Source organism: Hypanus sabinus, chromosome 19, assembly GCF_030144855.1.
Source record: "Hypanus sabinus isolate sHypSab1 chromosome 19, sHypSab1.hap1, whole genome shotgun sequence".
Lineage (NCBI taxonomy): Eukaryota > Metazoa > Chordata > Chondrichthyes > Myliobatiformes > Dasyatidae > Hypanus > Hypanus sabinus.
The window spans coordinates 49,873,178-50,017,356 of record NC_082724.1 but is presented as its reverse complement, the minus strand read 5'-3'; the positions used below and the strand labels follow the sequence as shown (position 1 = coordinate 50,017,356).

General features: G+C 40.8%; 2 protein-coding genes and 1 long non-coding RNA gene across 5 annotated transcripts; 2 read left to right on the top strand and 1 right to left on the bottom strand.

Annotated features, from left to right (window-relative positions):
- Positions 1-47,756: 47,756 nt before the first annotated feature.
- Positions 47,757-51,484, bottom strand: LOC132377910 (uncharacterized). 2 transcript variants are annotated; one of them, XR_009506839.1, is made up of 4 exons: positions 51,419-51,481; positions 50,832-51,008; positions 49,815-49,915; positions 47,757-47,887 (listed from the first exon to the last, which is right to left on the bottom strand). It is a non-coding gene; the product is annotated as an uncharacterized LOC132377910 (long non-coding RNA). The 2 variants fall into 2 exon arrangements; XR_009506840.1 differs by lacking the exon at positions 50,832-51,008 and having other exon boundaries at positions 51,419-51,484.
- Positions 51,485-51,552: 68 nt separating this feature from the next.
- Positions 51,553-102,020, top strand: LOC132377909 (ADP-ribosylation factor-like protein 8B-A). Its single transcript, XM_059944376.1, has 7 exons — positions 51,553-51,814; positions 74,714-74,794; positions 78,552-78,625; positions 85,123-85,216; positions 94,824-94,891; positions 96,315-96,385; positions 101,216-102,020. Exons 1-7 carry the CDS (start codon positions 51,692-51,694, stop codon positions 101,263-101,265), a joined length of 561 nt encoding a protein of 186 aa, XP_059800359.1. The 5' UTR covers positions 51,553-51,691; the 3' UTR covers positions 101,266-102,020.
- A 138-nt stretch (positions 102,021-102,158) lies between these two features.
- edem1 (ER degradation enhancer, mannosidase alpha-like 1) lies at positions 102,159-142,954 on the top strand. Of its 2 annotated transcripts, XM_059944375.1 has the most exons (12): positions 102,159-105,744; positions 114,034-114,106; positions 121,073-121,176; positions 122,162-122,333; positions 123,317-123,500; positions 126,381-126,555; positions 128,781-128,901; positions 131,040-131,210; positions 132,828-132,901; positions 137,047-137,143; positions 139,433-139,618; positions 140,124-142,954. In XM_059944375.1, exons 1-12 carry the CDS (start codon positions 105,113-105,115, stop codon positions 140,211-140,213), a joined length of 2,079 nt encoding a protein of 692 aa, XP_059800358.1. In that variant the 5' UTR covers positions 102,159-105,112; the 3' UTR covers positions 140,214-142,954. The 2 variants fall into 2 exon arrangements, 1 of the variants encoding a protein (XP_059800358.1); XR_009506838.1 differs by lacking the exon at positions 137,047-137,143.
- The last annotated feature ends 1,225 nt before the right edge of the window (positions 142,955-144,179 follow it).

The window sequence follows — 144,179 nt, the reverse complement described above, 5'->3', positions numbered from 1 at the left end:
CTAAGAGATTTGACCTCATCATGAATTCACTACTGCTTCCTCTGCCTGTTGACTGGTCATATTACTGACAATTCTACATATAGTAGCATAAAAAACAACTATTCTGTGCACTGTAAGAAAGCACAAACCCCAAATAATCTTTCATAACGTGTGATAAGATTCATAACGTGTGATAAGACATGAACTCTGTTATTGTCATCAGACAGATCTCCCTTTGAGCTCCTTATTACATTCCCACTGTAGTTTACCTTCAGCTGAATCAATGGTTCACATCTCAGAAAGACTATTCTAGTGCATACTAATTTATAAGCAATTACCTTCAAACTGAACCATGGTTAACAGTTAACATCCTATCTGAGGATATCAACTCTTAAGTTAATTCATAGATCAAAGGTCAGCAAAGTTGCACTTACTCACGACGTTACTCTAAATAAATTTGTAAACCCGGGACTGACACTTGACACCACAACTTCCCAATTCACAAGGAAAAATACTAGAAGCCAAGCCAAATGACTCTTGTGGGTTTGGTGTGATCATGAGACTGATCAGCCTGTGAAGACGCACTGCTCCTCCTGCACACAGAGGATAGCACTGGGTTCCAGGTTAACTTCAAGAGCCAACAGCATGTTTTATTACTTGGTGAAATTTCTAAAGGTTTCATGTTTTAAAAGATTCAAGATTCAAGACCAGTTATTTGTCATTCTTCAGCATGCAGGTGTAAAGGAGAATGAAATGATTGTTACTCTGGATATGACGCAGCGTAAAAGGATGCCATAAACGTAAAGAAACACAATAGATATAAAATCAATCCTATAAAGAAGAATGTACATGGATTGGAGGGCTCATGTTGATGAGATTGGGCTGAATAATGGTTCAGCATAGAGCAGGTGGGCTGAAGCATCAGTTCTGTGTCGTAGTACTCAGTGACTCGATAAAAGGTTACTTTAAAGATACCCTTCAGTTCTGAGATGCATTTGGTGAAACTAGCTGTGTGCTGTAGCATGGCCACAATATCTCAATTGTTTAATAGCTCATTATTCCGTTACTAACATGAAATGGAGCAGATGGAGTTTATTGGCTGCTTAGCAAAGGTTTGGAGGCACACCCTTTGATCAATTACAACATTGTTTTCCCTCATGTACTAATTTTAACAGAGTAAAACATTCCCAGGAGTTCTGAAGAACCACCAGACAAAATTGTATACCAGGCAAATGAAGGAAATACAATGGAGGACCTCCAGTCTGTTGGACTGCAGCATGTGCACTATGGATAGATTCCATTCCAGACAGCAATTGCTGGCAATGTTTAACAGTGACATTGTTCTTGCATAGTTAATATTTAAGGACAGTTCACCCAAACTGTTTTAGCCCTTGTACTTTTGATTAATTACACAGAGTCATAGCTGAACACAATAGTAATCTGCCGGCTTTTCCTTATTGCTGTGCTGAAGGTAACAGGGAATATCCAGGTTTGCACATGTTATCCTAAAACAAAGGTCTGCACCAAGTTCTTAAAAGGATAATGCACTAAGGTAGCATAAGAGTAGCACAACATACAGCATGTCTCTATAAAGCAATACATTAGTGATCAAGAGTGAGGTTGGGAAATAGATCCTCATCTGAACGGAATATTGGATGGTAGCAGAATTGGGACTGGAGGTAACACCTGCAGATGGAAGATAGAAGTGGCTGGTGGTAGTTCAGAGCAGATGGATCTCTGGTGATAACTGATAGATAATATTAGAGACAGATGAGCACAAGCCCATCCATCTAGCTAATGGAGAAGAGACGAATGAAGAAAAATTGATCTGTTTACAGTAAATTCTAGACAGGATGAGGAAAAAGAGGAGGACAGGAGGACTAATTAATCTAATTAAGAGAAAGAGAAAGATTAGCCTTATTTGTCTCATGTACGTTGAAACATACAATGAAATGCATAGTTTGCGTTAAACCAAAGCAGTGAGGAATGTGCTGGGCAGCCCACAAGTCTCACTGTGCTTCTGGTGCCAGTGCAGACAACTCAGTAACGCTAACTGTGTGTCTTTGGAATGTGGGAGGAAACCAGAGCACCTGGAGGAAATCCAGCAGTCACAGGGTGAATGAACAACCCCTTACAGACAGCGGTGGGAATCGAACCCTGATCTTACAGCTGGCATGCCAAAAAGCATCGTGTGAACCGTTACACTACCATGCCGCCCCACAGGGTTACGGGAAACCTTTAATAAAGACAATCTTAGTCCAGTGACTGGAGGGGATCCTAAATGGGTATGTTTGAATATGGAATCGCAAGAGAAATTGCCATATATTTGAGAGAGGACAAAAAATCCAAGGACTTCAGAGGTGAAAGGAAGTTTGTAAAGCAAAGCGTTTGAGAATGATGGACGTCAACAGCATATTTTTGAGCTGAGGACGGCATCTAAAGAAATGGAATGAGAAGCATAGAATTTTGGCATTGCACAGAATAGAAATAAGGCCTTGATATGTCCATGTCCATTGCTTAAGGCAATGAAAATAAAGAGACCATGTGAGCTGGGCATTCTGAGGGGTAGCCATGAATTTGGGAAACACAGCAGTGCTATTGAGGGAACCAAGCAGAATATTGTGGGTGATACATCCAGATCAAATGAAAAGCCCCTTTCTTTACTGAATCGTGGCAGCTACTCGCTGCTTTAAGTAGACTGAAAAAAACCTCTTAGTGAGACATGATCAAATGTCCCAGACATTTGGCAATCTGCTTTAGCTGCCTTCACTTGCCACCTACCTAAGACTGAATCCGTTTTCTGGAAAGTCTGTGGCAATAAAAAGGATAAATGGCTACACATCACAACATGTGTAGGATGCGTGAGGTGTGTAAACACGGAACAGGAACAGGAACAGGCCCTTCGGCATACAGGGTCTGTGATAAACACAACATAAAACTTAATCTCTTCTGTGTGTCCATGATATCACTAGCACGAGGTGAGTTTGAAAAAACAGCACTGCGCTGTAGCTGATGAAAAATCACATGAAAGAAATGTGTGCTGATACGTATTTCAGTATTTATTTTTCATAATTTGTCTTGTGGTCCTCTGGTTTTAACATCATTACGAAGTTCACTCGCGCCACCTAGTGACAGTACTGGAAAATAACCAAACTTGAAGAAACATTTAGGAAAACATTTTAACTGTTCTCCCTCAAAATTAAATGTTTACGTCAGGAAGTTTCACAGAAGGGTCTGTCACTTGTCACTTTACTCTTGTGAAAATAGGTCAGCACATGAAGAATTAACAGCTCAGTCTGGAACAATCAATATTTAGCCAATTTTGTTAGAAGTGTGAAAATGTCTGTTAATTTCCTCCAGCTTTGATACTAATCAGCTCCCTTAACACCTTAGTTATCACTCTAAGCTGTGTCCTATCTTGCTTAATTAGTCCTACATCTGGGACCCAATGATTGAAATTCTCATCATTCATAGCAGAGAATTAGCCAACAAAGAAAGAGCCCTGTTGGTAAAGGGCGAAGTGTTGCAGGGTAGTGTTTAGTTTTTAAACAGATTCAGTAACTCACAGTCTGCCTGTAATTGTAATAGCATGGATGAATCCTTGTCTCAAGTACATGTGGAATGTGTGACATTCTTTGGAGGGACTACTCTTCAATTTTGCACCCTACTTAGACCATAAAACCATATGATATAGGAGCAGAAATTAGGCCGTACTTTAGATTATAATTTAAATTTAATTTAGTCCCATGGTCCTAATCTCCAACAAGTAGATTCAGTGGAATAAGCATGGGAGAAGTCAATTTGTCCTCTCCTGGGTATGTCTTCCCAGGAGGGGACTCTTAATAGATTCAGATAATGACTTTTTCCTGCAGGAAACAGGAAACTTAGGAAAACTGTCTCTGCAGTTTGACTCCACCCCACTCTCCATAAGACATTGGAGCAGAATTAGGTCATTCAGCCCATCAAGTCTGCTCCACCATTCCATCATGGCTGATCTCAGATCCCAATCAACCCCATGCCTTCTCGCCATATCCTTTGATGGACCAGGAACCTATTACCTTCCATCTTAAATATACCCACAGATTTGGCCTCCACTGCAGTTTGTGGCAGAGCATTCCACAGATTCACTACACTCTGGCTAAAAAAAATTCTCCTTACTTCTGTTCTAAAGGATTGCCCCTCACTTTTGAGGCTGTGCCCTCTAGTTCTAGATACTCCCCCCCCCCCCCATAGGAAACATCCTCTCCACATCCACCCCATCTTGTCCTTCCAATATTTGGTAGGTTTCAATGAGATCCCTCTGCATTCTTCTAAATTCCAGTGAGTACAGGCACAAAGCTGCCAAACACTCCTCATACGTTAACCCCTTTGCTCCCAAAATCATCCTCATGAACCCCTCTGGACTCTCTCCAATGACAACACATCCTTTCTGCGATATGGGCCCAAAACTGTTTGCAGTATTCCAAGTGCAACCTGACTTGTGTCTCCTAAAGGCTCAGCATTATCTTCCTGCTTTTATATTCTGTTCCCCTTGAAATAAATGCTAACATTGCACTTGCCTTCTTTACCACAGATTCAACCTGTAAATTAACCTTCGGGGAGTCTTGCACAAGGATTCCGAAGTCCCTCTGCACCTTTGATGTTTGAACCTTCTCCTCATTTAGGTAACAGTCTACACTATTGTTTCTTTTACCAAAGTACATTATCATACATTTCCCAACACTGTATTCCATCTCCCAATTTAATGTCCATCCTTCCAATTTGTCTAAGTCCTTCTGCAATCACATTGCTTCCTCATCACTACCTACCCCTTCATCTATCTTCATATCATCTGCAAACTTTGCCACAAAGCCATCAATTCCATTATCCAAATCATTGACAAACAATGTGAAAAGTAGCGATCCCTGAGGAACACCACTAGCAATTGCAGCCAACCAGAAAAGGCTCACTTTATTCTCACTCTCTGCTTCTGCCTGTCAGTTATTCCACTATCCATGTCAGTATCTTTCCTGTAACACCATAGGATTGTATCTTGTTAAGCAGCCCTCATGTGTGGCACCTTATCAAATGTCCTCTGAAAATCCAACTAAGTGACATCCACTGCCTCTCCTTTGTCCACCCTGCTTATTACTTCCTTGGAGAACTCTAACAAATTTGTCAGGCAAAATTTCCCTTTACAGAAGCCATGCTGACTTTGACTTATTTTATCATCAGTCTCTAAGTACCTTGAAACCTCATCCTTTATAATGGACTCCAACACTTTCCCAACCACTGAGGTTAGGCTAACTGGCCTATAATTTCCTTTCTTTTGCTTTCCTCCGTTCTTTAAGAGTGGAGAGACATTTGCAATCATCCAGTCTTCCGGGATCATGCCAGAATCAAGTGATTCTTGAAAGATCAGGAATAATGCATCTGTTATCTCTTCAGCAGCTTTTCTGAGGACTCTGGAGTATAGTCCATCTGGCCCAGGTGACTTACCCATCTTAAGACCATTGAGTCTGCCTGGCACTTTTTCCTTTGTAATAGTAATGGCATTCATGGACTTCTGGCACATTAATAGTGTCTTCCACAGTGAAGGCAGATGCAAAATACCCGTTAAGTTCATTTCTATTTCTTTGTCTCCCTTAACTACCTCACCGGCATCATTTTCCAGTGGTCCAATATCAACTCTCACTCCTCTTTTACTCCTTATATAACTGAAAAATCCCTATGGTATCCTGCTTTATATTATTGGCTAGTTTGCCCTTATATTTCATCTTTTCCCTTCTTATGGCTTTTTTTAGTTGTCTATTGTTGGATTTTAAAAGCTTCCCAATTATCTAAATTCCCACGTACTTTTGTTACCTTATATGGCCTTTCCTTGGCTTTTATGCAGTCCTTAACTTCCTTTGTCAGCCACAGTTGCCTATTCCTGCAATTTGAGAACTTTTTCCTCTGAGGGACATACCTATCCTGTGCCTTGTGAAATATTCCCAGAAACTCACACATCTCTGCTCTGCCGTCATCCCTGCCATTATCCTCCTCCAATCCACCCGGGCAAGCTCCTCTCTCAGGCCTCTGTAATTCCCTATATTCCATTGTGATACTGATACATGTGAGTTATGATTCTCCCTCTCAGATTGCAGTATGAATTCAATCATATTATGATCACCGCCTCTTAAAAATTCCTTTACGTTAAGTTCCCTAATAAGATCTGTGTTATTATACAACACCCAAACTAAGACAGCCTTCCCTCCAGTAGGTTCAAGCAAGAGCTGCTCTAAAAAGCCATCTTTTAAGCCTTCAACAAATTCCTCTCTTGTGATCCAACGTCAACCTAGTTTTCCGAATCCCCTTGTATATTGACGTCCCCCATTACAATTAGATCATTACCCTTATTACATGCCTTTTCCAGCTTCATTTGCAATCTCAACCAAATATTTTGGCTACTATTTGGAAGCCTAAATATGATTCCCTTAATGGTTGTTTTACCCCTGCAATTTCTTAACTCCACCCACGAATATTCAACATTCTCTGACCCTACATCACCCCTTTCTAAAGATTTAATTCCATCTCTTACCAACAGAGCCAGAGCACCACCTATGCCTTCCTGCATGTCCTTTCGAATCAAAGTATATCCTTTGATTGTAAGCTCCCAATTATGGCCTTCTTTCAGCCATGAATCAGTGATGCCCACAATGCCATACTGATTAATCTCTAATTGCGCCATGAGTTCATCCACTTTATTCAGAATGCTATATGCATTTAAGTACAACACACACAAAATGTGTGTGTTGCTGGGATTTCCAGCATCTGCAGATTTTCTCTTGTTCGCATTTGAATACAGCACCTTCAGTGCTGCATTCGTCGACCTTTTAAATTTTGCCTCTGTGGTGCAATTTAATTCTTTGCTCTGTCTGCCTTTGCACCCAATCATTGGCTTGTCCTTCCTAACATTCATGTTACACCCATCATCTTCTTGTAAACCTGCTGGCTCGTCCTCAGCTCTATCATCCTGGTTCCCAACCCCCCTGCCGTATTAGTTTAAACCACTCCCAACAGCTCTAGTAAATCTGCCCTCAAGAATATTGGTCCTCCTTGGAGTCAAGTGCAACCTGCCCCTTTTGTATAGGTTACACCTGCCCCAGAAGAGGTCCCAATGATCCAAAAATCTGAATCGCTGTGCCCTGCTCCAATTCTTCAGCCACATATTTATCTGCCACATCAGTCTATTCCTGTCCTCATTGTCACATGGCACAGGCAGCAATCCCAACATGACTACTACCCTTGAGGTCCTGCTTCTCGGCTTCCTTCCTAACTCCCTATACTTTTTTTTTCAGGACCTTCTCCCTTCTTCTTCCTACATTGTTGGAAGAAACAATGTACATTGACTTCTGTCTGCTCACCCTCCCTTTTCAGGATATTGTGGACGCATCCAGAAACTTCTTGGACCCTGGCCCCCTACTATAGAGATCCCTGTTACTGCTGCCGTCCCGTTCAGCTCCATACCCTTTTGAGCCACAAGGCCAGACTCAGTGGCAGAGGCACGGTCACTGTTGCTTCTGCCAGGTAGGTCATCCCCCAAACAGTACTCAAAATGGAGGACTTGTTGTTGAAGGGGATCACAGTAGTGCTTCTCCAATTCTGACTTTCTCCCTCCCTCTCCTGACAGTCACCCATTTATCTGTCTCCTGTAGGCTTGCGGTGACTAGCTCCTGTCTATCACTGGCTCACTTTCCCTAACGAGCCAAAGGTCATCGAGCTGCAGCTCCAGTTCTCTAACACTGGAGATGTTCCCTAAGGAGATACATCTCAATGCACCTGGCGCAGATATGGCCATCGGGGAAGCTGGGAGTCTCCTGGAAATCCTACATATGACACCCAGAGATGAGCATTGGCTCTGTAGGCATACACCTATTCCTTGTAGAGTTGAACAGGAAATAAGGAGTGAGCTTACCTAGACTCTGCCTGTCTCACTGAAGCCCTGTTTGAGCCAAAGCCTTCCTACTCTGACTCAGGCTACTCTGATGACAACCGCTCCACTAGGGGGTATCTCTCTTTTATAAAGACTGTGTTTCCCATTGAAAATCTTTGTCAGATCTGCATGGGACGGCTCCTGTTGCATCTGCGCTGTTTTCCAAACAACGACTCCCTCCAAAAAACTTGCTGCTTTTTCAAGCTCTTTGTGGGACCCTGGGCCAGATTAAGCTGGTGCGGGGCCTATAGTACATGTCATAAAGGGGCCCTAAATTTTAAAAATGTACATAAATATTAAAACATAAATTATTTACTGGGATAGTGAAGTAATTCAATTTTTTCATTTGCTATGCAGCCAGATAATACAACAAATGTCTGACACTTCAGTAATAGTATTACTTGTATGTAGGTATCAATTTCAAATGTCAAAGGTAACAAAACTACAATTTAAAAGTTACATTTTCTAGGTTTAGCATGAGCAAATTTGTTGATGATACTGGAAATGTCCATTTCACACAGAAGTTCATGTTCGATGCTCCTTAGAGTGAGATTGTTCAATCTGTTTTGACCCATGGTGCTCCTTAGTTCATTTTTAATCCTTTTCAGTTTTGAAAATGAGGGTTCTCCACTGCAGTTGGTAACCATGAGTAAAAAATAGATGCGCAAGGCATTTTCTACATTTGGAAAACATGACTCCAAAGAATTGTCAGTAATCAAATGGTACAACTGTAACTCTACAAGGTCTTGTCTGGCGCTAATATGAGAAGCAAGCTCAGTTTTCCACAGTTCAGTAAACTGCACAAATTCTTCATGAAGACTCTCCTGCAGATCTTCCGGATATGATTTAATAAGATTTGATGAGCTCTTTACAATCTCTTCAGGTATAAACGACTGTAACTGATGAAGGAATCCAAAAACACCATTCACCTTTAGATAAGCTTTCTGCCTTTTTGACAGGGCAGAAAGCAAGCTGTCGATAATGGTAAGAAATGTTCGGCTTTTAAACTTCTGAGAGTGCTGGAACCACTGAAATCATCATACGTGCGATTTTGCTTGTGTTTTCTTCGAGTTTACTGTTGATAATCTTCACACTTAGTCAGATCCTTGGCTTTTTGCTCAATGTCTGAAAAAGAAGACTGCATAGCTTGAATATATCCATGCAAGGATTCATAGAGTGCACAAGCTGTGTTCAAATCTTGGCCAGAAGATTGCAAAGAAGCACTGGTCGTTTGAAAATGCTGTAATACCTGATCCCACAATATGACCATTATTCCTTTTCCAACTTCATCATGGTTGAAAGTAGTCCACGAGCCTGTTGTCGACACTCTGCCTTCTGATCATTGTCATTTGAAATGTCATCCAAGACTTGTTTTATTGCAGAAAAGCCGTGTAAGAGTGCTTTAGTTGCATCTGCACGAGCTGACCACCTGGTATCTGACATTCTTTTCACAATGGGCAAATGAGCGTCACCATTAGATAATGCAGCAGATAGGAGATCCCACCAATAAGTAGAGACAGAAAAAAATGTGCACAGGCTTTCTACAAATTGAAAGAAAATTAATGCTTCTTGACAACATTCAGCAGCACATTTTCCAACCGAATTTAGTGAATGTGCAAAACATGGAATGTAATCCGCAAACTCATTCAGCTCGTTAATCCGTGCTTGTAAGCCACTCTGTTTGCCACTCATTTTGCTGGCATTGTCATAACTTTGACCATGGCAGTCTTTTATATCAATGTCATGTTCCTTTAAAAAGTCAAGTAAACTTTGAATGAGCTGATCAGCACTATGAACTTCCATATCCAAAAACTTCACAAATCTTCCAACTGGTCCAGACGGCAAAACACAGCGCACAGTCAAGGTCAGCTGGTCCACATTAGATACATCTGGAGCAGAATCCAATGAAACAGAATAATACTTGGATTTCTTCACTTCACCGATAATGTGAACCAGTACGCTGGATCCAATCAGATTGATGAATTCCTCACATGTTGTTTTAGATAGGTATGATTTATGCCCCCTTCCTTTGTTTGCGTGAACATTTATACGCTCCGCCAGAAAAGGGTCAAACTTGGCCAGTAATTTGAACAACCCCAAGTAATTTCCATTATGAGGAGAGCCAACAGTTTCATCACTACCATGAAATGACAGGCCTTGTTCTGCTAAAAACTTTACAACTTCAATTATTCACTCTAGAAGTGTGCGCCAATACTTTTGTTCAGTCTCCATTTCTTTTACAAGGTGGGAATTGACACGTTCAGCTTTGTTTTTGCTCATCAACAGTGAAATTAAAGCTTGTCTCTGTGAGGAACTTTCTTCATGTCGACATAATAGATGGCTTGCATTTTGCTAGACATTAAAACCCTCTTCACTAAACTTTGATGAACACCCTGAAGTCATAACCTTGCATGGGAAACAGAACAGGCTTCCTTTGCTTTCTGAATAGCAGAACCAATTGTTGTGGCTATGTGCGCTTGTGGATCACATGCACTCAACAACCAACTAGGAATAGTACTCTGAAAATTATCTGTTTAGTTGCTTATTGAAACTCATTTCAATTGGGAAATATAGGTTGAAACTCACAGTCTAATCCGATCTTGTATGTTCCTGAGCTGGTTTGGACTACCTAAACACAGGAAAAAAGACAGGAATCATGAACTGGGTCACATAAAACTGTTGAGTTGCACATCCCTTGTCGCAGGTTCACCATGGTGGCACACCCTCCAGGGGCGTAACAGTGCACGTTGCAGCGGCTTGGGAGCCTGGGAGATAGCACAAAGGTCACCAGGACACAGCAAGGAGCCAACACACGCCTGCACACACATACCATGCAGCATGCAGCTCCCCCGACGTGAAAACAACAGCATTGCCAGATCGTCGTGAGAATAGGTGAGAGAGGCCGATTTCACCAGACTGCAGCTTGCAAGCATTTAGTGTGGGGCCCTCGAAAATGCGGGGCTCGTAGCGTATGCTACTTTTGCTACTGGGTTAATCCGGCTCTGGTGGGACACAGGCGGGAAACCTCCTGTTGCATTCCTCATTAGGGTAGGAACTTGTCATATCTCCTAGTATAGTGGAGGCCTAAGAGACCAACAAGGATCAATAGAATTAGAAAGCCGAGATGACACTATAAACAATAATATAATTTAACTTGATGAGTTTGTTTGCCCTTCTTTATCATTTCAGCCACAAGAAAAGCTTACTGGTTAAATGGTGATCTATTACATTCCACATCACCATTCAAAGAGTAAACCAATAAATTTGAGTCAACCGAAAGGACTGATCCAAGACTTTATAGGACAAACATAGAATATCAGTATTTATAATTTGACTTTAATGTATTTTTTGTCTCTAAATAATTATCAGTTGGTGAATTGAGCGACACTACCAAAACAGAACTGGAAGACAAATCTAGCTGATTAAATTGGCCTACTTTAACTCTTGGCAATATGGATCGTGATCTATGCTGTTGTTTACTACGTAAACATTTTGAATTTAAATTGTACTCTAAATTTTCTGAAATATATGAGCAATTTAATTAAGCTATGCAGGGAGGCATTAACCTCACTCAAGTCTTCCTGCTCTCATGCACCTGAAGTCCATTCTACTCTGTGGGAGTGTTCTGAGCTCCTGATAAACACAGGTGATACTGTTTATAATGTTACCTTGGGAAATAAGTGACCACCAATAAATACATTAGGGAATTGAGATGGAGATCAAATTTATTTGCCTGGGAAGTAGTTTGAATCTGTCAAGCATCAAAGCAATGAAAAACAGAAATGCACTCAAGTAGAAGGATTACTCAAGAGATTCTGCAGATGGTTGAAATCCAGAGTCACAGATACATAATGCTGGAGGAATTCAGCAGGTCAGGTAGCAGCTATGGAAAGGAATAAGTAGCTGACACGTCAGGCCAAGGCCCTTCATCAGGACTGGAAAGGAAGGGGGAAGAAGCTTGAACAACATTAACATCTTCTATTCTGGCTTCTTCCCCCTTCATTTGCAACCCGATGAAGGGCCTTGGCCCAAAACGTTGACTGTTTATTCCTTTCCATGGATGCTGCCTGACCTGCTGATTTCCTCTGCCATTTTGTTCCAAATGGAAGGATGGTAAGGTTTTTCTGATTCATTCCTTGTAAGAACAGCTTTTCTTTTCCCACTTCTACCTGAGGAAGTAGAGATAAGTTGCTTTCAGTATTCGGTGAAGGAACCAACACGGTCTAGTTGAAGAGGAATTTCCAGGTTCCTGATCGGTAATGGTGAGTGGAAATTGTGGTATGCGTTTTCTTGGGGAAAGTACCAGGTGCTGGAGTATCTGTGATTCTGTCACCATTACCCTGACAAATGGTTGATGTCAGAGGTAATATTAAAGAAACCTTGGCAGTTTGCTGCAGTGTAGCCACAATGCTGAGGTTACGTAAGACATTGGTCAGACTGCACTTGGACTGTTGTGAGCAGTTTTGGGCCCCTTTCTAAGAAAAGATGTGCTGTATAGGAAGAGGTCCAGAGGAGGTTAATGAAAATGATCTCAGGAATGAAAGGGTTAACATACTAAGAGCAATTGATGACTCTGGGCCTCTACTCACTGGTTTAGAAGAATAAGGGGGGGATCTTATATGATTGAAACATATAAGATTATTAAGGGATTGGACACGCTGGAGGCAGGAAGCATGTTCCTGCTGATGGGTGAGTCCAGAACTAGAGGCCACAGTTTAAAAATAAGGGGTAGGCCATTTAGAACAGAGATGCGGAAAAACTTTTTCACCCAGAGAGTGGTGGATATGTGGAATGCTCTGCCCCAGAAGGCAGTGGAGGCCAAGTCTCTGGATGCATTCAAGAGCGAGTTAGATAGAACTCTTATAGATAGCAGGGTCAAGGGATACAGGGAGAGGGCAGGAACGGGGTACTGATTGTGTATGATCAGCCATGATCACAGTGAATGGCGGTGCTGGCTAGAAGGGCCGAACGGCCTACTCCTACACCTACTGTCTATTGTCTATCTCTTTGAAACCTATTGAATATTGTAAGTCCTAAATAGAGTGGATGTGGGAAGGATGCTTCCTACAGTGAGTCTAGGGCCAGAGGACACAGCTTCAGAATAGAATGACATCCCTTTAGGACAGATGAGGAAGAACCTCTCTAGCCAGAAGGGTGATGAAGCTGTTTAATTCATTGCCACAACTGCTGTGGAAAACAAGTCATTGGGTAGGTATATCTCGAGTAGAGGTTGATTAGTCAGGGCATCAAAGGTTACAGGGAGAAGGCAGGAGAATGGGACTGAGAGGGATAATAAATCTTTCATAATGGAATGGTAGGGCAGATTCAATGGCCCAAACAGCCAGATTCTGCTCCTGTGCCTTATGGTCTAATGTGCTGGTGTTAAAGGGATTGAACATTTACTGTGGTAGTACAATGGCAAGTAAGTGTGCTGTTTCCCCTGTATGTTTGGGCTTCCTGACTGCGGATGGAGTGGAACTCATCCAATGGCGAGAACTCTATCACGTTGATAGAACATAGAACAAAGAAGTGTACAACACAAGAACAGCCCCTTTAGCCTCCCTGTCTGTGCCATGATGCCAATCCAAATTAATCCCATCTGCCTGCACACGGTCAATGTTCCTCCATTCCATCCCTATTCACATGAAGTCTACTTTGTAGACAATGGAAAATCCTGCCATTGAATGTCCAGCCTCTGACCTGATTTTATAGTCCTTTCGTAACAGCTTTGCAACGATTGAATTGATTGTGTTCAGTGCTCATGATGTGTTCTCCTCTATATAAAGCTGAACCGATTTTGCACAGCATCTCTGTAGAGTCCACGGAAGAGACCCGGGTACTTAAATCCGCACTCACACTGACCAGTCAGTCTACAATGTCATATATTATTCCAATGATGCCCAGTCTAAGTTTGAGGAACTTCTTCCCTCTGGTATGTTGCATGCCTCAGCATAGAAATCAACAATTCCAAGTAGGTAACCATCGTTTATTTCCCTCTCCACAGCCATTGATACACTCTCTGTTCTGGTTCTTTGGTTGCTCTACCTAGCAGCTGGATGCTAAAATAACTCTTTAGATATTGAAGCCCGGAGGCTGCGACATGCCTGGGTAGAAGATGAGGTGTTGCTCCTCAGGCTTAGGTTGAGCGGCTTTAGAACAACATAGAAAACATGGAAAACCTACAGCACAATACAGGCCCTTCGGCCCACAAAGTTGTGCTGAACATGTCCCTACCTATCTGGGTTCAGATTGATTTCTCACATGTACATCAAAACAAAACAGTGCAACGTGTCATTTGTTTTAACAAACAACACACCGAAGGATGTGCTGGGGGCAGCCTGCAAGTGTCACCACACATTCTGGCACCCACAGAGAATGATCACAATGCCCAGGAGGACAACACAGAGCACAGCAAAATGTTACACGACAAGTAACAAAACACCACAGACAGCAACTCCTCTCTCACACCCTCCCTCCCAAAAAGGCAGACAATAACCCATGTTGTTAATCATACGTAAAAAATGTGGGTTATGACATTTAATTTTATCAAAGACAAAAATGGCTGGAATTGTTTAGCACTTTAGTGCAAGGGTGTTTATTAGGTTTGTCAAATATCAAACTTACAAAAATTAAAGGAAATAGTGAAAAATGCCACTATTTACAAAAAGATATCTACAAGAAAACACAATAATAGGTCTATACTTATTCCTGCCTAGTGTGAACTCCTGGCACCCCTGACTTTTTCCCATACTGAGGGCGATAAGCTCCTTTTATAGGGACTAGGACATCTTTCTTTCTTTCTTTATCCATCTTTTTATTAATTTAAGAAAAGTACATATATACAAACGAGAGGTAAAATAAACATTGTCAAGATCATACATAGTATTAATCTAATAGTAGATAATAAAAAATAAGATAATCAATTCTCCATAAAAAGAAAAAAAAGAAACTTTTATAATTTTTATATATATAAAATAAAACCCCACTATTCTCTATAAACAAAAACAAAAAAAAAATTAAAAAGGTACCTTTAATTTCCCACAATGTTAACTTAAGACTGCACATGAATTAGAAATATGATGCAGCCCACAATATAATTACAATTATATTACAAAATAAATGGAAGTATCTACATTAAATACAGTATACAAAAACATATACACATTTACATATCTCTATTACTAAAGAAATGGAAGATTCCGCTGTGTAAGGTGGGAAAGGCATGGCAAAGCTAGCACATGCCATGGAACTACCGGGAGACACAGACAGTCTTCCAACTCCAGGACAGGCATCCAGGCTTCAGCCATGGGCTATGCCTTCTAGACTTCCAATTGACTTTCAGGCTTTGATCTTTGGTATTGATCCCTGGAATAGCTGATGCACAATACTGTAACTCAAGCTCTGAGTGTACCGTGTGACCGGTCCTTGTGGCTTACGTGGACCTGCATCAACACAGGACAGCCCGACAACCACAATGTCCTTCCAAGAGGCCACAGACAGATGTTTTAGAGTGGAAGTGGTATGAAGAACTAAGGTATTAGGCAATGAGAAATTTGGGGTTTGTGGACTAAGCTTAGGTAAAAGTAGTTATTCGGTTTCTCCAGTAAGAGAAGTTCACATTCTGAGTATGTACATATCTTCCAATCAACTGCACTAGATGGGAAGATACTGTATGTACTGAAAGTAAATTTCTGTTTTACCTGGAAGGACTGTCTTGGCCCCTGGATGGTGGGAAGAGGTGAATAGCCAGGTGTTGCTTTTCCATCAGTTCTATGGGAAAGTGTCAAGAGAAGGGGAGTGCTTGACGAAGTTGGGAAAGTGGATCTGGAAGAGGCAAAAGGAATGGTTCCTATGGGATACTGTAACTGGAGGGAAGAGGAATACTGTAGATATCTGCTGGTGGAATCATTTTGAAGATGGAGAAAACTGTAAGAAATGATCCATTGAATGTGGAATCCACTGGAATAGTAAGCAAACACCAGGGAGACTCTATTTTTGCTCTTTTCAGGAGAAGGGATGATAGCAGAAATGCAGGAAATGGATAAGACGTAAGCAACACACACAAAATGCTGGAGGAACTCAGCAGGCCCAGCAGCATCTATGGAAAAGAATACAGTCGACGTTTCAGGCCAAGACCCTTCAGCAGGACTCGGCTTGAATCATCAACTGTACTCTTTTGCATAGTTGCTGCCTGGCCTGCTGAGTTCCTCCAGCATTTTGTGTATGTTGCTCAGATTTCCAGCATCTGCAGATTTTCTCTTGCTTGTGAATGGATAAGATGTGGTCAACTGCACATTGAGTGCCATAGTTTTAGAAGAAGTAGTAACACCTGCACAGGAAGTCATGTCATCAGAGCAGACATCACAGAGATGGAGGAATTGGGAGAATGGAAGAAGATCCTTATGGGATGTGCCCAGGGTGGATGTATAATTCTTTCTTTCTTTCTAAATCTTTTTATTAATATTAGTAATATGGACAGAATACAGATGATATATTGATAAAGAAATTACCAACATAGACATTCCATTACACATGAAAAAAAAACATACATAATAGTTACAATATAAATGAGTTTACCAAGACATAAGCCATAAGATATATGTATGGACATAGTAAATCTAAATATTTCATAATGTATAATATAAAAAAAACAGAAAAAAGAAAGAAAAAAAAACAAAAAAAAATTTATATAATGCAGAACTAGCTAATCTAATCTAATAACTATAACTAATAAGTAATATAAAAGAAAAAAAAACAAAAAAGAAGGAAAAAAAAAACGGGCTGTTTATAATATCTCACAAAAATAAGTATTCATCAATGCCGTCACTTCCGGTCCTCTCAAAATACATAAGCTGAAAACTGGGAAATCAAATGAACTTGGCACAGGGTCATATTACATCATATGAAAATGTTGAATAAATGGTCTCCATAACTTTTCAAATTTAATAGAAGTCTCAAAAGTACCACTTCTAATTTTTTCTAAATTTAAACATAACATAGTTTGAGAGAACCAATTAAATACAGTGGGAGGATCAATTTCTTTCCAATTCAACAATATAGATCTTCTAGCCATCAGAGTTAGAAATGCAATCATTCGACGGGCTGAAGAAGATAAATGCAGTGAATCTAACATTGGTAAACCAAAAATTGCGGTAATAGGATGAGGTTGTAAATCAATATTCAAAACCGCAGAAATAATATCAAAAATATCTTTCCAATATTTCTCCAAAAATGAACACGACCAAAACATGTGAGTTAAAGACGCAATTTCAGAATGACATCTATCACAAATAGGACTTATATGAGAGTAAAAATGAGCTAATTTATCCTTGGACCCTATGTACGACCTTAAATTGTATTAGTGAATGTTTGGCACATAATGATGATGTATTAACTAATTGAAGAATTCTATCCCAATTCTCACTAGAAATACTAAAACTAAGCTCTCTTTCCCAATCCTGTTTAGTCTTATAAAGAGGCTCTGAATGTATCTTCATAATTATATTATAAAGTTTTGAAATAAGCCCTTTTTGAAAAGGGTCTAATTCAAATAAGCTCTCCAAAGTATCTGAAGGCACAAAATTTGGAAACGTAAAGAGTACAGAACTTAAAAAATGTCTAATCTGTAAATATCTAAAAAAATGAAATCTCGGCAAGTTATATTTGTTGGATAATTGTTCAAAAGACATGAAACAATTATCTAAAAATAAATCAGAAAATCTTAGTAATCCCTTAGTTTTCCAAGCTGAATAAGCTTGATCTATAATGGAAGGGTGAAAAAAACAATTAGATACAATAGGACTATTTAAAACGAATTGAGTCAACCCAAAAAATCTCCGAAATTGAAACCATATACGCAATGTATGTTTAACTATCGGGTTGTCAATTCGTTTCGGCAATTTTGAAAGAGCAAAAGGGAGAGAAGTCCCTAAAATAGAACCCAAAGCATAAGCTGATACCGATTTAGTGGATGTATAATTGAGGTGCCCGGGGCAGACTGTGGAATTGTGAAAGATGTTCCTCACTAACCTATTGTGAGTCTGAGACCAAAACAGAGATTCAAAAAGAGAAGGGAAGATTCAGAAAGAGGTCAAGTGGAAGTGAGAGATTGGTAGAAACTAATGGCTAAAGTTGTTGCAATCTATATATGTGCAGGAAGTATAGGAAAGACTTCTACTTTTCCTTCACACCACAGGAGCAGACAATGTGACCAGTGGGTCTTACTGGGAAACAAGTCTTCTCCAAAATGCATGCATCCACAATCCACACATATATAATTTAACTCATTACTAGATGGAGCCCTGCAGCATCTGAGATACCCCTTACAAAAGAACATATTTACTGTATTTATCAGTTTGTCCATGTTCCTCTGACCTCTTGGGACATTCTCCCAGAGGCATGCTCCAGAAGCCAGAGGGCAGCAGTAGATGGAGTGTATCCTGCCTGAAGGCCATTGACCAGTGGTGTTCTGCAGGGATCTGTTTCTGGGTCCCCTGCTCTTTATGATAGTTATAAATGACTTAGTGAGGAAGTGGAAAGGTGGGTTAGTAAGTTTGGGGATGCCATAAAAGTTGACAGTGCTGTGGATAGTGCAGAAGGTTGGTATAGGCTACAAAGCAAACACTGACAGCATGCAGAACTGGGCTGAGACGTGCCAGATGGAGTTCAGTTCAGGAAAGTGTGAAGTGATACACTTTGGAAGCACAAAGTTGATGGCAGAGCACAGGATTAATGACAGGATTCTTAATAGTGTGAAACAACAGAGGTATCTTGGAGTACAAGTGCAAAGATGCCATGCAGATTAGTAGAGTGATTGGGAAGCTATATGGTGTGTTGGCTTTCATATAGTAACATTAGGGTGCCAACAACATTGTTTTATTTCAATTAAAATATCATCACCAAGCTTAGGAGTTTTCATTGACATTTACAAAGCAATCTTAAGAACCTTAAATCTTATTTAAAGTGCATGTCAAACTGCAAACCTTTGACAAGTGTGAGGGAACTGGAGTACCCAGAGGAAAGCTGTGCAGGTCACAGGTGAAAATGTCCGAACCAGACAGCACCTCAGCTTGGGAACAAACCCAGCTTGAAACGGCAGAACTACCAGCTGTGCCACTACGCCAGCCTAGTTTGGTGGTACAGTTACATTAATTCAAATCTGAAAATCTTCTATGCTATCCTTCGCGGCTGGCAAGGCCTTTCCTTCAGCTCAGGAGTTGTGAAAGGGCATTGCGCAATTATCAGCAAGCAATTTCATATTCAACCTTGTGATTAAAGAACGGTGAAGCAATTAAGACAAGACCGTACTTAGGATATGGCCCCGAGGAGCCCATACGGGACTCAGCTGGAATGACTTGTCTCTAGCAAGCTGAATCATTTTGCTTTCTGTTGAGTATGACTCAAGCCGATGTTCACCTTGATTCACACTGACATCCATTGTGTGCATAGAGGAGGAAAGAACAGAAGGATTTGCAGGTGACAAACAAGATGCTGGAGGAACTCAGCAGGCCAGGCAGCATCCATGGAAAAGAGTACAGTTGACGTTTCAAGCTGAGACCCTTCAGCAGGACTGGAGAAAAAAAGATGATGAGTAGAGTTAAAAGGTGAGGGGAGAGGGAGAAACACAAGGTGATAGGTGAAACCGGAAGGGGGAGGGGCGAAGTAAACAACTGGGAAGTTGATTGGTGAAAGAGATACAGAGCTGGAGAAGGGGGAATCCAATCGGAGAGGAGAGAAGGCCATGGAAGAAAGAAAAGGGGAGAAGGAGCACTAGAGGGAGGCAATGGGCAGGCGAGGAGACAAGATGAGAGAGGGAAAACGGGATGGGGGAATGGTGAAGGAGAGGGGTCATTGCCAGAAGTTTGAGGAGATAGAGTTCCTCTTCTCCTCACCTACCACCCCACCAGCCTCTACATCCAGCACATAATTCTCCGGAACCTCTACCATCTTGAATGGAATCCCACCACCAAGGGCATCCTTCCTTCCCCCCCACCCCCTCACTTTCTGCTTTCTGCAGGGATCGCTCCCTACACAACTCCCTTGTCCATTCTTCCCTCCTCACTGATCTCCCTCCTGGCCCTCCTCCCTCACTTCCATTCAAGGCCCCAAACAGTCCTTCCAGGTGAGGTGACACTTCACCTGTCAGTCTGTTGGGGTCATATATGGCATTTGGTGGTCCCAGTGTGGCCTCCAACCTGATGGCATGAAAATCAATTTCTTAAACTTCTGGTAATGGCCCCCCCTTCACCATTTCCCATCCCCTTTTCCCTCTCTCACCTCAGCTCCTTGCCCGCCCATCGGCTCCCTCCGGTGTTCCTCCCCCCCTTTTCTTTCTTCCATGGCCTTCTGTCCTCTCCGATTGAATTCCCTGTTTCCCAGTCCTGTATCTCTTTTACCAGTCAACTTCCCACCTCTCTACATCACCTCTTCCCCTCCCGGTTTCACCTATCACCTTGTGTTTCTTCCACCCCTTCCTGCCCCCCACCTTTTAACTCTACTCATCATCTTTTTTTTCTCCAGACCTGCTGAAGAGCCTTGGCTCAAAACATCGAATGTACTGTTTTCGATAGATGCTGCCAGGCCTGCTGAATTCCTCCAGCATTTTGTGGGAATTGCTGACGACATTATTATCGGTCTCAGTATTGGTTTTGGTTTATTATTGTCACATGTACCAAGATACAGTGAAAATCTTGTCTTACATACTGTTCAAATATATTACACAGTGCATTCAGGTACAACAAGTTACAAATAATAGCAATGGAGAATGAAGTGAAAAGGCTCAGAGAAAGTGCAGTGTAGGTATTCAATAAATTGCAAGCTCATAATGAGGTAGATTGTGAGTTTAAGAGTCCATCTTATGTACAAGAGGTCTATTAAAGGGTTAAACGAAGCCCATGAATCCCATAAGCAGCTGGGTGAATAATTAGGTCAAAAGTCCTGTTTCTGTCCTCTACATTCCCTATGTCAAAGTATACGAGAAAGTGTGCCACATGTAATGGGATCCAGGCCAGTATTGCCCTCTACAGTGAATACCATAGTCCTATTTTAATTCACTAATTGACAACTTGTCTAAGATTATCTTGAAAGGAAAGCCTCAGTGCCGAGGTTGCTGACTTTTTGGAGGGGACGCTGGCAATGGATTATTCCTTCTTTCAGTGAATTTGATAGATTCTCTGCAGGCAGCACTGAAGTTATTTTTCCAGTGTGTTTTAGGTCAGTACCGTGATAAAGTTATACAGTACTACAGCCCAGAAGCAGACCCTTTGGCCTATCTAGTCCATGCTGACCCGATCTTCTGCTTAATCCCATCTACCTGCACCTGGGCCACATCCCTCCAATTCCCCCTTCATCATGTAGCTATCCAAACTTCTCTTGAATGTTACAACTTAACCTACATCCTCCATTTCAACTGGCATCTCACTCCATGCTCACACTTTTCTCTGAGTGAAGTAGTTTCCTTTCAGGTGCACATGGAACTGGTTTCTGGAAGACCATGAGTTCTGTGCCAGGCCAAAGATCTTGATCTTAAAATGTTCTTTCCCTCAGTGAACTGTTTTGAAGGTGATGGTGAACTGTATCACCTCTTCCTGCCTTTGCTGTTGTGTGGGAAGTGATCCCTGTTTCTTAAGGTCCTGCTACGAACTTCCTTATCAGTAAGCAGGGTGATGGTGCAGTAGGGGCCTGTGGTTTGCTGATCCTTTTTACAAGCTGAAAGGACTCATGCTGGTTCAATGTATAGTTGGATCACAATAAGCTTCGTCTTGTACTGAATGATGCCGCCACAAGGGTGCGTTCTGAGAGACACCAGGGCGCTGACAAAATGACAGCCACACAAGCTTCAGGAATGTCACTGGGTTGCACACAATACCATTCCAGTTCCTGCAGGTGACCAAAGTTCAGCGGTGTTACCTAGAGACAACAGCAGGCGCAGGAGAAAGAAGGACCTCACCTGCTGGGAAACATGCAGGAGGATGAGGAGGAGGCAGCAGCCAAAGAAGGAGCTCTTTTGCAAACAAGCAAAGCGCCTGCAGAGGAGTCACCACCTTATCTTCCCTCAAGGGTGATGGACGGAAGTCATAACAAAGGGCAATACGTAACGGTCTCCCTCATAGACAGATTCTTCTTCTAAACGGCCATGTATACATGAAGTAGCCTTCTGTTCAAAGCAATTACAAACACCAACATATTGGAGACAAAGCTACGTACAGCTCACATAATACATGATAGTCCTTATATACAAGTCTATCTTAATTAATCTCATAGCGTTAATGAATGAATCATTGGTCCAAGCCCTGAAATACTTTTGTACAGAATTTCTGCTTCCTGACACATGGCACTGGGTTGTAACGCTTTGATCTTTTCACAGGATGCTCTTTCCTTGGATTAGCTCCTCTCAAAATCTTCATCCCCAAGCATTATGGCATTATCTCACCCTCAGAGTCATATGCACGGCAGTGTAATGACCAGTTTGGCGTCTAACAGTTAAGTAGAGAATTCAAGAGCACTACAATTAAATCTAATTTTTCACAGTGAGGAATCCTTCATGAGGTTCCAATCAGGGATCCTTTCAAGACTTTGGAAGTTGACCATTTCAGGTGCTACTATGGGTGAGGGATGTTTCATTTCTCTACCATTTACTCAGCTCTAAATACAGTGATCTGATTGGCGTAATGTAATGTTTCCCTACAAAATGCAACACTTTGTAACACTTCACCCATCCTACCACTGGGTCATAACAGGGACAGGCTGACCTTTGCCCTTATCTATCACCTCATGAACCTTTGTATCCAACACATCATTCTCTGCAACTTCTCCAATGGGATCTTACCACCAAGCACATCTTTGTTGACTTTCCATGGGGATCGTACTCTGAATGACTTCCTTGTCCATGCATCCTTCCGCTTTGATCTCTTTCCTGGCACTATCCCTGGAAGCGTGTCAAGTGCTACAACTGCCCCTACATCCCCTCCCTCGCTGCTATTTAATGCCACAAACAGTTCATCCAGGTGAGGCAACACTTCCCCTGGAAGTTTGTGGGCTCATGTATAGCATCCAGTGCAACATTCATGCATGTTTCACCAACTAACATGTCAATCTAGAGATTCTAGCCTTATGTTGCAGTGGCCTTTCATTGGTGGATTCTACCTGCTAGAAGGATGTTCCATTTCACTGAGTCTGTCTAATTGTCCTTGATGACCTGCAGGAAGCTCTTGCTTGGGTGGACTGGCTTCCTCAACCAACAAGGATGGGTGAATGTGGGGGCACAGCTAAGTATGTTTGAGAGGTTGTGAGGTGAATTTGTGTCTCTGTGAGACAAAGTATTGTTGCCTTGAACATGTGCACCAGACTGTATCTCATGGGACCGGGCAGACGAAGGTGAACAATTAGTTATTGCTCAGATAGCTGTAGCTTTATCTCAGCTCCTAGACCTGGAGTCAGTGGCTAGCAGAGCCCAAGGGGCATCTGGGTCCTGCTATCTTCACTCATTTCAGAATTAGCTCTCAGTGCAGAACAGGACTCCTTTCTTGACACAGAGGTAAGGCAGGAGGTGCAGGGGGTTTGTCACTGCTTCTGTAGATAAAGATGAGTCTCCACATACACTATCTGTATTCTCAATTGCTAGATGCAGATGTAGATTTTTGCTATTTGTTGTGAACAACACTGAACTGGTTCAGGGTTGCATCTTTGTATGAATTGACAGCAGCAGCCTGCTCACATGGGTATCTCTCCATTCTACAAGGATTTAAAGCTGTTTTCTGGGGACTTGTTTAAAGCAACTTTAATTTCCTGGGGAACAATATATCAGATGACCTGTACTGGGTCCAGCATATAGATGCAATCACAGGGATGATGTACCAGCATCTTTACTTTCTGAGATTTGGCATATCACCAAAAATTCTAGCAAACTTCTGTAGATGTACTGCTAAAGTATCTTGACTGGCTGCATCATGGTCTGGCATACAGGAACATAAGAAGGTGTAGAGATTAGTGGGTTCAACCCATTAGATGGGAGGCACTTCCCTCCCCCACCATTGAAAACAGTGCCTCAAAAAAGTAAAATCTATCATCAAAGACCACAATCATCTAGGCCATGCCATTTTCTCACAGCTACCATTGGGCAGGAGTTACAGAACCCTGAAGTCACATACCACCAAGTCAAGAATAGCTACTTCCCTTCAACCATTCAGTTCTTGAACTAACCTACACAACTATTTTCACTGCCTCAGCAAAGCAAGACTATGGCCATTTTCAACACTCAACTTCACTCACCCCTTCACTGAACTTTTCCCACAACCTATGGACTTATTTTCAAGAACTCTTCATTTCACATTCTCAAAAGTTCAAAGTTCAAAGTAAATTTTATTATCAACGTACATATATGTCACCCTATACAACCCTGAGATTCATTTTCCTGTGGGCATACTCAACAAATCTATAGAATAGCAACTATAACAGGATCAATGAAAGATCAACCAGAGTGCAGAATATTTATTGTTCTCGATATTTGTTCTTACTTATTTATTGTTATTATTAATTCTTTTTTCCTCTTTCCTTTTGTATTTGCACAGTTTGCACAGTGGTTTTTGTCCGTTCTGGTGGGTGATTCTATTGTGTTTCTTGAAATTACTGTGATTGTCCACAAGAAAATGAATCTCAGGATTGCATATGGCGACATATATGTACTTTGATAATCAATTTACTTTGCACTACAATACTTTCCATTTGTCACTATTGTGACCTTTCTTGTGTATAATTCATTTTCAATTTATGTTTACTGTGAATGCTACGTGTGTGACGCCATGTGCCTAGATTGCGGCTGCAAGTAAGCTTATCATTGCACATGTACATACTTGTGCATTTGACAAAATAAAGTTGACTTTGACACAGTGTATTGGTGGATCCTTCGAGCACAGAAATCCTTGATTGTGCAGGAGGAGTCTGGCAAAAAAAAGGACTTCAAGCGGGCTGCATCTGTACCTCAATAACAGCTGATAACCAAATCCTAGCAAAAGTGTGTTTACAGTCTCCAGAGAGAACTTCTGGGTTAGCTTGAGATGGACACCTTTACATCTCTTGTCACCTTCTGTCTAACAGCATGTACACATGGACAAAACGTGGCCCCTCAAACCTGCCCTAGCATTCAATATAACCATTGTTGATCCATCCCAGGATTCAATCTCTCCTCTATTCCAGATTCCTATAGACATAAATTCCTAGTTTTTTTTTAAAGAAAATGTGTCTACCTTCACCTTAAATATTTATATTTCTAGTATTCAGACCTCCAAAACGTTCAAGAATAAAAGATTCTGGGGACCATCTGCAAGAAGAAATTTCAATGCATCACAGTTTTAAATGAGCTGTCCCTTTTCTTGTAATTATGTCTTCTTAGTCAAAGTTCTCCCACAAGTGAAAACTTCTCACCTTCTACCTTAACATGTACCCCGAATGTGTTGAGTGTGCTCATCACCGGAGTTTTCAAAGATGTTATGAAACACTGTTGTGGTGGCCCTCATCAGAGTCCACAGGGGCAGTCCAGTAGTATGGACCACTTTATGCTGCCACCAGGGGTGTTGGGCCTTCACGCCTGGCTAAGGAAAACTGCAGCCTACTAGGTACCTTGGCAGCATGAGGCCTTCCGATCTTATCTCCTCATCCACTTTTGTACTCATTTCGAGGCCATGCACTGGTGCACTGGTTGCTTCTCTCTTCCTTTCATTTCCTTGTGTTCCCACCGTGTGATGGATTCTAGTCCATCTCTTCTTCTTCAGCAGAGGGGGAATGAAGTGTCTTTTGCTGATATCTTCAATAGGCAAAGCAGTTACATTTTTAAGAAGCAGCAGAATATGTTTTGTATTGATGTAGAAAGACCACTAGTGGTCCCATGTCAGAATCAGGTTTATTATCAATGACCTATGTCAGAAATGTGTTGTTTTGTGGCAGCAGTACAGGGTAATGCTTGAAGTATTATATACTATGCAAAAAGAGAAAGTGTGACACAGACGTGGCAGGAAAATGAACGCAATTGCAGGACTCCGACACGGAGGCAGGATCAGGAGGCAGAATCTCCATAGCGAGCATAGAATCTGGACCAGGCTGAGTCAGGACCTGGGAGACTTGTTTACGGAGAGATACGGGGTTGAAGACTTGGAGCAAGGTCCCTCTCCCTCTCTGAGGGTCAACCAACAATCTGGCAAGGGCTGACCGGAGCTGTTGGAGTCTTATCCTCTGGTGGCTAATGGAAACCAGGTGCCGGTGATTGAGAGGAATTGGGAAAGATTAGGAATCAGCTGTGGGGATTAAGGACCAATTAGGGAGGAAAGGGAAAAGGTGGGAAATGCCAGCCAGGACCATGAGAGTAAGAGCAAAAATAATGTAGTAATGTTCAGGGGCTCATGTACTGTTTAGAAATCTGATCACAGAAGGGAAGAAGCTGTTCCAAAAACATTGTGTGTGTGTCTTTAAGCTCCTGTACCTCCTCTCTGATGGAAGTAATGGGAAATGGGCATGTCCTGGGTGATTGAGGTTCTTATTGATGGATGCTGCCTTTTTGAGGCATGCGTTTTGAAAATGCCCTCGATGCCAGGGAGGCCTGTATCGGTGATGGAGCTGGCTGAGTTTACAATCTTCTCCAGCTTTTTCCATTCCTCTGTACAATGTTCCTCTCTCCCACCGTTTCTGTTTTCCAGAGAAGAACAGGTCAGTGTGGGAGTTAGAAAGGGAATTGAAATGGCATACAGCCAGATGCTCAAGAAGTCCATTGTAGTCAGAATATAAATGCACAGCAAAATGATTGTCTCGTCTACACTTGGTCTCCATAGGGACATTCTCTCCACTCATCCCTTGCCACATACCCACCTCTCAAAAGCAGGAGATGCAATAAACAATCTTCTGGATAAACTCAGTAGATTGAATGGCATCAGTGGGAGGAAAGGAACTTTTGGCATTTGGGGTTGAAACCCTGCTTCAGGAAGAGTCCAGAGATGAGATGGTGAAGGGGACAGGTAGAAGAGAATTCAAAGTGGACTGAAGGAGGGAGCAAGGGTGGAATTGGAAGATGATGGCAAGTGGATGGTAGATGGAGACTGAGAGAGAAAATGAAGAGGAAAAAGGGGAAAACACCGATGGAGCAAGATTTGGGGAGGGGAAGGTGAAGATTGCAGACAGCTACTGGAGGGAAATAAATGGGAGCTCAAAGGCTACAAGTAGTGGATTCTGATGAATAATGAAGCTGAAAATGGGAGCCTTTTGGGGAGAGGTGAAAGGAATCAGTGACCAGTACCAGATGAGGAGGAGGGGGAAACCTATGGGTGAGCTCTGAGTGTGCAGTGGGTGGATGTAACCAGGAGGGGAAGGGGAACAAAGATGGGTGAAGAGGGATTTGGAGGATTAAGGAAAAAGGGAAAAAATGGGAGCTTCAGAAGGAGCTGGGTGCAGAAGTGGGAGGGAGAGTAAGAGTGGGTTGCCTAAAATTGGAAGACTCAATATTCTTGCCATTGGGTTATAGATTACAAAGGTGGAATATGGGGTGTTGTTCCTCCAGTTTGCATTGGGCTTCATCCTGGCAGGAGAGGAGGGTCAGGGTAAACATGGACATGGAAAGGGGAATTGAGAGGAGCTAAACAGACCTGCGCATTGACCTGTCCACTGTCAGCCCTTTCCACTGCTAAAGTGAGACTGAATGCAAATTTGAACAACACCTTGTATTCTACTTGGACAGCTTACATCCCAATGGCAAGGACACTGCATTTTCCAATTTAAGGAGACCTACACCTCCTGTTTCTTTACCCACCCTATTCAATTTCTCTCTCTCTCTCTCTTTCTGTTCACCCTTTCCATCTCTGCGTTCCGCATTACCAAGACTTGTTACTATCCCTCACCTAATTCCACCTGCTTGTCACCCACACACCTGTTGAAATGTTTCTGCTGCCTTTGTTCACCTTTCCTATCGTGTCCCCTTCTCCTACCTGGCTTCATCTGCCTGTCATCCTTCCTTATCAACTTCCAGCTATCACCAATCAGTTTCCATGGATGCTGCCCGACCTGCTGAGTTCCTCCAGTGTGTTGTGCCTGTTGCTTTGACCCCAGCATCTGCAGAGTATTTTGTGTTTACCAATCAGTGTCTGTTCCTTTCCTTACCTCACCACTTCACCTGGTTCCAACATTTTACTCCCTTTATCTGCTTTCACCTGTCAATCACCTCCTCATCTCAACATTCCCTCCTCTCCTACTCCCCTACCTGGCTCTATCTGTCCATCATTATCCAGCTACCATCTACTAGTTTCTGACCTATTCCTCCCTCTCACTTGCTAGCCCCCCTCTACACTCTCAGTGCTGGCGCAGGGGCTAGACCATTTCTCTGCCTCTACTAACACTGCTTGGCCTAGACTTCTTCCAGCAGTTTATATTTTGCTCTCAGTTCTAGCATCTGCAATCTCTTATGCCTCCACTTGGACAGATGGGTATGAACCCTTTGACATTTTTTGCTAGATTAGCCCTTCCATGTTTAATCAAATCTACGAACCAATTGAAAAGCTCGGCAGATGATGCTGAATCTTTTTTTAATAGATAGGTCAACTTTCACTTGAATATCTATTAAAGGCAAGCATAGATTCTGTGCCGTAGACAAAGGCAATTGTGGGATTTCTATGGAATGTGTTGGTGGCATCACTGTTTCAGTTGTGTTTTCCCTAATAGGACCAGAATTAAGCCATTTGGCCCATCAAGTCTGCTCTGCCATTCCATTGTGGCTGATTTATTAACCCTCTCAACCCCATTCTCCTGTCTTCTCCCTGAAATCTTTGACACCCTGACTAATCAAGAATCTATTAACCTCTTCTTTAAATATGCCCAGTGACTTGGCCTCCACAGCCAACAGGCAATGAAATCCACAGATTTATCACCCTCTGCCTATGGAAATTCTTTCTCATCTCTGTTCTACATGGATGTTCCTTAGTTCTGAGTCTGTATCCACTGGCCCTAGACTCTCCCACTCTGTCTAGGCCTTTCAAAATTCAGTGAGTTTCAATGAGATCCCCCTCATTCTTCTAAACTCCAGTGAGTATAGGCCCAGAGTCATCACATGATCCTTTTCATTCCTGGAATAATTCTTGCGAACCTCCTCTGGACCTTCTCCAATGCTAGCACATCTTTTCTTAGATATGGGACCCAAAACTTCCTACAATACTCCAAATGTGATGTGACCAATGCTTTATAAAGCCTTAGCATTACATTCTTGCTTTTACTATATATTCTAGTCTTCGCAAAATGAATTCCTCTCAAAAGGCAAATGAAGATGATGCACCATCAATAACTCTCTCTGAGACATAAAGGCGAGATATCAGCTTTTATTGACTGGAAGAAGGAACAAGCAGTGGTTGACCACCATACTACATCCTGGAGACTGAGAGGCCGGGCTCAGACCTCAATCGCCTTTATACCGGGCTCTGTGGGAGGAGCCACAGGAGCAGTCAGCAGGTGGATGTCCAGACAGGTATATGTAGTTCACCACATTCACACCCACTTTGTTTTAAAAGAGAGTCCCCATGTGGCGAAGTTTCTTAGAAGTATATTTACAGGTTAAGTCTATCAGGTGGTCGAATCTGTCGCTGCAATCTACGTAGCACTGGCTGTGATTGCACAGGTGCCGGTGGTGATCGCACTGGAAACGGTGGTTGTGCTGGTTCCGGCCTAACTGGAGGTGTCAGCCCACTAGGCGTCAGTGATCCCTCACGCGTATGCGAGGCGCCTGGTATATACGCGTACGAGACACCTGGTTTAGGAGTGTCATGAGGAGTCTGTGTAGGGCTTGGTGTGCGCGGTGTCACCTCGGGTACAGGGTTCATGGTTACTGTGGAGTGTTCGGGGTAGTGGTCTGCTGCTCCTGCGGGCGCCAGGTCGTGGACAGAGACCGTGCCCTCCTGCCCATCAGGTAAGACCACGTAGGCATACTGGGGGTTCGCATGTAGAAGGTGAACCCTCTCGACCATCGGGGAGTATTTATTGCTCCTCATATGTTTCAGGAGCAGCACTGGCCCCGGGGACGTCAGCCAAGCCGGTAGGGTGGTCCCAGTGGCAGACCTCCTGGGAAAAGAGAATAGGGACTCGTGAGGGGTGGTGTTGGTGGACGTGCATAACAGGGAGCTGATAGAGTGGAGTGCCTCAGGGAGGATCTCCTGCCATCGAGAGACCGGCAACCCTTTTGACTTAAGGGCTAAAAGTGTGGCCTTCCACACTGTGGCATTCTCCCTCTCCACCTGTCCATTTCCCCAGGGATTATAGCTCATGGTCCTACTAGTAGCAATGCCCCGAGCTAGCAGGTACCAGTGCAGCTCGTCACTCATAAAGGAGGACCACTGTGGAAATAGCAGGGATATCTGAACAGAGTGAAGAGCTGGCGCAGGGCTTTTATGACGGACATGGTAGTGGTGTCGGGGCAGGGGATGGCAAAGGGGAACCGCGAGTACTTGTCGATAATATTGAGAAAATAGACATTGCGGTTGGTGGAGGGAAGGGGGCCCTTAAAGTCAACACTCAGTCGCTCAAAGGGCCGGGTGGCCTTGATAAGTTGCGCCTTTTCAGGACGGTAGAAATGCGGTTTGCACTCAGCGCAGACTTGGCAGTCCCTGGTCATCATCCTGATGTCCTCCAGGGAGTACGGCAGGTTCCGGGCTTTCCCAAAATGGTAAAATCGGGTGACTCCCGGGTGGCAAAGATCTGCATGGAGGGCGTATAGCTGGTTGAGCTGTGCGCTAGCACACACTCCCCGGGATAGGGCATCAGGGGGCTCATTGAGCCTTCTAGGCCGGTACAGGATATCAAAGTTGTAGGTGGAGAGTTCTATTCTCCACCGCAAAATTTTATCATTTTTGATTTTGCCCCACTGTTGGTTGCTGAACATGAACGCAACTGAGCGCTGCTCGGTCAGCAAGGTGAACCTTTTGCTGGTGAGATAGTGCCTCCAGTGCCTAATAGCTTCCACTATGGCCTGGGCTTCTTTCTCAACCGCGGAGTGCCCAATTTCAGTGCCTTGAAGGGTATGAGAAAAGAATGCTACTGGCCTTCCTGCCTGATTGAGGGTAGCAGCCAGCGCAAAATTGGAGGCATCACTCTCTACTTGGAAGGGAATGGTCTCGTCCACCGCATGCACTGTTGCTTTGGCAATGTCCCCTTTAATGCGGCTGAAGGCTGCGTGGGCCTCGGCAGAGAGGGGAAAAGTGGTAGACTTGACCAGGGGGCGGGCCTTGTCTGCATAATGGGGGACCCATTGGGTGTAATAGGAAAAGAAGCCCAGGCACTGTCTGAGGGCTCTGAGGGTGGTGGGAAGAGGGAGTTCCAACAGGGGGTGCATACGGTCGGGGTCAGGGCCAATGACCCCATTTTCCATGACATACCCAAGGATAGCGAGTCGGGTGTTCCGAACACACACTTGTCCCTGTTATAAGTAAGGTTCAGGGCTTTGGCCACTTGGAAAAATCGTTGGAGGTTGGCGTTGTGATCCGGCCAGTCGTGACCACTGATGGTGATGTTATCCAGATAGGGAAATGTGGCCTTCAGTTGGCACTGGTCCACCATCCGGTCCATTTCCCTCTGGAAGACCGAGACACCATTTGTGACACCAAATGGGACGCGCAGGAAGTGATAGATCCTGCCGCCTGCCTCAAAGGCAGGTAGGGGTGGTCCTCTGGGCGGATGGGGAGCTGGTGAAAAGCGGATTTCAAATCTATTGTCGAGTACACCTTGTACTGAGCTATCTGGTTGACCATATCCGCGATGCGGGGTAGGGAGTACGCGTCAAGCTGCGTGTACCTATTGATGGTTTGACTATAGTCCACGACCATCCTATTTTTCTGCTCAGTCCGAACAACAACCACCTGGGCTCTCCAAGGGCTTGTTCTTGGCTCAATGATCCCCTCCCTGAGCAGCCGCTACACCTCTGTCTGAATGAAGGCCCTGTCCTCCGCACTGTACCTCCTGCTTTTAGTTGCCACAGGTTTACAGTCGGGGGTCAGGTTGGCGAACAGCGGTGGGGGAGGGATCTTGAGGGTGGAGAGGCTGCAAGTGGTGTCGGTAGCGCAGCTGTCTGCATGGTGCTGGGTGGGACGTGTGTGTGTGTGTGTGTGTGTGTGTGGTCAGTAGCGGGGTATATGGCAAAGTCCCACAAAACTGAGGATTCCTAACAATGAGTGGTGGGAGGGGCCCATCATATGCCAAGGTGGCTCTGGAAGTCCAGCCCCAATAGCACAGGTGCGCACAGTTGAGGCATGACCAGTAGCGCGAAGTCCCGATATTCTGTGCCCTGCACCACCAATGTCGCTACACAACCCCCTCTGGATGTCTGTGGAATGCGACCCAGAAGCCATTGTGACCCTCTGGCTGACCGGCCGTGTCACAAGTCCACAGTGTTGCACTGTGTCCGGGTCAATAAAACTCTCAGTGCTGCCCGTGTCAAACAGGCAGCTAGTCCTGTGCCCCTCCACCAGGATGTCCATCATTGACCTTGCAAGCTGGTGTGGGGTGCTTTGGTCGAGGGTTACGGTGGCCAGAGTTGAACTGCCGTCTTGGTGCCCGGTAAGCACCAGTGGGTAGGGGGCGGGGCATGTTGGCGCCGACAAAGATAGCCGCCGGGCAGGCAAGATGGCGGCCCCCATGCCTCCCACGCAGCGCTGCTCAACCCCGCTCGTGGTTTAGACTTACAGACCTTGGCGAAATGGCCCTTCTTCCCGCAGCTGGAGCAGGTCGCTTCTTGAGCCGGGCAGCGTTTTTGGGGGTGCTTTTCGAGTCCGCAGAAGTAACACTGCGTGGGCTTTCGACTGGCCGCAGCTGTGGTCGGGTTTGGGGAGTTCGTGGAATCGTGACTGGCAGCGGCATTGGTGAATTCGCTTGCGGGAACCGGTGGCGGCGGGGTCTGAGGTGTCCACGGAACTGGTGGGGAATCGCGAGGCTGGACAGCGTCAGCGTTGTGCAGCGCAGGCTCCAGTGTGTTGGCCGTCTCGATCGCCGAGCGTAAGGTAAGATTGGCATTTTCCAGCAGCTGCTGGCATACGTGCACTGACCTGATTCCTGTAACAAAGGCGTCTCGTACCAAGAGTTCCGCATGCTGTTCCGCTGTGAGAGTTTTGCAGTCACAAGTTCGGACGAGTGTCTGTAGGGCTCGGAGAAACTGGGCACTCGACTCTGCAGGCTGCTGCCGTTGCGTAGCTAAGCGATGTCTTGCATAGACGGTGTTCACCGGCTGCAGGTACTGTCTTTTGAGGGTGTCCAGTGCCCCTTGGTAGGTCAACAGGTCTCTGATAAGTGAGTAAACTTTCGGGGTGACCCTTGAGAGGAGAATTCGGTGCATAACAGCGGGCTCAGTCGCACTAACCTCCTCCAAGTATGATTGGAAGCATGCAAGCCAGAGTTCAAAGGCAAGAGCTGCTTCAGGGTCTTGGGGGTCCAAATCCAATCTTTCCGGACGTAAAACGCTTTCCATGTTTTAAAACTTCCAATCAATAAAATTGATGCACCATCAATAACTCTCTCTGCGACGTAAAGGAGAGATATCGGCTTTTATTGACCGGAAGAAGGAACAAGCAGTGGTTGACCACCATACTACATCCTGGAGACTGAGAGGCCGGGCTCAGAACTCAATCGCCTTTATTCCGGGGTCAGTGGGAGGAGCCACAGGAGCAGTCAGCGGGGGGGTGTCCAGACAGGTATATGTAGTTCACCACAGAAGGCTTTCCTTACCACCGACTCAAGCTGCAAGTTAATCTTTAGGGAATCTTGCACGAGGACTCCCAAGTCCCTATGCAACTCTTATTTCTGATTTTGCTTTCCATTTAGAAAACAGCCTACACCTTTATCCCTTCTACCAAAGTACATGACCAGACATTTCCCTACACTGTATTAATCTGCCACTTACTTGCCCATTCTCCTAATCTGGCCAAGTTTCTGCAGACTCCCTGTTTCCTCAACACTACCTGCTCTTCCATTTATCTTCGTGTTGCCTGCAAATGTGGCCACAAAGCCTTCAATCCAATCCTCCAAATCTTTGACAGATAATGTGAAAAGAAGCAGTCCCAACTCTGCCCCTGCAGAAGACCACTAGTCACTGACAGCCAATCAGAAAAGACCCCTTTATTGTCTTTGAACAGGTTGATGGTTATGTGTGAGAAGGAGATTCTTTTATAAGGTGAAAGGTTTTCCACAAAGACATCACCTGACTTACAGTCTAAGAGTCATAGAGCACTACAGCACAGAAACAGATCTTTCAGCTTATCTAGTCCATGCCAAACTGTTGTTCTGCCCAGTCCCATAACCCCACATCTGGACCATAGCTATCGGTACCCCTCCTGCCCATGAACATCCCTAAACTTCTCTTAAATGTTGAACTTGAACCCACGTCCACAAAATCCTCTGGCAGCTTGTTCCACACTCTCTCCACCCTCTAAGTGAAAAAGCTCCTCCTCAGGTTCCTCTTAAATATCTCACTTTTCACCCAAAACCTATGACCTCTAGTTCTAGTTTCACCCAACTTCAATAGAAAAAGCCTGCTTGCATTAACCCCATCTATACCCTTCATAATTTGTATATCTCTATCAAATCTCGGTCAATCTCCTACGCTCAGGGAATACTGCCCTATCCTACGCAACCTTCCCTGATAACTCACGTCCTCAAGTCCCAGCCAAATTCTTGTAAATTTTCTCTGTACTCATTCCATCTTATTGATATATTTCCTATAGGTAGGCCCACAATATTTGTGTAATTCCAGTGCGTTTTTTTCTTTTGCTTTTATTTCAGATTTTCAGCATCCTGAGATTTTTTTTTTGTATTTCATTAATAAGCTACCTGGTCAGCCACACACAAAAAAAACCCAAAATGCTTGTTATATTGCTATCTGTGAGAATGATATTGATCCAAGATGGAGGAATGGTTGAGGTTGGGTTATAATGAGGCACTTGCCTCCTTTGCAAACAGCAGTACATTCCAGGTGAACCACAATTGATTGCAATATTAAATGCTGCTGAAGTATGTTGAGAGCAATTGGGCAGCTGCCAGATAATGCAGGAAGTCTAGCTGGCCAGTGTTGTCGAGGGCAGTCAGCATGTTGTTGCTGTTTTGTTCCACAAACTGTGCAGGAGATACTCCCTCAGTGTGTGAATCGGAGGGTGTGCTAACGCCCACTGAGCTGAGCATTGAAGGTGCTATGGGACAGCGTTGCTGGTCAATGTTTGCTGATGTTAAAGACAAAATCAAAGGAAAATTATTATCTAAGTATGCACATGCCACCATATACTGAATACTACAATATATTACAATAGAAGTTATGAAAACAATACATACACAAAGACAGACAAACGTCCAAAGTGCAAAATAAGATAAATTGTGCAAATAAAAAAAAATGAAAACGTGAGTTGTTGAGTCATTGAAAGTGAGTCCATAGGTCCTGGAGTGAGTTCTGTGTTGAGGTGAGTGAAGTTATCGACAATAGTTCAGGAGCTTGATTTTTGTAAGGTAATAATTGTTCCTGACCCTGATGGTGTGGGACCTAAGTCTCCTGTATCTCCAGGCCAATGGTAGTACAGAGGAGGGGAAGGGGAGGAAAGGGAAGGGGAGGGATGTGGAGGTGGAGGGAAGGGGAGGGAAGGGAAGGGAAGGAAAAGAATGGAAGGGACTCATTGTGTAGAGAGGGTTTTATTGGCCAATATTGTGGGGAGTGAGATAACTCCTAGCGTGTGTTACCATGAATGACAGTGATGTTGACTTCCATAGTGAACAAGAGGGATGTTGCAGCATTAGTGCATATTGTAATAGCGCTGACCTTCCAGAAGTTCTAGAGTGGGACTGCTGTCCTTCCAGCTGTTCCAGAGTGGGAGTGCTGTCCTTTCAGCTGTTCTAGAGTGGGAATGCTGCCATGCTATGTTCCACAAAGGGACAAACCTGCTGCTCATTTGAGTTCCTCTGAGTGACAAATTTTCCTCAGTTTGGGAGTGAGTTTGGTCAGTGTTCCACAGAATGAAAACACTGTTGGTATACATTCCAGGAAGTTTGACTGGTGCTGCTGTGTAATCCAATGAGCAAGCTTCTCATTGACGTCCCTTAGAACAACACGCCTGCTGGCCGACACAGAGTGAGGCTTGTCTGCTCTGTGTTCCAAAGGGCATGAGTATTAACTTCACGGCACAATGCTGAGGCTGGTCTGTTCAGGTTCACAATCAGATTTATTTATCACTTGTAAATCAAAATGTCCTGAGGCACGTGCTGTTTGTGTTAACAACCAACACACCCAACGATATGCCGGGGGCAGCCCACACGTACGACCACACATTCTGGTGCCAACATAGCATGCCCACAATCCTTGGCAGAACAACACACAACCCAGCAAAACAGAACACAGCAAGCAACAAAACAAAGGTAAATCAAGCCTCGTTCCTCCCTTCCAACCAACCACACACATACATGTCCTCTAAACCCCTGGAAGGGTCGTCCTCAGCCTCCGGCCTCCAGCGGACTCATGGATTCTCATACACCGGGCCTAGCAGACTCATGGCTCCAGCCATTCATCCCTCAACTTCTGCACTTCCTTCAGGCTTTAATCTTCATATTCGATCCAGGACTCGCCGGTGACAATGAATGAGGAGCCTAGATGAGGATCCAAACTCCAGGCCTCAAACACTGGACTCGCCGACTCGTGTACCTAGGGGACCACTGTCGCTCATGCCTCCCGCCCCCACAGAACTCTGATTCCAGAACACGCTGCTGTCTATGGTGTACAAGTGATGGAGTAATACATACATACTGCATGAAAACAGGCCCTTCACCCCATCGAGTGCTGCTATCAGCCACTCATTTACACTTTACTGCAAGACCTTTATTAATCCTCTTTTGTATTCAAGGCTCCTTGGGTTGTTATAGCTGGGTGGGGTTATAGGGACAAACTCTCACTCCCTAGTAAATGTTCTCAATGACTTGCGCCTCAGATAGCCTCTGACAACCAAATTCAACTCCTGGCCTTCATGTGTGGCTTAGCTACCAAGCTCAGTGGAACCGTTTCTACTGATAGGAGAAGGGGCAAAGGCGGGTTACTGGCACCTTAAAACAAGTTGCTTCAGGCAGATGGAGCTCGGTAGCTCATCTCGGAAAAAAGACTCTGATCTCAAACCTCCACTGCCTTGATGGAGTACACCAGTGCCGATGGAGTGTCTGGTAAGGCTCTGAAAACCTGTGCCAACCAACTAGCTATGCGAGGAATGGCTCGCGACACAGTCTTTCGTTCCGCACCTTGTAGGGCATGAAAATGCCCGAAGCTGGTCTCTCAGTCCTGAGTCAACATCATCATCAACCAACTAGCAGGAGTATTCAAGGACATTTTCAACCTCTCACCGCTATGGGCAGAAGTTTACACTTGCTTCAAAAAGGCAACAATTATACCAGTGTCCAAGAAGAACAATGTGGGCTGCCTTAAAGACTATCGCCAGGTGGCACTCACATCTACAGTGACAAAATGCTTTGAGAGGTCGGTCATGACTAGACAGAAATCCTGCCTCAGCAAGGATCTGGACCCTTTCCAATTTGCCTATCACCACAATAGGTCAACAGCAGATGCAATCTCAATGGGTCCCTACACAGCTTTAGACTACCTGGACAACACAAACACCTACGTCAGGATGCTGTTCTTTGACTATAGCTCAGCCTTTAATACCATCACTCCCACAATCCCGATTGAGAAGTTACAGAATCTGGGCCTCTGTACCTCCCTCTACAATTGAATCCTTGACTTCCTAACCAGAAGACCACAATCTGTGCGGATTGGTGATAACATATCCTCCTCACTGACGATTAACACTGGTGCACCTCAGGGGTGTGCGCGCAGCCCACTGCTCTACTCTTTCTATACCCATAGCTCAAATTATACCATCTATAAATTTGCTGATGATACAATCATTGTTGCTAGAATCTCAGGTAGTGATGAGAGGGCGTACAGGAGTGAGATATGGCAACTAGTGGAGTGGTGTCACAGCAACAACCTGGCACTCAACGTCAGTAAGACGAAAGAGTTGATTCTTGAAGGGTAAGATGAAGGAACACATACCAATCCTCATAGAGGGACCAGAAGTGGAGAGAGTGAGCAGTTTCAAGTTCCTGGGTGTCAAGATTTCTGAGGACATAACTGGTTCCCAACATATTGATGCAGTTTTAAAAAAGGCAAGACAGTGACTATACTTCATTAGGAGTTTGAAGAGATTTGTTATGTCAACAAATACACTCAAAAACATCTATAGATGTACCGTGGAGAGCATTCTGACAGGCTGCATCACTGTCTGGTTTGGAGGGAGGGGAGCTACTGCACAGGACAGAAAGAAGCTGCAGAGGGTTGTAAATTTAGTTGGCTCCATCTTGGGTACTAGCCTACAAAGTACCCAGGATATCTTCAAGGAATGGTGTCTCAGAAAGGTAGTGTCCATTATTAAGGACCTCCAGCACACAGGGCATGCCCTTTTCTCACTGATACCATCAGGTAGGAGGTACAAAAGGCTGAAGGCACATACTCAGCGATTCAGGAACAGCTTCTTCCCCTCTGCCATCCGATTACTAAATGGGCATTGAACACATGAACGCTACCTCACTTTTTGAATATATATATTATTTCTGATTTTTGCACAATTTTTAATCTATTCAATATACATAAACTATTTATTTATTTATCTATCTATTTATTTATTATTTTCTTTTTATTTTATCCTTTTTCTGTATTCTGTATTGCATTGAACTGCTGCTGCTAAGATAACAAATTTCACATGATAATAAACCTGATTCTGATTGCAGCTATACCCACTCGTGGGGAGGCTTCGGGAGTAAATCCTGAGGGAAAAATCCGGAGCTGCAGCCCTTAAGGCAGACCTACATTGAGTTCAATGCTGATTGGCAACTCCTGCGATGCTGCTGGTACCAAACTGTATCAGTCTCTGCTGTTCCTTTGGGTTCATCGGATGCGTGGAAAGAGGGAGCTTGCTACACGGGCAACAGCTTGCTCGCCATATCAGACTGCCCAGGCTCGCATTTCTAGACAGCCAGGACACAATACCCATGGTCAACTCTGACCGACGGAGGCCTCAGACAGACAGTCCCATCAACTACACTTGGCTTCTAACATTAGGGCCAATTTACAGTGTCAAAATAACCTACCAACAGTAATGTCCATAATGACTTTTCCTGGACACATATGGTCTGGGAGTAATGGTAAACTGTAACCAGTGACCTTCTCTCCTGACCTGACAGTTCGCTGCAGTGTTTGTATATTGTAAGAGGATACTGCACCAGACTGGACTGTAATGGCTGGTGTGAGGATGGGCTCTGTAACGGCAGTGTACAATTACACTCATAGCTTCTGAAGAAGCTGGTGAAACCACGTGGCATCAGAGACCCTGACCTCAGTGTGTTCTCCCTGCAACCATGTGGGTTTCTACCAGCTCTCAGAAATGTATTGATGGGTGGGTTGATTGTCCTGTGTAAATTGTCCCCATCTAGCAAATGCTCCATTGGACATCCTTAACATCTCCCTGAAAATGTCTACTGTCCCTGCAGGATTCAGGGCTGCCACCATCGTCCCGGGGTCAAGAGGCCCATAGTAACCTGTCAAAACGACTACTGTTCATGAATTCCATTAAATCTTGCCTTCCCACTACACTAGACCCCTACCAGTGTGCAAATCACCCAAATCGGTCTTCTGATGTTTCCACAGCTTCAGCACTCTATTAAGTTCTGCCCTACTTTGAGTATGATGTCTCCTACATCAGAAAGCTGTTCATTGTCCTCAGTTTGGCATTCAATCCAATTATTCCTCAGCTGCTGGTGGGTAAACTGTCCTTGCTGGGTCTCAAGTTCAAGTTGAAGTTTAATTGTCATTCAACCACTGTGGTGAACTACATATACCTGTCTGGACACGCCCCTCTGCTGACTGCTCCTGTGGCTCCTCCCACAGACCGCTGTATAAAGGTGATTGGGGCACTGCTCCTCCCTCAGTCTCCAGGATGTTGTGTGATGGTCTCTTGCTACTAATCATGGTCTCTTGCAGATAATAAAAGCCTATCGTTCGCCTCCCGTCTCCGAGAGTTATTGATGGTGCATCAATTTTATTAGCTGCAATTTTAAACCATGGAGAGCATTTTACAATCGGACCGGTTGGACATTGATCCTCAAGCTCCCGAAGCAGCCATTGCCTTTGAACTCTGGCTTGCATGCTTCCAATCGTACCTGGAAGAGATTCCCATGACTGAGCCTGCTATCATGCACAAAGTTCTCCTCTCCAGGGTCAGTCCGCGGGTATTCTCCCTGATCAGAGACCTGCCGATCTACCAAGGGGCACCGGACGCCCTCGAAAGACAGTACCAGTGGCCGGTGAACACCGTCTATGCAAGACATCGCTTAGCAATGCGGCGGCAGCGGGCCAGAGAGTCGAGCGCTGAGTTCGTCCGGGCCCTACAGATTGCAGGCCTGCGACTGCAGGGGATTGACGGTGGAACAGCATGCGGAGCTCCTGGGATGAGACCATTCCCTTCCAAGTAGAGTGTGACGCCTCTGACTTCATGCTGGCTACTACCCTCAATCAGGCAGGAAGGCCGGTAGCATTCTTCTCTCGTACCCTTCAAGGCTCTGAAATTGGGCACTCCGCGGTGGAGAAAGAAGCCCAGGCCATAGTGGAGGCTGTTAGGCACTGGAGGCACTATCTCGCCGGCAAAAAGTTCACCTTGCTGACCGACCAGTGCTCAGTTTCGTTCACGTTCAGCAACCAACAGCGGGGCAAAATCAAAAATGATAATATTTTGTGGTGGAGAATGGAACTCTCCACCTACAACTATGACATCCTGTACTGGCCTGGAAGGCTCAATGAGCCCCGATGCCCTATCCCGGGGAGCGTGTGCCAGCACACAGCTCGACCGGCTATGCATCCTCCATGCAGATCTTTGCCACCCAGGGGTCACCCGATTTTACCATTTCGTGAAAGCCTGGAACCTGCTGTACTCCCTTGAGGACATCAGGATGATGACCAGGGACTGCCAAGTCTGCACTGAGTGCAAACCGCACTTCTACCGTCCTGAAAAGGCACAACTTATCAAGGCCACCTGCCCCTTTGAGCGACTGAGTGTTGACTTTAAGGGCCCCCTTCCCTCCACTGACCGCAATGTCTATTTTCTCAATATTATCGACGAGTACTCGTGGTTCCCCTTTGCCATCCCCTGCCCCGATACCACTGCCACATCCGTCATAAAAGCCCTGCACCAGCTCTTCAATCTGTTCGGATATCCCTGCTATATCCACAGTGATAGAGGGTCCTACTTTATGAGTGACAAGCTGCACCAGTACCTGCTGGCTAGGGGCATTGCTACTAGTAGGACCACGAGCTATAATCCCCGGGGGAATGGACAGGTGGAGAGGGAGAATGCCACAGTGTGGAAGGCCACACTCTTAGCCCTTAGGTCAAAGGGATTGCCGGTCTCTCGCTGGCAGGAGGTCCTCCCCGAGGCACTCCACTCCATCCGCTCCCTGTTATGCACGTCCACCAATGCCACCCCTCATGACCGACTCTTTTCTTTTCCCAGGAAGTCTGTCACTGGGACCACTCTACCGGCTTGGCTGACATCCCCAGGGCCAGTGCTGCTCTGGAAACATGTGAGGAGCAATAAATACTCCCCGATGGTCGAGAGGGTTCACCTGCTTCATGCGAACCCCCAGTATGCCTACGTGGCCTTACCTGATGGGCGGGAGGACACGATCTCTGTCCGCGACCTGGCGCCCGCAGGAGCACCAGACCCCTACACTGAAAACTCCACAGTGACTATGAACCCCGTACCCACCGATGTATATACCCACGAGACTGCGCACACCAAGCCCTACTCAGACTCCTCACGACACTCCCATACTGGGTGCCTCGCACACGCATGAGGGATTACTGATGCCTAGTGGGCTGACACCTCCAGTCAGGCCGGAACCAGCACAACCACTGTCTCCAGTGCGATCACCACCGGCACTGGTGCAATCACCACCGGTGCTATGTAGATCGCAGAGACATATTCGACCGCCTGATAGACTTAACCTGTAAACATACTTGTAAGAAACTTCGCCCCCTGGGGACTCTCTTTTAAAACAAAGGGTGGGGGGCTGAATGTGGTGAACTACATATACCTGTCTGGACACACCCCCTGCTGACTGCTCCTGTGCCTCCTCCCACAGACCCCTCTATAAAGGCGATTGGAGGCACTGCTCCCCCCTCAGTCTCCAGGATGTTGTGTGGTGGTCTCTTGCTGCTAATTGTGGTCTCTTGCTGCTAATTGTGGTCTCTTGCAGCTAATAAAAGCCTATAGTTCGCCTCCTGTCTCTGAGAGTTATTGATGGTGCATCAACCACACAAAAATACCATGAATACAGCCAAGGTGCAAAACAATGTACCAACAGTCATACACGGCACTAAAGATATCTCACACATATCAACAACACAGTGGAACACAGCAGGCCAGGCAGCATCTATAAGGAGAAGCACTGTCGACGTTTCGGGCCGAGACCCTTCGTTTGAATTTCGTTTGACCCTTTCGTTTGAATTTCGTTTGACCCTTTCGTTTGAATTTGAATTTCCAGCATCTGCAGATTTCCTCATGTTTGTTGACACCTATAAGATAGCCTGCACAGGTAAGATATCAGTAAATTACAATCACCCAAAAAAAATATATTCAAAGACCCTGAGTCCATGGATGTTGCAGCTCTGTGCAGTCATGGCTTGTCTTTTTCCGAGCGAACTCTGGGGAGCAACACCGCCTCCAGCTCAGGCACTGTGTTACGAAGCCTCCAGTGGAGCACACCAACCTTGACGCCTCTCTCCCAGGCAACACCATGCCTTGAGTCTCATCCTCGCTACGACTCAGGCCCTACCTTACGTCCCTGCCGCCCGCCAATTAATCAGTCAATCTGACTCGCAGTGTTAACAATGTCCAACAGGGTCTTCCAATCGCAAGAAAAGAGACTGAGATGACCACTCGCTGCAAGACTGCACATCGACTCTGTGACGCAGGCAGCAGCACAATGATGTCGTCATAAAGAAGGCAAGATAGCAGCTATACTTTATTAAGAGTTTGAAGAGATTTGGTATGTCAACAAGTACACTCAAAAACATCTGTAGCTGAATAGCGGAGAGTATTCTGACAGGCTGCGTCACTGTCTGGTACAGAAGGGCTACTGCACAGGACCGACAGAAGCTGCAGAAGGTTGTAAATCTGGCCAACTCCATCTTGAGCACTAGCCTACAAAGTACCCAGGACATCTTTAGGGAGAGGTGTCTCAGAAAGTAAGCATCCATTATTAAGGACCTACAGCACCCAGGGCATGCCCTTTTCTCACTGTTACCATCAGGTAGGAGGTACAGAAGCCTGAAGGCACACACCCAGTGATGCACCATCAATAACTCTCGGAGACAGTAGGCAAACGACATGCTTTTATTAGCTGAAAAAATGACCACAACATCTTGGAGACTGAGGGAGGAGCAGTGCCTCCAATCGCCTTTATACAGGGGTCTGTGGGAGGAGCCACAGGAGCAGTCAGCAGAGGGGCGTGTCCAGACAGGTATACACATAGTTTACCACATTCATCCCCCCTTTGTTTTCAAAGACAGTCCCCACGGGGTGAAGTTTCTCACAAGTACATTTACAGGTTAAGTCTATCAGGTGGTTGAGTCTGTCTCTGCGATCTACGTAGCACCGGTGGTGATTGCACCAGTGGTGGTGATGATTGCACCAGAGACGGTGGTTGTGCTGACTCAGGCCTGACTTGAGGTGCCAGCCCGTTAGGTGTCAGTAATCCCTCATGCGTGTGCGTGGTGCCCGGTATGGGAGTGTCGTGAGGAGTTTGCGTAGGGCTTGGTGTGCGCGCGGGCCTCAGCTGTGAGGGAGTGTGCGCGGGGTCTCGTGGGTATATATATATATACACACATAGGTGGGTACGGGGTTCATAGTCACCGTGGAGTGTTCGGGGTACGGGTCTGGTGCACCTGCGGGTGCCAGATCGCGGACGGAGACCGTGTCCTCCCGCCCATCAGGTAAGGCCACGTAGGTATACTGGGGGTTCGCATGAAGCAGGTGAACCCTCTCGACCATCGGGGAGTATTTATTGCTCCTTGCATGTTTCAGGAGCAGCACTGGCCCTGGGGACGTCAGCCAAACCGGTAGGGTGGTCCCAGTGGCAGACTTCCTGCAAAAAGAAAAGAGTCGGTCATGAGTGGTGGCATTGGTGGACGTGCATAACAGGGAGTGGATGGAGTGGAGTGCCTCGGGGAGGACCTCCTGCCAGTGAGAGACCGGCAATCCCTTTGACCTAAGGGCTAAGATTATGGCCTTCCACACTGTGGCATTCTCCCTCTCCACCTGTCCATTCTCCTGGGGATTATAGCTCGTGGTCCTACTAGTAGCAATACCCCTAGCCAGCAGGTACTGGTGCAGCTCATCACTCATAAACGAGGACCCCCTATCACTGTGGATATGGCAGGGATATCCAAACAGAGTGAAGAGCTGGCGCAGGGCTTTTATGACGGATGTGGCAGTGGTATCAGGGCAGGGGATGGCAAAGGGGAACCGCGAGTACTCGTCGATAATGTTGAGAAAGTAGACATTGCAGTCAGTGGAGGGAAGGGGGCCATTAAAGTCGACACTCAGTCGCTCAAAGGTACAGGTGGCCTTGATAAGTTGTGCCTTTTCAGGACGGTAGAAGTGCGGTTTGCACTCTGCGCAGACTTGGCAGTCCCTGGTCATCATCCTGATGTCCTCAAGGGAGTACGGCAGGTTCCAGGCTTTCACAAAATGGTAAAATCGGGTGACCCCTGGGTGGCAAAGATCTACATGGAGGGCGTATAGCTGGTCAAGCTGTGCGCTGGCACACGCTCCCCGGGATAGGGCATCAGGGGGCTCATTGAGCCTTCCAGGCCAGTACAGGATGTCATAGTTGTAGGTGGAGAGTTCTATTCTCCACCTCAAAATTTTATCATTTTTGATTTTGCCCCGCTGTTGGTTGCTGAACATGAATGCAACTGAGCGCTGGTCGGTCAGCAAGGTGAACCTTTTGCTGGTGAGATAGTGTCTCCAGTGCCTAATATCTACCACTTTGGCCTGGGCTTCTTTCTCCATCGCGGAGTGCCGAATTTCAGGGGCCTGAAGGGTACGAGAGAAGAATGTTACTGGCCTTCCTGCCTGATTGAGGGTAGCAGCCAGCGCGAAGTCGGAGGCGTCACTCTCTACCTGGAAGGGAATGGTCTCGTCCATCGCATGCATTGTTGCTTGGTAATGTCCCCTTTAATGTGGCTGAAGGCCGCGTGGGCCTTGGCTGAGAGAGGAAATGCGGTGGACTTGACCAGTGGGCGGGCCTTGTCTGTGTAATGAGGGACCCATTGAGCGTAATAGGAAAAGAAGCCCAGGCACCGTTTGAGGGCTCTGTGGGGAGAGGGAGTTCCTATACGGTCGGGGTCAGGGCCAATGACCCTGTTCTCCACAACATACCCAAGGATAACAAGTCGGGTGGTTCCGAACACACACTTGTACCTGTTATAGGTGAGGTTAAGAGCTTTGGCCGCTTGGAAAAATCGTTTTAGGTTGGTGTCGTGATCCCGCCAGTCGTGACCGCAGATGGTGATGTTATCCAAATATGGGAATGTGGCCTTCAGTTGGCACTGGTCCACCATCCGGTCCATTTCCCTCTGGAAGACAGAGACACCATTCGTGACACCGAAGGGGACGCGCAGGAAGTGATAGAGCCTGCCGCCCACCTCGAAGGCAGTGTAGGGGCGGATGGGGATCTAATGGTAAGCGGATTTTAGGTCTATGGTCGAGTACACCTTGTACTGGGCTATCTGGTTGACCATATCCGCGATGCAGGGTAGGGGGTATGTGTCAAGCTGCGTGAACCTATTGATGGTCTGGCTATGGTCCACGACCATTTTATTTTTCTACCCAGTCTGAACGACCATCTGGGCCCTCCAAGGACTTGTGCTTGGCTCAATGATCCCCTCCCTGAGCAGCCACTGCACCTCTGACTGAATGAAGGCCCTGTCCCCCGCGTTGTACCTCCTGCTTTTAGTTGCCACAGGTTTACAGTCGGGGGTCAGGTTGGCGAACAGTGGTGGGGGAGGGATCTTGAGGGTGGAGAGGCTGCAAGTGGTGTCAGTAGTGCGGCTGTTGGCATGGTGTTGGGTGGGATGTGTGGGTTGGTGTGTGTTTGTGGTCAGTAGCGGGGTATATGACGAAGTCCCACAAAACTGAGGATTTCTGATAGTGATTGGTGGGAGGGGCCTGTCATACTCCATTGTCACACTTTTCAGGTGGCTCTGGAAGTCGAGCTCCAATAGCACAGGGGCACACAGTTGAGGCATGACCAGTAACGCAAAGTCCTGATATTCTGTGCCCTGCACCATCAATGTCGCTACATAACCCCCCCTTCCCCCAGGATGTCTGTGGAATGCGATCCAGAAGCCATGGTGACTCTCTGGCTTACTGGTCATGTCACGAGTCCGCAGCGTTGCACAGTATCCAGGTGAATAAAACTCTCAGTGCTGCCCGTGTCAAACAGGCAGCTAGTCCTGTGCCCCTCCACCAGGATGTCCATCATTGACCTTGCAAGCTGGTGTGGAGCGCTTTGGTCGAGGGTTATGGAGGCCAGAGTTGAACCGCTGACTTGGTGTCCGGTAAGCACTGGTGGGTCGGAGGCGGGGTGAGGCGGCGCTGACAAAGATGGCCGCCCCATGCCTCTCTCGAGGCGGGCAGGCAAGATGGTGGCGACAAAGATGTCCGCCCCCATGCCTTGCACGCGGCAGGCAGGCAAGATGGCAGCGACCAAGATGGCGATCCCCATGCCTCGCATGCAGTGCTGCTCGACCCCGCTCGCAGTTTAGACATACAGGGCTTGGCGAAGTAGCCCTTCTTTCCGCAGCTGGAGCAGGTAGCTTTTCGGGCCGGGCAGCGACTTTGGGGGTGCTTTATGAGTCCGCAGAAGTAACACTGTGTGGACTTGTGACTGGGAGCAGCTGTGGTCGATTCGCCGGAGGGTTGCGGGGAGTTCACGGACTTGCAAGTGGCAGCAGCTGTGGTCGATTCACCGGTGGGTGGCGGGATCTGCAGCGTCCATGGGACTGGCAGGAGATCGCGCGGCTGGACAGCGTCAGTGTTGTGCAGATCAGCCTCCAGCGTGTCTGCCAGCTTGATCGCCGACTGTAAGGTAAGATCGCCGTTTTCCAGCAGCCGCTGGCGCACGTACACTGACCTGATCCCCGTAACGAAGGCATCTCGTACCAGGAGCTCCGCATACTGTTCCGCCATCAGTCCCCTGCAGTCGCAGGCCCGCACGAGTGTCTGTAGGGCCCGGACAAACTCAGCGCTCGACTCTCTGGCCCGCTGCCGCCGCATTGCTAAGCGATGTCTTGCATAGACGGTGTTCACCGGCCACTGGTACTGTCTTTTGAGGGCGTCCGGTGCCCCTTGGTAGATCGGCAGGTCTCTGATCAGGGAGAATACCCGTGGACTGACCCTGGAGAGGAGAACTTTGTGCATGATAGCAGGCTCAGTCACAGGAATCTCTTCCAGGTACGATTGGAAGCATGCAAGCCAGAGTTCAAAGGCAATGGCTGCTTTGGGAGCTTGAGGATCAATGTCCAATTTTCCCGGTTGTAAAATGCTCTCCATGTTTTAAAATTGCAGTTAATAAAATTGATGCACCATCAATAACTCTCGGAGACGGGAGGCAAATGACAGGCTTTTATTAGCTGCAAAAGTGACCACAACATCTTGGAGACTGAGGGAGGAGCAGTGCCTCCAATCGCCTTTATACAGAGGTCTGTGGGAGGAGCCACAGGTTCAGTCAGCAGAGGGGCGTGTCCAGACAGGTATACACATAGTTTACCGCACCCAGTGATTCAGGAACAGCTTCTTCCCCTCTGCCATCCGATTCCTAAATGGACATTGAACCTGTGAACACTACTTCACTTTTTAAATATAGAGTATTTCTGTTTTTGCACATTTAAAAAAATCAATTCAATATACGTAATTGATTTACTTGTTTATTTATTATGTTTTATTTTAATTATTATTATTATTTTTTTCTCTCTGCTGGATTATGTATTGCATTGAACTGCTGTTGCTAAGTTAACAAATTTCACATCATATGCCGGTGATAATAAATCTGATTCTGATTCTGAAGTCCAGCTCCTTCAGTTTCTCCACCAACGAGTAACTCACGGATGGGGTAGATCTGCAGTACTTTAAGTTCTTATTGTCTAGCAGGGTCTTGCAGTTGTAAAAAATAACAAATTTGGTTGGCCCTGTGGAAGCCACTGCTATTTCACTGAAAAACACCTTCCTTTGTAACTGGATCTTGGACTTCTTGACGGAGAGACTTCAGACAGCCCATGAGGCAGCAACACCTGCACCTTCATAACACCGAGTGCCAGTGCCCCACGGGGCTGCCTGCTTGGCCCTCTGCTCTCATACTGCTGATGTATGACCCTACTGCTAGACCCAGCTCTCACCACAGCATTAACTTTGCTGATGTCGCGACAGTGGTTGGTCAGCAACACTGATGAGTCGCTGCACACAGAGGAGGCCGAGTCAATACAGCAACTTGAGTCCCAGCATGGACAAAACAAAAGAGGTGATTGTGGACTTCAGGAAGGTGTGTGCTGGCCGCTCCCTACTGCATATCAATGGCTGCTCCATGGAGAGAGTCAGGAGCACCACGTTTCTTGGAGTGTAATCATGGACGATCTCCCAGCACTACCTCTTTACTCAAGAAAGAACAGCAGCGTCCGCACTTCCTGAGGATATTGAAGTGAGCGGGCTCCCCACCCCCATTCTAACTATATTCTACTGCAGCACCATTGAGCTTCCTGATCAGCTCTTTCATTGTCTTTTATGGGAACTGTAAGGCACCTGACTGCATGACCCTGCAAAGGATTGTGAGGACTGCTGAGAGAATCGTCAGGGTCTCTCTCACCCCCTCCCCTCTGGGACATGTGTCAGAAATGCTGCATTCTCAGAGCCCTTCCCATTGCCAAGGACCCCTCCCACCATCTTGCTGATCATTTCGAACAGAGCCTGGTGTTCACCTGTCCTTGGTAAATCCCCAGCCAGCAAACGGACACTTCTCAACAAGGATTGAGATCCAGCAGGGTGATAAAAAGGACACTGTCATCGGATGGCTAATGAAGGGGTATTAAAGATATTCGCGAATTTAACAGCCTTTTTAATTCCTAGGTAGCAGGAAGGAAGGAGTTTCTTTAACTATGAGGCAGGTGAATCTGTGGAATTCATTGCTACAGACAGCAGTCTATAAAAATATATTGGGTATATTTAAAGCAGATATTGATCAGTTCTTAATTAGTAAAGGTGTCAAAGGTTAGGGGGTGAAGATGGGAGGATGGAGTTGAATGGAAAAATAAGTCAACCTGACTGAATGGAGGAACAGACTCAGTGGGTCAAATGGCCTAATTCTGCTCCAATGTCTTATGGTCTTATAAACTTTTTCTGAAAGCATTAGTACTTTAATTTTTGCTCCTAATCTTTACAAGTTCAAATGCTGTCTTGTTAAATCCAAACCACATTCAATTTCCTTTTTTAAGGTGAGAGGATATGGATTAAACCTCAGCTATAAAGCATTGTCTGGAGATATGCTGTGGTGACCTAAAATGATGTATCCTTGTTTGTTGTATAGTCTAGCTGTGCAGACCATTATGTGTGATTAGTTATATTTAATGAAAATTTCTGATTGCTGCTTCTCATCGGGATATTCCATCCTGATGAAGGGTCTTGGCCTAAAACCTCAACTGTTTATTTCTCCCCATAGATGCTGCTTGACCTGCTGAGTTCCTCCAGCAACTTACCGAGTATTGCTCAAGACTCCATCCTGCAATCTCTCTTGAGTATATGATTGTTACTTGTATTTTATCTTTGCCTTCATGCAGCTGAAGCCATTTGTACAAATCTGCAGTTACATAAGGACAGATGATTATTCATCAAAAAGGAAATATCTCTACAGCTAATTTTATCAGAAACTTAACAGGTCAATAACATACAATATGAATAGTCAAATAATTATTGCATAAATACATACATGAACATCAATTTGTTAAATTTCCAGTGATTGCCTCCCCCACACCATTCCCCATCCTATTTCCCTCCCTCATCTAATCCCCTACCTGCCCATCACCTTCCTCTGCTGCTCCTCCCCCTTCCCTTTCTTCCATGATCTTCTGTCCGCTCCTATCAGATTCCTCATCCTCTAGCCCTTTATCTCTTTCACCAACCAACTTGGGGCCAACCGATTCACCATTCAGCTCCATGTACATGGAACATGTCCTTAATGTGAGGACATGTTCAGCACAGCTTTGTGGGCTGAAGGGACTGTACTGTGGTGCAGGTTTTCTAATGTTTCTACTGTCGGGCAGAAGGTAGCACAGTATAAGAATAAGGATTGTTAGGCTGGGTAATAGTTTATTTCCCCAGGCTGTGAGAGTTCAGAACACCCTGCTGCCACCCAGTACACGTTATCTATCAGTGTACCAGTAGCATTATACTGTTGTATATTTAACTCTATGTTGTTATATGCACTTTATGTCAACTTGTACATTTACGGAATACTTTCATATCTGTTAGTATTATTGTGCTAATATCATTGTATGTGCTGTATGTGATAGATGTACTGCATTTTGCATGTTGGTCCCAGAGGAATGTTGTTTTGTTTAGCTGTATACATGTCTACGTTGAATGACAATACACTTGAACTTGATATGCAGGCGAATGATAGATCCTAGAGGTGTTGAAGAGAATGTGAGAATAAAAATGGGATTAAGGTCAGATTGGTGTGAATGTATGGTTGGTGTGGACTACTTCTACATTACCTCTCCATAACTCCAGTGTGAAGTAGTCAGTCAATCAGAGGACTTTCTTTAGGGTCTGTGGTTCAACCTGCAGTACTGACCATTCACCAGTCCAGGCAGCATCCTCCCGTGCAAATGACAGGTCCATCAAGGAGTGCCGCCTCCATGAAGGGGCTGAGGTCTTTCTACCACCGAACCCTGCAATCAATAATTGAAGTGCGCATTGTCCAAAGAGGCCATGAATTGTAATGGTGTCTTGTACAAAAACTGTACTAATACCTATAGACCTGGTAACCTGTATAGACATACCAGACCATGAATGTAAAGAGAGCTATGAACCGTTTTTATTTGTATTTTCGTATATATATTTTTATGAATACATTTTAAATCAAACGGGTGTAGGGGATCCGCCCAGCAAACTGCCTGCCTTTCTCTTGAAGTGACAGCACTATTTGTGTATCCCGGGGGAAGAGAGAGCCGAATAAATACATTCCACTAGCTTGCTGGAATAAATGAACACAGCTCTCAAGGAAATGCATTCGGGACAAGAAGGATAATGCTTCAGTTTCAGTGTTTAATTTTGCGAATAAAATATTTTTCAAATTAACCGTGTTCTCCAGTCATTAACGAGGACTTCTCGCAGGGTGAGCGGACAACTCCTCCAGTATCCCATGAGCCTTAGCAAACTTCTGCACTCTAAAGTGGCTGTATCCTGGTCCTCCAGTATCCCAGCGCTCTTGGTTCCCCATCATCTGACTCGTGAACACTTCCGGTGTTGCGAGTAGCCGCTTGTCGTCGGTGTGGAGGCCCTAGCCCTCGGTCCCTGGCTCTCGGCTGCGGCCCGTTCTCCCTCCTGTTCGCCCTCCCTCGCCTGACGCAGGATGTTGGCGTTTTTCAACCGGTTGCTAGACTGGATCAAGTCGTTGTTCTGGAAGGAGGAGATGGAGCTGACACTAGTAGGGTTGCAGTACTCTGGCAAGACCACCTTCGTCAACGTTATCGCGGTGAGTGTGGCCGGCCAAGGCGCTCAGGCCTCCGCTTTAGCCCATTTAGATTCAGCCGTCCATTCCCTAGCCCTTTCTCCCTCTCCGCAGTGCCCTCAACACCTTACCTTCCATCTCAAGGCTCCTCTATCCCCCTCTCCACTCTTTCTCAAAATTTCTTACCCTGGTTCAATCTTCGCCCCTCCGACCTGACTCGCTCTTCGTGCCCCAGTACTGGCTCAATCTTTGTCTCCTACGACCCCGCCCTCTTAATCCCTACATTTCCCCCTCTCCCGGACTAAGCTCAATATCTTCTTTCCCCATTTCACTAACCCTGGATTTAAAAAACTCCTTTCCTCTCCCATGCTTACTCTCTGCTCTTCCTTAAAATCCTCTCTTTCTGGAGAACGTCTTCAACTGTCTAAACCCAACTTTATCATTCTATTCATTCTCCTTCTAACTCTAATCTTGATTGCATGTTCTGGAGTGCCTCCTAGTAACCAAGCCCCATTCTTGCCAGTGGATGCCCTTACCTCCATCTGCAACTTTGTCATTCTCCGTAGTGTAAGCTCCCATTGCTTTGTTGTGCTCTCTGAATTTATTGACCCTTTACATTTTTTGCTACAGTATCTGCAGCTTGTGAAATGTTAATTGAGCTTGTTATGTGGATTGCTTTGTTACTCTTTCTACCTGGGCTCAATGTGTCATCCTCCAATGCCTCAGTCCAAGCAGTTAGTGAATTCTCAATTGGTCTCAAGACTTGTGTCTGAATCTGAGTTTAAAGATTTTTACCCATTTCTGTTGTGGTGAGGAACAGATTATTTGGGTGATGTGGTTATGCTTTTTCTAGCCTTGCATGCGAGAGTGCCAATAATGTAGATGTAGCTTTGCTCACCAGAAATTGAAAACTCAAGACAATGTAAAACCGGGAACTGAAATCCAATTAGTAGTGAAACCTGTTTAAAATTAACAATACATTTGGAAGGAATGGCCTTTGGAGCCCTCAAGTTGACTCTGGCTCTTTGAGGTCTCATAGCACTAGGGTAAGCATTGATAAGCAAATCTTGTGCTATGGAGCATACTCGTGGCCCTGAATTTGCTGAAAGCTATTAGGAAGAAATACTTCAGGGCACCAGAGAAGGAGAACATGCTCAGGGTTGGTTAATGTCCAGGACCAGGTGCTTGTTGGACGCATAGACGTTGAAAAAGATCGAGCTGCCAGAGTGGCTTTGTGGCATTTACTGACAGAGCATGATGCCTGATGCATTCATCTGTTATATTTAGCAGTGACAACAGCAGTGTCCTTACATATGCTGACTTCATGTTGAAGAACTGACTCAACGTGAGGTATGGCACTAACATTATCTTAAACTGGTTAGGTTTGGATCTTGTAGATCTGTAGATTACAGTCCACTGGATATGCAGCTTTATACCCACATTTTGCATTCAGCGACAGCAGGCCAGACAGATCATTGTTGGATTTAGTGGAGAATAATTTAACAGTAGCACAGGATGAGTAGCACAAAATACCCTGTAAACCTGGTGAAGCTAAAATGTGATACATACCAGTGAAAAGCAGGTAGCAGTAAACCATAATAATTATCCATGAGTTTCCCCATTCTCATGCTGACTGCTTACTGAGTGCAAGTCATCAGCTATGTATTTCAAAGTCATTTTCAATCAGCCGTTAATATCCCCCTCCTGAGGCCTCCAAAATCACAGAAGCTGGGTGTCAGCTGATTTCATTTCCTGAAAGCAGGGGTCCCCAGACTGGGGTCCATGAACCTCTCGGTCCATGCCATAAAGAAATTGTGGTAACCCCCGCCTGAAGGGTGAGAGTACTGGATGCAACCAAGCTGGTTGACCTTGACAAAATCTATTTTGAAACATGTTCTAGAATTCCTGTGCCTCTGTCAAGCTCCTCCAAGATGAGCAAATCCAAACTAGTTAATCTCTGCCATAGTAGTTAACCAAGAAGGTGGATGGTATCCCACTGCTGTCAAGAGGTCCTTAAATTATTGCTATGGTGCTCCTGTCCTACAGCAGTAGACCAAACGTGGGTCAAAGCTGAATATGAGAGTTGATTATAATTTCCTTGGTATTGAAATAGCATTTGCTGGAAAACATTTCTCGGCTACAGGGATTCCCAACTTGGGGTCCCTGGCATGAAAAAGGTTTGGAACCCCTGCCCTAATATCTATAGGGTGTGGATGTCCGCTAATATCCTCAGTCTGGCCCCAAGATGTGACAGAAGGAATTCTAAGAAACAGTGTTCTAGCCTAGCTGGCTTCAGATGTTCCATCCATGTTTTATTTTAATATTAATGGAAATATTGACTTTGATATACTTCTTGATTTTCAACAGCTCATGGTGATGCTGTCCTGTAGGTCAATGCAAGAAGACTTGTGAAATCTTCAGACATATGCGACTGTGCCAAATACCATTCATGCCACACAGAAATGCTATGAAATTGCTGTCCACATTATGACAGTGTGTAGTTTTTCAGTGGCATTAATGTCACTTTGTCTCCCACCAACTGCATCTACTAACTTGAAGCTTTCTGGAGTAGTGATGTATGCACAAGTACTTACAGAACAAGGCAGAGACTGAATGTCCTCACTTCCTGAGTCTGTTTAACCTTACCGTTTTTTTTTGCAGAACTTAAGTCGAGAATGAAGTAGAATGCTGCTTATCTGATTAAGTGTAGCTCCATGAAGTTTAACAAGAAGTAGTCAGCTCAATTGGTGCCTCATCCACTACCTTAACCATTAATTTCCTCCATTGCCAGCATTTAGCACAATATACACTGTTTACAACATGCAGTTCAGTAACTGTGAGGCTTTTTTAGCAGCACTCTGAATCCTGTAGCCTGTACTGAACAACAGGACCAGGACAGCAGAAGTTAAGGAGGGAGCTCTCTCAGATGCTATTCTCCCATCTGCCACATTAACAAGGAAGTTGTAGTGTTCCTTCATTGGTGGGACTAAATGCTAGAAGCTCTATTCAGACTCTTGTGGGCAATAAATTCTGACCTTGTCAGTCAAGTCTTAATTGCAGTAAATTAATTAAAAAAAAAGCCGTACTAACAAGATCATGGCAGAACATTTGAAAACTCCACGTACAGCACACCATTTGATGTCCAAAGCGCCGCTAATCTTGAGTTGTAAAATACTGCCATGAAAATCTGCAGCTCTCCCTAGCGATAACTGTCATGTCTAGAGATTCCCAGCCTTCTGAATAATGTTGTTGTGGCTTTGGCTGGTTACCTTCACATTTGGAGAATCTGATTCTTCTGGAATTTCAGGCTGCCTTGATGTATCTAGGCAGCTATCTTATTATGGTTCTAAGAATTTGATAAATTTTTGTGAAGATTTTGGTGTAGTTCATTGAAGCAAGCAATGCATAAGTTGACTTTGTGGAACAGCAAAGAAATACTCTCGACTTACAGGATTAATGATATTAAATGTTAAATTTCATTGTTTTCTAAATAAAACCATAATTGTATGTAATGGTAAATTCAGGCAATTATATTTCCAACACTTTATAAAAAAATTAGAACTGTTTCTGCAGCGGTTTCAATCTGTATGATGACAGTTGGAATTTGTACTGGGTTATGCAACATAGGGAAACAGGTATGTTGTCATTGTAGTATCCTTCCAAATACACTAGCTATTTGCAGCTGACTTCAAGCATTGCTTTCCGTTGTTTAATAGGAATATAGAACTCTTCCCAGTCATCTTGCATTGCAGGCGTTTCAAATGTGTGCTCAGTCCCATTGTTCTTCTCTTCCCAATTTCCTCAGAACCTCTGCCTAAATAGGCACTTTACAGTTTTTCTTCGCATAATTCCATTTGTATGCTAGAATTTTTTTTTGCTTTACCCAGTGATGTAAGCAACATCGAGCATGTTTATCCTTTCAAGCCATCTAAGTGGTGAGAAAGCAGAGCAATGGAGAAAAAATGGGTGCATAATTAACATCTCTATCTTTATGTCCCTTTATCTTCTGGCTGCCATTTGCCAAATGTTATCCCCTATTTAAACTAATTTATTTTTACCAATGTTGCTGAAGAAAGCTACTTGGTGTCATCAGTGTAAGTGAGGTAAGGTTTGTATTTTAGTGGTTTTGTTTTGCCCCATGTAATAATTATGTACTGGTCTCTTAGGTGATTTTTGCAGTGCACATTTCACTGGGAAGAGATTTGGTTGAGTATCTCACTCAGGTTAATGTTTGATATTTTAGGACCAGACAAGCCACTTTAGGCTGTTCATTTTGGGAAATATCAAATGGATTTAGCAGAGCCCAAGGTTAATGCTAGGCTCTTCTGTTTAATTTCTAGAGCAATTAATCATAAATCAATTAAACCAAAATTTGCAGAATTTCAAGTTCAACTTGGATTCAGTGCAAATTGAGTTGCCATGATGTATTGTACCAAATTAAAATTCCAGAAGCCCACCCCACCCACAATTGATCATCTGATTAATTTGAGGCAGCTTTCAGGTGATTTTTTTCAGGTGCACTTTTTAAAATTAGTACTTAAGCAAATTGATAATTAGTTTATTCACTGAATTCTTTAAATTTGGATGATTCTTAGATGATTGACATTAAACCCATAGATGTATAAATGTAATTTATACCGAATTAGCATTTTAAAATGAAGAATTCTAAAAGAATTTTACTTGTAAAGCACTGCTTAGTCGTTTAAAAAGTTTAAAAAAAATGATTTGAATAGTGCAATTGTGCTTAAACTTCAGTTCCATTATTTCGTTTATATGAAATTTCGTTTATTTTCATTTTGATCTTAGATCAAAATTTGAATTGTGCGTAGTGCTGTTTATGGGGCACTACAGAATTGACCTATTTTAGTGTTGTCTTGCCTGACTAAATGGTAACTAATCAGTTGAATCCCTATTCTACAACATGCCAGAACAATGCCTTTATTAGCTTCAGGATGTGCTGTTGTAATATTCTTCTATTGGCCTCCCATCTTCCACCTACCATGCACATTTTTTTTTTAAGAGTGACTAGATCTAACTTGCGTTTTGCTGTTTCATCTAGTACCCTTCATTTCAGTTTGCAAAAACCATGGTATGGCCTAGCCCAGGGGTCAGCAACCTTTACCACTGAAAGAGCCACTTGGACCCGTTTCCCATAGAAAAGAAAACACTGGGAGCCGCAAAACCCGTTTGACATTTAAAATGAAATAACACTGCATAAAACGTTTTGTTTTGCCTTTATGCTATGTATAAACAAACTATAATGTGTTGCATTTATGAAATTGATGAACTCCTGCAGAGAAAACGAAATTACATTTCTGCATGCAACAAAAACATTTTGAACTCCGAAAAAAAGACGTTGGGTTGAAGGTTACTTTTAAGTAAAATACTCAACGTCTATTTGAGTCCTTCTTGTATTTATGAAAAACGCCAAACTTAAATTTGCCGCCAGCAGCAAACCAAAAATAACGTCAGCCAGCTGTCAACCTGAAAAATGAAAGGACTATTTCACTGAACAATGAAAACATATGAATAAATGTAAAATAATAGGCAATTAAAATATTTATCATACTTGTTCAGGTTGACTCACACCTGACAATGCAGTCATATTCAGTAGGGATGGATCGATGCTTAGGGGAGTGACCGGGAAGGATAATGTGTTTTTTTTCCTCTCTGAACTCACAGAAGCGTTTCCCAAACGATGTTTGCATTGCGATGATTGCAGAATGTAAATACTCCGAATTTATCATGTCGTGACCTTGTTTGAACTCTCTCAAATTGGGGAAGTGAGACAATGTGCCTTTCTGTAAATCTCTGGCAAGCAACGTCAACTTGCGCTCGAATGCCAAAACATCCTCCAACATGTGCAGGGCTGTACGTCCTTACCCCTGAAGAGCTGTGTTCAGCGTGTTCAGGTGCGCTGTCATGTCTACCATGAAGTGTAGCTTTTTCAGCCACTCTGGCTGTTCCAGCTCAGGAAAGGTGGGCCCTTTGCTGCCCAGGAAAGTTTTCACTTCTTCCAGACACGCGACAAAGCGTTTCAGCACCTTCCCTCTGGACAGCCAGCGATAAAAACACGTTGTAGCGGTGTGCTACACGCAGTCAGTAAACTGCAGTCAAAGATAGCTTTATTCGAACGAAATAGCCTTGCTTTTAAGCCTCCCTCAACCCGCCCCCCATGGGCGCGGATGCTGCAAAAGACACGTACTCACAAACCCCCGTAGGCTATCTCCTTTAGCCTGAACGCTGGCTAATTGTGAGCCGGTTCGGATGTGTCTGGAAATTTGTCACCACAACGTCTTATTTAGATTGTACAAGATCACCATAATCTTCAAATTTAGAATTACATTTCAAAAACTAACAAACTAACATAAAATACATTTTAATTAAATACTGACCATGTAGCGGTGTGCTACACGCAGCGCTAAAATTACGACACTGAGTTGGTAACTGCAGTCGAAGGAAAAAACATTATTCGAAATCTTCAGCCTCACTTTTAAGCCTCCCTCAACTGGCCCCCCATGGCGCAGAGGCTCCAAAGCTCTGTGCTCGCAAACCCCCGTAGGCTATCTAATTGTGAGTCGGTTCGGATGTGCCAGGAAAAGGGTCGCCACAACCAATTATTTCCCAAAGCAACAGGGAGCCGCAGCACAGACGTAAAAGAGCCACATGTGGCTCCGGAGCCGTGGGTTGCCGACCCCCGGCCTAGCCCCTTATCTCTGTAACCACACTGAACTGGTTGAACCTTTGAAGTTACTTATCTAGATTTTTTTTTCTACATTAATAATTTTAAACATTTTGCTTTTGGTCATCCTTTCAATTTTCTTTGTGCTAAATTCTAGAAGTTTGTCTAAGTTATCTCACATTAATTTTAAAATGCTTACCTGCAACTTTAAGCAACCTATTAGTCAAATGCTTTAAATACTCCAAATATGAATGCAGCGGACCATTTAAAATGTTTTGATTTCTTAATCCCTTATACCAAAACTTGTAATCCTCTGCATTTGGGAACTTGTTTGGCTAATTAGTGAAAACCTTTACTTCTGAAGAAATCAAGTGAAGAGGGACAGTTAGAACCAGGTCACTTTAAAGTGATTCACGTATTATTTGGGTGTCTATCTCAACATTTCTTCCTTCCAAAGGGTTGTCAATGTTGTAACAGTTGAAACTGTCATGACTGAGGCTTTTTTGAATGTAAGAGTAACCAAGACTACAGACTAGAGTGCTTAAATAGACCTGTGATCAATGAAAAAGCAAAATGAATATTGGAGGCTGAGTGTAATATCCTGTTCCTACTTTCCAGAATGATAATACTGCAATCTGAAGTAACAGAATAAATATATTCAGCACATCTGATAATATCTAGCAAGATCAACGTCTCAGATCAGCGTCTTTTCATTGCAACCTGATCTGAATGCTTCCAGCAATTTTTGTCTTGTGCCTGTTCATATTTCCTTTTGCGATGTGGCAACTCTTCCAGAATATTCTGCTTGACCATTGCCAGAGTATGTGCCCAATAAACAGCAAGTTGTCAGCAGTGAGACTGAGCCATTATCAGCAAAACTTGGCCACTGGTTGAAATATAGAATTGAAGTAGAAAGATGAACCTGCGGATTGTGATGTATGTGCAAAGAAATCATGGGTATAAATGTGAAGATTCCCTGATAGCTCAGTAATAAATAGGTATGTGTGAGCCATACCAAGTGGCTGGTTTCTATTGTACTGGGCATTTTTGACCAAGAAACTGGAAAATGAAGTAGGGTTTCTTGTTGCTGAATGCAAAGATTGACAGGACAATTTATAAGGAGGGTTAGATAATTTGAAGGATTAAATGAAGCATTTATATTGACAGGTAAAGTTATTGCAAATGTATTTCAATACTTAGTTTATTAATCTGGGTCAGAAATTATATAAATTTTTGTATTTGAAGTGTAGAAATAATGGGTGTAGAAAGATTGAAATCCTTGTATATAAATCATTTTCTAAAATGTCAAAGGCTTATGGAATAATATACTTCCTTCTGGGTTCTTTTGTTTAGGATGCTTGAGTCTTGGTTTAACTGCATTACAGATTCACCAAAAAAACTACAAGAGGCAGCATAAACACGAGATTCTGCAGGTGCAGGGTAACCAGAGCAACACACCTAAAATGCTGGAGGAACTCAGCAAGTCAGGCAGGACCTATGGAGATGAATAAACAGTCAACATTTTGGGCTGAGACCCTTCTTCAGGGCTGAAAAGGAAGGACAAAGATGCCAGAATAAAAAGGTGTGGGGGGAGGGGAAGGAGGTCTAGCTAGAAGGTGATGGGTGAATCCAGGTGGGTAGGAAATAGGCTGGAGAAGGAGGAATATGATAGAAGAATGTATCATGAGAGGAAGGGCAGTAGGAGGGGCATTGGGGGGAGGTAATAGGCAGGTGAGGGAAAGAGGTAAGAGGCCAGAGTGGGGAATAGAAGAGGGGGGGATGAAAAATTTTACCAGAAGGAGAAATTGATGTCAGTGCATCAGGCTGGAGGCTGCCTGGATGGAATATGAAGTGTTGTTCCTTCACCTTGAGAGTGACCACATCGTGGCAAAAGAGGAGGCCATAGACTGACATGCCAGAACAGGAATGGGGATAGGAATTAAAATGATTGGCCACCAGGAGATTCTGCTTTTGGCAGACAGAGCAGAGGTGCTTGTCAAAACAGTTCCCCAATTTATGTGGACTCACCTGAACAGTAAGCTGCATCAGGGGCACCAGATACAACAAACTACTCCAACAGATTCATAGGTGAAGTGTTGCCTCACCTGGAAGGATTATTTGGGGCCCTGAATGGAGCGAAGAGAGGAGGCGAATGGGCAGGTGTAGCATTCATGTTGCATGCAAGGATATGTGTAAGCTGCATCTTTTGTATTCAGTCACGTGACGGTATCATCAAAAGGCGGAGAAAAAAAATCCCGATTTAGCCCTAAAGAATTTTCAAAATTTAAAGTAAGTATTACAGTAAAACTGCCTTTACACCCTCACATTGACAATGCTCACTGTCATAGTACTGATGTGATCCTTTGGTTCACTCGAAAGGTGAACACTTCTGATGACAGAAGTTATTTAGACAAACTACTATCTGAGGATTTTTTTAAGGCTTATAGAGGAAATGACTCTTGGAGTCATTGGATAATTTAATCTATATTGATCTCGATAGAAATGCAAGTTCAGTTTTAAGGAATGATTTATGATGGATACAACATAGAATGTTATAGAAGGACTTGATATTCATCAGCAATGGCCAAAAAAAAATCATTCAAACTGAAAGAATATTTCTCTGTGCTTTCCAAGAGTAACTAAAATGATACAATCAGACAAGTGAGGCACCCTCTTTCACAAGATTCTTGTGCAGACTCGCACCAAGCCTCTGACTGGCTTAATGCTGTAGCTTACACGGTAGCTAAGACCTATCCAGCTGTTGCATATTTAGCTTCTGCAGCATCAAACACAGTTTCCAGGTGGATTGGAGCTACTTTAAGTTGGTTTAAAAATCTTTGTTTTGCAGGTTTCCAATGGACAATTCTCCTAGCCATTGGAATTATTGTTTTTGTACTGCTTTCTGTTGAGATGTTCAAGCCTGTGAGGATGGAAGCTTGGTGACTTCTGCCTTTTTGTATAACCGCTCTGCTAAGATTTAGTTGACTCCATACTTGACCTGTACTAATACAGGTTGTCTCTTGTATCTTTGCTTTACACTGACTCGTACTTGCCTTTTATCTATTCCTCTGATTCATCCTCAACTTAATCAGAGAGAGGAGAAATGGGCTAAAAATTCTATATCTGAATGCACAAGTGTCAGAAATAAGGCGGATGAGCTTGAAGCTCAGGTGCAAATGGGTAACTATGATGTTGTTGGGATAATGGAGACATGGCTGCAGGGAGATCAGACCTGGGAAATGAATGTACAAGGGTATACGTGCTATCGTAGGGACAGAAATGTGGGCAGAGGGGGTGAGGTGGCCCTGTTGGTGAGGAATGAGATTCAGTCCTTTGCAAGGGGAGGACATAGGATCAGGAGAAGTAGAGTCTGTGGATAGAACTGAGGAACAGTAAGGGCAAAAAGACCCTAATGGGTGTTGTCTACAGGCCACCAAACAGTAGCATGGTTATTGGGTGCAAGTTGAATCGGGAGTTAACATTGGCATGTGGCAAAGGTAATGTCGCAGTAGTTATGGGGGATTTCAACTTGCAGGTGAACTGGGAGAATCAGGTTGGTGCTGGACCCCAGGATAGGGAGTTTGTAGAGTGCCTACGGGATGAATTCTTGGAACAGCTTGTACGAGAGCTGACCAGGGACAAGGCTATTCTGGATTTAGTGTTGTGTAATGAACAGGATTTGATAAGCGATCTTGAAGTAAAGGAGCCATTAGGAGATAGTGACCATAATATGATAAATTTTTATCTGCAATTTGAGAAGGATAAGGGCAGCTCGGAGGTGTCGGTGTTGCAGTTGAACAAAGGAGACTATGGAGCCATGAGGGAGGAGCTGGCCAAAGTTAACTGGACGGATATCTTAGCAGAAAAGACAGTGGAACAGCAGTGGCAGGTATTCTTGGGAATAATGCGCAAGGTGCAAAATCAGTTCATCCCCCGGAGAAGGAAAGATTCAAAGGGGGGAAAGGGGCCACAGTAGTTGACAAAGGAAGTCAGATTGCATAGCATTTTAAAAAAAAAAGGAAGTATGACAGAGCTAAGGTGAGTGGGAGGACGGATAATTGGGAAATTTTTAAGGAACAACAGAACTTAACTAAAAAGGCAATACAGAGAGAAAGAATGAGGTACGAATGCAAGATAGCCAGGACTATAAAAGAGGATAACAAAAGCTTTTTTAGGTATGTGAAGAGAAAGAAGATAGTTAAGAACAATTTTGGGCCCTTGAAGAATGAATTGGGTGAAATTGTTTTATGAAACAGAGAAATGGCAGAAGAATTTAATAAGTACTTTAGATCTGTCTTCACTAGGGAAGACACAAGCAATCTCCCAGATGTATGGATGGCCCAAGGACATAGGGTAACAGAGGAAATGAAACAGATTGACATTAGGAAGGAAATGGTGATGAGTAGACTGATGGGACTGAAGGCTGACAAATCCCCAGGTCCAGATGGTCTACATCCTAAAGGAGATGGCTCTGGAAATTGCGGATGCATTGGTAATCATTTTCCAATGTTCCTTAGATTCAGGATCAGTTCCTGAGGGTTGGAGAATGGCTAATGTTATCCCACTTTTTAAGAAAGGAGAGAGGGAGAAAACAGAGAACTATTGTCCTGTCAGCCTAACATCAGTAGTGTCCCTTATGCTAGAGTCCCTTATTAAAGATGAAATAGTGGCATATCTAGATAGCAGTGATAGGATTGGGTCAAGCCAGCGTGGATTTACCAAGGGTAAATCACGCTTGATTAATCTATTGGAGTTTTTCGAGGATGTAACCAGGAAGTTAGACAAGGGAGATCCAGTGGCTGTAGTGTACCTCGATTTTCAGAAGGCATTTGATAAGGTCCCACATAGGAGATTGGTTGGTAAAAGTAGAGCTCATGGCATTGGGGGAAAGATATTGACATGGATAGAAAACTGGTTGGCAGGTTGAAAACAAAGGGTAACGGTGAATGGGTGTTTCTTGGAATGGCGGGTGGTGACTAGTGGGGTGCCACAGGGCTCAGTATAGGGACCACAGTTGTTTACGATTTACATCAACGATTTAGATGAAGGCATTGAGAATAACATCAGCAAGTTTGCTGATGATACTAAGCTGGGTGGCAGTGTGACGTGATGAGGATGTTAGGAGAATTCAGGGTGACTTGGATAGGCTGGGTGAGTGGGCAGATACTTGGCAGATAATGTTTAATGTGAATAAGTGTGAGGTTATCCACTTTGGGAGTAAGAACAGGAAGGCAGATTATTATCTGAATGGTGTAGAGTTAGGTAAGGGAGAAATACAAAGAGGTCTAGGAGCCCTTGTTCATCAGTCACTGAAGGTGAATGAACAAGTGCAGCAGGCAGTGAAGAAGGCTAATGGAATGTTGGCCTTTATTACAAAGGGAATTGAGTACAAGAGCAAGGAAATCCTTTTGCATTTGTACAGGGCCCTAGTGAGACCACACCTGGAGTATTGTATACAGTTTTGGTCTCCAGGGTTAAGGAAGGACATCCTGGATGTCGAGGAAGTGCAGCATAGATTCACAAGGTTAATTCCTGGAATGTCTGGACTGTCTTACGCAGAGAGGTTAGAGAGACTGGGCTTGTACACGCTGGAATTGAGATTGAGAGTGGATCTGATTGCAACATAATAATTGTTCGAATAATACAATCCTGTAGAAAGAGGAGTCAACAAACATTTTTCTTACATATTTGAATATTAAATATTTACTTTATAAAATGGTAAAATTTTTCTTCCCTCTCTTCTCTCCCCCACTCTGGCATCTTACCCTCACCTGCCTGTCCATGTTTTATGGACTTACTACGTAAAAGACTTTGAGTATAAGGACAGTAGTCTTCACTACTTCTACCTCCTGCATCAGCTTCAGAATACTTTTGTGTAAATGCTTTGCAAGCAAAGAGTTTGGAGAAACAATTTTGTGTAAAACATTAAGATGTTCCGTTACTCAAAAGACACAAAGGAGAAGTGAGAAATAAACTGCCATCTACCTCTGCCTCTCTACTTAAGCCCTTGCGGCTGTGAACAATCTTGTTTCCCAGTTACAATGGATTAGCAACGTTGACTTTGCTGACCATTTTAAAATGGTTAAAAACAAACAATAATTAAATAGCTTCAAAATGTATTTAAAATTAAATAAATTTATTCTTTTTCCTGGAATTCACAAAAACAGGTTGATCATTATTTAATTTATTTTAAAGTAAGATTTTGAAAGTTGTCATGTTACGATATTTCAAGGTATGAGCAGAAAACTGAATCAGTAAAATATCGCATTAGTTCAGCTTAGAAGGTATTATTGGCACTTTCAGGAAATTAGAATTGCAATAAAAAACTATCAAATCTAACCTCAAACTACAGGCAAGGTTTGTGATTCCTCAAAGGAAGCATTGATAGACAAAGTTAAACGTAAAGAGCTTTTAGATGTGGAAGAAGAAAACGTCCCCAGAATTCCCCCCACCTAACAAAATGTATCCACAAATGTTTAAAACCAGAGACTTGTACACTTGATTAACTATTTTCATTAAAATTTGGGCAATCACAGGTGCAGCATACAATGTGATGCAAATCAAAAAGGGTAAATAGAAGCCCGCAAAAAACAAAATTACACTCCCTTTTAGAAAGAAACATGATAGAAACTTTTCTTTGTAGTTTTTTGTGACAACAACATGCTAGGTTACTGGGTTGAATAAGAATAATTTTTCCCCAGATGTTATTTTAAAAAAATTGCTTCAGAAATCTGTATTGACAAGGCATTCACTTTAATCAGCTAACAAAAATCAATGCTGCCCTGGAATAATGTGACAGATCAATGATTTTAAGCTGAGCTATTCAATGCAGACTTTGATAGACTTTGATTATCCGTTTCACTCTTCATTTTATGACATTTTCCAGCTGGTTGAACTCCATACAATAGATTAAGGATGTTGGTTCATAAACCAAGTAAAGGAAAACACCATCCAACATCTATCAGCTGTTTTTCAAAAGTATTTATGAAAACAACCTGACAAAGCAAAGTACAAACATATTAAATTCCCAACTGCAAGTTGTATAAAAAGGAAAATCTACAAGATTACAAGGAAGGAGAACTAAGATTAACCAGCAGCTCATAAGCCATCACTCAGTCATTCATGTTTTGAAAGCCTGTCATTGTTAATAAGGCAGTTGACCTTGTGAAGGTGGTTGGGAGTTACTGTATAGTTCCAAGGATGATGGGAGAAACTCTGATACGCTCTGCATTCTTGGTATAGGCAAAGGTTATTAATCAACATCTGTGACGATTTTCCTTTGCACATAGCTGAGCTCCAGTGACAGGATTATTAATCCCTTGATGTTTATTAATAATTTTTACTAGGTCTTCTTGTGATGTTGCACTCAGTCAAATGTTGCATTGCAGTTGAATGCCACTCTAATTCAGGTTATTAATTCCTGTTCAGCTGTGATGAGGTCTAGTGAAAGCATCCCTGGCTAAACCAAAAATTGGGTAATGGCGAGCAAGTTATGTTGAGTGTCACTTAACAGCACAGTCAGGAGTACAATTTGTCACTTTGTTAATAATTCAGTAGATGAACCAAATGGTCTACTATAATTCTGACATCTTTGAAAGCTGATTTAATCTGAAAAAGGATCTAGTGCTTTCCTGGCATATATGACAAACTTCTCAGGCTTCCAACCAGGTACAGGTATCGATTATAACCAATGTTTTGATGACAAACTTTGCCATCTTCATCAGAGATTGTGCCTGGGCATGTCTAATCTGGTGGTATATATACCTCTGAAGTCCTTATCCAATTAGATTCCACTCTCCCATCTTGTTTTAATTTTCACTCCCAGCCATTTCTGCCATCTTCAAGCCTGATTGCTGGAAACCACAGTAAGCAAAACAGTTCTGAGTTGTCTTGCTGCTTATTTCTCGCCATAATCAATGAGAAAACTCACTGCTTTTTGAATACAAACAACTGACACGATTGGAAAAACTTAACAGATAGTGTCTTAACAGCTACGCAAATGCATGCATCTGATGCTGTTAGAAACTATTCAGCAATAGTCTTCTGTCCCAATTAAACGGCATAGAGTCCCAAAAAACGAAGGGAATCCTAGAAATTTTGTCTAAATTTCGTTGAGTTGTCCCAAATAAGTGGCTGTCCCAATTTATTAATGGCCCAATTAACTGGAATTCACTATGCAAGTAACTTAGTGCTCCTACTTGTTGCATGGTAGGAGTACCACATACACAATGTATGCTTATATGTAAATAGCAAACATATTCAAGTAGCTGTACCTTGTGACAGTAATGCTTTGTGAACCTTGTAGTCTCGAGGAAAATAATCTTTTCTGAAGAAATTTGAACAGAATAGATGAAAAGGTTATCAGGAGAATAGCATTCCTCAGGTTGTAACTATTTTTTCTCATGGTAGGTCTTTTAGATTTGTGTAATATAACACCCAAATTTAGTTACGTAGATGGTTTTCAAAATCGAGTGTAAACCATGATAGTATAATGAAAAATCCATATAATGAATTAATGAGCAACACAATTAAAAGTGTGTTATATAAAATCTTAAGAACAGTATTTTGGTTTAAATGTGGAAATATTTCCATAGGTGGTAAGGTTAATAGTATGAGACATAGGTTCATATATTTAACACAAGATCTAGATGGTTAGAGGTAAGAATTTGAGCAGTGAACTATGATCTCAAACTCTGAGATTTAATAATCTCTTTAGAAAGAAAAGTTTATTCATCTTAGAAGTAGCATTTCCAAGGCTGTGGGTGAGAAAGCAGTAGTGTGATACTATGTTGAATGGCTTTTCAGCCATTCTTCATACACTGATTCTGCCTTGTTTCTAAAGATAGTCTAACCATAAAAGCTAGAGAAAAGCAGCTGCACTATCAATCAGAGGAAATACTTAGTAATATTTAAGTGTAGACCCTTTAGTTTCTCAGTTTTGCTAGAAGGTTATGTAATCTTATTTCAGTCTTGCAACTTCCCTGTGCAACAGACTTGAACTTTTTGTCTCTACTGTTAGTCCTCATTGGTATTGGAGGCCAGTCATCAGTAAATCAAACGCAGGATTCTATTTTGTAACTTACTTAAGCCCATCACCCTACTGGGATATAGGGTGCTGTCAGCTCACCAGGTTCCCCTATCAGTGGGCTGTAATCATTGCAAGAAGTTGTTGGTTGGAGGGGATGATCAAGGTTTAAAAAGAGCTCCAGGCTTTTTAAGAACTTTTTGGCTGGCTGCAATTGTAAGGATCCCTTAGGCACATGGTAGTGGTCAATAAAAAGAAGTGAGGTATAAGCGGAGTGGACAGTTTTGGGTGGTCAGGCTTTGGCTCAAAAGGGTGGGGTGAGAACAAGTGCAGGCTAGACCTTAAGCTTGGAGAAGTTAGAGGCATATCAAGTGTAGGCAGGCAGTGGAATCCTCCTCCTGTGAGGTGTGGGATTTCAGGGTACCCAACAGACTCCTTGATGACTACAGGATGTGCATCCAACTGTAGCTATTGATTGACAAGGTCAGGGAGCTGGAGCTGATGTACTCGGGATCATCCAGAGGCTGAAAACCTTTTACTGAGGTGGTCACACCGAGAGTGCAGGCTTCAGATGGTAGATGGCTGACCACCGGGAGAATTGAGGGGAGTACACAGGGTTTGCTTGGCGACAATTTCTGTCAGCAGTAAGCCATGACGTGGGTTATCCCCCCACCCAGAGGTATCCAATCAAGCTACAGCAGCAGCCGCCAGGCCAGTGCCACTGTGTCCAACTCTGAGTCTCAGCAGGAAAGGGTAAAGTCAGGCAAAGCGATAGGAGGATGGAAATGAGATTCCATGACCATGAAAGAGATGGCAGGGTGGTGTTGCCTCCCAGGTGCTAGGGTCCGGGATGTCTCAAAGTGGTTGCAGAAGATTCTCAAGAGGGAGGGCGAGCTGCCAGAGTTTATGGTGCACGTTGGCACCAATGACAAGTAGAAAAGAGGAAGAGGTCCTGTGCAGTGAACACAGGAATTGGGGAAGAGGCTGAAGAGCAGGACCTTCAAGTTAGTAATCTATGGATTACTCCCAGCCCCATGTGCTGGTCAGGGCAGGAAGAGGACGATGGTGCAGATAAATGAGTGGCTGAGGAAGTTGTACATGGATTCTGATTTCTGGATCCTTGGGATCTCTTCTGGGGAAGGTATGACCTGTACAAAAAGAATGGGTTATACTTGAGCCTGATGGAGACTAATATCACAGTGGGCATGTTTGCGAGCACTGTTGGGGATGGCTTAAGCTAATTTGGTAGAGAAATAGGAGTGATAGGGCTGAGGATGGATCAGTTGATGTACAAGTCAATGCAGTGTGCAGTGAGGAAGGGCAGGCAGATGACAGGGCAAAGTTGCAGTCAGTGGGATGAGTTGAAATGTAACATAGGGGCATAATCGAAAAGGGTGATGAATAAAGGACTGAAAGTGTTATACTTGAATGCACGCATTATAAGTAGTAAGGTAGATGAACAAAGGAGAAAATCAGCAGATGCTGGAAATTTGAGCAATGCACATAGAATGCTGGAGAAACTCAGAAGGCCAGGCAGCATCTATGGAAAAAGTACAGGTGACATTTCAGGCCGAAACTCTGACTTGGAGTATTTATGAGCAGTTTTAGGGTCCCTTATCTAAGAAAGGATATAATAGCATTGAAGAGGATCCAGTGGAGGATCACAAGAATTATTCTCGGAATGGATAATGTATGAGGAGAGGTTGGCTCTGGGCCTGTACTGCTGGAGCTTAGCAGAATGTGAATGGAATCTCATTGATCTCTTATTTTTAAAAGCCTCAATAGAGTGGATATGGAGAGGATGTTTTTTTTATATAGTGTGTGAGTCTATGACCAGAGGGTACAGCTTTAGCAAAGATGAGGGACGTCCATTTAGAATGGATGAGGAATTTCTTTAGCCAGGCAGTGGTGAATCTGTGGAATTAACTGCCATGGATGGCTGTGGAGGCCAAATCATTCAATATATTTAAAGTGGAGGTTGGTAGTTTCCTGCTTAGGGTGTCAAAGGTTACAGGGAGAAGTCAGTAGGATGGGGTTGAGAGGGATAATAAATCCACCATGATAGAATGGTGGAGCTGACTCGATGGGCTGAATGACCTGATTCTGCTTCTATATTGTAGACTTGTGGTCTTAAGTTGTTCCCAGGTGTAGCTGATCATATATCCTTCCTTACTCGCGGATGGGGTGTTTGAAGGGATGGGGTTGCTAGTCCCATGCCCATTTCTTCCTTTCACAGCCGAGCTTGGGGCAGTCTATGGCAGAGTTTTTCTATTTCACTAAAGAGATAAAAAAAAAGTGTTTGTTGATGTATAGCTCTTGTACATGCTTCTACAGGTTTGGACCAAGTATGTATAATTTAACTATTCAAAATGCATTATTTAAATATAAAACATTTGATTGCTTACATTCTCGGAACAATTTACAGTGGCTAACTGATCCCCACACCTGTGAGATGCTGGAAGGGGTCCAGAACACCTTGAGGAAACCCACGTGTTTAGAGAGACAGCATGCAGACTCCACATGGACAGCACTGGAGGTTAGGATTGAATCTCGGTCTTTAGCACTGAGGCACCAGCTCTAGCTTAGACTTTTGCAATAAGTTTTCATATCCATTTAATGCATTGCATTTGACTTTCAGAATTGGATACTTTCTCAGTTAAGACTAGTTTTGTGTGTGGGCTCAGTTTATTGTATAGCATCAAGTATTACCACTACTGGGTTTCTACCCTGAGTTCGGTATACTTTGTGCCCTCAAGCATGGTTTTTATTTGTACCAAATACGTACAGTCTGCCCTCCTTATCCGCGAGTTCTGCATGTGTAAATTCAACCAACCGCGAATCGAGAAAACCCGGAAGTGCTCTTCCAGCAGTTGTTGTTCGAGCATGTACAGACTTTTTCTTGTCATTATACCCTAAACAATGCAGTATAACTATTTTACATAGCATTTACATTGTATTAGGTATTGTAAGTAACCTAGAGATGATTTAAAGTATACAGGAGGATGAGCATGGGTTATCATGGATCCGGATTTAAAAAAAAATTGGAAGTTCTCTTAAGTCAGAACAGGTCCATCCGGTATTACTTAGCGTCAGTTAGTCAAACATTTGACGTAGTACATAGTATATATTTTACCTTTCTATGCATATAAAATGCTTAAGAATGTATGTTCCTGGGCTCAGGAACGGAAGTTCCAGGGTTCGATCCATTGACAAATCACTCCCGAGTGCGCTCTTCGTCCGTGTTGGGTTGATGTGGAGGATCAAAAGCCCAAAACCCAATAACTAAACCACTGCATTGATTAGTAATAATTGTAGCTTTTATCGGGGCAGGGCCTTTTACACTTTATCCTTTAAAATTTTTCCGCACATTGACCAATGTAGCCTAACACTTTTCCAATGACCGATGGCGTTTCACCTCTTTCCGATCGCTTTAGTATTTCCACTTTATTTTCAATCGTGATCATAATTATTTTTGTGAACAGAAACACTGCGGATTTAGAGCTGCATCGGACCACCGCACTGAAACGGGTTAAATAAGGTCTGGGGTTCCGCTGGGTCCTAAGGTCCACCGGATTGAGACAGGTTGAATAAGGGACTTGAGCATCTGCGTTTTTGGTACCCGCGAGGGGTCCCGGAACCAATCCCTTGCGGATGAGGAGGATTGACTGTATAGGCGTTATATCATAAATTGTGGTTGTGGATGTGGACCCGGTTGGAGGAATTAGTGGATTCTGTCCCATTTAAGACATTTGTTTGGAGAGCTAAGGAAAACATACTTTTTGTAGAATAACTGACTTTCAGGTAGCACAACATTATTTAACACTGATCCATGACAAAAGACAGACTTGCATTGTTGTGGTATATTTCGCAACTTCAGGCATCCTAACATGTTTTGTAGATCACTGAAATGCAGGGAGTGCAGTTACCACACAAGCAAAGCAAAACTAGCTCATTTAGAGGTATAATGATGAGACAGTGCATTAATGTTGGTTGAGGGATGCATTCATAAAGATCCTGATACACTGATTTATTTGTGATAATCTTACCTGCGGTATACTAATTCTACTCGCCTCTATTAATTCCATTTTCCTCAGTGTGTTCATTCAAGTTCCTTTTCCTGCTTCCACCACCATCTTTGACAATTTATTCCAGTTCCCAATCACCTTTCTAAGATTGCATGTCCTTCAAACCTCCCGTGTCTCACCTTAAACCTCCTGTCTCTCACCTCAAACCTATACTCATTAGTTCTGGACACCCATATCATGGGAATTAGATTCTGACGCTCTACACTATCTATGCCTTCATTTTATATACTTACGTCAACTCTAAGATGACTTTTTGCTCTGTAAGGAAAACAGACCCAGTCCAGCCAGCCTCCAGAGAGCATGTTATTTAACTGCCAGCCATTTAAGCTTCTGCTATGAAGTTATGGATTGGATATTTCTGCTTGGAAATTGAATTCTGTCAGAAATTAAGAATGAAGATTTTTCTCTGGAAACTTCAATAAAAATTGCAATGTACAGCCAAGCAAATTTGCAGTGGACATAAATTTGTATTTTTCAACAATAATTTAATTTTTTTAACTATAAAGATTTTAATCATAGCATTGCATGTCAAGACATGACTGGTTTGAGAGGTTGCGTTAGAGAGCCTCTTTTTTTTCTCTCATCCCTTGGAACCTTTTATTTTGGTTACAAAAAGCTCTGATACTCCACAATCATATTATTTAGTTTTTTTAAAAATCTAGATTCTAGATGGTTCAACATCTGCCCCACCAGGTCATGTTTTCTGTGCACCCTTGAACACTCAGGATTCACTGGAAAATGTATGTAATATTTAGTAAAGTGTAAAACTTAAACATCTAGTGGTCTGGAAAGTCCACCAGTTTACCACCACTAAAGTCCCCAGAATATTGGATTGTAGAAGTTGTATAGATTCCATCGTTCTGGGAATTCCACCACTCTTCTGAGGAAGTACATTCCAGGTCATTAGAATTCACTGTGCCATTTTGTCTCCTTTTGTTCAAGCTTCCCTCAACTGTACTCCAAAGGGAAAATTCCACCCTTCTAAGTGTCTTTACTGTAGCCCATGCTGTCCTAGAAGAAACATTAGAGCTTGATATTTTTTCCCTGACCACCTGTGTCTTTTAGGCATTGTCTTGTCTAACTGATTTGTGTGGCAGTGCTACCAAATGAACGTGCTCCTTTCTTTGACAGGAGTATACACCAAGAATCACTAATGTTTGGTAGTATTATGTTCTATATTGCACTGTTTCAACTAAATTTGGTTGTGATTCTTGAAAGGTATCTATGCAAATAATTTTATTTGCAGTGTTAAATGTGTAATCTGTTCTCTTTTTCTTGTGTTAGCCACAGTATTCAAATCACTTATCTATTTCTTGTAATTTCTAGTCAGATGATAGTTGTGGATTTGATGTCATTCTATGACCAATATTTCCTGATCATCCACTTTGTCAATGGAGTATGACTTCCACATTTTTATAAGCTGCACTTTTTATCAATTTTGTGCCAGTTTCAATTCCAGTACTAATGCTATTTGGGAGTCACTACTTTTGTAAAACTTGCTTTCATTAATCTTCCACTCTTCTTGTCTAATCTTCAAATTTTGCACATCAATTTATTTTGGCTTGCCCTTTCCTATTTTAATTTCAAATTTTGTTCAGTTTCTTAGTCTTTTAGTCGCTGTTGACTAAATTTAAGTTTAATTGGCAACTTCCTCCTTTCGAGTATCATGAACTGAAATTCCTCAGTGTAACCATTTCCTCCCAGCATTGCATTGTATAATGGCTGCAACTTTGAACTCTAGTGTACTTCTGGAATCTTATTGATAGCAAGCTGAAATGGAAAAGAACTGAGGGAGATTTAATCTCATCTGTTTGATTGTTTTAGGGAGAGCAGAGGATGCAACGTGAAAGGTTACAAGTACAGTACAGTGGCATTGTGTTTCGTCTAGGTTGTGGAGAGCTCAATATGTTGATTGTTTATTTATTTCCATGGATGCAGCCTGACCTACTGAGTTTCTCTAGCATTCTGTGTATGTTACTTAGGAAAAGAGAGGAAAAGGAGGTTGATCTTAATGTTCAAAAGGAAACAAACTCATATTTGATGAAAGATTTCAAAGAATTTAAAGGAGATTAATTTGGATATCATTTGTACCCTTTTCTAGAGGGGTGCATGATGTCACTTGGAATTCTGGAAGTATTGGTCTTGATTTACACTTGGGTGTTCACTATCCTAAATGATGATTTTTCTATCGTGTCTATTCCTGTATATTGCAAATTGCTTTGTGAGCAGTTATAGAATAAAGTGCCTTTTTAAAAAAAAATCCAGAACTTCACAAAGCTCACATTAGCTTTATCAATAGTGAAGAGATTATTCTAAACCTTTAATTTATTTATATTCAATGGGCTTCAGCATGGCTTTAAAAAATTTTCTATTATTCCAAATTATACTCTGAGCACATTATGTGCCTTTTGTATATCAAGGCATTCAAAGTCATATTTCCGGATTTTTGAGCTTAAAATTTAGAATGATTGTTTACTGTGAAGAGTGGAATGTATGTTTATCATTTTGGAAAGGCAAAGCAGGAAATAGTTTTTTATTGGCATTGTAAATAGTACAAAGTATTTAATCGATCAGAAATGATGTGTTGCAATTTTTTATGTATAGGAAATGTTCATGTTATGGCTGTTTGGCTAATGTATATTTGTCTATAGAGAATTTTACCTATAATTTGCAAAAGTTTAAGGTATGGAATAAGATTCACACTCAAGGAATTTATGTGGAAATTTAAGTAAGTTGATCTTTTTTTCCAACTGATGCTTGTATGTACGTTGGTTACAGACAACTGTATCCTACAAATACACCCTCTGCTGCCCCCCTCCCCCAAATGCAATGGTCCCCTGTAATGAATTATAATCGGGTGTGGTTTATCATGTTAAGCCCAGATGTAATTTTTAATCATTCCTGTTCAAAATGTAACCAAAAGTTATCTGGGAACATTTGAATTCATTGAGAATTGTTGACTGCACTAAGGCCTTCCCCCGCTAAACCTAGCTGATGCCTATGAATTTAATTTTTAATTTGTTGATCACAAACAACATTTTGCAATGAGTTCTACTATTTCTTTCAGAAAGGCTTGAAATGATTAGTGTGATCATGGTAAATGATTTTGATTATTAAATTTTCATTTCCAGTGTGGTCAGTTCAGTGAAGATATGATTCCGACGGTTGGCTTCAATATGAGAAAGGTCACTAAAGGCAATGTTACAATAAAGGTATGTACTAAAATGGTTAACATATTGAACAATAGTACATTCATTTAACAACTTGCATTTGGAATGTACATTTGATAAATTTGTCCAGTGCTGCTGTTCACTTATTTTAAATTTCAAAACAAAATTGTGTAAGTTATTACTTGTGCAGCTCAGGTTGGTTTCTTTCCAAGCATTTATAAGCTTGGCCTTTGCAGAGTAATAAAATTTGTTGTCACGTGATAAAGACACCAGAGAGACGCAGCTAGTAGATATAAAAGTAGTCTTTTATTCAACCAAAAGAGCCATTCTCTGGAGGAAGAGTCCTGTTCGACCCAATTTTACATGACACTTTGTATGTTAAAGATCAAAGGACAATTCTATAGTTACAATGTTTCCTTTGAATTACATGTTTTCACACCGCCTTCTTTGCATCCACACTCCAGACACCCAAAATGAATGAAAATCTGCATTATCTTGTTTTCGATTAACCGATATCTACAGCTCCTGGAAGCTATTGTCCAAGGCTGCGTTTTAAATTTAATCTACAATACATGCTCAGATATAAAGGTTGGTTCCTGAAATGAGTTGCTGAAGTCAAAATTTGCTCTATACTTTAATTTCAGACTATGTTCTAAAAAAGTTAAATCAGTTTAAAATGTTCAGATTCTAATGTAAATTACTTCAACTTTACCCTGCTATACATACATTTAAAATAGATTTTAACTTCTATGTAACACCCATAACTTTTAGTGTTAAGAGTAGTTATGCCTTGGGGAAACATGAACCTACTTTCTTGCTTTACAATATGGTGAAATCATGAGAATGTTGCTGGATGATTGGAGCCTTGTACCAGTCTCAATTAGTTGGAGTAGATCATTTCATTTCAGGCATGCTTCTAGGTATCTAAAGTGAAATGCATTTGGGTAGCAGAATACATGGTTATTGAGTATTTCTACCTCTCTCATGTGCAACACAACTTTTCATTGCCTTATTTTTTTCTCTAGCTTACATAATAGTTTTCATGATGCTGTTTATAGATTTAGCCATTTATTGATGGATAAAGTCAATTATCTTTCAATTTCGTAAGAACCTAAATTATGAATTCCCAGTGTTTGATTTACATTTTGGCTTATAATATTGGCTTTGTAAATCAGAGACAGACAAAGCTATGTTTCATTATAGTAAATACTGCAGCACTTTCTGCATGAAATAGTGTACAAAAAATAGCCACAGTGCATTTTTGTTATAACATCTTGTTAATCAAATCATTTTCAAGAATGTATGTGTTCTGTTGATCACAGAATTACTGTACATGTAATATTTGAACACAGACTGGGTTGTCAGAATGTAATTGATATTTCTGGAGGGTATTGAGAGGAATGTAACAAAGGAGCTAAATGGAATTAAAAGGAAAGATGCTAAAGACTTGACTGGTCCACATTTCCACTATTCATTAAAATTAATAGGAAAACTGATTTTGATTTTTGGAGTAGAGGGATTAGTGATTCTGAAACTAGGGACAGATATTTGTAAGTCAGTTTTTTTTCCCTACCAAATTTCCAGATGTAACCTTGAATGTGTCAGTACAGCGAGGTACCCATACTGTGCTTACATCAATTGGGTAGTGAAGGCAACCACATCCATTTCATCAGTTCCTTGTGGGATTGGGCAGAAATTTCCAATATGAAATTACGTAGATTGGAATTTCCCCAAAGGTACTTCAAAAATGTGATTTAAAATTTACCTTTGATTTTTATCTTTTTACTTGGAAATAATACTTGTCTCCTGTGTTTGTAATTAGTTCCCTGCATTCACGATAGACTTCCATTTCATTGAACTGCTCAGGTGCTTATGAAAATATGAACATTTCATGAGAAATGTCATTCTCGGGCCCAGTGACAACAATATATATTCAAGTCAGGATTTTGTTTGACTTTGAGGGGAATGGAGGTACTTATGAAACTGCCAGTTATCACATCCTTCTGGGAGTTGGAAGATTGAGGTTTTCAAAGAAATTGCAAAGAAGTCTGGCAAATTAATGAATAAAATCTTGTTGAAGTTAAGCACTGGGGCCCCTCGAGTCCACTCCCCCTTTCAATCAATGGGGCCCATCGAGTCTGCTCCCCCTTTCAATCAATGGTCTTCATGGTTCATAGTGGGGATTGTTATGTTGATCAAACTTGGTGTTGAACTAAAACTGTTGAAGCTGTACTGTCACAAGAGGAGTGACCTCTGATTCCTTACTTGAAGCTTGTAGGTGATCATGAATACTGTGAGGCATTTGGGGTAAGTAACACTGCAGCATAGCCTTGCGAATTTGACTTTAGTGTAGTTGTTCATTGACAACAAATCAGGATGTCATTGCATTTGACAGAATGCTCAAGTGTAGTGGGAAAGCAGTAGATTCTTTTTGTGATGGTCGATGCCTGGTACTTGAGCATGAGTGCTTTGTTGGCCGGAGGGTAAAGGTTTGGTTTTGTATCTTACGATGATGCTCTGCTTTTAAGGAATTATAAATAGAACAGTGCTGCACTCATCAATGAATACCTTAATTTCTGACCTCTTCCTTTTATAAATATTTGCCTAGGGTATTTACAAATTTTTCTATAATCAGCATTATACCAAATTTACTTAAAATGGTTAATATAAACTAAATATAGGACTTGTGTAGGCTAAACATTTTTGCAAAAAAAAATTTTTTTTGCCTGTTGCTATGGGAGTTTCTGGGCTCTGGCTATACTTTGCTCATAATTAACGAAGTAGTAAAGTTTATTTGATTCCCTTCCCCCCCCCCCCCCCAGCTAATTAAGGATTTTAATCACACCACACCCATTTCTCTCTTCTTTACCCCTGAAACCTTAGAGCCTGTTTTAACCTCGTAGATATGGTGTCTCCGAACAATGATTCTCAACAAGATTGAGAAACTGTTCCCTCCTCAGTCATTTATTTTATTTGTAATCTTGTCATCATTCTCCAAGAGTAAGATTTGGAAAGGCAAAAGGGATAAAATGAAAGGGAAATGGCAGATTGTGACAAAATAGAGAAAGTAGAGTAAGTAGAGAAAGTGATTAAATGTAACCAGTCTAAAGTTCAGCCTCTTAACTCGATGCAGTTGGGTGGAGAATAAGAACGGGGGATTGACTTGGTAGCTGTAAAAGTGGAGTGTGGAGGGATGAGGCTTTTATTTAAAAATTATTAGTATGAATTGGCTTGAGTTGAGAGGAAACTTTTGAAACTGATTATTTCAGTCTCTGTTCTGTGAGGTGGATGGTGGGGTGGAGATTTGTCTGTATCAAAAGGGGAATAAGGTGTCCTTCCATCCACTAGCTTGCAGATCACTTTTTGGGCAAGGTGTCCACTTGCTTAGCTCCCGCAGTCAGGGTCATATGAAGCCATGGGAGCAGGTGGTGAATGATCAGCCGGTGCATATCACAAATCCTGGTTATGTGACCACTGGTGGCAGGCAGACAATCTCTGAAGAGTATTGATAATGGCTGGGGCCACCTGTCTTGTAGTAAAGATACTACTGAGAAGAAGGCAGTGGTAAACCACTTTGTAGAAAATATTGTCAAGAACAATCATGGTCATGAAAAGATCATGATCTCCCATGTTTTAAGGCACAGCACATAACAAATGAATGATGTGTGAGCTCTCCTCCTATAAAAATTCAATAAGCCCTGCATAATCAACTGGGCACATCTGTGATTGTGTTGAATTTCAAATGTTCGTAGCAGTGTTCATATTTCTATCCTTAATTGTCATCTTTTCACTTTGAAAGATCTGGGATATTGGTGGACAGCCAAGGTTTCGAAGTATGTGGGAGCGTTATTGCAGAGGAGTAAATGCAGTTGTGTAAGTATATCTTGCATTTTTTTGGCTACATTTCAGGAGCCAGTTGCAAAGGTCTTTTAGTTGTGATGGAGGAATCATTAAGATTAGTGCAAGGGATTGAACATGCTGGTCATTTTAATAAAACCTTGCCATTTAAAAAAAAATTAAATCTCTGCTCAGATCCTTATTATCAGTGGTCTTTGAAGTTATGGTTACAGGAGAATGTCACGTTCTCAGTACCTGCATTTCAACAGGTCTGCAAACACTTATGTTCAAATTTCAATGTAAATTTATTATAAAAGTATATACAGTATATATCACCTCATATGACCCTGAGATTCATTCTTTTGAGAGTGTACTCAGTAAATCCAAGAGCCATGATAGAATCCATGAAAGATTGTATCCAGCAGGATGAGCAAACAACTAATGTGCAAAAGACAGCAAACTGCAAATATAAAATAAAATGGATAAATAAACAGAAATAGTAAAATACTCAAAATTTGAAACTTGCTGATCATTTATAGCAAGCTAGTAATTTGTTATCACCAGTCCACTATTATGAACTATATTGATTGCTGGATATTTCATGTAGAAAATTTTGCTTTCCCATTTTGACTGTATTGTTAAATGTTCTTTTAAAGGATTAATTACCAAGTACCCAAAGTTGTGAGAAGATTAAATACCCTTTGCCAACTCCTTACATTACACTAAACAGGTGGCACTTGTGTTACAGCCATTTGAGTTACAGGAACTTCCCTGTTAGAATTCACAAATTGCTGACCAAAATTGAGATATGAATACAACTACTCTCACAGGATTTGTTTGGAGAATGGTGTGGGGAGGGGGGTTGAGTAAATCAAAACTTTTTATTTCAATTCTCATTTGATCATGTGCATGTGACTGGCTTTTGGTTACATAGAATTGCAACAGTTTCTTAGGAGCACATTCCTCATGGTGTTATAAAATTGCAGCAGTAGCAATCTTCAGTTGGTTGCATAAATAGAATACTAAAGAACTTGTTATTTTTTATTTCTTGATGCTATTTTTATGCTAAAATATATATCAAATTCATCAGAGGTAAACCAGATGGATGTGAGATAGATGAAATTTGCAAAGACGTTACTTCGCTTAACTTAGGATTTATATGACACAACCAGTCAAACTTTACTGAATAAAACTCCAGTCTTGAACCGTTTACATTCACATCTTTTAAAAGATTCCAGAAAAAAGTGGAAACTTTCTTACTAGTTTGATAATTTGAGAAGGCATGTATTATAATACATTTGAACCTCAGGAACTTCGCCAATGAGCTTAAAGGTAATTGGGTATCTTAATAGAATTCTTAAAGGAGAAAAATATGTAATGTTTGGCAGTACAATTGTCAGGAAGTTCCAAAGGCGTTCTAGTTTGATTAACTGAGTTTAATCCTTGCATGTATAGATAAGACTAATGCAACAGATGTACTATAAAGATTTCCAAACTGTCTTCCATAAATAGGTCAAAGCATGTGGGGTCAAGAGTAAAGAGAATATAAAGCTAACTGGCTTCAGGACAACAATGAGTAAAGGACACTCCTAAAAGTGGGAGAAGCTGAGAGGTGGTGTACCACAAGAATCAGTGCTGACACCACTTTTCAAATACATGGCCGTGTTACTTAATGCTCCCATCTGTTGTTTTGTAATGCTGTGTATTTTTATCATTGCTAGATTTTAGAAACTTGGCTTTCTAACTCATTTTTGAAATAGTTGTAAATACCTGGTTGGGGTTGTGATCCCAGTTTGGATTTTAATGGGAATCTAGTAAGTTTGAGTAACCTGCTTGTTATCCTATCAGTCTATTACTCAGCTAATTTTCTAAAAAGGGTTAAGTTCTATCAGCCTCAACATTATTTTTCTGATTGCTTGGGACTTAATCAAAAATGTAAGTGATATCCTTAAATATTACTCAATTGGATTCATCAAGCATGACTTGCCTTTTACAAATATATAGTTGCTGCCTGATCAGGTGACTAACTTGCTTCATTTTTAAATATAGATCTGTGATGGTCCAATATCAACTGAGCCTACACACCTATACTTGTTTATTCCCACAGTTGCAATGCATTACAAATATACACCTTACAATTACTGGAAAAAGACAATTAGATTTCTTAAGATTATCCAGTTTTAAGCATCTGAATGGGACATATTATTTTAGATCTGATCATGTTAAATGAGAAAGGATTGAACATCTAAAAGTATTTTTTGGGGAAGGGTAATCAGTATGTAGTTTTGAAATTTAAGCTTGAATTAAAGAACTGAAAGGTGCAAAAACAAAGCTTCGAATGGCCTGGGAAACTGAAGTATTGAATAGTTTAAAAAAAATAAGTATGCAATTGAGGCAGATGCTGTAAGTATGAGCCATCTGTAGTTAACAGAATTAAAGTGAGAGTTCTATCAAATTGAAGAAGAAATTGGTATTGCAGTGGTTAATAGTGAAGATCAAGATTTTTGAAAATAGCAGAGAGCCCTAAGTAAAATGGCAGAAAATAGATTTCTGTCAAAAATAAGAGCCAGCTTCTCGAAGTTCGTAGAAAGTAATTGAATTGCTAAGGTAAACTTTCCTTCCTTGGAGGTGAAACTGGAGAATTAGCAATGGGAAATATGGAAATTGCAGAGACTTTTGAGAAGTATTTTCTATTCCATAGGATTAGGGGCTAGCAATTTACCTTTGAATGAGAAAATCTACAGTAAATGGAGGAGCTTGAAACAGTCCTAGTTATGAGAAAAGGTACAATGCAAACCAACATCATTTAACATGGACAAGCAATCTGAAGCAAAATGATTGGCAAACTGGAGTTAATTTCCACAAAGATCAATTATTTGCAATCGATATTAGCGTACTTGGATAAAGGGGCTATATGTTGTAGCTGACAAGTGAGAAAGAATTGAAAATTATTTTTATGGAATGCTGAAATTGCTTGCTGGTACCAGCTTGTGTTATAGTAGTACCTTTTCAAATGCCAATAAAAAATGGCTTGCTTTTAAGGGAGTACAATATTGTATTTCATGTACTCATTGTATAAATATTTAATGGAAATCAGTAACCAGTGATAGAATGTATTTTATAATGAATATAATGTACTTGATAATAAAATCAAATATGTACTGTGGTTTGGCTTTCTCTACAGTAGATAGTCTGTTCCTCAGGGTGGACATGTCAAATGCTGGATAATTTTGGTTTGAAGTGGGGGACAATTTAAAGGAAATTTGCAAGGCATGCTTTATTTTATCTAGCAATGTGCTACTGGGAGCTGCTAGGGATGTAGCAATGTTTAAGGGCAGATACATGAACAAGCAGGGAAAGGAGGGATGTGGACCATGTGTAGGCAGATGGGATTAGTTTTCATTGGTATCATGGTTGGGGCAAATGTGTGCTCAGCAGCCTCTTCCTGTTTTCAAGTTCAGGCAATAGGTGGACAATCTATCTATGCTTATATGGTGTCTGAATATTGTTTACATGCCAACTTACAGTATTACTCATTTTAATTTTAAAATAGAAATGAAACTAGTTGTATCTGGATTTCCTGCTATCTACAGGATGCTGATAACTTTTTAAATATCTAAATTGCATCTAAGCCCAGTCTTTAAAACATACAAAACAGAATTTACCATCTGAACACAAGGCATTCTGCAGATATAGGAAAAACAGAACACACACACAATGCTGCAGGAACTCAGCTGGTCAGGCAGCATCTATGGAAATTAATAAGTAGTTGATATTTCGGGCACAGACCCTTCATCAGGAATGGAAAGTAGGAGGAGGGGAAGGACTACAAGCTAGAGGGTGATAGGTGAAGCCAGGTGAGTGGGTAAGAAAGAAGCTGGGTGTTGGCAGGTGGAAAAGATGAGGGATGGAGAAGAAGGAATCTAATGGGAGAGGAGAATGGACCATGGGAGAAAGAGAAAGAGGAAGGCCACCAGGGGAAGGTGATAAGCAGGTGAGGAGGAGAGGTCAGAGGCAGGCAGAGTAGGCTACTGAAGAAGAGGGAAGGGGAAGAAGTTAATAGGAAGTTTGAAAAAATCGATGTTCATGTCATCAGGTTGGAGGCTACCCAGATGGAATATGAGATGTTGCTCTTCCAACCTCAGAATGGCCTAATTTTGGCAGTAGAGGAGTCTATGGACTGATATGTCAGAATGGGAATGGGGATTGGAATTAAAATGGTTGGCATCAGAAAATACTGCTATTTGTGGATGGAGAAAGCAGTCTTTCAGTCTACAGATTAGCTGGTGAAGTGTTGCTTCATCTGGAAGGACTGTTTGGGACCCTGAATGCAGGTGAGGAAGGAGGTAAATGGGTAGGGGTAACAGTTCCACTTGCAGGAATAAGTGCCTAGAGGGAGATTAATAGAGAGGGACATGCGGACAAAGGAATCACAAATAAAGTGATCTCTGCAGAAAGTGGAGAATGGGGGGTAAGTAAAGACTTGTTTGTTAGTAGGATCCCATTGAAGATGGTGGAAATTGCAGAGAAAGATGATGGATCGAGAGCCTCATGGGGTAGTAAGTGAGGACAAGAAGAACTCTGTCCTTGTTAAGGCGGCAAGAAGATGGAGTGAGGGCCAGTGTCTGGGAAATGGAGGAGATGTGGGTGCAGATGGCATCAAATGTGGAGGAAGGGAAACCCAGTTGTTTGAAGGAGGAAATCTCTGATGTCCTGGAAGGAAAGCCTCATCCTGGGAATAGATGCAGCAGAGATGAAGGGACTAAGAAAAGGGAATGGCCTATTACAGGAGACAAGTTGGGAAGAGGTATATTCATCCTCGCCGTGGGAGTCAGTAATTTATAAAATATGTCCGCAGACAGTTTGTCTCCAGAGATGGAGTTAGATCAAGAAAGGGTAGAGGAATGTCAGAAACGGACCAAGTGAATTTAAGAGCAGGATAGAAGTTGAATGCAAAGTTAGTTGATGTGTTTGACATGGGTGCATGAAGCAGCACTAATGCAGTCATCAATGTAGCGTGAAATGAGGTGCAGTCTGAGGTCGTTTCCACAGTAGCTCCATTACTTGAATACATTTTGTATGTGGATCTTTGTTTCGGGTTGCAACTTTGAAGACTGCAAGCAGGTGAAGTTCAAAGTAAATTTATTCTTAAAGTACATGTGTCATCATAAACAAACAGATTGATTTTCTTGTGGGCATACTCAGTAAATCTATAGAATAATAACCATAACAAAATCAGTGAAAGACAGTTCATCTTGGGCGTTTAGCCAGATTGCAGAAGACAAACTGCAAATACAAAAATGAAATAATAATAAATCAGCAATAAATATCAAGAGCATTAGATGAAGAGTCCTTAAAAATGAGTCCTTAGGTTGTGGGACTATTTCAATGATGGAGTAAGCGAAGTTGACTTAAGTTATCTCCTTTGATGATTGAGGGGTAGTAACTGTCTATAAATCTGGTGGTGAGAGCCTTGAGGCTCCAGGGCCTTCTAACAGGTGGCAGTAGCGAGAAGAGAGCATGTTCTGGGTGGTGAGGGTCTCTGATGCTGGATGCTGTTTACCTGCAATACTGTTTCATGTAGATGTGCTCACTGATTGGGAGGGCTTTACCTGTGATGTACTGGGCCATATATACTACTTTTTTAGGATTTTCTGTTCAAGGGCACTGATGTTTCTATTCCAGGTTGTGATGCAGTCAGTCAATAAACTCTCCACTACGCGGCTAAAGAAGTTTGTCAAAGTATTAGATGTCATGCTGAATCTCTGCAAACTTCTAAGGAAGTAAAGGCGCTGCAGTGCTTTCTTCATAATTGGATTTGAAGTTTCCCCCCTCCTACCTCTGGGCCTCTAATAAGGATTGGCTCATGGATCTCTAGTTTCCTTCTGAAATCAATTAGACGACGACTCAGAGATGTGAAGGCTCCGAATGATTTTGTGGGGACCGACTCATCTACAGCTATTTTAATAAAGTCCTTTGCAACCATTGTGTATTCATTCAGATCCACTTATGACTTCTTGAACATGGCCCTGTCCACTGACTCAAGATAATTCCATAGCCTTTGCTGTGCCTCCCTTGACCACCTCTTTGTTGTTCTAATCTCTGGAACCTTTGCCAGTGTGCAGGTAGAAGTACAGCCAAGTGATCTGCTTTACTGAAATGTGGTTTGGCATGGAGTGGTAGGCATTCCTTATCTTAGTATAACAGTGGTCTATTATGTTGAGACCTCTGGTGCTACAGGTTATATGCTGATGGTAATTTGGTAGGGATTTCTTCAAACAAGCCTGGTTGAAGTTCCTGACAGTGATTTGAAATGTGATTTTCTTGTTTGGAGGTGGCATCATGCAGTATCACAAGCACATGGTTATAGTCGGCTGCTGCTGATATATAAACTGTGGTCAGGATTATGGAGGAGAACTCCTAGGTAAATAGAACGGTTGGCACTGTAAATGACTTATGCCATCATCATGTATAATCTAATCAAAATATAGTTGATTACTTGTGTAGAATAAATAATGTCTTTCTTTTCAAAGTTACATGGTAGATGCTGCAGACCGTGATAAAATAGAGGCTTCTAGAAATGAACTTCACAATCTGTTAGACAAACCACAGCTCCAAGGAATCCCTGTGAGTACTTGAATATATTACTACCCCAATTTGCAATGTGTATTTTGCATTTAGTTTTAATATTTAATGTATTTAAACATCTGTTTTAAAAAAAAGTATACACTTTTAAATCTGTCAAATGCTCTTGAAGTGTAAAGTGCATACAACAAGCTCAATGGATTTTCATTCAAATTTCACTTCAAGTTAGAAATGAAAAGTTCTTCAGAAATAGTGATTCTTAAATTTCAAGAATCTTTTCACTGATTGAGGTGAACTTTGGGGGAGCTTGCTACAATGTTTGTGGCCTTGGTAGTCAAAGGGTTATAAATGCTCACCTCAGAGCAGAAATATTCACATTGTCTTCTGTTTGAACCAACATTTAGGAGTTGCAACATTTAGGAGTTAACAACAAGGGTGTTAGTGGTTGTGCGAAATTCTGAAAATGTCAAGAAAGTATAAGTAAGGAGATTGATAATGTCTTAATAGAAGGGGGTGAATCTCTGGTATTGATGCATCCCTAATGCATGAGATGGAGTAGTCCAGCATGAGATGATAAATAATAGCTTGCAGTAAGCAGCAGCCAACAGTTGGGAATTAACTTGCCTAGTGAGACTCAGTCACAGAGGCCTCATTAATTGGGAGGTAGCCATTTAGTTGTAGTGAGATGAAAAATGAGGGTTCAACCTAAAATATCTTCAGCTGTATCCAAGGCCTCTGACAGGCTGTGGAGCTTCTGTACTATGACAGTAAGAGATAACTAGAGACCTAGCAAAATACCTGTGAGAGGTCTCAGGAAGAAATTAGGTATTTATTGTCAGGAGCTCTCAATTTAACCTTCCTCTCTCTAATTGTGACTCAGTCCCAATAACATTAATTTTTCACAATTAAAGTGGCAAACAGAGGTGAGGCTGTATAATAAGTATTAGTCCTGCTGCAACACGAAGAAGATGGTTGAAGTGACCAACGCTGGACCATTTGAAGATTTTCTGATTAGAGGAAAACGGGAATAGGAGAGAGCCAAGGTGGAGGCCAGAACAGCAGGAGTACCTGGCATTGCAGAGGCCTTGGGGGGTAACACAGAAGGTGCGACCATCAAGCTCAACAAAGGGAAGTCACAAATCTAACAGAATTGTTTCTTGAAGGGTAATATTCTGTGTAATGTGATGCTTTTATGTTTGCAATTGTGTAGCTTGTGACAGTTGTGTAGCGTGTGACCCAAATACAAGTAAGAACAGGCACAGCAGGGGTGATGCTTCAGTATGTTTTGTGCTACACTGATATTAATTTTACTCCCAGTAGGACTGGTATGTATATGTCGGGAACATTGGAGTTGCAGGATGTGGGTCACCTGAAGTAAAACAGTTGAATCCAGTTGAGGGTTCAAAATGATTCTAGTCATAGTTTAGCATCGACTTGTCTCATCTAGTGGTGAATCTATAGTGCACTTGACTGTCTGTGGTTAGATGAAAATGCAAGATGCTGACACAGGACTGGATCATCTGACTTTACATCAGTTCATCAGGCAACTTGCAGCTGTGACAAATTCTTCACTGACTGGGGACCTGGAAGTTTATATGATTGGTCTTTGTGTCAGTGTGCTGGTAGTACAGTTTCTTTCACATGATTGACATTGAAACATCAGTGGTATTTCTTTGTCTTACCATTGTCTGGGGTGAATTAACCCCATTTTCCCTGGCACTCTCTTCTCCCTCCTTCCATTGAAATAACATGCCTGAGGAATGCTATTGAATTTCCATCTCAATCATGTCAGGAAAATTGATGACAATAATGGGATTATTTGCTACCACTTTTATTTCCAGTTGGAAGTGGCAAGATCACTTAAACTGGCTAGCTTCCAGCCATTGTTTGCCATTCTACTGATTCTCTGTGTTCCCCCCCCCCCCCCCACCATTCAGGGATCTAGCAAAACCCTGCAGCTGAAAGGGAAATAGAAGTCAACTACAATCTTTTTCAACAAAATGCTTTTGCCTTGTTGGTTGGTACTTTGAACAAGCAATTAGGTGGGTGCAGTGTGCTTATAACGTCCAGTTTCCCCCATTTTTACTCACTGTAATGACTTCCTGCTTTTCAGCTGTACGGCTGTGCACAAAAAAAAACTTGGTGGGTTAGATCCCTGAATGATAGAAGTGAACCTGGAGATTCTAGCTTCCACTGGTGCAGTGATAGAAGGCTGGGTTTGCTAGTGAACTGGCAGTCAGGTGGTGTCTGGTTTGGTGGTCAGCAAGCTAATCTGACATTGTGTTCCAACTAAAAGTGAAAGGGTGCTGGTGAAAAGTCCCTTTGTTGGTCAATGGGTCAGATGATCCTACATATAATTCAGTAATTTCTAGACTTGCATTTAGTTTGGAATAATTGTAGTGTGCCTTATGGAACAGCAGAGGTTGCTGTATGTCAGGCAGGTTTTGAGTAATTGCAGCTTCCATTTGGGCATTGCTGTTGGCATTTTTCTTTTGGTTTAGGTGCTAACGTGATCCAATGCTTTTGAATTCATGGGTTTATGAAATATTGATTTTTGTGCCCACTGGGGCTCACCAGGTTACAGACAAATTGCAGAAATCTGACATTTTGCAAACTCTCCCATAAATATTTAAAGTACTTTTCAAGACAGAAAAGTTAGGTTCGGAACTATAAATCTTTTCTATTACAGAATAGGGTTAGCAGTTAGTTCAAAACAGAACCAGTCTTTATAAAGTATCTGTTCCCATGTAAGCTCAAGGTAGTACTTAAATAGGTACATTGTTTTGAAGAACATGCCACTTGCTATGAAGCAGCAGCTACCTGACAGATTTGCTTTCTAAACTGACTTTCTAATCTCAAGTGCTTGTTTAAAGTACTTTATTAAAACACTGCAGCATTCATTGATAGTCAGCGTAATACAGCCTGGTAAAAGTCCTTTGCCTCAATGGGTCCATGACAGCCACGGCAGCCTCTCTGCTAGTCCTAGTTTGGCCGATAACCCTTCAAACTCATCCCCTCCATGTACCTTTGCAAATGCTCCATAAATGTTGCCTTTGTACCTGCCCAATCATTTCATCTGGCAGCTCATTCCATGTACTCACTGCCTTCTGTCACCTGCCCTATCTCATTCCATTAATAGGATCATCTATCCTATCTAGTTCTTTTACAGTAGGGGAGTCCCAGTCAGTATGGGAAAGTTAAAATCACTCTTATCACAATCTTGTGTTTCTTGCAACAGTCTGCGATTTTGTTCTCTAAATCCCATGGAGTGTTTGGTGATCTATAATATAGCTCCATTAATGTGGTCATACCTTTCTTATTCCTCAGATCCATCCATAGAGCCTCATTAGATAAGTTCTCCATTCTGTCCTGACTGAACACTGCTGTGACTATTTCCCTGAGTAGTAACACCATGTCTCCCCCTTTAATCATAACTTCATCTATCCCTTTACTTACCTCAAGGAAATTCCAAAATGTTCATCAGCCATGACCTCTTATGCACAAAAACCGTGCTGATTATTCCCAGTCATTACCGGACTTAATCTTGTCCCTCAGAATTCTCTCCAGTGACTTCCCGACAACCAAAGTTGGGTTCACCAGAATATAGCTCTGTGGCCTGTCCCTGTTACCTTTGGGAAAAAATGAACAACATTTGACATCTCCAGTCCTAATGACTAAGCAAAAATCTCTGCAAGGCTTCTGCAGTTTCTTACCTAGCATCCAGTAAAGTCTGGGATTCCATTTTGTCAGGCCCTGGGGATTTGTCTGCCTTAATACACTAAAAGGCTGCAAAGACTTCCTTGTGGGTTGCATGTGAATCAAGAATTCACTAGTTATTACACATTTCTTTGGCATTCATGTAAACAGTGAGAAATAGACATTAAAAATATCAGCCACATGTGTATCTGCATGTAGGCAGTCCTGGGGGTACTTTGGAGGTCCTAGTCTATCCCAAGTCACCCTTTTGCTAGTAGTGTATAACTGTATAACCTCTGGATTATTAACCCTGCCTGTCAAATCCATCTCAACAAAAGACAGTTGAAAATGGCTATGGATGTGGAACATTCTAATTCCATACTATTAGTAACTAAAGAGAACAAGTTAAATGTTAATAGGCCCTCATTGAATTATTCACTTACGGCTTGCAAAACAAATTGATTTATGGACAATTCTCAGGAATGGAGCCCTTGACCTGGGTTTTCCTGTATATTTGACATGATGTGTGTGTAGTAATAACTGGTGGTGAAATTCTTGACACAATTTAAGGTCTGGATTTTATTTTTGGTGACAATGAAAAGTTGGATAATAGGTTCCAATGGCTGAAGTTGAGGCTCCAGTCAAGTTATGGAGGTTTATTTAAATATCCCATTTAATTTTATTGCTGTATCCAGAAGCATCTTGTAGCTTATGTTAATATGCAGAACACGTAGCAGCTCTGAAAAATGCTTTTAAATGTCCAGATAGTCTATTTTTGTGTTGTTCAGTGAAGGTACGCATTGTCCTATCACAAGGGATGGTGGCTCTGCTTGCTTGGTGTTTTTGGGAACCTTTTGCCTATAGGAGGAAATCAAAGTCTGTATTTAACATTTCACCTGAAAGTTGGCAGCACTCTGTCAGAATTAAACTAATGTCAGCTGAATTATTTTTCTGTTTTGGTCTTGCTGTTCTACGTGACTTTGGAACTTCATGATTAGAATGAGTGCTACCATTTGAGCTATATCTGACCTGCATACTTTTGGTATATGTAAGCTTCAGTTATCACTTTTTAAGCTGTGGCACTTAGCAAAGCATCCCACAAGCAAACTTGAAAGTTTAGACTTGTACATGCTAATCCAAACTTGGGACATGGTTAGTTATGTTGTTAGTAGTTGGGCATCATACAATGGTACTAAAGTATCTAATTGCAACAACTATACTAAACTGTTGGATGAATGTGCTACAACATCACTGTCCTCCATTGGAGGATTGATAACACCAAAATAGTTGCTACTTGCAAAATAATTCTTGTTTCAACAATAAATCAGTCAGCCACTCTGTCTGTAGGGCAGCATGGTAGTGTAGTGGTTAGCACAATGCTTTATAGTACAGGCAACTGGGTTCAATTCCTGCCTCTGCCTGTAAGGAGCTTGTACGTTCTCCCTGTGAACATGTGGGTTTCCTTCAGGTGCTTTGGTTTCCTCCCAAAGTTCAATGACATACCAGTCATTGTAAATTGTCCCATGATTAGGCTAGTCATAAGATATAGGAGCAAAATTAGGACATTTGGCTCATTGAGTCCGCACTGCCATTTCATCATGGCTGATCCATCTTCCCCCTCTGCCGCAGTCACCTGCCCCTTCCCCCTTCTTCCTCCCTCCCACCCCCCTCCCCATATCCCTTCATGACCTGACTAACCTCTGCCTTAAATATAGTTAAATACTTGACCTTCACAGCTGCTTGTGGCAATGAATTCCACAGATTCACCACTCTCTGACTGAAGAAATTTCTCCTCATCTCTGTTCTAAAAGGAAGTCCCTTTATTCCTCTATTCTGAGGCTCTGTCCTCTAGCCTTAGACTCTCCCACCATAGGAAACATCCTCTCCATATCTACTCTATCAAGGCTTTTGATAGGTTTCAATGAGTTCACCCCTCATTCTTATGAATTCTAGTGATATAGGCCCAAAGTCATCAAATGATCATATGACAACTTTATAATCGTGGAATGATTTTCGTGAACCCCTTGGAACTGTCTCCAGTTTCAGCACATCCTTTCTAAGGTAAGGTCACCAAAACTGCTCTCAATACTCCAAGTGAGGCCTCACCAATGCTTTTATAAAGCCTCAACGTTACATCCTTGCCTCTATATTCATCTCAAAATGAATGCTAACATCGCTTTAGCCTTTCACACCACGGACTTAACCTGCACATTAACCTTTAGGGAATCCTGTACAAGGTCTCCAAGTCCCTATACACATCAGATTTTTCTGTTATCTCTCCATTTAGAAAATAGTCAACCCTTTCATTTTTTCTACCAAGTGCATGACCATACACTTCCTGACACTATTTCATCTGCCACTTCTGTCCTTTCAAATCAATGTGCATCCTTAGACATTAAGCTCTTCTTTCAGCCATTATTCAGTGATGCCTACAACTTCAAACATGTCAATCTGTAACTGTGCTACAAGTTCATCAACCTTATTCTGTATACTCCATGCATTGAAATATAACGCCTTCAGTCCAATATTTAGCTTTTCTGATTTTGTCCACCTTTTACGTTGCAACTCATCCTGTTGACTGCAATTTTGCCCTATCATCTGCCTTGCTAGGAGTCTCACTACATATTACCTCTGTTTGTAAACCAGCTGCCTCATCTTCAGCACTATCACTCCGGTTTCCATCCACCTGCCAAATTAGTTTAAACCCACCCAAACAACTCTCACCAACCTGCCTGCAAGGATATTAGACCCCCTCAGGTTCAGGTGTAACCCGTCCCTTTTGAACAGAAGGTACCTTTCCCAGAAGAAGCGATTCCAGTCATCCATAAATCTGAACACCTGCCCAATTGCACCGGTTCCTCAGCCATGCATTCACCTGCCAAATCATCCTATTCTTGCCCTTACTGGCACATGGCACAAGCAGCAATCCAGATATTACTACCCTGGATGTTCTGTTTCTCATCTATCTAGCTCCCTGAAATATCTCTTCAGGATCTCTTCACCTTGTCTACCTACAGTGGCATGCAAAAGTTTGGGCACCCCGGTCAAAATTTCTGTTACAGTGGATAGCTAAGTGAGTAAAAGATGACCTGAATTTCTAAAAGGCATTAAGTTTAAATTGACACATTTCTTTAATATTTTATGCAAGATTACTGGTTTATTTCCATCTTTAACAAACATAACAAAAAAGGAAAAGGGCTTGAAGCAAAAGTTTGCATGGCCAGTGCTTAGTAACAACCCCTTTGGCAAATATCACAGCTTGTGAATGCTTTTTGTAGCCTGCTCAGAGTCTTTCAATTCTTGTTTGCAGGAGTTTTGCATGTTCTTCTTACAAAAGGCTTGTAGTTCTGTGACATTGTTGGGCCGTCTTGCATGCACTGCTCTTTTGAGGTCTATCCACAGATTTTCAATAATGTTTAGGTCAGGGGACTGTGCGGGCCATGGCAAAACCTTCAGCTTGTGCCTCTTGAGGTAGTCCATTGTGGATTTTGAGGTGTGTTTAGGATCATCCTTTTGTAGAAGCCATCCTCTTTCCACTTTCAGCTTTTTTTTTACAGACAGTGTGATGTTGGCTTTCAGAATTTGCTGGTATTTAATTGAATTTATTCTTCCCTCTGCCAGTGAAATGTTCCCCGTGCCACTGGCTGCAAAACAAGCCCAAAGCATGATCGATACACCCCTGTGCTTAACATGCACTTTTCATGAAATTCTGCGCCCTTTTTTCTCCAAACATGCCCTTTCTCATTGCGTCCAAAATTCAGCATCAGAAGTTTGCAAAGGAACATCTTAACAAGCCTGATACATGTTGGAAACAAGTTCTGTGGACTGATGAAGTTGAAATAGAACTTTTTGGCCTCAATGAGCAAAGGCCCGTTTGGCAAAAAAAGGGTGCAGTATTTCATGAAAAGTATACCTCTCCAACTGTCAAGCACGGGTGGATCGATCGTGCTAAGTGCATATTAAGTACTGACCGTGCAGGGTGCCCAAACTTTTGCTTCAGGTCCTTTTCCCTTTTTGTCATTCTGAAACTGTAAAATATGGTAATAAAATAGTAATCTTGCTAAAAATATTAAAGAAATGCTTCATCTTTAACTTTATGCCTTTTGGAAATCAGGTCATGTTTTATTCGCTTAGCTATTCACAGTAATAGAAACTTTGACCAGGGGTGCCCAAACTTTTGCATGCCACTGTATGTCATTGGTGCCAATATGTCCCAAAACTTCTGGCACAAGGTACCATTGGTACCTTGGTCGTCTCTTGGCGCCTACAGAACCTTGTCTCTGTTCTCCTGACTATGGAATTTGCTATCAACTCTGCACTCCTCTTCATCTGTCTGCTCTTCTGAGCCACAGCACCAGACTAGGTGTCAGAAACCCAGTCACTGCTCAATTCCCAATTAAATTGGGAATTGCTAGGCAGCTTGGCTTGAATGGCCGGTAGGGCCTATTCTGCACTGTCTCATATTTACTGCTCCAATATTTACTTATCAATCAATAAGTAAACATTGGAGCACAAAACTATACATGGCTGGGTTGAAATTACTAATGTAGTTCATGCTTTGAAAAAAAATCCTTGTAAATTCTCAGTTTGTTTTACTCAAAAAGATGTCCTAACAATGTCCTCCATAGAAAAAAAACCTTTTTATTGAAGTGTATTATGTGACTGTACAGAACTTGTCCCCAAGAGATCCTATACTCTTCAATGTGATTTGAGTTAATTAGCAATAATAAAAGAATAGGCTGTAAACCTGTGTATTGGATTCTGGTCATACTTTGCAAAATTAAATCCTCTACTGCCTTCAGGTTTTTGTGAAGATATCTGGAACCATTGCTGTACCCTTCAATGGAGAATTATCTGTATCTTCTGCAAGCTTCTGTTGGCTTTAATTTGAAGTATGCAACTAATGACTTGTTAGCAAGGCCAGAGGGGTGTCCTTCAGTAATCAAATTAATTTTAATTTCTGTACTTGTGTGAGAAAAGCTATGCTAATCTTTAAGTTTTCAAGGTCAGGAATGGAAGTTTCATGTTGGAACACCAACTTCCAAATCTTTTATTTGTATTTGAGTTTGGATGTCATTCCAGTGTTACTTGAAGAGGCTGTGCTGGTCCAGTTGGTTTGACATTCCCTGAGCTATTTTTAAAATTTTTGCTATTGGGGGAGGTGGTTGTTCTTCAAATAAAGTAGGTTAACCATTGTCAGAATTGGTGATTAAATGCTGATGTATTGCTGCTGTACCTGTTATATTGGTGCTTTTTCAATTACTAATACACAGTGAAACTGTTGTGTATTTCAGTGCTAACAGCAGTGCATTAGTCTGAACCCATAATGTTAAGTTGGAATATGAGTTTGAAATGCCTGGGTTATGTTGCAGATATTTTAAGATAGTTGAAACCATTGTATAGAAGGCACTGACAGTTCAAGATATAGACACAAGTGTACTATTTTCCATGGCATACAGTGAAGTTTTCAACCACTATTTTCATATTTGATACTCTGCATCTTTTATTGCTGAATCATGTAATATCATTTTTACAACATACTGCAGTCCAGTGCTGGTATGGTATCTAATGTTAATGGTTAAGAGATGCAGTTGCCATCAGCATGGGAAAACCCACAGTATAGCTGGTGTTTACAACTACTGATGCTTGAATGTGAAATCCTCTTGAATATTTGGACTTTCACTTGTCATTAAGTTATTTTTTTTACACATTTTGAGTAACCTTCCTCATGTATATGGGGAAAAATCATTAAATTTAAACTAGTTGTGAAGTGCTTATGAAACTTCAGTAGAAGTAGAGGTGAAGTTCTTAGATTATTGAGTAGCAGTATGAAAGTAACCAATGTAATTGGTATAATAGTGATGTGTTAAAAATATATTTTCATCCCCAAGTAAAAGCTATAATTGAGGTAAAAGATAAACATATCTTAATGTATTGTTAAATTTGTTTTCAGGTCCTAGTTCTTGGAAATAAGAGAGATTTGCCAAATGCTTTGGATGAAAAACAGCTCATTGAAAAAATGTAAGTTGTTGTTCTGAATAATGCACACCTTTTCCTCTGGTTCTTTACAGATCTTCAAAGCTGTATGTTTAATGATGCTGGGAATTAAACCTGGGATGTAAACAATAATTTTGTGGTGTCTGATTAAAATGGAAATAGAAGCTTCAAATATCTCAATTATTCCAGCATCTTCATTAAGTAAATAAATGGCAAAAGCAAGTATAGTGAAATGAAGCAGGGAGGCAAGTTGGAGCTGCTCACTTCTGACAAGCAATTTCCAGATATTTTCCAATGTATACTTTAAATATTGTTATGTGGAAAATATCAGGGAAGAGTTTTAAATATGGAAAATATACTTGGCCTGTTGATTCTGAACTAATTGGAGTGCAAACTGTCTTGGAACATTCAGCATTTTCCGATCTTTTTATATAGAGGAACCATATTTTCGAAGACATTATCCAAAGCATTTCCTGTGTGTCTGGTGTGAATAGGTTAGAATGATACATGCTCTGGTAATTTTGAGTGCATAATCTTGAATCCTCAATTGTCATTGCATCACACTTCATTTCACTTCAGCATAATATTGCCCATTGCTCCAGTGAGTTGCTCCATCTGTTGTGAAGCACTTGCTGCTTGGATTGTTACACTGCCTTTACACCAGCACAGGGTATTTGAATGGAACAAACATACAATGCAAAACCTCATGTTAATTCTTTTGCACATAGCTTGGCACCATTGATGCAAGTCTTGAGATAATCTTGGTATTGCACTTGTGTAGTGAACTTTACTCAGTAACAAGATTATTTGGCTTAAAAATTTCCCTAAGCATAGTACAGTATCATTCTGTAGAACTAACAAGCATCTTGGTTAACCTTTTTATCTTAGAAAACTACTTGTGAAGTACGTACCAAAGCATCTTGCTAAAATAGTTAATTCATTTTAAAATATTTTAGAAATGCCATATGCATTATTAAGAATAATGGTTTGCTGGTGTACAATCAGTATTTGTGCAGCTATTTTTCTCAGACTCAAATGACTGTTATAATACAGAATTAATACAGCTTTTTTCATAGTGGAGTTCCAGTACTGTTCCTAAGAATCTAAAACTACTTGTACTTTGGTTTTCTTTTTTAATATTTGCAATGAATCATAATATAGATTGAGTTAATGTTGAATACTAAACAGATATTAACATCTGAAATTTCTTACCTGACCAATCTGATTCAGTAGTCAGGTGTTATTGATGATTTAAATTATTTAACTGTGTGGTAGATTATTGATTACTAAGAATACTATTTATTTTATCATACAGTTTGGTTGTTGGGAAGCAATGTTAAATACATATTTAATAACTGGTGGAATGTAACTAAAATATTTCAGTGGATAGTCCCCGAACTTCATAGCAAATTGTGTACACTCATCAATGCATTTTTTGTAATCGTAGGAATTTGGCTGCTATTCAGGACAGAGAAATCTGCTGCTATTCAATTTCATGCAAAGAAAAGGATAATATAGGTAAGATTGTGCTTATTCCTTTTTATATCCGTTAAGTTTGAAACTGTTTGGAAATATGGGCCTAAAGAGGAGGAAAAAACACTATTAGGGTGTACAGTATTAATTGGAACTGTGTAGGCTCACGTTGCTAAGCATTTGAACTAGTCAGCATAGATTTGCAGTGGGTCGCTAATGCCTCACTACTGTTGAATCCAAACTCTTGGGATCTTTTGTGGAATTTTGGAAGTGATTCAACTGAAAATACAAATTGAAATCTTGGCTGGGTCTGCTGTAAAGATTTTGTTGTAATTTTGCATACAAATCTTGGACTAAAGCCAGTCTACGTTATTAAATCTTATCTTTTAGTATCCTTGTTAAAACATGAAAATTAAATTTCTTGGATACATTTTGTATGAAGTGGGGAAAAGTAACATTTGTAGTTTGATTAATGTCAATGTAAGGAATTGAGTGGGAATTAAAGACTGTCTCTAGAGGTTTTGTTTGAGATAAAGGAAGAATTTGAATTTATTTAGAATACTGAATGGAAAGCTGAGGCATGTTGAAAAGCTGAATAGCGGTGACAAGGGTTTGAGTAAGTTTTGGCAGATTTGGATGATTTGGCTGTGATTTTCTACATTTTGGAAGGGTGCGTGTATTTAATCTATAGGTATTGTTTATTTGATTCTGTTGCACAGGATGGTCCTTCAGATGAAAATTTCATACTTTTGGTGAACTCCCAGCACTGGACTGATTCCACAACTTATTGATTCACTTTTAAAGACTCTAGAACTCGTGTTTCTGATATCTATCTTTCTGTTTTTGTTATTTTGTTTTTTATTTGAACAATTTATTGTCTTTTGTACTTTTTCTAAAAAGCAAGACTTTCAGGGTAGTAACCTCTGGATTGCTGCCTGTGTCACATGCCAGTGAAAGTAAGAATAGGATGATATGGCAGGTGAAACCATGGCTGAAGAATTAGCGCAGGGACCAAGGTTTCAGATTTCTGGATCTTTGGGATCCTTTCTGGGGAAGGTATTACCTGTACAAAAAGGACAGGTTACACCTAAACCTCATGGGGACCAATAAATATCCTTGTGGGTAGATTTGCTAGAGTGGTTGGGGAGGGTTTAAAGTAATTTGCCAGGGGGGTGGGGGCCAGAATGATAGGGCTGAAAATGAGGCATTTGTACATAACTAGATGCAGTGTGTAGTGAGATTGAGGAAGGACAGAATTTGGCAGAATTGCAGTTGCAGTTGCAACATGAACAGAATATAAAGAGCGAATACAGGACTGGAGATGTTATATTTGAACATGTGCAGAGTACGGAATAGGGTAGATGAACTTGTAGTGTAGTTAAGATTACCAGGTGTGATGTACATATCTGGACATCCCTGATTCATGGCTGGGAGAAGATCATATAGGGCAGGCAATTAGGCAGAGGGGGTGGGGTGGCTCCGGTTTAAAAAAAATCAAATCCTTATAAAGACATGACATAGGATCAGAAGATGTAGAATCCTTGTGGGTTAAGATATTGCAAGGGTAAAAGGACTCTGATGGGAGTTATATGCAGGCCTCCAATCAGTAGCCAGGATGTGGGCTACAAATTACAGCAGGAGATAGCTAGCTAGCTTGGGAAAATAAGGTTGGTGCTGAATCCCAAGAGAGGAAATTTATAGAATGCCTATGAGATGGTTTTTTTTTAGGGCAGCTTGTAATTCTGGATTGGGTGTTATATAATCCAAATTTGATTAGGGAGCTTAAGGTAAAGGCACCTGTAGGAGGCAATGATCATAATAGGATAGAATTCACCATACAGTTTGAGAAGAAGCTAAACTTAGATGTGTCAGTAAAGGGAATTACAGAGGCATGCAAGAGGAGCTGGCCTAAGTTGATTGGAAGGGGACATTAGCAAGGATGACAGCAGAATGGCAATGGCTGGATATCCTGGGACAATTCAGAAGGTACAGGGTAGATACATAACAAAGATGAAGTATTTTAAAAGGAGTGTGAAGCAACTATGGCTGACAAGGGAAATAAGACAGCATAAAAACTAAACAGAAGGCACATAATAGAGCAAGTATTAGTGGGAAGTTAGAGGATTGCGAAGCTTTTGAAAACTAACAAGGTAATTAAAAAGATGAAGTAGAAAGGTAAGCTAGCCAATATCAGAGGATACAAAGTTTATCAGATGTATAAAGAGTAAAAGAGACGAGTGGATATCAAACCACTGGAAAATGATACTGGAGAGATAGTAATGGGAGCAAAGAAATGGCAGACATCCAGAAATATGGGTGTGTTGGGGCAGAAGTGAGTGGCATTGCCACAAATAAAGAAAAAGTGCTTGGGAAGCTGAAGTGAAGGTTAATAAGTCACCTGGACTAGATCCCAGGGTTCTGAAAGAGGTCACTGAAGAGATTGTGGAGGTATTAATCATCTTTCAAGAATCCCTAGATCCTAGAATGGTTTCAGAGGACTGGAAATTTGTAAATGTCTCTCCTCTCTTCGAGAAGGGAGGGAGGCAGAGGAAAGGAAATTGTAGGCCTGTTAGCCTTACTACAGTGGTTGAAAAGATGCTGGAGTCTATTATTAAGGATGTTTGAAGTGCATGATAAAATAGGCTAAAGTCATCATTGTTTTTTAAAGGAGAAATCTTTGTGGAAATAATAGGCAGAATAGACAAAGGAGTGTCGGTAGATGTTGTTTATTTTGATTTTCTGAAGGCCTTTGCCAAGATGCCACACATGAGGCTGCTTAACAAGATGAGAGCCCATGGTATTATGGGAAAGATACTTGCATGGATAGAAGACTGGCTGACTGGCAGGAGGCAGAGCATTTGAATAAAGGGAGCCTTTTCTGATTGGCTGCTGGTGACTAGTGGTGTGCTGCAGGGTTGGTATTGGGACCACTTCTCTTCATGTTATATGTCAATGACAATTGATGGCTTTGCAGCCAAGTTTGCGGATGATGCATACATGGGTGAAGGGGCAGGTAGTGTTGAGGAAGCGGGGGGCTGCAGAAGGACTTAGACTGGGAGAATGGTCAAGGAAGTGGCAAGTGGAATATAATGCCGGGAAGTGCATGGTCATGCACTTCAGCAGAAGGAATAAAGGTGTGGACTATTTTCTAAATGGTGAGAAAATTCAAAAAGTAGAGGTTGAAAGGGGCTTGAGAGGTCTTGTGCTGGATTCCCTAAAGATTAACTTGCAGGTTGGGTTGGTTGTAAAGAAGTAATTGCAATGTTAGCATTCATTGTGGGAGGACTAGAATATTAAAGCATGGATGTAATGCTGAGGCTTTATAAGACATTGGTCAGACTGCTCTTGGAGTATTGTGAGCAGTTTTGAGCCCCTTATTTAAGAAAGGATGTGCTAACGTTTGAGAAAGTTCTGAGAAGATTTATGAGAATGATCCTAGGGATGAAAGAGTTAACAAAGGCTCTCAGCCTTTACTCGCTGGAGTTTAGAAGAATCAGTGGGATCTCATTGAAACTTATTGAACATTGAAAGACCTATTGGAGTGCATGTGGAGAGGATGTTTGCTATAGTGGGGGAATCCTGGACGTGAGGGCTCAGCTTTAAAATTGAGGGACGTCCATTTAGAACAGAAATGGAGAAAAAATTCTTTAGCCATGTGGCGGCTGTGCAGGCCAAGGCATTGGATATATTTAAGGCAGAGGATCTTGATTAGTCAGCGTGTCAAAGGGTTTGGGGTAGAGGCAGAAGAATGGAGTTGAAAGAAATAATTTATCAGCCATGATGGACTCAATGTCAGAGTGGTGTAATTCTAATGTCTTATGGTCCATCTTTGTGTGGAGATTTTAATTGATTCTGTTGTTTTTAATTACTGTGAAAACTCAAGAAAATGAATTTCATGTATGTACTTTGATAATAAATTTACTCTGAACTTTGTGAAAACAGTTTTGCAGGAAAAAGCAATAATTGAAGTAAGTGTTAGTCATACTATATAGCATTTGATCAGTATGATTGTAGTTTTTAAAAATGTTAACTTTAAATATGGTGGTTAAAAATCATCTGAGCATGATTACAGTACCATGATGTTTCCCATTTTCAGACAGATATTTTGTGTAGAAGGTAAAAGGAAAGCCCAATATCCAGTGTGCAGCATTGTTTCAGAGGCACCTTAACTGTAATCATGAGACACATTAACAGTGTAGTCAGGATGTAGGGTGGTTGGCCATCCCCTCATGCATCATCTCTGTAAACTCTAGTTTTACTGGAGCTTATGTAAGGTGATTACTTTGTATATAAAAAAAATTGAACAAACAAAATGCTTTATTACAACAATTCAACTTGCCACCAGTTCCTTTAGTATTATGATTTCCAGATAAAGTTTAATTTGATAAATTGTGTAGTTATTAATTGAGATTTAATTTGAGTTTTAATTAATTATTATTTAATATATTTATGAATATATTTTTGTACAAAATTTCAAGTGGCTTTACCAACTGGGGAAATGCCTGGAAAATTGCTGTCCTTTCCCAACTGAAATCATTAATGGTAAAAATAAATTATTTATGTATATTGAGTATTTTATGCTGACTTGGAAAAGGAATGTCAGATTGATGAGGATGGTGTGAATGGCAGTCCTGTGGGTGAGAGGCCAGACTGGTTCAAACTCACAGATGACAGTAGCTTGGATAACCACATGTTACAACAGTGGTGTGCAGAAGAGCATCTCTAAGTACACAGCACATCAAACCTTGATGTGGATGGGCTACAGCAACAAAAATCCTGACCGGGTTCCACTCCTGCACTGAATGAATGTATAGCTAATTGTTACCAAAAAAGCTACATCTTTAAATAACTTACATTTTTGTTTTATCTTTTTAGATATCACTCTGCAATGGCTAATTCAGCATTCAAAATCTAGAAGGAGCTGAAATTTAATGCGAAAACCAATGTGTAAACAGCCACTGTCCTTCACTCATTATTCATTCTTCCTGGGATAAAAAGCAGAAATACACTATTCTGAATATATTGAAATACTTAAAGTCCCTTGTGACGCATACCGTTGAAAAGTATGTTCTCATTATGAGACAAACTTGCTTTACAAATGCTGTTATATAAAAATCATGATTGAGACAAATGTTGAAGTCAGTGATATAAAAGCACAAGGAAGAGCCAATGAAAATAATCATGCTTATTACTCAGCCTCGTGTTTGGAGTCAGCAGTATCACAAGTAATTTTTTTTATATAGCTTTTATTGATCTCACACTATCAATGTCCTTACAAATGGCGTTATGGAGCATGTCGTGTTGCATCCCTCTGTGTTGGTGCTGTAGATATTTCAGTGTCACTAGAATTTTTTTAAAAATGTTTACTGTCTCTGTATTTAAGACATTAACTTTTTTCAACAAGTAGCATATGTATGTTGTAGTTTGGGGCCATCACTTAAGTTTACTTAAGCTTTAATTGAAATTTATACTTTGGGTGTGCTGGTTGAATACACTGCTTCAACATTAAGAGTCTTGGCACTATTGGGCAACGTGAACTTCCTGTAAACGTGCATGCAAAACTTCCAATTATATGATTGTAAATATTATGTGGAATTAGTTTACTTTTCTATTTAGTTGACTTGTGAATAATTGTGCTCTCCTCTCACTTCTGTTGAAATAAATGGAGTTAATGAGGGCATATTGTTGTCATGTCATTTGTTCAAGTATTTTCGACTAGGTGCAATGAAGATACGTTCGGGGTAAATGTTAAAAATGGGGAACATTTGTATCAAAGGTCCCTGCTGTATAATTTAATTTGAGTTGAGCATTTGTTTTAAGACTTGAGTTTTCCCTCCTTAGTTGAGCCTTTTTGAATATCATGGTTTAAAATGACCAGTGATGACATAGGAGCAGAATTAGACCATTTGGCCCATCAACTGTGCTTTGAAATTCCATCATGGCTGATTTATTATCCTACTCAACCCCATTCTTGTGTCTTGCTGTAACCTTGGACACTCTTACTAATCAAGAACCTATCAATCTCATTTTTAAATATACCCAATAACTGGGCCTCCACAGCTGATTGTAGCAATGAATTTCACGGATTCACCATCTTCTGGAAAAGAAACTGCCCCCTGATCTCTGTTCAAAATGGCATCTTGTGTTCTGAGGCTACAGGCACCAGTCCAAGACTTCCCACTTCTGGAAGCTTCCTTTCCAGATCCACTCTATTGATCATACAATCCCAGTTACAGTAAGGAAACATTTTAAATTACTGCACTGTGTTGAACATTAGACCCAAATAATCCCAAACCTCACTTGAGGAAATGAATGAAGTTAGATCAAAATATGTACTTAAATTTGACAAAGCCCGAGTGCCAGATTTCCCATGAACTGCTGGAACTGAGCTAATGGATGTTGATTTCAGAAGTAAAATAATTAAACGGAAGTTGGTCTGGTTCTTCAACTACCATCTATAGTTTTACAGCTCTTGGACTTGACTACAGTTAAAATGACTTCAATAACTCAGTTATTGGTAGGTCACCGGCTGAAGGTCATTAATGCTGGATTAACACGATTACATGTCTTTGCAACAAATTCTAGGCATACTAAGAACAGCAAATACCCCAGACTGGCAGAAAAGTAACATATCAGCTTGCATCTTCTGGATGATGTTTAGAGCTACTGTAAAAGGTAGCAAAACTTAGTATGTATTGTTTTGGGCAAAATGTGTATTTTAAATTCTGAAAAGATTCTGCACCATTGTGATTCTGCCCATGATATCTGCGTTGAAAATTTGGGTGTGAATCCTAGAGTTCTTGACATTTTGGCACCAAATGCAGAGTATTGATGAGATCTATTGCCATTAGAATTAAATATTTACTATTTAATTTAGCTGTGTGTTTACATTTGTGTGCATTTAATTTGAAGGGCATAACTGATCCAATTAACAAATGACTGTTTCTGATTGTATAATATACCAAAGGTATCACAAGAATCTAAATCAAGAGACTGTCAAATTCTTTTTGAACGTTTTAAAAAGAATAAAAAACTGGCTTTTATGTGCACATTGCCTGGTCAAAGTACTTTAATCTCAAAGTGGGTAAATAATCATTATCAGTTGTGGAATTTCTTTATCTCAGTGAAACATTTTTAAAAAGTATTATGGAGCTGGGTGACTATCTGAGAAGTGTCAGTCCTGATGAAGGGTTTTGGCCCAAATGTCAGCTGTTTAGTTCCCTCTGCAGATGCTGTTTGACCTGCTGAGTTCCTCCAGCATTTTGTGCATTGCTACTGAAGTGTCTTGACCTTCATATAGATTAGAGTAAGGCAATACAAACGTGATTTTTTAAAAAGAACCAATTCTTGATCACTGAATCCCAGTTACTGTAGGGAAACATTTAAAATAATCCCAGGAAGCTGCTGTTTCTGTTTAATTATATTTTGAACAGGGAGATGAAAGGGGACGTTGATTAATAATGACCTGCAGTCTCATTGTAAATGGTTTTCTGTATTCCATGGATTGAATCATTGTAATGCCATGGCAGATAATCACATGACCAATTTTTCAGAAACAAAAACAATTTCAAAGTGTTAAATGAAAGATTGGGACTTTACATGAGTGTTTATTGTTTGAAATACCGTACTTTAAATCCACGCAAGTGCCTTTGGCCCTCTGCTTAACAGTATTATCCACATCTGGTATTTCAGTGTCACTGTAAATATAAAACTTGAGTTGCTGTAGTGAGATCTGCGTTCAGTTTCCTAAAAGAGTATGATCACAGCTGCAATCATTTAATCTTTCATATTAATAGTTGTGTGTGTGTGGAGCGGGGGGGGGGGGGGGGGTGGATTTTAACGTTAAGCTAACTCATTCATGGCTCAAAAGTTATGTCATTACTGGAAAATGTACCAACAATTAAGAGGATTTTATTAAAAGTTTTGAATTATAAGGACAGGCTGGGATGTTTTCCTCTGAGGGGTAACTTTATGGAGGTTTATAAAATTCATGGGGGACATAGTAAATGTAAACAACCTAGGGTTCCTTATTGCTGTCTTGTGACGCGGTCGATCATGGTCTTTCCATGTCATTATGATTGTTCTTGACAATTTTTTCTATAAAGGGTGATCTGCAGGCTAGCGGAGAGAAAGAGTGCCTTAAACCTTTGGTGGAGACGCATCTCCACTCTGCCAACCACTAGGATCGGGGAGTCTAAAACAAGAGTACATGATTTAAAGCGAGAGGGGGAAGATTTAAAAAGCACCTTGAGTGCCAACTTTCTACATGGCAGCTGTGTCCGTACGGAATAAGCAGCTGGAGGACTGGTTCAAGAATTTGAACACAGGCATTGCCTATCGGTTTATTGGTGTAGGTTAGTGAGGACTGAAAGTGGGTAACAACTTTGGAAATTAAGGTAACGGCTATATAGAACCTTAAAATTGAGATCTGTAAAGATCGAGACTGCATTTAATTACTAGGCATTTAACAAATCAACTCACGACTTCACCTTAGCAAAGTGCGATTTTGGCTATATCGCCCGAGGTGGGAACAAGGGCAATGACTTCCTCATTACTAATGGAAGATTATTTCCGTAATGTTCAGCATGTCTGGAAATTCCTGTTGTACTGGCCTCCAGCGATGTAGTTGGACTGTCGGCATTCGTAAGTGTGCCGCGTTTGGGCACGTCCCGAAGAAACAGGTGAGTGACGGCAGCAAGTACCTGCTTCCTATTGGCCAGACGGGTGGGTCGGGGAACCTTGTCTTAAATTGACTGGGACACGGGCCAATCCATGTTTAACACGTCAGCACTCGTCCAATCGGCAAGCGGCGGGAAGGCGGGGCGAGAGGCGGGAGGGCGGATGCCGGGCCTGCTAGGGGTCGGGCCCTCCGAGCGATGCTGTTGTGGTATTGTTGATCCGATAATGCAATGGCGCTCGATAGTGCTGGGCCTCCTGCTGTTGAGGCTGGGTCTCCACCTCACGCTTTGGTTCCTCTTCGGCTTCGGGCCCAGCCTGGGATTCTACCAGACTTTCGTGCCCTTTCGTTTCAGCTTCGGTATGGTGCGGCAGTCCGAGGGTCAGGCTCAGGCCCAAGCCGCCAAGAAGCCGTCTTGGTTCGACCAGACTTGGGTGCGGGGGCAGACCCCGGGTGGCCTCTCCCTAGCAAGAGGGGACCCGTTGGTGTGTAAAAGACGGTCTCCTTCTGCTTCCCGGCCTGCTGGGCCCGGCTACAATTTCCTGGATAGTTTTGGGGAGTACAGCCGCAAGTACAGCGCCTTCCCCGAGCCGCAGCGTCGCCGCATGAAGGAGGCTGCCCTGCGCATGTTCTACTTCGGCTACGAGAACTACATGGAGCACGCCTTCCCACAGGACGAGCTCAATCCCATCGACTGCCAGGGCAGGGGTCCTGACCGGGATAACCCGTAAGTCCGGAGGGCGTGGGCTGGGCAGTGATCCGGAGAGGCTAAGGGTGACGTGTATGCTTAAGAGAAGGTGTAGAAGACAGGTTGGGTGAACGGTTTATGGGGAATAGAGAATGAGATGGGCTAATACCTTGAGAAAATAGGGACGAGGTAGGTGATTGGGAATGATCAGGGGTGGATGAGATGGCTGGGCAAGCGTCTAGGAAGGGTGAGAGTGGGCAATTGTTTAAAAGGGTACTTGAGGATCTGGGAAGCACTGATAGAATGGGTAGGAGTCTTGGGAGGAAGCAGGGGGTAGTCGTATGGCTGAGGAGAGTTGGGAAGATGATCTACAAGCCTGCAAATTGAAAAGAGAGGGAGTAGGGAATCAATTCAGGTGACAGTGAATTTCACTGACAGGCCATGTGTGGGTTCCGAATTTGACAATAATTTCTGAAGTTGAAGTTACAGTGTAGTGCAGTGAGGTGGTCGAACATCAGCACTGATGTTATAAAATGAAAAATTTGAAATTAGGCAGAAAATCGAGGGCTATGCAGTAGGGAAATTCTGGGCAGCTTCTAGAGAAAGTTACATGGTCAGCATAACATTGTGGGCTGAAGGGCCTGTAATGTGCTGTTGATTTTCTGTGTTTCTAAGATGGGGAAGGCGAATGGTCTAGGATGAGGTGAGAACAGTCATGGTGAGGAGGTAGTGGAAGGCATCCTTGAATTTGATGGTGAGAGGCTTAAGGTGGGTGAGCTATAAAGAGGAGGATGGTCTTAATAGTTTTGGACTAGGAATGATGAGACTTGGCAGGAGTGAAGTAAATGTGATGGGTTGTGCATTGCTTTTGATGAGTTAAGAGTTTTTGGGTAATTTAAACTAACAAGTACTTTCAGAGTTATTAAAAATCTTTCTGAATAGGAGAAAACTTCTCTTTAGTCAAAGTAGACATTTGTTAACATCTTTTTAAAAATCTTTTATTATCCACAAAGTGTTTTAATTACATTTCGATATTCCATGAAAGAAATTTGTAGGGATTAAATTCTAAGATCTTATAAACACAGAATGAATTAAATACATGTTCTGTATTGTCATTTTACATCTGATAAAGGGCAATTGTATTAACCATAGTTTCTTTTGGATACTGATGTTTCTGCAGGTCATATAGATTTGATTTTAGAATTAAAGTTGTCTATACTTGAGTTATTAATTACAATTTCAAAAGCTGCCAACCATGTTTGATGAATCCCATTTGCCTGAAAGATTGGAAATAGGTTGGTTAAATTCAGATTGGTAGATAGTTACCAATAGTCATCAAGTAGACAATTACGTGTTTAGGTTAAACATGAGATTCTACAGATGCTGGAGATCTTGAGCAACACACAAAATCCTGGAGGAACTCAGCAAGTCAGGCAGCATCTACAAAGGGGAATAAACAGTTGATGTTTTGGGTTAATACCCTTAATCAGGATTGGAAAGGAAGGGATAGAATCCAGAATAAGAAATGTGGGGAAGGATTAGAAGCTGGTAGGTGTTAGGTGAGAGCAGAGAAGAGGGATGAAGTAAGAATCTGGGAGGGTGGAATCTGTTTTAGTTGGAATCAAAATGGAGGGTGGCATTTCAATATGACTTCTCATTGCCATTCTGACAAGTCTGTCCATGGCCACCTTTACTGCCATGATGAGGTCAAACTCAGGTTGGAGGAGCAACATTTTATTCCTTGTGGGTTGCCTCCAACTTTATGGCATGAATGTCAATTTCTCGAGCTATCAGTAATTTCTCTCCCTCCCTCTTCTCTTTTTCCATTTCCTATACTGGTTGCACTCTAACCCCTTCTTACTTGCCCATAACCTCGTTCTGGTTCCCCTCCTCCTTCCTCTTTTTTAAAATCATGCAATACAGTGTCCTCTCTATTAAGAGACCTTCCACCCTACATCTCTTCTAAATCTCCCCTCCTGCTTCTTATTTCATCCCTCCTGCTCTGCCTGCTCACTTTGCCAAGAAGATTGCAAGTAGTATGATATATCAAAATGTGGTTACGAACTTTAGAAAGTAGAGCAGAACGCTGTCCTTAAATAAACGTTTTTAAATTATCAGTGTTATAGAGGTATCTTGGAGCATTGGTTCATGAAATGCAACAGATGTTTTCAGTGTATCCTGCAATTAGAGGATATTTAGTTTGTTAATTTGTTGAGTACGGAGGGAATCCTACAGAAATGTGGACAAAACACTAAGCTCATACAAACATAGTCTACAGGCGTCAACTATTTCTGACAATATTTTGAAATGCTCAGCAAGTCAACTATTAGCCATGGAGAGAAAAACATAAATTAACTTTTCATGTCAATGACCTCTTATTTTAATTGAAAGAAGTTAGTTTTACTAGATAGTTGATACTGATATTATCGCTTTTGTGGTCAATAAACCCCAAAGTTCACCTTAGTTTGCATGAATGCTTCATTTGTTTCCTACCACATTATTTGAAAGAGAAAAATGCAAATTTCTTTCACATATTTAAAAAAAACCAAATCTATAAAAATGAAGTGACTGGGCTAAGTGCACTATGATATGGGAGCAAATATTTACAGCTGGGCTTTTGCGCAGTACATACTGCAAAGAATTTTAATGTTTTTGTTAGAAGATATTACTTTTACTCAATTCAGCATTCTGGATGTCAGTTATTTTATTAAAGTTCAATTTTAATTATCATTCAACCATACTTGAATGCCCATGAATACAGCCAAACGAAACAGCATTACTCTGGGGCCAAGGAGCAAAACACATTAACATGAGATTCTGCAGGTTCTGGAAATCAAAAGCAATACACACAAAATCCTGAAGGAACTGAGCAGGTCAGGCAGCATCTATGGAAAAGAATAAACAATCACCATTTTGGGCCAAGGCTGTTCTTCAGGACCAAGAAGGAAGGGGGAAGATACCAGAATAAAAAGCTGGGGGGAGCAGGAGGAGGATAGGTGAAGCCTGGTGGACAGGAAAGCTAAAGGGCTGGAGAGGAAAGAATCTGCTCGGAGAGAAGAGTGGACTATGGGAGAAGGGGAAGAAGGAAGGGACCCAGGGGAAGATGATAGGCAGGTGAGAAGAGGTAAAGGGCTAGAGAGCTAGGAATAGAAGAGAGAAAGGGGAAGTTTTTTTTACAGGAAGGAAAATTCAATATTCATGGCATCAGGTGGTAGGCTACATAGAATATGAGGTGTTGCTTCTCCATCTGGAGAGTGGCCTCATCGTGGCAGAAGAGGAGGTCATAAACCAACATTTTGTGATGGGAATGGGGAAAGAAATTAAAATGGTTGGCCAATGGGTATTTCTGGTTTTGGCGGATGGAGTGGAGGCGCTTGATAAAGCGGTCTCCCAACTTGTATTGGGTCTCACCAATGTAGGAGGACACATTGGGAGCATCGGATTTTCAGGTGAAGTGCTGCCTCACCTGTTGAAGGACTGTTTGGAGCCCAGTAGGCTTGCAGGTAATGCACAGTACAAGGCAGATAGAGCACATATAAGGTATCAGTAAAATAGAATCATGCAAAAATATAATCCAAGTCCCATGAACGTTGTGGCAATCTGCAGTAGAACATAATACGACTTGTCTTCTGTTGAGCAAACACGGGGGGGGGGGGGGGGTCGGGAAGCACCAACTCCAGCCGCGTCACATTGCTTCCAGTGGAGCACACTGATTCCGACATCTGTTTCTTGGGCGGAGCTAAACAGACAATACTACAGCTTAGATCTCAATAACCAAGGCCACCCAACTCCCCCTCTGTCCACCAATGACTTGGTGAATCAGATTTGTAGTATTCTACATTATCTATGTTCAACAGGGTCTTGCAGTCAAAAGGTGATCACTGGCTGTCACACTGACTTAAGAGGCAGGCAGTGGCGCGATCTGTACTAAGTCCAGTTTCTTCACCAATGAGCAGCTCACTGATGGGCTAGAACTGCAGTACTTGAAGTTCTTAATGTCCAGAAGGGTCTTGCCAATCATAAAAATTACTTTTAAAAAAAAAGACTATAACACCTTTGATTGGCCCCAAAAAAGCCATTGTGATGGAAAGTGACACCATGTTATTGAATGTCAAATAAGTTCTGGCAATATAAATCATCAAATTTTTTAAAAAGTCTAATTTTGTCTGAAATCTACTGTTGTCCTCTGCACTATACAGTCTGTCCTTGGGTTATGAGCACCTAGTATATGGACATCCACACATACTGACAAACTTCCATAAATGTTATTCACTTCAAGTAAAACCAATCTTGGAAAAATACTTGTTTGCATTTAAAATCCTAACACTTAGGCATCATTGTCTTATAAGAATAAAGGCTGCCAGTTTCATTGCAAGTGGTCTTAAGAGAGTAGTTTTGGAAGTTGACTAGCAATTGTTTCCATTGATACCTGTACAATTGTATTCTAAACATCGTAACGTTCAACTTCACTATAAACACCAATGATTCAACCTCATCAAAATCAGCCATTGAGTGGGACATCCTAATTCTGTACCATTATAAATGAGGTAGAAGGCAATAAATTTTAACTTTAATTTGCCCTCTTCAATATCATGAAGGTGTGGTTACCATAGCAAATGATTTTATGTCCCAAAGTATAGACAAAGTAAACAATCTAGAAATCTGGAATCTGCTTTTACTGATGTTGCAAAAAGACTGACTCATTTCCATATAACCATATAACAATTACAGCACAGAAACAGACCATCTCGGCCCTTCTAGTCTGTGCCGAAAGTTTACTCTCACCTAGTCCCACTGACCCGCACTCAGCCCATAACCCTCCATTCCTTTCCTGTCCATATACCTATCCAATTTTACTTTAAATGACAATACCGAACCTGCCTCTACCACTTCTACTGGAAGCTCGTTCCACACAGCTGCCACTCTCTGAGTAAAGAAATTCCCCCTTAAACTTTTGCCCTCTAACTCTCAACTCATGTCCTCTTGTTTGAACCTCCCCTACTCTCAATGGAAAAAGCCTATCCACGTCAACTCTATCAATCCTCTATCAAGTCCCCCTGAATCTTCTACGCTCCAAAGAATAAAGACCTAACTTGTTCAATCTTTCCTTGTCACTGAGGTGCTGAAACCCAGGTAACATTCTATTAAATCTCTGTACTCTCTCTATTTTGTTGACATCTTTCCTATAATTCGGTGACCAGAACTGTACACAATACTCCAAATTCGGCCTTACCAATGCCTTGTACAATTTTAACATTACATCCCACCTCCTATGCTCAATGCTCTGATTTATAAAGGCCCAACATACCAAAAGCTTTCTTCACCACCCTATCCACATGAGATTCCACCTTCAGGGAAATATGCACCATTATTCCTGGATCACTCTGTTCTACTGCATTCTTCAATGCCCTACCATTTACCATGTATGTCCTATTTGGATTATTCCTACCAAAATGTAGTACCTCACATTTATCAGCATTAAGCTCCATCTGCCATCGTTCAGCCCACTCTTCTAACTGGCCTAAATCTCTCTGCAAACTTTGAAAACCTACTTCATTATCCACAATGCCACCTACCTTAGTATCACCTGCATACTTACTAATCCTATTTATCACCCCATCATCCAGATCATTAATGTATATGACAAACAACACCTGGACCCAGTACAGATCCCTGAGGCACACCACTAGTCACTGGCCTCCAACCTGACAAACAGTTATCCACTGCTACTCTCTGGCATCTCCCATCCAGCCACTGTTGAATCCATTTTACGACTTCAATATTAATACCTAACGATTGAACCTTCCTAACTAAACTTCTGTGTGGAACCTTGTCAAGGGCCTTACTGAAGTCCATATAGACAACATCCACTGCTTTACCCTCGTCAACTTTTCTTGTAACCTCTTCATAAAAAACCTCTTCAAAGTTTCAATTGTTTTTTTCTAATTATTAAGTCTATTTTGGCATATTTAATTTTTGTTAATTCAATTTTCTCCCCATGATTCCATCAGAACTAGGGAGACTTACTCTCTTGCAGCTTTTTGTGTGCAACACTTTTTGAGATCTCCTATTATGTGCAGGCAATTAGCCTATTATCTTGTAGAATTCGCAAAACTAAGTAAGATATGATTATATGTTAACTGTCAATGGCATTCCTTTCTGTTTTGTAAAAAGTTTAAAAATAGGCAAGTTTAAAGGTTTAGTTGAATGAAGCCATCCATTAGAAAAAAATAATAAGCATAAGGAATATTTACTTGTTTACTTAGTTATAAAATGCAGAGTAGGTCCTTCTGGCCCTTCAGGCCATGCTGGCCCAGAAACCCTGACAAACCTAATTAACTCTAATCTCATCTCAGGGCAATTTACAATGACCAATGAACCTACTTGGATTGTGGGATGAAACTGGGTGACCTGGAGAAAACCCACAGGACGATGTGCAGAGACTTTACAGAACTGAGCTCCAAACTCTGGAATGATTTGAGCTGTAATAGTGTTGCACTCACTACTATGCTACCATGGTGGATTGCTGGTTAAGTGAGAAGAGCTTGCTCAGATTGAGTTTGGTGAAATGGCATGGAACAGGAGCATAGATACTGACAATCCTTTGTAGCTCAGTTCTGTGCTCAGTATTCAAAGTCTGGGATACAGCAGGTTAGAACTTAAAAAAAAATTTCTATTAAGGTTTTATGCTGTTACTGAGAGATATAAATACATCCTCTGAGTCAACCCCACCCTGATCATTTTTGTTTTTCCCCAATTCTGATGGCCTCTCATCTCTTCTCCATGACTGTAATGATCTGCCATTGACCTCCCTCTGGTTCCACAACCTCTTTCCTTTTCTCCGTGATCTACAGCTGCCTTCTCTCAGATTCCTCCTTTAGCTTTTTACCTATCATCTCCCAACTTTCACATCAAACTATCCTCCCCAGATACTCGCTTTCTCCTTCACCTGGCCTCAGATATCATCTGCCAGCTTGTATTCCAGCACCCCCCCCCCCTCCCCACACACACACACACACACAACCACCATCAGGCTCCTGTCCTCCTCCTTTCCAGTCCTGTTGTAGGATCTCAGCCTGAAGCCTTGACTGTTTATTCCCGTCCACAGATGCTACCTAACCTGCTGAGTTCCTCCAGCATAATAAGCAAAACATCTTCATTGGAAGGTTTTGTTCATTACTGTTTTTGCAGCGGTAAATATAGACTTAAAATATAATTTAACCAAATTAATAATTGGAATGCATGTGGAGATTTTAGAATATTTAAATTAAGTTATACTTGTTAACTTATGAAATATATTTCTTTCCTAGAAGAGATACTACTTAAAATTCAGGCAAAGTTACAATTAATTACTTTGTTCATTATTTGATGATAGTAATGGGACATGGACAAGATAGTGACGAGAGTGGTTTAAAGTTGTGAAGAAGTATGAAACCTCAGAACAGGAAATGCTGGAAACATTCAATAAGTTAGTCAGTATCTATGGAGTGAATAAATGTGTTTACTTCTCAAGTGCAGACCTTTCATAAAATCTCCCATTTGAAGAATGATCCACATCTAATTTGCTGATTTTGTTAGTCTCTTTCTTTCCAGTACTTACTATTTTCTTACTGATTCAGTTCTTTTCAAACCCGCAACTGGAATGTTACCACAGAGCAACAGTAATTATTATTGACCACGTGCCATAACTTGAAAGCCTAACTTTACTCTGACGTATGTTTCTGTAAAGCAGTTGTATCAGACAGCTATAGTAAAAAGCCTCGGCAATTTGTTTGCATTTCTACAGCAGGAAAGAAGCAAGCATTTGACTTCATTAAGGCATTTGTAGCTTGCATTTTAGTTCCATGTGAACAATGTGTGTTCTAATAGTGACCCAGAAGAACTCTTAAAACTCACATAGAGTGGTGTATAACATTGAATTGGGATACGTTTTACAAATTACTTTAAATTCATATCTTTATAGTTTAAGTTATTGCTGTTAAGCAACCTGATGAATTTTATGTATGTCTTCAAGCACAAGTTGTTAAATTTGCAGTTTAAATCCTTGTGTACAATTTCTCGTGTCCATTTTGTTCATTCTGAATGGGATCGGGTAACATTTTACTAGATCCCATTCACCATGATTGTAACAGTTCTCTTTTTCCATGTTAAAGAAACCAAGGTCTTTTATTCCTTGATTAGTTTTTGTATTTTAAGAGTTGTTCCAAATAAGCAACTGCCCGGATTAACTGATGGCCCGATTTACCAGAATCCACTGTATTTCCATTCTAATCCCAATTTGAGTTATTTTGCTTTTGGAACTTGTAATTAATTTTGTTTTCCTTCTAGTTCAAACATAAACATTAATGATGTCCTTGGGAACTATTCTTTAACACTGATCGATGCACTTGATACCCTGGCGGTGAGTGACAGATGTTTGATTTAATAATTACTTTGCTCTGTGGGACTTTTCATTTTTATTGTGCATTCACCTTAGTTTTCCAATTTTTTCCTGTTTTCCAGATACATTTTATACAGAATTCTATTGATGTAGTAGTATGGGAAAACTATACTTCACACTTTATTATCATGAATTAAATTAGCACCTTTTAAAAAAAAGAGCATTTGCTGGAAATCTATAAAGAAACACAAAATAGAAGTACTGAGCAAGTCAGATAGCATCTGGAGGGGAAAAACACATTTAATGTAACACCTGTTGAAAAGACATCGACTTGAAATGTTGAAAGTAAATTTATTACTTACAATGAAATAAAATCAATGAAAACCTACACACACAGACTGACAAACAACCAATGTGTAAAAGAAAAAAAATGTGCTTATTGCTTGAAAGGGCTTTGCCGGTGATCGACTGGGCTGTATCCTTTACTTTTCATAGGCTTTTTCTGTTCATGGGCACTGGCGTTTCCATAACAGGCTATAATACAATATTAGGTTAGGATACAATATTACTTCTCTCTCCAAACATGCTGACTGACTTACTGAATACTCAAAGCATTTTCTGTTTTAGCTTCCTATTAGAAACTTGTGTATTGTTTCAGACTTGTATATTGTAGGTTAATAGTTTGTGTTTGCATGGAAGTTCTTATTGTGTGTTTAGTGATGATGTTTTGTTTATTGAATCCATAACATCATTAAAACTGCAGAATCCTGCTCTGTGATGAAGTTCTGCACATGTAAACAATGATTTCACCAGCTTAAATGCTTATGGGCTAATAATGTTTCTGATTGTAATCAGTGATGGGCAAAAACGGCTGGAAACAATGAGTGTGTGGTGGTAGTCATTACTGGTGGGTGGAAGTGCCTGTTTACTACAGAGGAGAGATTTCAGCTAGCTCAATCCAATTATTTTGAAAACAATACTATTCAAATAGTATATCAATTAATGCAAGAAAATTGATAGATTATTTGTGTAGTTCTTGCAAACATCATATCTACCATGCTGCATACATTATTTAATTTCAGCAGGTACATTTAATGTCAGAGAAATGTATACAATATTATGTATGCAAATGTATACAATGTTATATGTTAATATACATCCTGAAGTTCTTTTTCTGCACAAACATCCATGAAAACAGATGAGTGCCTCAAAGAATGAATGACTATTAGAACCCCATAGTCCCCCCCAGCTGTCCCCTTCCACTCACAAGCAGCAACAAGTCAGCGACTTCGCCTCCCCCACCAGCAAAAAAGCATTGGCACCCCTCACCAGGCACTCAAGCGTGCAGCAAAACATCAATAAAGATACAGATTGCAGTGCCCCAAAGACTACTCATTCACCTTTTGAGTAGTCGCTACTCCAAGACTTGTACAAAAATTTACAGACTCAGCTGGCTGACAAATTTTTTTCAGATTAAGTTCTAATTTTGTTGTCTCTCTTTGCCTGTGTTAAGCCTGAATTTCTCTTTCATTCCAATATTAGACATGATTGGATTAAAGGATAGGCAATTGGACTGGCTATTCAGTGTTCAGAATGTTTAGTTGTGGAGAAAATTTGATGTAATATGAAGTTGAAGCAAAAATTCTAATTTTTGATGATTGCTACAATTGTGTTAATTCAGTGATTTCAAGGCTAGAAAGTAGGTCTAAGTTAAATGGATTTTAAAAAATATTGTATGAGGACATAAGTAATGCAGTGCATCTTGAAGAGATGCTGTATATATTTAAGTTTAATTGAGTATCTTTGTGTTTTATGAAGTATTTTTTCTTGTGTAAATCTGTAAATGCCAATGATCTCTAACACAAAGGATTAGTACTAAATTTGCAGGATTAAGGACAACTTTGGCAAATTTACCATAAGTAAACCTGATTATAGATGGATTAAAATTGACCTTGTAATTGGCGTATATAACTTGATTTACTGACAGTCTTTATCCAGTTGCTGTATATTTTTTGTCAGCCCACATGCGCAGGAACTGGAAAGTCGCACTGAATGCTTAACCACAGATACTCAGAATGCAGATGTTTCCTCCCAGTTTGAGAAGTATTTTGATAATAGGGCTTTGTTATAACCTATGTTATAGGTTAAACTGAAGGTTTTTTTGTCCCATTATATTGTTTCAAATAAAGGCTGAGTTTGCCTATATTATCGCTTTTGAACGTGTAGTACATTCGGTAGTTACTTTGTTTTATGGTTAATCGCAAAGTTAATTTGTAGTTATTTTGATCTCTGTTAATAATTAGATAGGTCTGATTTAGTTTTGTATTTTCGCTACTACTGTGAAGTGAAAAACAAGTTTGCCTTGTTTGTCGTTGTTCTGCTTGGCATTGACTATTGTAATTTCTGATAACTTAGAAAAATTGTTCGAAGCTTTGAGTCAAGTTGTCCTTAGCAATACAGCATACTGTGAAATGAAATTAAGTTAAATGGCTTGATAGAATGAATTTGAGGTTGCAGTATGTACAGTGGGGTGGGATAGTTAAAAAGCGATATGCTTGCAGGTTTCAGGTGCAAGACAAGTGTTTTCTGACTGCAGCTGTTCTCTGGTGCAAATCTGATAATTGACATCATAGCTTTGAATCTGTCAGGTTGTAACACCTGCCATGAACAATTGAGTAAATTTCAACTTTGTGCTTTATCTCCAAGAATGAAAGAGTGAAATATTTGCTACACCTAGAAAGTGACATGGCATTATTAAAAGTAGTTCTCCCAAACATGTTATGCTTGCAAATCTTCCTCAGCGAAATCCTTAATTAAAAGCTTATTTATCTAAATGAAATTTGTCATAAGTCAGTAATTATGTTTACCTTGCGAATGTTGATTTTTAAAAAAATTACTTGGAATATTTAGACCTATATAAATTCAGTCATGTAGGAAGTGTTGAAGACACAAAGGACTTCATTGTTACTTGTATTCAATCTTTGAATCTCTGTTAATTTATTGAGTGTATACATGCTCCTCAAAAAGCAAATGTTGTGAATTCTGAAATGTGAAGTAACAGGACATGTTGGAAACATGCAGATCAGATAGTATTTGTGGAGAGAGAAGTAAAGATAATGTTTTGGGTTGATCTCTTGTTGAATGGCTTTATTGTGAAAACAGTGTTAATCATAATTAATTTGACATTTGTAGTTGCATAAGAAAAAGAAGCAAGAGTGGGCTACTTGGCCCCTTGAGTTTCCCCAGCAATTGTGTAAGATGGTGGCTGATGTTTTTACTGCCGTACCATTTTCCTATGCTAAGCCTATAGCTTGAATCCCTAACCATCTAAAACTGTATCCGTCTCTGCTGAATGTACCAAACAGCTGGTGCTTTAAGTTCAAAGGATTCATTACCATCGGGTGAAGCAGTTTGTTCTCATCATAGTTGACCCCTTACATTGAGACAGTGACACCTGGTGTCAGGTACTCTTGCCAGGTAAAACTACTCTGCCAAGCCCTTTTAAAAAAATATCTGTGTCTTAAGATCAGCACTCTTTCTTATTGAGTGCTTCTCAGAGCTTTTAATGGGGTTAAGAAATCTCAAGAATCAAGCCGTAATTGTGGTTGTTACATAATCATAGGGTGCATCCATCATTACGTGGAAATTCTAGTGCCTTTAATGGAAATGTGACAGTTTTGTTGGTACATGCTTACTAATTCATCTGCTTTGTTACTTTGTTCCTGTGCCTTCAGAGGCCCTCAGAAATAATATCATTCCATGTTGCAGAAGGCAACTGTGGAAACTTTGTTTATATGAATTTAATGGGGTAATTGAGAACCTTTAGCAGGTGAATTATCAGCAAGGTAATGCTGGTGTTCACATAGGGCAGTACGGTGTAGGTTCTGTATCAAGTCTGATCATCAGAAAAACGCTATCTTTCAGTTATGCTATGAAGTTCAGGTAACCGTAGTGGCTTTAAATAACAGTTGTGAGGTTGCAATGTTTGAAACTTCTCATCAGGAGCATTGTTGAAATTACACTGTGTTTAGTTAGGAACCTGAATGCTTGGTAGATAATTTTAAATTCTCAGACAATGTAAATGAATTTTGTGGCATTTTCAACAGGCTGAGAACTGAGGGGCATCTTTGCTCAGTACCATAGTAGTGACAGTGTGATTGGCTGCTTTAGAAATAAACTATTTTCTGTCATTGCCATAGATGACTAACTGATCATTAATTCCAAAAATAAATTCCATAAATGTTTGTCTTTTTTTTTGTCAGGAATGCATAAGAGTAAAGAAAGCCTTAAGTTTTATTTCATGATTTTCTTTTACTTCAATTGCTAATGTTAGTTTTTTTTAAACCTGAAGATGACTCCATGATATATTTTTTTGTGAATCTTAGATGAATCTTTCAAAAGGAACAGCATAGGTGAAAATCATTAATTTACATTGGTGTGTAAAGAAAATGTTTGGCAGGGCTAACCATACCTACCGTGCTTCAATAATGTAACAGCAATATTTTGGATGTTTTTTTTCCTTTTTGTGTCTTTGTTGGATTGTAGGATTGCTTTCTTATTGGCGAACCAAAGGGGGGAATAACTGGCCACGATAATTAATTTGTGATGCCTGGTCATCCAGTTTACTCAAGTGGCAGGGCTCCAACCTGAGCATTAGAAGCAGCCGGTTAGTGAGCAGCAGCAGTTGAGGGTAAGTGTCTACCTGAGACCGTAGCAAATTACTGGTGACGAGTGTCAAAGGAGAATTACTAGAATCAAGGCAATTTTTGGAAACTTGCCTTATGAATTGAATATATAGCTTTATTTATTGAATGTAGTTTTTCTGGAGCAGCTTTCAAATTTCATTGTATTTATTAGTTGCTACATTGTTGATTGTGTAATTCTTATAAGACAATGCTGCTTCGAAAAGGCCCAAACTGTTCAAGCAGAAGGTCTGAGTTGCAACAGAAATTGAATTTAGAGTACACAAATAGGCATTTTTGTTGCAGCTAGAACAATTTACAATGACCAATTAACCTACTATCTGGTATGCCTTTGGAAGCCCACTTTAAAAAGAAGACTTCTATTTACATAGTGTTTTTCACAATCTGTGTGAATATTGTACTTTTGAAATATAGTCAATTATTGTAATGCAGGGGCCTAGCTAGTTTGTATACAGAAAGTTATTACAAAAACAGATTTCTTGCTTGTTAATAAATTCTTAGTGGCGTGTGATTTTGAGGGCTATGGCTGGTCATATACAATGGTGATAAAGCTGAGTATGAAGTTAGAGTTAAGTTCTGACTTTGAATTGATTCTGCAGTCTTCATATTCAGAAGTTTGTGTGTCACCAGTGGGGCAGTGATGTACATTTTAGTAAGTGAGGGAGCAATTGGCACCTGTTTATTGTATTTTTATTTAGAGATGAAGGAACCACACTGCCAAGAACCCACCTATTTAACACCTGCCAAATGACAGGACATTTTGCAATGCCCAATTAACCTACCAACCAGTACATATTTGGACTGTGAGAGGAAACCCACGCAGTCATGGGGAGAACGTACAAACTCCTTACAGATGGCGCTGGAATTGAAATTTGAACTCTGCTCTGTGCTGTAATAGTGTCGCACCAACTGTGATGATACTACCATACCCATCTCTGAATTTTTTTTGTTATTTTCTGGTCCCTTTCCCAAAAGTAAGGCAGTCATCTGATGGCTAAGGCTGCGCCAGGTAACTACAATCAACCAAGACAGGAAATTGCACGTTTCTTAACTGCGGAGTTTTGAAATTGAGTTTGGTTATCTTAAAGATAAAACAACTTTTAACATTAATGACAATCAGAAATCTTCCTTCACCGATAAAACAGTTAGTATATAAAGATGTTCAGTATTTAAAGATCTATGTTTAGATGTTGATTGCCACCTGTTTGGTTGTAAGTTTATAAAATCTGTATTTGCTGATTTTGTCAAAACACTTCCCAGTTGGTGACAGTTATTATTAACCCAACTTATTTTCCTACTGCAGCTGAGCATGCAAAGTTTGTGGCTGTGGTGGTTTTGACCTGTTAAAAACATTACTCCTCAATCAGGACATACCCACAATAACACAAGTTGTAAATTGTTTATCTATGATGTTGATGACACAATAACCCCTGGTAATTTTCCCCAAGAGTAATAAAGTGAACCACATATCAAAGCATCCTGAAAGAAAGTATGCTGGTTGTGGATTTTTGAACAGATTCATAGTTTTCATAGTTAGTGGATTATTGGATTTCACAACATGCCATGTTAGTAAGTCAAAGTTTCTGAGCAGAGAATTTTGAGAGAAACCAAGTTATGAGCTAAATGTATTGGTCAATTTGAAATTTCATAACGTTGTTCCAGTGGTTATAATTGCAGAAACAATCTGATGAAATGCTAATATTTCAATGTCTGCATACTATGTGAAGTCTTTTTATTCCTATTTTGATACAGGATAATCTTGTTCTATGCCTTAAGCTCTCACATTTTGTTGTTGCAAGTTCTATTAATTGTGCAAATTATCACACCTTTTAATAAGAGGAGTTTTGCTGTCTTTTTCTTTTGACAATGGGTAAAAGCCGGTTGGGTTTGGAAGTAAAAGCATCTTTCCATCTAGGGTGGTTGACATTAAATGCCCTCTGACTCCGAATCAATCATTTGTAGATCCTTTACTTAATGCTTTTATCTTGCATATCCCCACCTGCAGCCTGCGTGGATGAGATTGTATTTATTATGACTTGTGTATTCTGAATTTGATTGGTTTTGTATTTTCCCCAAAAAATATTCAACCAATGCTAGATTTGCTTAATATGCGAAGAAACAAGAGGTTTAATGGAAATTCCCAGCTATTTATTTTGAATTGTTTTGTCAGTCCTTGGCAAATGAAAAGATTGATTTGGAGCACATGTCTAATTCTGTTTTGGAATAGTAGAACTCATAATGATTATTTTTAAACAACAGCAATATTTTTCTTTTCACTCTGTAGGTTTTGGGCAATGCTTCAGAATTCAAAAGAGCAGTGAAGCTTGTGATTACCACTGTCTCTTTTAATAAAGATTCAACTGTTCAAGTCTTTGAAGCAACTATCAGGTAAGCCATAGATCTGATCTCTATAATTTAAATCTCAAAAATTCAATCGACCCTTAATCCATTGAGAGAGTAAGTTATAGTTTAACACAAATTTAACAACCCTTTGACTGATTTAATGATAAAGTTTCATTTTATGACCTTGAATTCTAATTTCCTTAAGCAAAGGATTAAATTTTCTGTTCTGTGAAATTGAATTCAACTAATTTTAAATAGATCTATTAGATCAGTGCAGGATCATTGCTTAATCTGGAATGCAAGTCAAAGTTACAAAATCTACCTGTATAATTTGTCCTCATGTACGTAGTTCTGATGAATCTGCTATGTATTGCCCTCAAGTTCGATGTATCTGTGAGATGTGGTGTCCAAGTCTGAAGTAACCACTCGCAGCTGTAGAGGCCAAGACATTGGCTACATTTAAAATGGAGGTTGATGGGTACTTAATTAATAAAGTTTGAAAGACTCTGGGGAGAAGACAGAAGAATGGGATTGAGAGGAAAAATAAATCAGGCATGATTGAATGGTGGAGCAGTCTTGATGGCTGAATGGCTTAATTCTATTCCTTTGTCTTTTGGCCTTATATGGATTGCTATAATGTCTTCCCTTTGCATTTCAGTTTCCTTATGTTGAAGATCAATATTCCAGTAACTTTTTTGATTTATTTTCTTATCCATTAACATTTAGTTGATGTCACGTTATGTACCTTACACAGTTAGTATCTAGGTTTCTTGGCTTCTCCATGAAGACTTATCATGAGATTTAAGTATTGGAGTCTTTTTGGCAGCTAGTGCTCAGTGGTTAAAAGTATTGACTAGAAATTATTGAAAGTGAATTTGTCACATCAAAATTCCTTCCCTTTGGTGATGCATATCCATTGCTTTTGTTGAATTTGAATCATTGCAAGCACCAGGGTAGGCATATATCTGCCTCCTCTTTTTCTCATAACACTTGTTTCTAGTTGTGTAACACCATGTTTATTTTGAAACAGAATTTTAGGAAGCCTACTTTCTGCTCACATGATTATAATGGATCCTGCTCAGCCATTTGGAAACATGGTTCCAGAGGGCTACGATGATGAGTTGCTTCACCTAGCTCGTGATTTGGCTGTAAGATTGTTGCCAGCATTTGAAAACACTAAAACTGGCATTCCTCATCCAAGGGTATGTGCCATTTAATGATTAACTTATAGGTAGTTTGTTAGAACTGTAAATAGCTATAAAATTATTTATCATCTTTTATGTTATGCTGTTGGATTTCTACTTAATAACATATTGAATTTAAGGATATTTCTTAGATGTTAACTATGTTGAATACAAAAGGTGCATATGTTGCTCTTGGGAGATCAGCATTATTTTCTATTTTTCAGAGGCCACAAGAAGTCAGATTGGGAAATTTTATCTCTTCAGACATTATTGATGAAATTCAGTTTAATATGCTTGATTCCTAATTGCAGGGTGGGGAAAATTGATGGGAGAGAGAACAGAAATGAAAACAAATGTGTTCTAGAGAGCTCAAGAGATATTAGAACAATCAAAGAACTACCCTGTAGCTTCTATACAGTAACATGGCTGCTTTTGTATTCTTTTGTGAGATGTATGAAGTCACTGCAAGATCACAACTTGTGGGAATCTTCCAATTAGCTATAATACCAGAGTGAAGAGAACAAAAATGTTTGCAGTAGCGCATAGAGCAATGGCACTGAATGATTTAAGAGCCAGTGGCAACTGTGAGAATGCGTTGAAGGTTCCATCTGAAGGATATATAAGAAAGGAACTGTTTAAAGGCAGGGAGAGAGAGAAAGACGAATCAGATAGAAAGGAAATACAGAGCAAAAGAACAGCAGTTCATGTACTGACACTTTGTATTCCTTAGGACAATATTCCAGTCATTATTTTTGGGTAACCAAACTTTCTATTGGAATTGGCTTATTCCAATGGACAGTCATCAACCTGAAGTATAATTCCAAAATTCTCAGCACTGGTACTTACTAATTGGCATTTACGCTATTGTTTCTATTTCATATTTCCAACATGAACCTATTTTTGTTATTGCTTTCACCTTCTATTGTTGACTTAAATTGTATTTCAGCTTGATAAAGAAAGCTTGTATAAACTATAAATTGCTTTCTAAAAAAAATTCTCAGGTGAATCTAAAGAGGGGCGTGCCTTCTAGTTGTCTGAACGAAACCTGCACTGCTGGAGCTGGTTCTCTGCTTGTGGAGTTTGGAATCCTTAGCCGCCTCATTGGGGATTCTACTTTTGAATGGGTAGCTCGCCAAGCAGTGAGAGCTCTCTGGAAACTGAGAAGTGATGAGACGGGACTCCTAGGTAACCCATTTCTCATGAAACTACAAAAGCTGTATTTTAATGTAAAATAAAGTGGTAGCCCGTCACATTTTTTGTCAACTTTTTAAAATTTGAATTTGAAGGGAGAGAACACTGCTCTATGGTGTCTTTTCATTTAAATCTGTCACAGTTTGGATAATATAATAATTGATTGAGGCATTTTTAAGGACGGCCTTTTTAAGTGATCAACACCTGCCTGACTGTTCCTTGTTGAAAGAAATTGGGGAATATTAATAGCTGCACAAAGACTGAAATGTGAAATAAGAAATTGCAAGATGCATTATACTTATATGCCAAAATGTTTTTATGGTATCAGTTATCTTATAATTTTGCAATACAGCAGCTGTCAGTTCTTGCTGTTTTCAGTTGAGTGCTCAAAATAGCTTGATCCTGATATGGGTCTTGCAGTAGAGCAGGGGTTCTATAAAAGGTTCCAACCTTTTTTATGCCATGGACCCTTACCATTAACCGAGGGGTATTTGGAACCCTTGCTGCAGAGAGTTAGTTGTTACTTTTTTTTGTGAATACTTAAAAATGAAAATAGTATATCTTGTAGTTGGTACTTCTGTCCATTATGGATTATACCGTGACATAATATACTACTGCCAGGTATATTTTGCTCTAACTATACCACACCATATCTAAAACATCTGTGATAGTTCTAGGTAAACCTTCTAGAGCTGTGTCTTAGAGATAATTGTAGTATTGCTCTACTGCACTGTGAGTTTCAGGGTTGTTTGGTTCCTTTTGCTTAAACCTTCTTAACTCTCTTAAATCCTGTCCCACCCTAAGCTACTGCTGTTGCCAAACAAGACTGGCTATGGATCTAACTTGCTAAAGGGATCTGATCTGCTTCCACCCACCTAGGGATGCCAATACTGTTATGGGGATCTTCTCCTGTAACCATGATTAGAGAGGCACATAGAGAATCTGTATTTAACAACAAGTAACTATTATTGTCTCAACTAAAAAGCATGTGGGTTCACAAGCCTACTAACTGTGTGCGCACATTAAAATTCCCTGACCCTTTATGAATAGTCAAAGAAGAGAAAAGGTATCACCTGGTGAAAGAGTCTGTGCTGGCCAGACGCTCTTTGTAGTCCTGATTTCCATGTGTCTGTGAGGTCCTCCTCATCTGTGATGCTTGGTGTCTTGAGAGCTATCACTGTTATGTATTTATCACGTTCCTCATCAGATGAACTGATGGATCTCCATCCTGTTGGCTCAAGGTCACCTGACCTACCTGGGTCACCTTTTTACTGATTCTAGTTCAGGGCTACAACCAATGTTGTTCTATGGTTTCAGCCCCCCCCCCTCCCGCCAGCCTTCTATATTTGTTCCTTTCAACTGTGTCTGCTCCAAACCAGTCGAGCTAGGCGACCCGGACACTGGGTTGAACTAGATTAATGATCACTCTTCTGATAAGTCTGTCACTGTTCATAATAGGTAGCTGAGAATGGTCTCAGGTATAGCAAGCTGAAGCTCCTTGTGTCCCCATTGAATTGCTCTGATTAGTTTATCCCAGAGAAAGTATCAGATCAGAGTTCACAGAACGGGGGGAAACAAAGACAATTGGTTCGTCTGCTTCTCCTGTCCTTGATTCCGCCAGGTTCTGTAATTTGTAGACTGTAGTTCTTTCTGGCCAACAGACAGTAGTGACTTTTGGTGTTTATTACTATTGTGCTGCTTCGCTGCCCTTCCTGGCCTTTCTCACTTTATTTTTTCCTTTGAATGGTCTTCAACACCAGTGTACTGTCTACCTTAGCTAAGGTTTTCTGGCTCCTCTTTTGCCACGAATTGGTATCCGATATCCAAACAGAAAGCTTGACTGAAATACTGTGTGTCCCTTTATGTTTCTCTACTTGCTAGAACTTGGAGATGGAGTGAGTGATTATGCATGCACTAAGAGAGAGGCGGTTGATGATAGTAGGATGAGGATAGTTTGCTAAACAATACATTGAAAACTAGATAATTGAATAATAACTGAGCTTATGATGGGAGCTAAGCACACAGCCTTGTGGTGCACCTGTGCTGATAGAGATTGTGGAGGAGATGTTGCCAATCTGAACTGACTGGGGTCTGCAAGTGAGGATTCAGTTGCACAAGGAGGCATTGAGGCTAAGGTCTTGGAGCTTATTGATTAGTTTTGAGGGGATGATAGTATGGAATTGATAAAGAGAATCCTGATCTATGCATCTTTGCTGTCCAGATGTTCGAAAATTGAGTGAAAAGCTAATGAGATGGCATCTGCTGTGGACTTGTTGCTCTGATAGGCAAATTAGAGTGGGCAGCATTTGATATGTTTCATCAGCAACCTCTCAAAACACTTCATCACTGAAGATATTAGTGATACTGGGCAATAGTCATTGAGGCATGCTTTATTTGGGTATAATTGAAGCCTGCTTGTAGCAATTAGGTACTCAGACTGCCAATGTGAGAGGTTAAAGATCCCAGGGAACACACCAGTTGATCAACACAGGTCATTAGTACTGGGCCAGATGCTTTCACCCTCTTGATGGCTGCTTGCATATCAGCCTTAGTTCAGAGATCTTGCAACTGGATGTCTGCAAAATAGGAATTATAGTAAAGTATGTTAATTACATTCATGTTTTTATGTTATTTATTTGATTGAATTAACTGATAATTTCTGCAGAGTTAATGCTAATCAGTCTTCCTTTGGCTGAGGTTCTCCTTCATAACTAAGCTGTCATTAGCTCTAACACAGGTGTTCAGTCATTTAACATATCCTGTGATCTTTTGAAGTTCAAAATAGGTCAAGTTGTGCAATTGTTATAATTTTCTGTATTTGTATATGTATACTTGAACTCTTGGACATTCAGCTTTCTATCATCTTTTGCATAGGGAATGTGGTAAACATCCAGACTGGACAATGGGTTGGGAAGCAGAGTGGATTGGGAGCAGGAATGGACTCTTTCTATGAATATCTTCTGAAATCCTACATACTGTTTGGAGAAAGTGAAGATCTGGAGATGTTTAATGCTGCATATGAAAGCATTCAAAATCATCTGAGAAGAGGGTATGATGTTCCTTGTGTACTTAAGATTCTGTGGACAATTATTGTGTTGCTACAACCAGTTAACCTTGATTTGATTTAAACAAAATATGCTGCTTAATACCTTGTTCATAGCAGATTTCACTTGGTTAGTAAATTCACTGATAATACATGTAATATATCTGAAAATTTTCATTAGTATTAATGATTCGTTGTAAGGAAAGGCAGAATTGTGATGAAATAAATGTCAGATTAAAAATTGCCATAAGCCATTACATAAACTATACAGAACTACAAATTAAAACATGGTAATATTAAATATTTTGAACATTGGGTTTTCATTTTACCTCTGTTTAAATAATAATAATATTCTCAGTTTCAGTTAGTCCTGACGAAGGGTCTCAGCCCGAAACGTCGATTGTACTTCTTCCTATAGATGCTGCCTGGCCTGCTGTGCTCCACCAGCATTTTGTGTGGATTAATTTGGACCATAGGCCATTTTCTAATCTTGAAAGTTTGTCCTTAGTCTCTTCAAGTTAGCTTTTAATGCAAACATTACTCTTTTAAACGTGAGTGATGCACAATTGACATTTTATGGACTGATTTTTCCTGTTCTGTTGTTCAATGCATGCTGTGTCTACACAAAAAAATTAGTCTGCAGATCAGAATATCCTACAATATCCCCCAGGAATTACTACACAATATACTGTATACTAAAGAATGGGTGGTATCCATGTGATGAACTAATGCCACTTCCTTTGCTGAATATTTTAGTGATGTAGTTTTAATTATTATCAAAGATGTGATAACAGCACATTTGGAAAGCGATGAAAACATCAGACAAAGTCAGCATGGATTTGTGAAAGGAAAATCATGTCTGACGAATCTTATAGAATTTTTTGAAGATGTATCTAGTAGAGTGGATAGGGGAGAACCAGTGGATGTGGTATATTAGGATTTTCAAAAGGCTTTTGACAAGGTTCCACACAAAAGATTAGTGTGCAAACTTAAAGCACACAGTATTGGGGGTATGGTATTGATGTGGATAGAGAATTGGTTGGCAGACAGGAAACAAAGAGTGGGAATAAACTGGACCTTTTCAGAATGGCAGGCATTGACCAGTGGAGTACTGCAAGGCTCAGTGCTGGGACCCCAGTTGTTTACAATATATATTAATGATTTAGACAAGGGAATTAAATGTAGCATCTCCAAGATTGCGGATGACATGAAGCTGGGCGGCAGTGTTATCTGTGAGGAGGATGTTAATAGGATGCAGGGTGACTTGGATAGGTTAGGTGAGTGGGCAAGTTCATGGCAGATGCAATTTAATGTGGATAAATGTGAGGTTATCCACTTTGGTGGCAAGAACAGGAAAACAGATTATTAACTGAATGGTGGCCGATTAGGAAAAGGGGAGGTGCAACTAGACCTGGGTGTCATTGTATACCAGTCATTGAAAGTGGGCATGCATGTACAGCAGGCGGTGAAAAAGGCGAATGGTATGTTGGCATTCATAGCAAGAGGATTTGAGTACAGGACCAGGGAGGTTCTACTGCAGTTGTACAAGGCCTTGGTGAAACCACACCTCGAGTATTGTGTGCAGTTTTGATCCCCTAATCTGAGGAAAGACATTCTTGCCATGGAGGGAGTATAAAGAAGGTTCACCAGATTGATTCCTGGGATGGCAGGACTTTCATATGAAGAAAGACTGGATTGACTAGGCTTATACTCCCTGGAATTTAGAAGATTGAGGGGGGATCTTATTGGAATGTATAAAATTCTAAAGGGATTGGACGGGCTAGATGCAGGAAGGTTGTTCCCGATGTTGGGGAAGTCCAGAACGAGGGGTCACAGTTTAAGGATAAAGGGGAAGCCTTTTAGGACCGAGATGAGGAAAAACTTCTTCACACAGAGAGTGGTGAATCTATGGAATTCTCTGCCACAGGAAACAGTTGAGGCCAGTTCATTGGCTATATTTAAGAGGGAGTTAGATATGGCCCTTGTGGCTAAAGGGATCAGGGGGTATGGAGAGAAAGTAGGTACAGGGTTCTGAGTTGGATGATCAGCCATGATCATACTGAATTGCGGTACAGGCTCGAAGGGCCGAACGGCCTACTCCATGACCTATTTTCTTTGTTTCTATTAGCACAATAATACATTTGAAACAAATGTTATGTATTCTCTTCCAGAATTAGCTTATCAACTGACAGATTGTAGTTTTAAATTTGTATCAATATTTTTTAACACAGGCGTGAAGCTTGTAATGAAGGAGAGGGAGATCCTCCACTTTATGTTAACGTGAATATGTTGAATGGGCAATTAATGAACACGTGGATTGATTCACTGCAAGCCTTTTTCCCTGGTCTTCAGGTATATTATTGATTTTAAAATGAACATTTTTCTAAACACTTGTAACGTTTCCTAGTAGGGTTTATTTTTTTTAATTAGTTTTTTTTATACATTTTCTACATCGCTACAGATAAAAAAACAACCCAGATCAAAATGAAGAACAATAATACAGTGCAAAAATAAACATACAATAATAATATAATACAAAAAAAGATAATTGAGAAAGCACCCAAATTGAAGACATGTAAAATTAGTATCCTCCCCAAGCCCCGCAACAAAAAAGAACTCCAGACCAACCACAACACAATATAGAGAATATAAATCAGGACATTCAAACCCCCAAAACTGTAAATACATTTAGCAACAGAAGATATTAATGCCTACTACCAAAAAAAAAGGAGCTGAAAGCAAGGGACCGAAAAAAAGACCTTAGTTAAGAGGAAGGTTATGAAAGTACTCAATAAAAGGTCCCCAGACCTTACGGAACTTTATATCCGAATTAAGAACTGAATATTGAATTTTTTCAAGGTCTAAGCAGGACATAATATCATTAAACCATTGAGCATGTGTGGGCGGGGCAACATCTCTCCATCTAAGGAGGATTAAACGTCTAGCCAGGAGAGAAGCAAAAGATAATATTCGACACTTAGTCGAACTCAGACGTAAATCTGTCTCACCCAAAAAACCGAACAAAGCAATTAAAGAGATATTCAGAATATAAGATAACGTTATGAAGACATCTTTCCAAAATTTCTCCAAGCTAGGACAAAACCAGTACATATGAATGAGAGGGGCCTCGCCCCTTTTGCATTTATCACAAAGAGGACTAATATTAGGGTAAAATCGAGATAGTTTAGATTTAGGCATATGGGCTCTATGAACAATCTTAAACTGTAAAAGGCAATGGCGAGCACAAAGAAAGGTTGAATTAACCGATTTGAGAATGGAGTCCCAAGTCTCATCAGATAAGGAGATATTTAAATCATGCTCCCAACCCATTCTAATTTTATCCACAGGGGCACGTCATAAGGATGCTAATTTATCACGAATAAACCTTTACCTAGTGGATTAATAGAAAGAAATAAATCCATAACATTTTTCTCAGACATTTCAGGGAAGCTAGGAATTAAGGAATAATAAAGTGTCTAATTTGGAGATATCTAAAAAAAATGAGCATTGGGCAGATTGAACTTAGCAGAGAGCTGTTGAAAAGATGTGAAGCGATTATCAATAAAAAGATCTTCAAAATGTCTAATGCCCTTCCTATACCAATCATGGAATGCTGAATCATACATAGTAGGTAAAAAAAAGGTGATTATGTAAGTTAGGGCTAGAAAAGGAAAAACCATGGAAACCATAAAATTTCCTAAACTGAGCCCATATACGCGAAGTGTGTCTAACAAGAGGATTAACAATTAATCTGGACAAACTACTAGGGAGTACAGAGCCAAGAAGTGCAGAAATAGATAAATCTTTAGTGGAAACCAATTCCATTGCCACCCAATTAGGGCACTCGGGTTGGCCATGGAAAAAAGACCAAAAGGTAGCACAATGTATATTGGCTGCCCAATGATATAAACGAAAGTTAGGTAAAGCCATGCCACCCTCTTTTTTTAGATTTTTGGAGATGAACTTTATTAATTCTAGAGCGCTTATTCTTCCACAGATATGACGAAATAATAGAGTCTAAGGAATCAAAAAAAGACTTAGGAATAAAAATTGGGATTGATTGAAATAAATATAAAAGTTTAGGGAAAACATACATTTTAACAACATTAATCCGACCTACCAAAGACATAGATAGAGGTGACCATTGTAACAGACTCTGTTTTATAGTATATGAAAGATTGGCAAAATTTTCACGAAAGAGATCTTTAAACTTCCTTGTGACTGTAATCCCAAGATAGGTAAATTGATTATGAACTACTTTAAAAGGGAGATCACGGAATGTTAATTCTTGTGCTTCTTTATTAATTGGGAAAAGTTCACTCTTATGTAAATTAAGTTTATAGCCAGAGAACTGGCTAAACTGGTCAAGAAGTGAAAACATTGGAGGTAAGGATGTAGATGGATTTGAAAGAAAAAGTAATAGGTCATCAGCATAAAGAGAAACTTAATAGGCTTTATTAAGGCATAAAGATATTTTTATTTGGTTTTAGGTGTTAACAGGTGATGTAGAAGATGCTATTTGCCTCCATGCCTTCTATTATGCTATATGGAAGCGATATGGGGCTCTTCCAGAACGATATAATTGGCAATTGCAAGCTCCTGATGTGATGTTTTACCCACTAAGGCCTGAATTAGTTGAGTCTACATACCTACTGTATCAGGTATGATACCAGCAATTTAATATTATTTTCAATGCAACCAGATTGTCTCTGGTCCGATGTGTTCAAGAGCTCTTTTGACTCCCTATCTTTATCATGTTTTGTTAAATACCTTCATGCTCTTCAGACTCATCTGTGTGAGTAAAGATAATAGAATTGTTCCAACACAGGGAAACATTAGCGTTTCATTGTAGTTAGAACAATAGTGTGGAAACAGAGAGAAGGCAGGAGATTGGGGCTGAAAGGGAAAATGAATCAATCATGATGAAATGGCAGAGTAGACTCGGTGGTCTAAATGCCCTAATTCTGCTCCGTTATCTTATGATCTATGAAACTCATTGTTGTGTGTCACCTTCAGAAGGGGTGCACAAATAAAGCTTTATATACACTTACTCAACAGGATGCACCAGGAAAATGAGTAATGCAATAAATAGTGTGGTTTAGAGAGGAAATTCAAGAATTTCAAGTTGAAATCTTAATTAAAATAATGGCCACCCTAGTGATGGAATGGTTAAGATCACTGATGTGAAAATGGAGTAAGATATGGGATAAGTGTCAGATTTTTTAGGAAGGAATTGTCTGGATAACTTTGCTTTTAAGCTCTTGGCACTTTAAGGTCATGTAATATGAGCAAATCATTCATTTTGAGTTCCTTGCTTTCAAGATTTCTGATCTGGATGTTTAGTCCTCTAGATTTTTTTTAAAATTGCTTGAAATTATGTTATACGTCCATGGAATTTGTAATGTGCAAACAAACTGATCACAAATCTCTGCCAAGCTGCAGTGTAGTTTATATTGATTTCTGAAGAATGAATGCTGGGATATGTGTCAGCTTGATGCTGTTTAATAAACAGTAACAGTTTGTGAGCAGAAGGAATGATGCTGTAGTGTTACAGCATTTGTAGGCTTACTAACATCTGGGCACAAGCAAAGTTACATTTGTTCAGTGCTGAGGTTTCTAAACTTCGAATATTTTTGCAAATAGTTTTTCATAATAGGTATTTATTTGCCTCTTTTACATGATTTTCATGTATAACTATATCTCAGTGTACATTTAGTCCAGAAGTTGCATGTTTGGTCATTTGCACAGTCAAATCTGCATCCTTTGCAGAATGTGCTTGTTATCTGTCTGTGCAGTCAGTCAGGGAATATTCTAATTGGGATAGATTTGTAGGAAAATATATGCATCCCTTGGAGTACAGTGCCTATATCTACATTAACACATGTTGGATTAAGATTCCACGTGAACTGAATTTGCTGAATCTGATTCCATGTTACTGCATGTATGGGACATGGCTTATACAAATCCCATATTTTCTCAATTATAGTACGGAAAACTCCTGCTACATTATAATTCCAGATGCTCTCCTTGACCTGAAATCATTGAATTAACTCAATTGCAGCGGCCAAGCCGTGCTTTGATTGAAATCACCCAGTTAGGCATGGACTAATTATCGATTGTTTCCATAGAGCTTTGAGAGTTTGGCAATGAATTGTATTTTCCGGGAAACCACTTTATAAATGTTAAGTTAAAAATTCCGTATTGAATTTGTGCTGTGAAGAATCAGCATTAATTGATTTGATGCCTTTGATTGTATATCACTTTGTTTTTCTTATCAGGCAACAAAGAATCCTTTCTACTTGCATGTGGGAATGGATATCCTTCAAAGTCTGGAGAAGTACACAAAAGTCAGGTCAGTATTTGGAATGCAATCTATACATTGTTCATCTGTGTACTGTGTAAAGTTCATCCTTGAATGGTGTTTTTTGTAAAAACCTTAATGTTTAATATTGCTGTTAAATCACTTTTAAATGCTCATCAGGATAAAGTTTCTTGATTACTACTGTTAACTTTTGGATTACTTAACAGGGTAGTTGTAAATATAAAGGTTTTGATTAGGTGAATAAGATTTTATAGGAAATAAACTGGTGTTACTTTTTACTAGATTAAATTCACGAGTCAGATTTGAATGGATGCAATTGAATGAAGTGACTCATAGTAGCAATGATGAAGAGCAGGAGAATGTAGAAATGTTTTTCACAGTCCCGTGTGTTAAGTGTTTGCCTGCTCTGTAATGAAGATTTCTTAACAACTTGGAGATCTAAGGCATTCAATTGCACCAGGAGAACCCAACCTTTCTCTTTGGCTGGTCATGCTGGAAGAAGGGATGTCCTTACTTTCAAAATTTTGAAGATTTCCGTCAGTTTGTTTCTTCCATTGAATTGATTGCATCTCCCTACTATCAGGCTCTGATGAAAGTTTATTGATTTGAATTGTTAATATTGTTCCCTCTAACTTGTAGCCCATTTTCAATGTCATTTTTTATTTCAGATTTTTCTTGTTTGCACAATTTTGCTTTTGTATTAGTTAACCAGGTTAACAGTTAATATGGCAAATGGGTTATCCACCTCCAATAAAAATAAGAGTCTCATGCATACTGACTGCAGCACAGTAGCGTAGTGTTTAGCATAACACCCTTACAACACCAGAATCCTGGCTTCAATTCCCACCTTTGTAAGGAATTTGTATACTTCCCTGTGACTACGTGGGTTTTCTTCGGGTACACTGGTTGCCTCCCACATTTCAAAGGCATATAGGTTAGTAGGTAAATTGTTCACATGGGTGTAATTAGGCAGTGTGGATTCATTGGGCTGGAGGGACCTGTTACCATGCTGTATAGTGAAATTTAAAAAAAATTCATGAAGTTTCTAATTATTTTCTTTTGCATTGTCTCATACATGTCCACATCCTCCCCCGCTGGTTATTAAAGTATGCAACCAATAAATTGTTAGGAGCTGATCATTTTAGGTGTACTTCTGTGGTATAAGAATGGTTATTTTTTAGTATATCACAAGCATCTGATCCTTCCTTCCCACTTAGCCCTCCATTTTCTCTTTGATCCATGTGGCTTTCTAAGAATCTTTTAGAAGTCCCTAATGTATCTGTGCATTCCATGCGTATACCACTCTTTGTGTAAAAAGAAAAACCTATCTTTGTCCACCTATACTTGCCTCCAATCACCTTAAAAGTATGCCCTCTTATATTAGCTATTGCCGCCCAAGGAAAACAGCGTTGGCTCTCCAGTTGGTTTTGATCATCTTGTACACCTATATCAAGTGTTCTCTCATCCTTCACTCAAATAGAATATCCCTAGCTCACTCAACCTTTCCTCTTGAGACATATTTTCTAATTCAGGCAACATTCTGGTAAATCTCCTTTGCACCCTCTAAAGCTTCCAGATCCTTTCTATAATGAGACCACCAGAACTGAACACAATACTCCGAAGTGTGGTCAAACCAGAGTTTAATAGAGCTGCAATTTGCGGCTCCTGAGCTCAGTCCCCCAGCTAATGAAGGCCAACACACCATTGGTCTTCTTAACCATCCTATCAACTTGCGCAGCAACTTTGATAGATCTGTGGACATGGACCCCAAGATCCCTTTGTTCCTCTATGATGCTAAGAATCTGCCATTGATTTTGTACTCCACCTTCAAGTTTGACCCTCCAAAGAGTTTCATTTCATACCTTTCCAGCTTGAAATACAGGTGTCCCTTGCTTTACAAATGTTCGCTTTATGCCACTTAGCTTTTACAAAAGACCTAGATTAGTAACCTGTTTTCACATTACAAAGAGGATTCTCACTTTTACAAAATTTTTTCCCATATAAATTAATGGTTCTTTGCCTTACGCTATTTCCGCTTAAGAAAGGTTTCATAGGCACATTCCACCTTTGTAAAGGGGGGGGGGGGGATAGACACCTGTACATCCTCCCAGCATTGCATCTTGTCATCCAACATTTGTGTGATCATTCATATTTGGTCACTGCTGTATGAGAGAGAGTGTTCACTTTTTAGAATAATTGAATTTTCACTTTTTTTAACTTCCAAGTTAATTTAATTTAATCTCAGTCTCCCTTTCACTATTAAAGTGACCTTTATTTGGTTCCTTGTAACGCATTGTAGCTTCAAGCTTCACTGTTAATTAAGAGTAATACATATAAAATGCTGGAGGAACTCAACAGGTCAGGCAGCATCTGAGGAGAGGAATTAACTGTCAGTGTTTCAGCCTGAGACCCTTCATAAATTGTTGCCAAACCTCGAGTTGCTCCAGCATTTTGTGTTTGTTACTCTGGATTTCTAGCATCTGCAGAGAGTCTTGTGTTACTATTATATTTTGAAAACTTTTGTGTACTGTTGTTCTAACAGCTTAAATTCATTTCAACACTTGCTCCTCTCACTATTTTCAAACATTTATAGCAATACTTTTCTGCATACTTATTCCTTGGCAATTATTGTTCTAATTTGGTTCAGTGTTCTCCTGGGATTTGTCTTGTATTGATTATCCCTTTTCACTCAATTACTTTTTTTTTAATCAATACAGAATCATTGCCAACTGCTTAGCTAATCTCAGTCTGGTTCCAGATTTGCTTCATTGGGAACTCTTTAAATTTATCTTCTATCCTTGGGACCTCCTGCTTGCTGCTACCACTGTGTTTTTCCTGATACTTACTGTATTTTCCATTTGATTTCAACATTTTCTATATAAAGTATCCTACATTCTGTCACTGGTTAAGTAACAGATCTTTGGAACATAAGCTGCCTGTGGGTCTGACCTGAATAGTTAAATCACTTTTCACGGATGTTTCCTGAAGTGCTGAGTGTTTCTGGCAGTTTCTGTTTTTAATTTAGCTCTCCAATATCTGCAGTCTTTATTGATTGGTATTCTTTTGATACTTACAACTGCAAAGGGTAACAAAACAGGCCGGTTGTCAGTTCTGATTTTCTGCTATTTGATTGGTTACACTGGATGATAAAGCTTTTGCTTTCTGAATACTTTTGAGTCTGTATTATGGATTTTGGGTTGCTGATCATAAAAATCATCGTGAAATTTCCCTATTACACACCGTTTATTTTGTAATCGCCTGTATTTGTTATTTTTATTCATAATACAAGATAATTAAAATATTGCCCACAATGTAAGCTGAAAAGTTTTCTATCTTGTCCAGTAGTGCTTAGGCATACTTAGGACGGATGCTGCAATGCAGAACAGGTTTTAGAAAGGCTATGAAAGCATTACACACACATTGTTCCATGCATTGCGTTACATGTATATCGGTTTGCAATCACGGTGATGTGCATACTCTATGCACATAGCATATTGTATGTACTCATAATAAAGTAATTGTATTTTCAGGAGTACTGATAGCAAAATGTCTTTCCAATGTTGCAATACCCACAATACTTTCTGTTATATTTGTGATGAGTATACACTTAAATCTCAAAGACGGAGCATAACTCCTCTTATTAAGAAAGCTTATGAGCTCTGTTTTGGATATAAAATTGTTGACCAAGACAAAGCTTACGCTCCTCACATTTGTTGCATTTCCATTTAAATTCTTCCTTGCAAATCCTGGCACTATCAGTGGTGAGTACGGTGAAAGGTTTCACCTGGACATTGCAGACGTGGAGAGACTGTATCAGAGCAACTGAAATTTATCAATGCTGACTGATTATTGTTGGGCACTTAAATGAGAAGCTTCAGACACTGAGTACAAATGAAAATCATCAACAAAACATTTTTAGCTTAGTTGAACTATTGCAAAGCGTCAGCATGGTTACACAATTAAATGCATAATATTCAATTTAAATTAATTTCTTGTTTCTCCAAATTCCTACGTGATACAAGTAGTCTGAAATTACATTTGTATTCAGTTTCAAGTGGTCTATCAACCACAAAATATTTTTGAGGAAGCAATACTTCTTAAAAAAATTGTTAGGCAGTGTTATATGACATATTGTGGCACTTTAAGTTACTGTTGGCTGTTTTATTTGGAAGCAGGTGTGGTTATGCTACACTTCATCATGTAATAGACAAGTCAAAGGAAGACCGAATGGAGAGCTTCTTTCTCAGTGAGACCTGTAAATATTTATATTTGGTACGTTACCTTTTTAGTAATTTGTTTAATAAAGGTAGTTGGTTATTGCAGTAAAATATTGTTTAATACAGCCAGTTGTTATCTGGAAAATTGGTGGCTGAAAGCAAATTCAGTGGAAAAGTAATTGGATGAATACTAGAATGGAAAAGAGAGTGTCCTGGGGAGTGTGGGATTGATTAAATTGTCATTTCAAAGAACCAGCTTGTTTCTAATTGGCCTACTTCTGTGTTTGGTCATTCAATTATCTTATTGTCTGCTAAATCGTCATGGGGAATTGTCTGAAATGCAGTTTGTAACTGAGAAACAGCTGTAGATCAGGGAGAGATGAAACTAACCCCTAATCTTGTCAATGATGGAACATTGTAATTGCAAACTGACAAGTTTACATTGTAAACTTTGCACTGTAAAAGAGAACTTCATAATTTCTGGTAGAAAAAAATTGGCTTAAGTGTTTCAAAGGCATGGCATGCACAAATGAGACAGATGCTAAAAAAACTGAGTTTGAGATAATTTTGCTGCATGATGACAAGACTTGTAAGTTTAGATGCATGCCAGCAAGCTGAGTCACAAATTAAGGATTTATGCAGATTTTTCAAGTAAGTCTTGTGGTTAAGTTGTATCTCTATCCTTTATGTAAAGCACCTTTCTGTTGTCAACTAAGAGTGGTTTGATTCTCATTTTTGGAATGCCTGTCTGTTGTAGGGTATGGGTGCCACTGCTTAGTGGGATTTTACTGCATGTCTTTGTAACTGCCTCTGGACTGAGTGGATTTTTGGCAATTTCACTGCTTAGTTCCAGAGTCTGAAAGCGGATCAGATAAGAACTGGTATCCTTCATCAGGGGCTTAGGTTATCCATATGGATTTTACAGCAATCTCTCTGTGCCATGCTACCTTTCAATTTATTTGTTAAATTGAATATTAGTCCAGCTGCCTGGTGGGATTTAACCATTGATTAGTAGTCAAGTTTCAGGATAGGATTCCAGTACTTCACTGTTTTGCTACCACAGCTTATCATGCCCCCACATTTTCCTGTCTCTTCACCATGGGAATAGTTTGTCATGGCTCTTTTTAAATTGCTTGAGGACATGTCAATCATACCTTAATTTTCCATCATCTCAAAATTTTAAGCCCAGTCAGTGTAACCTGTATTCCTAACATAACCTTCCAGTCTAGGTGTCATTTTGGTGAATCTGCCTTGTGCTACTTGCAAATCTAATGCACCTTGAGTGAACTGTGCCAGAAATGACTACAGTGCTTCAGATGACATATGACAGCTCTGCATCGTTGCTATGTAACTTTCTGTGCTTCAGCTGTCAAAAGGGCTCAGTTAATCAAATAGCTATGCCCTAAAATTTAGTACAAGACCCTAACCCTCTGCTTATCTGAACTAGCGGCTTCTTAGAACTTAACACTTAGATCTTTGATATGCAAACTGAATCATCTTTTTCCTATATTGAATTCTATTTGTCACAACCTTGTCACTTAAATTTATCTGCCATTGCAGTCTACTTGCAATCTCTTCCCCGTCTGTATTGTTACCTAACCTTGTGCAGTCAGCAACTTTAGACATGCAAATCTCACTTCCATCTAACAAGCTATACTGAAAGCAACTCACACAAAATATTAGAGGAACTCAGCAGGTCAGGCAGTATCTATGGAAAAGAGTCTTCTCCATAAACACACTTTTCCATAGATGCTCCCTGACCTGAGTTCCTCCAGCATTTTGTGTATGTTGCTTTGGATTCCAGCATCTGCAGTTTTTTGTTATGTAGTGTGAAATTGGGTTTTATGAAATAGAAGCAAAAATAGGCCATTTGCCCCTTTGTTGCTCTGTCATTCAATAAGATTATGTGCAATAATTTACCTCATTGAACTTTCCTGCTGCTGTTAACTTCTTATTTCTTGACTCCTTTATAATTTAAAAACCCAGAGATCTGCTGAACAATATATGCATGTTCTTGCTTCAAATTAGTCAGTTCCCTGTATGAGTTCAGACTGTTTCCAATTCAACCTTCATAATAATAATAATTTCTTGTGTGAAATCTTGTGGAAATTACTTCAATTTATACAATTATTTACTGCATCTTTTAACCTTGCATTGAAGGGATGAATTTAGTACTTTCACTTTTGATTGTTGTATGTTAATAATGTATGGTAATGGATTTAAAATTGTTTCTTGATTTGTTTCTGAATATAACTGTTTAGATCAGACTGTGTTGCTGTTCAGATGCTAATGGATTAGATAAAATCAACTTTTAATCTTGTCTTTGTTTTGAATGAATGAACAGTTATTTGACGAAGACAACCCATTGCATAGATCAGGGAGCAAATATCTTTTCACAACAGAAGGACATATTTTGCCAGTAGATAAACTTTTCAGAGAAAAACCCTGGGAAGATGCCACCACTAAAGAAGAAGGTACAGTGGGCACCTCCAGTCTGCTGGCCCACAGACCTGCTAATTCCAGCATCAATGTAAGTCAGACTAGTTGTATGTGATTTTTTAAAGAAGTCTACAAATTGGACAATGTTGAAATTTGTACCAGACCAGTGGAGTTCTGTCTCAAAATTAGCATGTATAGGAATGAGTGTTATTTATAAAGCCAGTGTATCCTTGGTTGGGCTGAATGGCCTGTTTCTGTCATATATTCATTATGATAACTTTTGTCACTATCCCTCTTGTTATGGTAAGGGTTTGGCAAGAGCATGGGAGATGGGTTCTGGTGGTATATCCAATTCCATGGCTACATTGACACTGGTTAAGGGCAATCTCTTTATCTCTTCCAGTCTGTATATGTATGTGAAGTAAAGTTGCTGCGGTATCATGTACCATGCATTTAATCTGTTTTTAACAAGATACTGAATAATAATCTTCATGCAGAAAACTAGTTAATTCATTTATATTCTAAATCAAAATAGGATAGTTTTGTTTTGCATTTTGTTGTAATGAAAATTAATTGCTTTGAAAATACCTCCACAGTGCAGCAGAGTCCCCAGTGAGAGAAGATACGCGTTGCCTTTAAAGGGAGTTTACATGCAGCAGATTGACCAGATGGTTGGACTTCATTGAAACAACCTCATCTCGAATGCACAGATGTCCAGGGACAGAACCTACAGCTATGCAACTTTAATTTTTTTTTGTATATAAATGTGTTAACATTTATTTATTAAAATTTTTTAAACTTCTCAAAGCTTTTCTAAGACATGTAATTTCATTTAGTGATATTACAAATGCATCTTGCTTCAATGCAAGGGAGAAATGTTTTTGTTAAAATAAGTGGGGTTTTGATGCGCAAGTGTCTTCCATGAAGGCATATGTTTAATCATTTGTCTAGATAAAAATTTAAATGTAAAAGACTTGTGCTAGATATTTGTTTAAATTCACTTTTGTAACTACCTTGTCTTAAATGTCCAACAGTGTGAAATAAGAAAGCTTCATTGAACATAATGATATCCAAATTTATACTAATGCATATATTTCATATTGGAGTAAGAATCAACCAATGCTATGAAGAACTGAACTGTGAAGGAGCATTAGTCGGTTTGCCTTGTGTAGTGCTGAGTGTCTATAGCAAAAGAGTATAACCAACTCTGGATTTCGCTAATGTGCCTTCAAACTATCAGTGCATTTAACTGAAGGTATGTAGTGTCATGTCTGTCTGGGTATCAAACAACATTGATTTTTGTTATCTTTCTCTTGTGTTCCATGTACATTAATTAGATGGTGGTGTTCCTGGCTGATTTGAGGACTACTTATAATGAAATGTTCCATAATCACATTCATTAACCACATCACAATTTATTTTTGTGGATGATTTTATGTGTTCTGTATTCAGAAAGTAATGATGCTTTACATCTTGTTTAAAAAATATAAAAGCAGCTGAGATATTATTGCTTGCTACATGACTGAAAGCATCCACAACTTGACTTTTTGAAGGTATTGGGATATGTTCCTTACTTTCTGTTCATTACTTTTACCCACATTGGTGCAGATCAGTTTGAGAGCTCTGAAATTCAGATGAATTCATAGTCTTGTCCACAGTTCCAGAATGATTCCTTCTAAAGGCCAACTTAAAATAGTTGGCTTTCATTTTGATAACATTTGCTATGAGAAATTTGGTAGATCTTTTGACAAATTATAAATGCTGATTTTTAACTTCACCACATTCTATGCTTTCTGCGTCAACAGTGAATCTGTCAGACACACTATGACGAACGTTAACCTCTCACAAATGGACAGTTACTGAATCATTATCCCTATTTTGTAACTGTTGTTTTGACCTTGGATGGGGATGGAAATGAAATGCACTTGGCTATAGCAGTGGAAAATGTATTAATCTTCTCAACAAAGGATGGACCATTAGCACTTGTTTACACTAAGCAAACTCCCTTTTGTTTATTTCCGGATTTACAATCTATTTGAATAATTTTCTTAAAATTACAATTGTACCACATTTCTGTGTGTGTGTGTGTGTGTGTGTGCGTGCGTGCGTGCGTGCGTGCACACGCATATTTTCCCCCTCTTCCATTATTAGAAAATCATTGCACACCTTTTGGGTTTATCCAAACTGGTTGGAGAAGAGAATGGACAAGGGTACTCAGTGTCTGAATTGATGGATCCAGGAGCTGCAGGTTAATGCTTTAAGGAGCATTTGTGTAGTTCATGATGATGTGCCTTAGCATGGAGGTTGACTTGGGGCATCCAGATCGGCCAAAGGGGAAGTGAAGGAATAATTAGGGTAAACATTGATCATGTCACAAGACAACATTTTGTTATCTCCAGTCTATGGTTGCATCTTCTGACTGATCTTCATCAGGTATCTCTTGCTAACATCGCTTACATACTGTATGTAATGTTCATTTGTGCAGTCTTGGCATTTCCAAACACTTGAGTGACTTGTCTTTCAGCAACGTCGTCAGTTGCTTGGCCCTGCCTTCTCTCACTGTTGTGCTCTCTTCTATACTCACACTCACCCTCCTTCCACTATGCTTTCATCCCTTCCTTTTCTTACTGTTGTTCCAACCCGAACATTAATCTTTGCTTCTGCTTTCATGTGTTGTTTTTCTCCCCTTAGTTTGTCCATCTCATACCCCTCACCTTCCTTGAAGATAAAGGATCTTATTTCAATTCAGTCTTTTCTTGCTAAGTCAGATGAGACTGGAGATGAAAGAGAGTGAGATAACGGCCTACCTTGCTTGCTTTCTCCACTATCAAGTTGCAAACTTTTATTTTTTGTAATATATTAACATCAGAGTTATAAGTTTACCTGTTCCTTCCCTTGGCTTATTTGGATGATCCTCTAGTTTAACTGCTATTTTAATTTTATCAATCACATGGTAAAGTTGTGCAATCATTGGAATTCCTCCAGAATCCTATACACTTATTTATGTGAAAGTAAGAGAGGTCTGATTAGGACACAATTACGTAAGATTTTCCCTTCAGTTATGTGTGCAATGATGATGCCAAATGTTGTGGTTGGATGGCTAGCATTTTAACATTTTAGATGATTTCCATTTCTATGTGACCAATCTGAGTGCCATGGTAGATGGTTCCGAAGCACATGAGATCTGCCTCATTTTTAAGATATTGGTAAGATTACTTGTGGAGCATTGTTTTCTTACAGATAATAGTATTTACTCAAAAGCAGGATGTTTAATGTAAAGGACAATGCTGAACTATCGATGTTTACCAAAATCAATGTGCAATACACTTGTATAAAAGAAAATTGTAAAAATTTTATTTTCCCAGAAATGAGTAATGGTATTAAAGTGTCAAAGGACCAAATAGAAGTCAATAAAGATTCAATTCTATTTCTTTTTTGTTGCATTTCTTCTTTCTAATAAATAAGCCTATACTTGCATTTCCTCTATATTTTCTAATCGCATTAATACCTTTTGAATAAAAGTAGCAGGCTTTCTTGAATTTCCAAAGATTGCTGAGATATCTGAAGGAAAAGATTGAAATATATTTTTCATCAACTGCACAAATAAATACAAGGATCCTCTAAAATTATGGTTGTACTTTATTGTTGATCTAAAGTAGAATCTTCCAAGTTAACTAATATCAAGCTATCAATACTTAACATCCAAACTTTAACCATAGCTAATTAAAAAATCAGTTTGGTCTGTCCAGTACTTAAAAGAAATGAGATATATTTATCTAACAACACACACAAAATGCTGGTGGAATGCAGCAGGCCAGGCAGCATCTATAGGGAGAAGTGCTGTCAACATTTCGGGCTGAGACCCTTCGTCAGGTCTAACTGAAAAAAAGATAGCAGGAGCATATATTTATCTTGCAGAATTATTCTAATGTGATTTGCAAATTTTAATTTTAAACAGCTCTTTGTGTAATGTCTCGTAGTGAGAGACTTGGAGAGAAATAAACACAATCACCTATATTTCACCTGATGTAACCATTGCTGATCTTTTTAATTGATTTGTCCACAAACTGTAACCAAACAGAGGACTTTATTTAGCCGGAGAGTGGTGAATCTGTGGAATTCATTGTTGTATTTAAACAATGGTTTAAACAAGAGATGGTTGTGGAGGCCAATTCATTGTGTGTATTTAAAACAGAGGTTAATAAATTGTTGATTAGTAAGGGGGTCAAGCGTTACAGGTGAGAAGGCAGGAGAATGGATTGAGAGGGATAATAAATCAGCCATGATGGAATAGTGAATAGACTGGGCTGAATGGCCTGATTCTGCTCCTATGTCTTGTGATCTTATGGAAAACTCATGATCTTTATTATTGTGGTGCCAAGTATACTCTTAATTTGAGTGTTAATAAGACTTCAGAAGTTAAAACAATACAAACTTGTATTCCAGCTAAAAAATAGTGTCTCAAAGAAATCATGAAAGATAATCTCAAATCTATGGATATTTAATACAGTGCCCTTCGGATCTTTAAGAGGTTTATTATTTTCCATGATCCTGTTCTTATCAAATTTTCTGCTTACTTTTAATAGTGCATTGATGGCCCATTTGAGTTTCTTGGTTAGTGCAACCATCTCAATCCTGTCGCCCATAACACA

Coding starts and splice junctions, on each gene's coding strand:
- edem1 (XM_059944375.1), top strand. CDS start 105,113: ATGTTTAACACGTCAGCACTCGTCCAATCGGCAAGCGGCGGGAAGGCG. Junction 126,556..128,780: donor CAAAATCATCTGAGAAGAGG/GTATGATGTTCC, acceptor TTTTTAACACAG/GCGTGAAGCTTGTAATGAAG. Junction 139,619..140,123: donor CTGCTAATTCCAGCATCAAT/GTAAGTCAGACT, acceptor ATACCTCCACAG/TGCAGCAGAGTCCCCAGTGA.
- LOC132377909 (XM_059944376.1), top strand. CDS start 51,692: ATGTTGGCGTTTTTCAACCGGTTGCTAGACTGGATCAAGTCGTTGTTC. Junction 51,815..74,713: donor CCTTCGTCAACGTTATCGCG/GTGAGTGTGGCC, acceptor TTTCATTTCCAG/TGTGGTCAGTTCAGTGAAGA. Junction 94,892..96,314: donor AAACAGCTCATTGAAAAAAT/GTAAGTTGTTGT, acceptor TTGTAATCGTAG/GAATTTGGCTGCTATTCAGG.